Source organism: Nothobranchius furzeri, chromosome 18 (assembly GCF_043380555.1).
Source record: "Nothobranchius furzeri strain GRZ-AD chromosome 18, NfurGRZ-RIMD1, whole genome shotgun sequence".
Lineage (NCBI taxonomy): Eukaryota > Metazoa > Chordata > Actinopteri > Cyprinodontiformes > Nothobranchiidae > Nothobranchius > Nothobranchius furzeri.
The window spans coordinates 26299394-26443572 of record NC_091758.1 but is presented as its reverse complement, the minus strand read 5'-3'; the positions used below and the strand labels follow the sequence as shown (position 1 = coordinate 26443572).

At 42.9% G+C, this 144179-nt stretch overlaps 1 protein-coding gene and 1 long non-coding RNA gene across 2 annotated transcripts; one reads left to right on the top strand and one right to left on the bottom strand.

Annotated features, from left to right (window-relative positions):
* Positions 1–56788: 56788 nt before the first annotated feature.
* On the bottom strand, positions 56789–61304 carry LOC129163654 (uncharacterized). The gene is made up of 2 exons (XR_008563449.2): positions 60850–61304; positions 56789–57803 (listed from the first exon to the last, which is right to left on the bottom strand). It is a non-coding gene; the product is annotated as an uncharacterized lncRNA (long non-coding RNA).
* A 488-nt stretch (positions 61305–61792) lies between these two features.
* On the top strand, positions 61793–137795 carry meis2a (Meis homeobox 2a). Its single transcript, XM_070546865.1, is given in 14 exon segments — positions 61793–62049; positions 62138–63008; positions 63458–63684; positions 65020–65161; positions 65383–65433; positions 65684–65734; positions 66241–66390; positions 73591–73705; positions 92577–92722; positions 111340–111416; positions 129003–129061; positions 131290–131379; positions 135976–136188; positions 136191–137795. Coding segments are annotated over 13 exon segments (1383 nt in total). The 5' UTR covers positions 61793–62049; positions 62138–62996; the 3' UTR covers positions 136241–137795.
* The last annotated feature ends 6384 nt before the right edge of the window (positions 137796–144179 follow it).

The window sequence follows — 144179 nt, the reverse complement described above, 5'->3', positions numbered from 1 at the left end:
TTTAAGTTTTGTTGTGTTTACGTGGCTCAAAAAAGCGACCGACATAGATCCCCGCTAGCCAGAGCTGTGGATCATACATATCAGACACTTCATCACATTCTATTATCACTGCATGTAAGTAAAATCAAATGACAATAATCAGTCATTCCGTTCCGTTACAGTATTGTAATAAACTCACAAGTTTGAAACAAACTGCTCTAATAATATAAATGACCTTGTCCACGAAAGAAAAGAGGAAAAAATTCAAATAGCAACAGGAAATGGCAGAGTCGCACAACAGGGCATTTAAAGGAGAAATTAGATAGAAAAAATAGTTGGGGGTGTAAAGGGTACGGGAAGAAAGGATTGCTTATTATCCCAATCACTGAGCGGAATAATAGGAAAACAAAAAGCCTGGATGTGCCCAAACCTAGCAGTCTGCCCGCCTGCCTGTCGGGCTGACGTGGTTAAAAAGAGTTTGGCTAATCGACTAAGCTCTTGCCGTCCCCCACCCCGGTGACCCAGAACAGCCATCTTCCTCTCCCCGGGAGACCCCTGCAGAGCAAACACTGCAGGGACATTACACACTCATACACATTTTTAACCATTATCCTAAATAGCAAGGACTGTTCTTTTCTCCTTCCATAAGGTTTGAGCCATTGAATAAACTCAAATGATAATCCATCAATTTATTTCCACTTAGCTTGGTGAATAACGATGCAATATTGGACATGGATGGAACTCAGGGGAGTACAGATAACTTCTAGAAAAAAATGACACAAAGTGTCTTTGCAGGGTTTCCTTCTGCAGCAATGAAGAAAAGAAAAGAAAAGCTGTTGGACATATTGTGCTACTTGTGCACACTGCTTGCCTGTTTTTTAAGCCCCATTTCACCCCCTTATAAACACTCACACATGGCCATTTGGCACTAACGTGGGCAGTGTGCCAGAACCATTGTTAGTGGAAAGACTCAGCGTTGCCCCACAGGAATACCATTTGAATTGTAGCTATATCTTAACAACCTGTAACATGTGAACTAAGTTTGATCCCTTAAACATTTCCTGTCCCTCAAGAGAACGTAAGCCGCTGCAGCGAAAGGATGACAAAAATCCCCCGTTTGTGATTTCGGTTAATTATTACAACATTTGCAGTTAATTATGTACAAAGTATTTTTGCCAGCACAAGCTGTCTGACCTTCTGTGTCGTACATTATTTACGACCAAGCAACAAGTCTGAATACTAAATGAAAATAAACATTTTAAAACTGATGAAAAACACATGTGGTACACACTAATTTAGAAAGAAACCAGATTTTTGGCACGATAAAACTGTTTTTACATAAAGACCGTTATGATAACAGTTCGGATGTTTCTGCCTAATCACTTTATTATTGGTCAGGGGCAACTGATCACTTTGTACTTTCTGTTTTATTTATTTTTTCTTAATCGCGTGAAGTGCAACTTGCTAGTACTTTGACAAGCTTTTACATTTGGAACAGTTTAAATTTTTCATTGAATAAAGATGAAATATTCCTCTGAAATGTTAGCCCATATTGGCTTGATGACATCCCACAGTTGCAACAGATGTGTGAGATGCACATCCAGGTTGTTCTATCACATCCCACAGGTTCTGGATTGGACTGAGATTGGGTGATGATGGTAACCATTGGAGTCCTGTTAACTCATCATTATGTTCAAGAAACCAGTTAGAGATTATCTGAACTTTCTGAAGTTATGCATTATCCTGCTGGAAGCAGCGACCAGAAGACGGGCCCACTGTAGTTGTGAATGAATAAACATGACAGCAATAAAAAAAATGGCTATCCCTGGATCCATATGTTCATGTTGATTGCACCATTGTGACCTGATTATTTTAACGTTGCAGGCGAAATTGAGACTCATCTGACTAGAACATTTCTCCAGTCTTATTTTGTCCAATATTTGGTGAACCTGTGTGAAACGTATCATGTTTCCTGGTCTTACAGTAGCTTACTCAAATTCCTGTAGATGAGCAGTTTCTAAAATACTCAGCCCGACTGTCACTAAATGCCAAATTCAAAGTCACGATCACAGGACAAATTAGGATTTTTCATGATTGTTTATCAAGTTCTTTGACCAAAATCCATTCCACATAAAGCAATCTCAGCAGTTTTATTCTTGACACTTTCAGTATGTTCCACAATGAGCCCTTTCATGGTTCTGTCACTTTAAGAAAACAAACTGGAGGGGCTGGCCACACCCACCTATCCCCCACTTAGACTGCCATAGGGAGCTTAAAGGTTGGTTTATGCTTGACGCGTCCGCGAGGTCCGCACGGCTCTGCGCGGAAAAGTTGCGTCATTTTGCGTCATTTTAACAACCACGCCCCTCCGCCGCGCCTCCGCACGGCCCAGAATTTCCGCAACGCGCACCTCGGAAAATTTCTAACCACGCGGATGGTCGGACGCGGAAAAACATGGCGGACCGGCAAGATCTAGTATGGCAGAGGTTCGTAAATACAGACATTTGTATGATTCAGCTCTCAGAGATCACTGTGATCAACATGTTGTTAATAATTCTTGGAGAGAAATAGCTCGCACTGTCGGAAAAGACGAGAACGCTGTTAAAAATGCTGAAATGCCGTGTTGTAAACAGTATTTCTACTTCTACTATGGTGTAGTGTTGGATGCATGCCGTAGAGCTCCATGCTGCCCCGTTCAGTTTGGGAGAATATTAGATCGCCGCAGAGACAAGCCGCACAAACCATAAACGTTGCGAGTTGTGAAGCGCGTTCCAGCCGCGAGCCGCATCACCGCGCGGAAAGTGAATGCGTCAAGCATAAACCAAGCTTTAGTCACTTCAGCACCATGGGTCCCCGGAAGAAAGAAAAACTGAATACAAGTCAATGGGGCAAAAAACGCTGTTTTCTAATCCGCTTTGCCTTACGCCCGGATTGCACATGTTATACTGCTATTTAAATGAAAAGTAATGATGGGTGATTCAACCACGCCTGTCACGTACTTTGAGACTTATTAGCTTGTAAAAGTTTGTAATTAGCATGACTACAAATTTGTAGTCCTGGATTTATTTTCACACAAAACCTAAAATATCATTCATCCCCAATCGGAAATGAGCACGTTCTTGGTATCAAAATACATCTTTAAAATTCACGGACATCATATGTGAAATCCATGGCACAAAACAAGCGGAATTAGAAAATAGCATTTGTAGCCCCATTGACTTGCGTTCATTTTTTTTGTTCTTTCGGGGACCCATGATGCGGAAGGGACTCAGGCTCCCTATGGAGCCCCTGACGTCACGTGATCAGGTCTGTTTAGGGCGCCATATTGGCAGGAACGCGAACGGGAAAAATGGATGAACAACAACTACAATGGATGGTTGCAGGGAACTTTTGGAAAGTGATGAAGAGTGATACACCATTTAACTTCAGAAACTACAGTTTAGTGATCCATATTTATCCCCGGGTGTACTTTTTAAAACAATAGATCAGTTGGCACACGTCACGGGACTCCCAAATCTACAGTATCCCGACATACATAATTATCTTGTCAACTTTCCTTCACACTACACCGGAGATTTGCTGACGGCCTATAAAAGTCTGGAGGGATATACATTGACTCTACCGGGATTTGTGGCCGAGATTCAGCTGTGGAGTTTACAATAAAGGGATTGTTTTGTCATTACTACAAAGGTAAATAGCCAAACATAATACTGGTGGTATGCTAGCGTATGCTAGGATACGTTAGCCATGAAGTTAACACTAAGACAAAATGAACAAACAGAAGTCAGGAGGATTACAACACAGAGGCTTTTACTGGTGCAAACGTTAGACGATATTTTTAGACAGAAAAAATATTATGGTACTTTGAGTACTGTAAAACAAATTCCATTTAGTTTACCATTAAGCCTTTTGAACCACTGACACGGATAATTTTTCTGCATTCGTAAGCTGTAATCATTAACCCCGTGAACTCATGTTTTGATTTCAATAGCTAGAACTACTATTTTAAAACTTTACTTCAAATGACCTGAAGTTACCTGAAATGAAATGGTCACTGCACAAACGGAATCCACTGAGTGACGGGTTCCAATGCTCGGTTTTCTTCATCACGCTCCGAGCTCGTTTGGTCGTAGAAATCCATCTTTCCCTCCGGGTTGGGTCTACGGAATGCAACAAAAGGCTCAGTCTTTAGCCTGACCTCGGTGGTTTGTGCACCCAGGAGCACAACACGAGTCAACCATTCTCTGAATGCTGGAAAACTGTCGGTTAGTTGGCTTGTTTGCAATTTGTTTCCTGACAATATGGTGCACTGTGGTTCATGATGGGATTGTGTGACGTCACCTCCCAGAGCTCTATGGAGCTCCGGACGTCACGTGACTCTCAGAGAGTAGAAGCCATGTTGGCAGGCAACAAATGTAAACAAAATGAACGGGATTGGCTTGGATTTTACTTCGTCTGAGTTTACTTCACACTTTAAAACCAAAGAAATCGTTTTATATAGTCAGAAATTAAATAGACTAAACATCTCCGACCCTTACCGTGCCCCTGGGATACTTTTTAAAAATGCCAGAAGCTGTTGGAGCGGACTTCTTACCGGACCTGGCCGGGGAACCTCTTGGGATTCCCCTGGAGGAGCTGGCCCAAGTGGCTGGGGAGAGGGAAGTCTGGGCCTCTCGACGCTACTGCCCCCCCGCAACCCAACTCCGGATACGCGGATGAAAATGGATGGACAAATAACAGATTTACATGTAAGTAGTTTAAATAGAGTGCTGTGCTGTTTGAATGTATAAACTGAACGCCAAGAGAAATCACTAGTCTGATTTTTTCCCGTGAATAAAATAAATATGTCAGGCAGGAGCGTCTCACGATCTGTCTGAGATCTGTCTCGGTGAGACAGAAAATAGCAATCCAAAGTGCTTTTTATGTGTGATCTGACAATTGATCAACCATTGCTTAAAAATTAAATACAGCTTAGCCGGTTAATTGCTGTGATCATAAAACACGTAAACGGCAGCACGCAGAACTCACGAGGCAACGTTTTACGTGACGTTTACTTGTTGCTGTGAGTAATAAGACAGAAAAAGCCACGCCAAAATAAGTTTAGGAAGCCCACTAAGAATCGTAATAAAAGCTTTTAAAATAAATACCATACACAGTTGAGGAAACGTTGGTTTAAGTACCTGATATGAAGGGGTCGCTGCATGAGTGAAAACCTTTACTCTCACGATCCCACAGCATCATTTCAGCCCGGTCACTAGTGCGTTTTATTGCAACGATCCAATGTTTGCGGCGCTCCGAATCTTCGGGAATCCTGTAGATGGCTCATCCCTCATGTCGTCCGCGTCTGTTCTGCATCCTGGGGCACAACAGGAATCTACTATATTTCCCGTTTGATTGGGTTTTCTGACAATAACAAATAGTCCAGCTGCGGGCTTCTGCATGCCAATATGGCGCCGTTTCGATTTGAACTGTTGCATGCCGGGAGAAGTGACGTCAACTCCCGGAGCTCTATAAGAAAGTCCTCTGGGAGGGGGTTTAACAGCAGTAGCATTCTTGCATGTCAGAGGTATTCTATTCTAATTTCCCTAGTTGTGACATCACAAATGGGGACTTTTTGAAATAACTTGTTTTAAGCACATAATTCCTAAAATTGATGGGTTATTTTCATGTTTGGAGGGTTTAAAAGCAGTAGAGACATATATGACAACTTTAAAGGAAGCAAAAGGTGAATTTTGCATATGTCCAGTTTAAGTCCCATTTGTTCCCTATTCTGGTGTTCGGATTGAACTTGAGCCATCGTTTTTGCTCATCAGGATGCTTAAAAGCATTGAGTGCCATTTGTCTTATCAAGTAATTGATCTGGTGTACCTATTAAAGTAAAGGCTGTGCAGAGCTCAAATTCAGTAAAATTAAGAAATTCAGTCCAATATATGTTCACGTTACAATATTTACATTTTGCATCTCTGATTTTACTCATGCATATGGCTGCCAGTCAATGAGATTGCTAAAAAACAAGTAGACTGCCTGTAGCAATGTTATTTTATTGTTATTAAAACTGCAAAACACAACTTAAGTGAAAATGAAGTTTGCTAATTACTAATATTTTGTCAGAGAATCTCATTTCCACCATTGATTTTATGATAAACATTGAAAAAATTAGTATGTTGGAAATCAAAGAGAAAAAACAGATTGCCTCTGTGTCTGAGATCTGAATCTATTACCTCCTACACGCCAATTTGTGACAGCAAAGAAATCCGTGGCCCACTTTTTTTAGTCTGATGCTCTACTTCCCTGTTTATGTGGAGGAGGCAGTAAGTGTGACGACACGCGTGTATGTGCAGGTTTGTGACTACAAGGTTCATTTATGTCCACTCTTTTCTATCCCCTGCTTTTAATTCTGTCATTAGAGAATTAAAGGAGCTGCAGCCAAAGGCCCCATTACTCTCTTGCTGCGGGATGTTGGAATGAAGCAGTGTTATTATATAAATACCGTTGCACTTTCGACTCCAGGAAGCTACTTCCTGAGGTGCAACCCTTAGTCATTCCGAGACCTGATTTACAGTAACTGGCCAGGGGTGGACGTGCTTCTCTGACACTTTATCTCACCCCTCTCTCCTCCTCCTTCCCACCCTTCACAGACACTCTGGTTTCTCATCTAATCTTACGACTGGAAATCTCACTTTTTTGACATGTCCTGGGGTTGATTTTCACCTCAACCACCGGCACAGCTGTCCATCTCTGTGACGTCCAGAGGTGAGATGTTCTGCTTTATTAAAAAGTGTGAATATATATATATATATATATATATATATATATATATATATATAAACTAGAGCCAGGAAGAAGAGCGAGACATGCATGCAGAAAAAAAGATAATGGCACAGACCGTTAACATACAACTGTCCAATTTGTTCAGGCAGACACAGCCTCGCACTACCGGTGAGCTGAGGTATGTTTGTTTGAATTATAACCGGCCGCTGTGCATGTTTGCAGCTTACAAATCCTTAGAAGAAAGGATACTGCAGTACAATTCTATTCATCTGACAAACTTCTCAAGCATTTTGAGGTAAAGACAATAAAAATTTACATGACAGAGAGAAAGAGACAGATAGAGAAGGTAGGGAGGGTGAGAAAGATGCAAACTCCCCGCCAATCAAAGTTGCTTTTGTGTACACCACAGCAGATAAAAAAAAACCTGACTCCGAAATCAAAAGATTAAAAACAAAAGCTCCCTCGTCGAATCTCTGGCTACTGATTATATAGAAAACAATCGCAATTACATTTTTGAGCTCACAAGACTGAGGCGAAGAGGCAAAACCAGGCCCAGGAGAGATGATTAATATTCATACTTTTATTCAGACACAGCCAGTGAACTGACAGTCTCACCAGTTCTGTCATCAGCAACGCATGGCCACCAGGAAAGGGAATGGGAAAAAAAGATAGAGGCTACGGTTTGACGGGAAAAAAAGTTCAGAAAACACATCTACATCTCACTCTTTTTCATAGAGTCTCACATTTGATGAGGGAGCAACAGTAGTGTTTTAATTTAAATGTGAAATTCCCAGTTCTCTGAAAGAGAATGACGCTATTTCCCCCTTAGTGAGTCTTTGGAGAAAGCCTCGGCTCCCCTGTGCCTCTGTAACTCCTAATTTATTTCAAGAGTGAGTGTGATTAGAAACACCCCCCTCCCTTCCAAATTACTGTATCGCATAAAACGGGATAATTAAATTAATATTGGATGTAATAATTACTTTGTGGATTCTCATTTTTCATACACACAGCTGCTTTGTTGCCTGAACCATTAGCATTTGTCTGCTGCAATTAACAAAGACTCTGATGAGATTTCTTCCTGTGTGTGTGTGTGTGTTTGACTTTATTGAGTTTTTCTCAAGTGTGTCGGCTGTGCATGCCTTTGCGCGCACACACACACACACACACACACACACACACACACACACACACACACACACACACACACACACACACACACACACACACACACACACACACACACACACACACACACACAAAATAAAAGGACAGCAAAACGTGCAGGCATGCACACGCACAAATATATAACCGCTCTACGTTTCGTGACACGTTAAAAGGGTTTTGTCACCCCGGATTTTTACGACTAGATCAGGACAGAGTAATTTAGCTTCAATGAGAACATGAACTTTAAGAAAAAGGATGAAAAGTTCCCGTTTTTCGATGAATAAAGGTTGAAGAATCTCCGTGGCGCCAAAAAAGGTACATTACTCTCAATCCCAACCGTAATGTATTCCGTGACTTGTGAAAAATAGCTACATTTGTCTAATGCATGTCATGGAACTGACTTAATTCTGAGTGATGACCCTTTCCACCGATTTCACTCACATTCTCACACTTACCAAGGACGTGACTCATTTTCTCTGAACTGTAAGGGGTCAAGCTTTAGATTACTCGCACAACGAGTTCAACTCCGCTGTTTAGGGTCAGTTAAATGTAATTTTGAGCTTTACGTTTGCAACAAATAAATACCATGTCATTGCTAAACACAAGTCAACATCAGATTTCGGTAACAGGTTTCTGTTCAGTCTCCTTCAGTGCTCCTGGAGATAACTGTCCATTAACAAGTACAGCAGGTGTCGCGGTTGTGTGTTTTGACTGGCGGATGAACCTCTTCTTTTCAAACAGGACAGCAGTCTCCATCACTTTCTCTCTGACTATCGTCCTTCTGTCTAGAGCAGACACACTCCTGTGCCAGTGCTGTCACTGCGGATGAAAATGTCCCCTAGTTATCTGCCTGGGTAATTGCTGTCTTGTTTGGTTAGGAGATTAGAGGGCTGAAACTCTTTGTGTGGTCTTGCAGATTGAACAAACAGGCACCAGTGAGAAGCCCTGTCCAAAAACCACAAGACAGACTCTTGTCTGTGTAATGATAGCGAGCCAGATGGACTGGCGCAGGTGATAATTGTGGTGGTTGGCGTGTTGATGGGCCATGTTAGGGTTTAACGACGTAGCCTTATTTGAAAGCCGTTCCACTCTGATGTAATGTTGTCAGATGAGAGCTGAAGTTCCCCACAGAAGAGTAGCTCTGCTCAAGAAACATTAATGAAACATCTACTGACTTGAGACTTTTGAGCGTTTTACCAAACCTTTCTTGTGTTTTCGCAGGACCAGCGTCCATGATGGTTTTCTGGTGTATCAGTGTGGAACTGGTGCACTTCTCCAGGTCTGGTTTGGTCTTTTAGCATGCCGTCACTAGTCAGAAGTGACAGCCTGTATTTCAGCAGCCGGCACTTTTCCTCCCCGTCTCTGAGGGTGGTATCCCATCACTACCAAGCCTCAGTCATCGCCCTGCACAATGCTGCACTCAGGCCCTCGCGATTAAGGCGAATTTCCATTCCAATGTTCGTTTGGTACGCACACTTTCATTTCTCTACTCTCGTTCCTTTTTCTGCTTTTTCTTTCTGCTGTCCTCCCTCGCGTGAAAAGCAAAGAGAACGTCAGCCTCCTCTTGTCACGGTGGTTCCAATCAGCGGGGGCAAAGCTCAGGGATCATGTTTGATACTGTCAGATGGCCTGGAAAATTAAAAGCCCAATTAAAGTGGCAGTCCAGAGGTCAGCTCTTCTGCATATCAAAAGCTCTCCTCTAGCTATTCTGCACAAATTATATCCGTTAACAGCTCACTTTGCTTGGACTGCAACAGCACAGCACTTAGGGAGTAATAAGTGCTTTCCCCTCTCTCTGTTCCGTTTCAGATGTTAGCTCGTGCTCAGTCAGAGGAAACAGAGATGAACAAAACATCATTAAATACTTTTTCGTCATTCCTTTCTGTGACCAAGACAAAGAGGTTTGTCCAGCTTGTGTTATTAATATATAAAGAAAAAGAGAACCACGATCAGGAATTTATTTTTAGATATTTTTTTCTAATCTTTTCCTCTTTCCTCTCACACGTCATGCCATGTTTCTGCTCATTTTTATCTTTAGTGTTAGAGAAATAGCCACCGACCAAGCCCCGCGTTTCTCTTTCACCTCCTCTATCCCTCTTGTTCTTTTTGTATACCCTGTTTTACCCACAATTCATTAATTCCTGTACAGTGGAAAAGGGGAACGGACAGAGAGAAATGGACAACCAAGCTTAATGGCATGTGTCTCGGGTCGGGGCCATTAATATTCAGCCCTAATGTTTGTGATAACAGGGCTAGGGGGCCACGAGAAGCTGCTGGTCCAGACAGCCTTATTAAGCAGCTGGAGTGGAATGATGCTTGCTCATGTCTGGGATCGTATGCACGAGTGGACACACACTTACATGACACACACTCACAGATGTTTTTGGAACTTCAGGCAGCATCAGGCTCTTCCCACAAGATTTTCTTAGCCGTTCATTTTATTTTTTTGTCAGTAGCAGGATCAAAAATTTGGACTGGAATAACTGAAAATCAATCACACAATCATGCAACATTTGTTTGGTTCTTTCCTACAATTGACCAATCATGTTGACATTCTTTCATTTTCATGATGTAAGAGTTTTCTGCCTCTTTTTCTTCCTCTTCCTCTCTGCACACCAAGTCCTCTGCAACTGGTCTTTTAGCTCCATCTCATTTACATTTAATGACATGATAATACACATTAGCAGACTATTTCAAATAATTACAGCCTTTCAATGCCCCCCTCCCCCCCAAATGTCTCTCCACATGCTATGTGCTTTATCCTTTATTCCCCTTAAACTTTCATATTTTTCATGGAAATAATAGAAAATGTCTTTTTCTAAGAAACAATGTATAATAATATGTCACAGGGACAGGTGAAAAAAGAGGGGAGAGACTGAGCAATTTTCAAAACTGTGCAGGGCGGAGGGGTGAATAGGACATTAGTTTCTTTTCTCTGGTGGAGGTGGTGGGTAGGTTTTTTTCCTGTCACTGCGACGGGGAGTTTGAAGCTAACAGAGGCTGAGCTTTCATGAAGGTAGCAACTCTCCTGTCAGGTTAAGCATGGCTGACGTTAAAAACGAGCTGCTGTAATTTTGTCCAGTGCACAAAGAAAACAGGCTGGAGATATTCTGTTGCATGCATCCTGGTTTCGCATTTAATTTCACTACAGGGAATTAAAAAATGTTCAAATAATGTGAATATTAAAAATAAAGAACTGGGTGCAAAAACAAAACAAAGTACATGAAGTTGTTTGCTTATAAAACAGAATATAATTCAAAGCTAGAGCCTAAGGCTCCTCCCTTTCCGGTCGGCTCATGGGTCCCTGGAAGAACGACAACAAAAAAAAAAAAGAACGCTAGCGGGGTGACGGTGACACAGGAGTTAAGTGCTCGCCCCGTAATCAGAAGGTTGCAGGGTTGAGTCCGGCTCAGTTTGTTGCTCTCATTGTGTCCTTGGGTAAGACACTTAAACCACCTTGCTTGCTGGTGCTGGTCGGAGGGGCCGGCGTCGCCAGCGCTCGGCAGCTTCACCTCTGTCAGTGCGCCCCAGGGCAGCTGTGGCTGCATCGTAGCTCCTCCCCACCAGCGTGTATGAGTGGGTGAATGACTGATTGTGTTGTAAAGTGCCTTGGGGGGTCCCAGAACCCTAGAAGGCACTATATCAAATACAGTCCATTTACCAAGCCAACGGTACTAAAAGAGTTATTTTTAATCCGCTTTGCCTTACACCCTGGATCGCACATATGTTGCACTTCAGTTTAAATGAAAAGTAATGATGTGTGTTTCGACCACGCCAGTCACATACTTTGAGATTTATCAGCTTGTAAATATTCCTAATTACTAAGACGCCATATGTCGGCACGTCGCATATGATGTCACCACAGAATCTTCTCTCTCCTAGAGTAGCTGCTACTCACCAAATGGCAGATTTATGGTGGTTCTTTCCTTCTGGAAGGATTTGAAGCTCGGTAAACGTACAACCATTTAACCTCAGCTTTTCTCTGTCACTGGTTTAATGATGTCACTTTGGTGATGCACATTTGTAGTCCTGGATTTATTTTCACACAAAACCTAAAATTTATTTTGCCCCCGTTCAAAAATAAGTGTGTTTTTGGCATCAGAATGTGTTTGTAATGCATGTGAAATCCGTGGCACATAACAAATGGGATTAGAAAATAGCCGTTTTAACCCCACTGACTTGCATTCATTTTTTTGTTCTTCTGGGGACCCGTGGTCCAGAAGCATATGGGCGTGACTTAGGCTCTCTATTCTCTTTAACTGTACAATATTTAAGGGTTTTATCGTTTTACAAGCAGGAAGTGTTGTCAAAAAGCTAAAGAGGGACGTAGTCCCTGTTTACAAACTGTGAGCTCGTTGGGTTACAGAGTCTGCAGGTGAAGGATGACGTTAAGGATTATTTTTCCCCTCCACTGAGTTATCCAAGGAACGTTTTAGTGAAGATGCCTACAATTTGGAGAACAACTGCTGCCTACGGGCTTATTTTGCCTACTATTGTGCTTAACATCCATCGATCCATTATCTGAACCCACTTGTCCATGCAGGGTCACGGGGGGCTGTTGCCTATCTCCAGCAGTAAATGGACAAACAGGCAACTTATACCCTGGACAGGTTGCCAGTCCATCATGGAGACACAGAGGACAAACAACACTGCACACTCACACCTAATGACAATTTAGACAGGCAAATAAACCTGACAGTCATGTTTTTTGGATTGTGGAAGCCAGAGTACCCGGTAAACTCCATGCAGAAAGACCCCAGGCTGGGATGTGAACCCAGGACCTCCTTGCTGCAAGGCAACAATGCTAACCACTGCACCACTGTGCAGCCCTTGTGCTTAACAATCCATCCTAGATGGGTGGAGGAGGAAATTCAGTTTTTACAAAAACACTGCAACGTGTTTACATGGCCTCAGTACCAGACACAGCACAGTTGTTCCTCCCAATCATCTGTGGTCAAATCTGATGTTCAGCAGTGTGTCTTTTAGCTCATCTGTCAGCTTGCCAGTCTCTTGTATTAGCGCAGTTTTTTTTTGCGTGGGAGTGGAGGCACTTGTTAATGAAATAGGCTTTTCTATAGTGTCTCTATACATTTTTTCATAACTTTTCATGAGTGAATGAAACCAAGTGGATGAGTAAGCAGAGCTCCCTTGTGGTGCCTGAATGAATCTTTTCCTTGCTGTTTCACTGTAGCGGTCAAACAAATTAAATTCAACACCAGTATGTAAGTAATTTTATGTAAATTATGGCGTTAATGTTCTGTGTCGTATTAGTGATGAAGGGCTGGTGTGTGCCTTGGTTGATGGTTCTTGTCCACAGGCTGGGCTGGAAGTACATTTTGCCAAGAACTGTCAACAGTGTGGCCTTAATCTTCAGTTTCTACTGTCTTGTGCTATTTGTACTTTTTAATGACTTTGACTGACTTTGTTGTATAGCGAGGGGGTGGCTTTGGGAGAGAGCACATTAGTTGGCAGGATGCATTTTCTAAAAGCATTACCAGAAAAGTAGACCCAGAATTATAAGTGAAAATGCACCTTATATCTTTATCTTATCCATTTTCTGCAAGCATATTTCCTCCCAGACCCACTTCCATATCCCTTTCAAGGAGCGCAGGATTTACAGTGGATTTTTGTTTCAGCCATCTATGGAATTAAGAAGTGTATCCTTGCATTTCATTAAATCCTGCCTAATGAGATGACTGTCTCTCCCCAAAGAGCAGATGATAAAGTACCCGATGCCATGGAGCATAAATTAGCATGGTAAGGTTAAATGCTGGAACTGACTCATGTTTCACAAGAGAACCCTATGCAGCAGTTAAATCAACTCACATAAATACTGCCAACTGCAGCCCTAATTCACCTAGAGCTCCCATCCAAGATAACAGACATTTTATTTCTTTAGATTTTAGCTGTTATCAAATCAGAACATAAAGAACAAACAGTAAAAATTTGACTAATTGCCGTTTAGAAGAAGATGTAGGAGATCTGCAAACGTTGCTTAATATCTTAGATTTTAACCCTTTTGTAAACTTGGACATAAGATGTCAGATGCACCCTAATATGGCATCTATTGAAAACTATTTTTTAGAGTTTGTTTGTCAGCACTCTTCTCTTTTGCTGTGTGCAGAGATGAGAATGTCCAATGAATGGTGATGATCACTTTGATCCATCTCAGACTAAATTAAATCAGAATAAAGGGAAACCGCAAATAGCTCGTGCACCTCTTAGGAAGAATTTCCGATGTTATAATATTATTACCGGTGATGGGAAACTAACCACATTTCCTTTCTTGAGCTCATCTGTGCTTTAACTGCACCACACACACACACACACACACACAAGCACACATGCACATGCATGCGTGCACAAAAATCCGTGAAACTGAGACAAATATTTAACTTAGATTTCAAAAGTCAGGCTCATCTTGGATTTGATTCCAACTTTTAATTGAAGGATAATTTTCATAAAACCTTTCAAAAAGCTGACAGCTCTTCCATTTCTGCCCATCTCAACAACTCAGAGTGAGTTACGAGAGGGCATGCTGGGAGTTTTGCTGATTTTTCAGGTATTTTTTGGTCCACATGAGTGTAATGGACTTATTCAGAAGCGGTCCTTGTCTCTCTAATTAGTGGTCCCCCCTCGAGCCGTAACAAGGGCACTGACGAGAGGCTTTTTTCCAATGATAATGTGAATGGATACCTGCAGGGGGAGATTTCTGCACTGTTCCTCATCCTGTCAGCCAGTCAGGGTTACACTGGGGCTTAATGAACCTGAAAACAAGACACTGTGTGTGGTGAGGTGCGCGCACACGTGTGCGTGTGTGTGCAGTACAGTTTTAGAGTTGGCTTTGGAACTACAGAATCCAATCTGTAGGTTTTTATATGCAAACTTTGCCTCATTTGCAAAAACATGATAGATACTGTGTGAGTAAAAGTTGAATCATGCATCTTTTCTACTGAAACACACATGTCGCCAAACATGCATTGTAATACGTGTCCCACTTGTGAGATGGTTTGACTGATAACTTGACACCATGGAGATGCATATCTGGGATGCATGCAATGTCACAAATGTCACGTGTGATCGATCGAACCCCGAGCCATCTAAGTGAGAGGTCATTGCTCTCCATATACAGCCTCAGGGGAGGAAAGGGGACAGAATGCCTGGTCAGCACACGCTCACATTTTAGATGCACCAGTTTCCCTCCCTGCCCTCATGGGTTTGTAATGAGTTGAGTTGTTGTTGGTGGAGCGCACGTCACTCCATGTGACATTAGACTCACTCACTACTGCCAGAGCTGACCCCATTCTTTACCTTGGATGCTAGACCCTTCCTATGCAGAGTTTCACCTACCTTTTGAAGCTTGTTGACACTGAATGATGTGTTTGTTTATTATGTCAGAAAGGTGTCATGTCAGACAAGCATTAAGTTCTTGCAAAGTGAGCCTTCCCATTTTTTTTCCCACAAGTAATGGTGCTGTTGCCCAAAGTAAGGATGCCGTGATTGGCAAAATCTGACAGAATACAGAAAATGGCAAAACTTGATGAAATGAAGGAAGAGCAGGTGAATTATGGGCAACTTGTACATGATGGAACTAAAGAGACAGGGGGAAAAGCAGACAGAAAGAGGGAAAGACTGAGAGACAGAGATGGGGAAAGGGAACCACAGATGTGGCGGGGCCTCGGGCAATACAAGTCATTATGGTGTAAACTGCTCCAGCGGTGATGTTGTGTGGAGCACACTAAGGTCACCATACCAGGGTGTGTCAAGCAATACGTGCACGCATACACATAAGCAGGAAACTGAAAGAACATCTGGATGTGTGCCACCTGCCTAGAGGAAGTCATCTACTTTACACGCAGTAAAGGGGGGAGACTGTCCCTTCCTGGATGTGCAACCTTCATGCTAGCTTGCACCACTGGGAGAGGATGGAGGACAAAGTGGAGAGTGAAATGCGTGCAAACCAAGTGGCACACTTAACATTTCAGGTAAACATGGGTATCATGAATTTGGAAAGGAAGTAAGGAGAAAAATGCACTGCTGTCACTTTTGCTGAATTCTTGCATGCAATCACGGTAGCTTTCCAACATAGGTTAGTGGTTCAGGAATGTTCCACAAGGTAGTTCAATCAGCGGGATGATGTGGCTAAAAATATCGTCGAAATCACGGCTACAGCAACATAAAAACAGTTGCTCTTTTTTATTTTCAAAATTTTTTTTCCTTGAAAAAGTAAGACGACAGCCACAAAACTCAGTGCTAACTATGACCATCTGGCATGAGCCCAAGCTAGCGTGCCACAAAACAATTGCATTCATTAGCTTAATTTATCATGGTGGTAAGCTCAATTTACTTTTCCTCGTGCAACACTGGCTCATTAAGATTCAGTCTGCCATTTCCTCAGGCCGTCTTATGATCGTTTACGTAGGCTTCGCGCATTCTGGACCAGATAGGAAACCTCTGAGGTTATCTTCCTGGTCTAAACCCTCTTAGAAAATGCAGGAAAAGCAAGACGGAGAGAGAGATTATGAAGGCAAATGAGAGAATGAGAACAAAATTGGAGGGGTGCGAGGGGTGCTAGCACAGGAGTGATCTGAAGAAGAATGCTGCTGAAGAGAAGTGGGATGAAAGAAAGGCCCGACTCTGGCTTGACAGAATGGATGTTACAGGGCTGTGGTGGAGGACGAATAGAGAAAGAGCGAGGGAAGGGAGGCACGTGACTAAATGTATTCTGATAACTGAACAGCAGATGTCTCACATGGAGCTCCTTTGTTGCATGAACAGCAGGACCCTGCACTTCAGTGGGCTCACTTCACACTGCATTCATTTGCCTGCCAGCTGCCAATTTAGGGTAGAGAGAGTGAAAGAGACAGAAAAGAAAAAGAAGAGATGGGAGGGTGGCTCGCACCAGTCCGTTTCCCCCTCCCTTTGCACGTCTTGCGGAGAGACTGCCATTCCGTCCTCTTTCCCCGGTGGCCTGTACAATTAGTGATCTGCATAACCACCCACACCTTCATGCACTGCTCTCCCAGTGTTGGGGGGAGGTGCCTTTGTCTTTTGGCTGCTGCACAATGAGTCGCCTTGGACTTGGCTGGAAGCCAAAAGTTGTGGCACAAAAACGGCATGTTCTTGATGGATGACACATACTCCTGGAGCCTTGTTTCCTCACGCAGCTGATTTGGCGGGTCAAAGATGATCAGCTGCCGTCAATGGCCTTTTTGTCAATTCACCTTCAAAGCTGTGGCAAGGGAGGAATGTATGAATTGCACGGCCTTCCTTTCATGCCAGGTTCCTTTGCAGAAAAGAGGTGCACTCTCATTAAGACCACAAAGCCCACACTTCATTAACGCCTGAGTGAAAACAAATTTGCACCCTTTAGCTAAGTGACGTTAGCTAAGGTGTGAAGGCATTGAGATTTTGGTGAAGGTGCTTGTGTTCAGAACTTAAGAAAAACAACCACAACTTCAAAAATCATCTGCGTTCTATCTGAGACTAAATCTCCATCTCACTTTGAACCACACTTTTACATTTTGTTCCTATTTTATGAGCAAATGGAGAAAACAAAATACAATGTCTTTTTTTTATTCCAACTGTACAACTCCAGATATTGTTTTGAAAAAGATAAACTTCATGCCTTATCACCCAGATTAGAGGTGACAGTTACATGAAGAACCAATAGGTGCAGGGCCGGATTTAGCCAACCCTACAAAGGGAAGCAGGTAGAATTTGGGTGGGGGGCAGATCTGGGACATGCCCCCAAATCCTTAAAATGCATAGAAAACTATGCTATCATAGATATATAGAAGAACATACAGTTCTTCTATCCATATATCTATCTTTTCATTTGATCTATTTCTTACACTACCCTCTGCACTTACCCGGCTTGGGACCGGCACAAATGGGACACTGGCTTGTTCCCTATTGGGGCTGCATTTATCTTTTTTTCTTTCTATCTATCTATCTATCTATCTATCTATCTATCTATCTATCTATCTATCTATCTATCTATCTATCTATCTATCTATCTATCTATCTATCTATCTATCTATCATCTATCTATCTATCTATCTATCTATCTATCTATCTATCTATCTATCTATCTATCTATCTATCTATCTATCTATCTATCTATCTATCTCTATCTATCTATCTATTAATTTTTAATGTTTTTATCTTTTTTATATCTTTAATCTATTTTATCTATCTTTTCTGTCTATCCTTCCATATTCTATTTAATTTTTTATTTTACGTTTATATTTTTAATTTATTTTTTTAGAATTGTTGTTTTTATTTTTTATGGCTTTCATCAGTCATTACAGCATCAGCCGTCTGCTTTTCTGTGCTAAAGTCCTAACAAATCCATCCATATCTAGGCCTGTTGTTATGGTCTTCTCGTGAGCCAGAATGACTGCATTTCTTTTTCTCTCATGTAGCGTAGTACGGCAGAACGGGGTAAGAACACGAGACAAAGTGGAGAAAGAGCTCTCGCATGATGCTGCTGATATTCTAATCACAAGGGAGGTCACATACATGCGATGGAGCTGAGGAAAGGCATTCTTATACCCGTGTAGATATTTGCAAACAGTGGAGAGGTCTACAAACTCTACACTGTTATCATCATCAGTCTTTTTGAATTCTTTCTCCAACATTATTTTTGCAACAAGAATCTCATTGGAAAGTTTGTCACTGTCACTTCCTGTCGTTTTCTGCAGAGGACTTAACATTTCAGGATTCAGAAAAGAGGGAGACTGAGGTTGAAGGCAGTTAACTGCTTTCATGAGATCGAGATCGCTTTTGGAGAATCTTGTCTCCATCTCTACAATGACTATGTCCAAAATGTAGAGAAGAGCTCTCTTCAGAGCCTGACTAGGAGTCGTGGAGTCTTCTGCGTGGCCCACAGTGGACATTACACTACCTGTTAGCAGTGAGCTTGTTTTTCTTTGGTGCGGGTGTGCTGGTTAATGTCTCACTTTCCTCCTCTCTCATCTGCTTCAAAGCCTGCAGAGATGATCTGACTACTTCTGAAGCGCAGCACAGGTCAACAGAGTGAGACTGCAGCATAGAATTTGCAGACTTCAAGGAACCCAGAACTTTTAGGAGTTTTCCTATTTCAAAGAAATTGTGCCTCCTTAACATCATAAGCAGCCCTGATGCATCTGTACAGATATCAACAGCAGCAGCTCTGTCCTCTGTAACCTCTGACTGGATACTTATAACAGCATCCTGATTCTCCACAAGGCACTTGGTCACATCACGGTGGCTTGTCCACCTGATCTCCAACCGTCGTTTCAGGGAGGGAACGTCATAGTTCTGTGAAACATAATGACGGTGGAAAAATGAGTGTAGAGATCCTGATAGATCAAAAGAGGTTTTTGCACATGGCTCTGCCTGCATAGCATGGACCACTGCCAAGTGCAGCTGGTGGTTGTAGCAGTGGATGTAGGGAATATCCTTCCCTACCTTCTTCTGCAGTAAGGCCTGCACCCCACCCCTGACCCCACTCATGACAGAAGCTCCATCATAGCACTGACTGATCATTTCAGCTGCACTATAGCCTGAGCCAGAGATGCTCAAGAATTTGGGTGGTAGTAAAATCAACATTCAACTGACTGAGGTCAAGCAGACCGATCAGGTGTTCCTCTGGAATGCCATTACAGACAAATCTAACCATGACTGACTGATTCTCCAAATCTGTCCCTAGTTCATCACTTTTAATGCAAAACCCAGCATAATCTGCTTTGTCACAATTATCTTTGATCTTTTTTTAATACCATTTTTGCCAGTGTTTCAATTTTTTTGTTTTGTATGTTGTGAGAGGTGTATTTTGCATTTTCTGGGATGTGTTTGTTTATTTCATTAAATTAGGAGTCTTTGGCCAGTGTGTAGTCAACCATTTTAAAGAACAGTCCTGCAGAAAAATCATCACCGCTGGAGCTTTCCACACTGCCACGAAGTGGCAGTTCATTTACTGCTAGGAACTGAACTACTTCTCCAATAGTTTTTATGTAGTTTCTGTTTTTCTCGATTTGTGTGGGACTTATTGAATTACCTATTGTTTCCCCTGTGACCACTCTTTGGGACATTTCAGACCAGCTCTTTCATTTTTTTATGTGGCATTGACTTGATGCATGCCTTGTGAATCCCTTGTCCTTTTCCAGTGCTGTTTACCAATTATTAAATCCTTGTTTTGTGAAAGCCAAATCCCTATCACTGTTCCCCCCAAATTAGCAACATGGGAAACAAAAGCACACATTCAGCTTTACTGAACATTCCAGCCATGGTCTCTCACGATACCAGGCAGGGCAAAATGAGCACATGTTCTTCCCAAAATGGCGCTTGGGGAAAACAAGAGCGGTGGGTTGGGACGGTGCGCTACTGTTCAGGCCTGTGTCACCCACAGCGACGGCTGGGTTGGTAATGACGGGGACAGCAGGAGGGGCTGCGGTGCTTGTGCAACTGGTTGTGGCGAGTTGAGAAGCAGCAGCCGACGAGCCGGCTTCTGCCGCTAGTGCCTAGGCACTGTAGCTAGGTTTAGAAACCAGAAACCTGCGCATGTCGACTTGGTTCACTTCAAAAACAAATTAAAGAAGAGAACGAGGCAAACATCTCTTTATTAATGTGATTCAAGCTCCTTTCTGTCACTTCCTTTGCAGCACTTGATTAAAGTCATGCCTGTTTCAAACAAAATTTAAAAGCAATAGATTTGGTGTATGCTTAATACATCATTTGTGTGCCTCCCAATTTAAATGCATTATCGTGGGCGCCTCGTAACTGGAAGGTTGCAGGTTCGAGCCCCATCTGTTCCAGCAGTCAACTCCTTAGGCACACTTAACCCACATTGTTGGAGGGACTGGTTGTCCCTGTGCTTGGCAGACGGGCTTTTGTCAGTGACCGTTCAAGTTGTGTTGTGAAGTACCTTGGGGGGTTTTAGAACCCTAGAAGTACAGGCCATTTACAGGCCATTCAGTGACAATACAAAGGTTTCTGATTCATATAATATGAATCATATTTTTCAAAATTACACAATTTGTTTGTAAACAATTCCTTGTGTGGATAGACAAGGAAGTGTTGAGTGGAGGGTTCACAGTTGGACTCTGGCGGGGTGGATGGAGACCGATCACAGGCTGCTAGTTGGCAATCACTTCACTATAGAATAACAAAATCAGAAGGAAGTCCTTTAAGGTGCATAATCAGGCAATCCACTCTGCATCTGGTTGAGTTCTGGTTCTCACGGCCGGGATCAAAAGCATGAAACAAAAAGGGGAGGGGCATCTGCTCTAGGTTCAATCTTATAATTTATTAGGTGCAAGAAAAAACTAACGTTTTGACAGAATGTCTTCGTCAGACTCTGACCAGCCCCTTTCCTTTTTGTTTCATCCTTAAAGGTACAATATGTAACAATTTTACAGTGAAATAACCACAAAACAGTTTAATGTCTCCATCGTGGTGGAAGGAAGGTTGCATAGAAACAGATAACTTTCTCAACTGGCTGAGGAGCTGTCAGTTGTTATCCTTTCAAAATGGCAAAACAGGGACATAATCTTTGTTCACGATCTATGATCTGTGTGTCGGTATTTGTAATTCAATACTGGTCAGCAAAACGCAATAAGTTATTTTTTGTGACCCTAAGAAACCACATCTCTTTGTTTTATTTTAATATTGGGTGGAGCAAGCTAGAGGATAACATTGAGCTAACAATGTTAATGGAGATTTAGAAAAAATAATCGACTCTAAAACAGTCTCAAGCTACTTTTTATATTACCAACAACTGGAAATTGCAGGGGGAATTTATTTATCGATATATCAACTTACTGTGCATGACTCGCCTTCACTGGTCATCTAGAGTCCTCCGACGCTGATCCGTAAATGCCACGAAAAAATTGACTGCAGTACCCAAATTTGACCACATTCTTACATATTGCACCTTTAAATCAAGATCTACTAGATTCACTTAGAAATGAATTCTGTCTGGACTGAGAAGTCTAACATCTAGTCTGATAAGATACTGAAGATATTTATATAGTGCCTTCTATAGCCCTAGGACATCAAAAATACCATTTTATGTCCACAAATAGTCAAATTTGTTGTGGAACATTTTGTTTTCCAAAATATCTTATTAGGGCGGGCATGCTCTTAGCTAAAATTGACTCTTTTCATTTGTTAGAAAGACCCATTTCTTTAACCTCCATTCTCATTAAATTTTCTCCATTACACGTGCAACTTGAAGCTTTGATGTTTTTTAACATTCAATATGTTATTATCTTAAGTATCTTAAACCCATGTGGTGATTGAGGAGGCACAGGAGCTTTATAGAGATTGCTAACCTTCTTATTAAGACTTTTATAGTACGCCGTACAAGAGATATTATTGATCGACCAACAGCTCATCTAAATTGTACTCGCTTGTTGTAGTACAAAAGGCAGCAAGTTAAGATCCCCCTCATAACCCACCTCAATGTCAATCCACAGGACGAGCAAAGGAACAAGCATTATCTCTACTTCCTGAGTTGGTGGTGGGGTGATAAAAACTTTTTGATTAAAGGAAGGGAATCATCTATTTCTTTCTGAATCGGGAAGCAGGAAAAAGAGCAGAGGATTAATCTTAAGTCCGTCGTTTTACTGCCTTTCCCCCCTTCCTGTCTTAGAGCTGAAGAAGCGTGGGTGAATAATGGGGTGTCCATCAGCCGTGGGCTCAAGCCCAGATTGGGATTTTCTCTGAGGATAATACAAGGCAGGACGACAGTTGATGATTCATAATGTACAGTTTTAGCCTCCCGATAGAGCCAGCTATTGTAGTGAGCATTAGTATTACCGTGTCTCTCGGCGAGTTGTTTCTCTCTGACAGCAATCTTCAGAAGAGTTCTTCTGCTGAGGAACGGAGAATTACAAATTTAAAACTATGGGTACAACGAATCACATGTTCTGTTATTCAGAAGACAAACCGCACCTTTTAAGTCTTCTAGAGAACCATCCTGATTCAGTCATACATGCATTCGTGGAGGATCCAGCCCCGGCGACAACCAGCAGTGAATAATAGTCCCGTCCACTTATTTTACACCCTCATTTTGCATGCTGAGGCTTTACAGCGAAGCAAGAATAATCCTACTAACAAAGTTGTCTAGCTCTCCAGTTGTGTGAGCAGCACCTGTCGTGTCACTATGAGGAGGTTGAGGCGGCGCTGGGGATCCATAGAAGGGATGCTTTCCATCAGTGCTTCCATTTGATATTTAATTTGGACTTTTATGAGCCTTAGAGGATGGGACATGTCATTTTTCTCTCCTGACTCTCTCTGTAGGGATGGAGGATAAATTCCTTTCATCCGTGGGGCAGCCTAACCAAGGCTCCCCTGGATTTATCACTGTACGAAGTGCTGGTGAGGACGGTGGAGCACAATTAGTGGCCTACATACGGAGCCTGGCTCTCAGGTTTCTGTCTGGGTCGGAGTGGCTTTAGCAAACTTGCTCTAAATTCAATGGAAGTTTGAGAAAGATGCAGAGATTCATAGCAAAGCAACCACTAATGTTGGCCATGGAGGTTGTACTTTAGCAGAACAGGTATGATGAAATCGGCACTGTGAAATGTACAATTCTTCTGTTTAAAAGCAGCAAAACAAGTTAATTTCTTTTAGCATTAGTCACGAGTTAGCAAAGTTATACATGCATGTTTTTTCTTGAATTATGAATGGGGTAAAATAAGTGCCTTTCTGGGGGTAATAACGACTTTTATAAACTAATTCTGTCTTAATGGTCTGTTTTACTGTGATATATAGCTTTATTCATTACCTCTTTTGTGTTAGTAATTATTTCTAAAATACCAAAGAGCCATCTTTTTTCCCCCACTTCTTCTCAGGCTCTGATTTATCGTCACCAGCCCTGGCCTGATGCCGTCTTCCCAATGTGTGACATTTCAAAATATTTATGGCTCCGGCACATTAAAGGCCTTCCTTTGAAGGTGACCGACCGCTCTTCCACACCATGTAATTAATAGAATCGCGGCGTGTTCGCCTGGTGTTATTTATCCACCACACTCTGTCGAAACACTACAAAAAAAAAAAAAGAATAACAATAATAATACACCAAGGTTTTGGCTCACCTTGTTCACCTCATAAACAGCCATTTTATTCCAGTCCCAGGATGCATTGCACCAGAGGGGCGAAAGGGAAACCATTCCACGTCGAAGCTCCAAAAGTTTAATATTTTATTGATTAGATCTCAGCCTTCTATCCAAAGTGGCAATTAAAATTCAATTAAACTGACTGAAAGCATCATATTAAATTTCATCTCTTTATGAGCTCCATGATAATGCTGGAGGACTTGAGTATAATCACACCCTTTTTAGATTATATTATCCTGTTCGCTCACTATAAAAGTGACACTTTTAGGTACACTTTCAATATTTCTTAACAGTAAGCTTCTAATGAACACATTTATGGCCATTAAATCAGCCCTTATTGGGCTTTGCAGAAAAGAGCTGCCTCTTGTTCTGCACTCTGGATTGGATGAGACTGAATCGTGGAAAAAAATTGCACGCATAAATGAAATGTCAACCAACTTGTGAGATGCTACACAGTTCTTAAAAAGTTTTAGCATCAGTGTGCTTAACCACATCCTTATTAGTAGTATAATGCTTTGCTTTAAGTCAGCATTTGTCCATAAGCAGCATTTGTTTAGCATGTAATTGCTGCAGAGTTAAGGACAAATGTGAAATAAATGTTAGTAAGCGCTATATAATTTAATTACAGCTTATGGAAGCAATCTCAAGACAAGACAGGAGTGCTGATCCTAGTCAGAGAGGTGAACATTAGGTGTCCCTTGGGCACCATGAGCGTCTGCATGAAATGAATTTGCAGTTGATGCAATAGTTATTCAGGTACTTTACATTTAAAAGAATGGCAGAGTTATGGAGTTTTGTCTACTCAAGAAAATAAACATGAGACAATCTTTTTATAAAAAACAATGATTTTTATATATTTCTAATCTTTGCTCTTGCATGCCTGAAGACCAGTTTTACTCATGTTTCAACAGAATTGCGGTATTCTCTAGTCTAAATGAGTAACTTTGACTTGTTCTTTGTGGGAAACAAGCTTTGGCGCTCCTGTTTCAAGAACTAGAAACTGAGCTAGAGGAGAGGTGAGCAGAACACGACGGGTTTTTGAGTTGTATTTCCTGATATTTGGATGTTTCCCCTCTGATTGGCTAACAGCAAAGAAACTGACTGATTTGCAACGTTGATGCTTTATCTGTTCAATTAACACATGCTTGAAGGGGCTCTGCCGTGTTGTGGAGTTGCTAAAGCTAATGGTTAGCTTCTCCTAGCTGAGACGTGCTCTACTCTCTCCTGGATGCTAAATCAACAACAGCCTTCCCAATTGTGAGCCAAGTCAGTAAATGCTAATTTGACAATGTAACGGTCACTGGCTTTTCTAATCCGAGCTATTCCCCATCTATCCCATAGGAGGCCAATCCAGGAAATAAGGGTAGAAGACTGTTTTCAAATGTATCCACATTTAGCTCATCAAACATTTACGTCACAGCAAAGTCTTTGATCCTTCAGCATCATCTGCAGTAAGAAGGCTACATAGAAGTGCACAGAGAGCAGTGTGAGAGACTGAAAGAGGCTGTTATAACTGAGTGCCTTTCTGTCCCCCCTCAGACTGTTTGCCTTGTGTGATTATTCTCTCCAGCTCCCTGAGCATCCCTGCTCCTTCGCCTGTGATAAAGATATTCATTTACCTGATATGAAAATCTTGTTCATGCCCATCCCAAATGACTCTAGAAAGAAGAGGGAGAAAGTGGGGAGGCGAGAGACAACAAAGGTGGATGGAGGAGACGATAGGATTGGAGTGGGGGTGTAGGAGGAATGACATGAAATTTTAATACAGTATGAGTCAATGGGACACAAAGAGTTAGCTTGATAACAAAATGTGCTTTGTTTTGAAAGTGTCCTGAATGTTCCCTTGATTTTTGAAAAACAATATATGAACAGGAAATGCATGAACACCAAGACTGTGTGTTTTGAACACATTTTGATCTTCCTCCTCCTTCTTTTAACTTTACTTTACCGCATTGCCATGCACGTGTAAAAATAAACATTATCCTGGGAGAAAATGAAACGTGTTCACTCAAATGCATCCTCGTTTTATTTAAAATGAGTAAAGCAGCATGCAGAGATGGTGATGACAGCCACTTCCTTTATTTTGTTTGAGTATATGGCTCATTCATCCCAGGTTTTATTGTCTCTGTCCTAGGAGTGCTGCTTTCCTCCTATAACACCGTCGCCATGCGCGGCACATCAGGCAAATTCTTGATTCTGTATTCAGTAATTTAAAGCCTTTATGGAAATGCAATTTCAGGGCTCAGTGCTTGTTTTTCTAAATTGTACTCAAGGAATTAGCTACTCCAGCCACAAATCAGTTGAATTTATGCCCAGTTGTAATACACTTTATGGGCTCATGGTACATTGCTTCAAAAACAGCAGATGTGGAATTATGATAAATATAATGAGGGGTCCCCCCCTTTCCTCTCTTGCCTCTTTCTGTCTCTCACCTCCTTCCTTTACTCTCTTTCCCTCTCCCTGCTGTGAGGGGGGAAGGATGTGAAGCGTGTTTACGTACGCCATACAATACATTTAATGTCTTAGTAAGGGCCCGCCAACAAAACCTGATTAATGTCCTCATCTCTTTTATTAAAGATAAGAGTGGCACTGCAGTCAGAAGATAGAGAGGGTGCCATAAATCTCAGGCAAAATGAGCAGTCAAATAATCACTCATCAGAAATGAAATCTACATACATTAACACTTGCAGACATTCTGCTGTGAATATAAACACAGAGCTTACGGGTGATGAAGCTGCCTCCATTTATCCATATACTCTCAGTATGGGGGAGGCAGAGGTGTCTGAGGAAGCCAAGCTCTCAGCCGACAATGATGTTTAAGAGGGTCCTGTCCTGCTAAGCTACAGTCCGCCAGACTAAGCATGTGTCCAAAGCAGCAGACACACGATCATTAGAGCAATGGATGAGTTGGAAAGCAGAGGCAATTAACCATCTCCCTGAATAGGACATAATGTTGATCCATCCCTACGATTAATCAAGGCACGCATTAGACAGTGATGGGCGACCCTGTGCCTTTGTGACAAAATGATTCTTTATCTCGTGTTTGGGGACTGGGATCCCGAGGTCCATAATGCGCCTTAGAGGTGCCCCAATGAAATCCTGTCATCTATTTTGTTTCTGTCCCTGACAGCTATCAACCTGTCTTCTGCCAGCCCAGGAACATTATCCAAACTCCCGAGGCGCCGAACGAAATGGACTATGATGATAGGTGGTGGCAGCCGACAGGGAAATATGTAAAGCACTGACAATGCTTCCTTGATTTTGTAGGTGCATCAATCCAAGTAGATATGCCTGTAAATATGGCAGAGAAAAAAAATAAGAAAAATACAAGCATGCATTTATTTTCATTAGATGGTATCTACACACATAAGAAATTGTGAGAACATTAAAGTTTCTACATATACTGCAAGTCCCGGAAAAAGATATTGCTCTTTCCATTAATTGGTCTGTCTCTTTCCTGTCCTTTAAACCCTAGTTTGTCAAAGCAAAAGCCCGTCCGTCCTGGTTCTGGTTCTGCTGGAGATGCTTTCCTATAATGGACCTATTCCTTCACACTGTCAACCACCAATGCGTGCATGCTCAGGATGGTGTGATGGCTGCATGGTGGCGCAGTTGTTAGCACTATTGCCTCGCAGCACAAAGGTTGCAGGTTCGAAACTCGGCTGCGGCCTTTCTGCGTGGAGTTGCGTGTTCTCCCCATGCATGCGTGGGTTTCCTCCGGGTACTCTAGTTTCCCCCCCAGACCACAACATGCCCTATAGATGATAAATTGTAAGTCGCTTTGGATAAAAGTGTCTGCCAAATAAGTAAACATAAACATAAACATAATTTAAAGCTTGTAGGTTCACTCCCAGCAGAGAATACTGCTCTTGTGTCCTTGGGCAAACACTTAACCCTCTTTGCCTGCTGGCAGTGATCAGAGGAACTGATGACGCCTGTGCTCTGAAGCCTTTCCTCTGTCAGTGTGCCCTAGGACAGCTGTGGCTATACTGTAGCTCATCACCATCAGCGTGTGAATGAATGATACACTATAGTGTAAAGCACTTAGGAGTCCTCTGATTCTGAAAGGTGCTACATAATGGTGGGTCATATCCCATTTATCGTTTATTTATTTATTAGGGGTAATCGTGACTTTGCAGTTCTGGGTCGTCGACTTTGGAACCAACTCCCACAAGAAATAAGAGTCCAGATTGCTGCCCACTTTTAAAACCAGGCTTAAGCCGTATTTTACATCTGTTTCTTAGTCACATTTCAATGTTTATTATCACTATTGTTTTTAATTGTTTTTAGCTCTTTTTTGTTTTTCAATATATATATATATATATGCCAAATGTTTGGGCACACCTGTCTCATTCAAGGTGTTTTCTTTATTTTCATGACCATTTACATTGGGAGATACTCACTGAAGGCATCAAAACTATGAATGAACACGTGGACTTTTGTATTTATAATAATAATAATAATAACAATAATAACAATAATAATAATAATAAATTCATTTATTTTGGTCAAATTGCCATGCAAGTTGATGAAATGGTATGAAGCATTTGACAAAGATTTGTTTTGGGCATGTTCTCCTGGTCGGAGATCCTGGGGCCTGTGTAGGATGCACTGGAGAGATTATAACTCTAGGCTTGAATCCACTGGATTCCAGTAGATGACCTGGTCAAAGTGATAGGGGAGAAAATAGCCTGGACCTTTCTGCTCAGGATGCTGTCATGGCACACCCAGATAGGATAAGATGAGGAAGACAAGAACGAGGATGTACTCAAAAGTCCAAAAACACAAAATTGTAATAGAGTCCGCCGCTATTTTCTGTTTACCATTAATCAGTTCTTCACCATTTCGATGAACCCAAATGAGATTTCTGTAGACAATAGCAAAAGGTTCTTCTGTTGCTAGCAGCCAAATACTTTAACCTGCAATCAGGGGCGTAGCACCCAATTCTGGGCCCTAGGTACAAGTCTTCTAGGTGGGCCCCCATGCTCAATTACTTAATATCTCTCTTACACATTTTTTGTCATGCTATAAGACAAGACAATAAATATGATCTTAGTTTAACCTCTATATTGAGCAAATACAAATGCCAGCATAATAAAAGTGAAATGCCCAGACTTCACATATAATTATTTTTATTTGCCAACAATGTGTTCAAACAAAAATCCTGGAATTTATTTTCCAGTAAATGCCCACTGACGGGTCTTCATGTTAGCAAAATCCCTTATGAGATCTTTAAAGTCCAATCCTTTGGCTAATTGGCTTTCAATAGAAAGAAGAGCTAGGCTGTTCAGTCTATCCTGGGACATTGTTGATCTCAAATAATTTTTCACCAGTTTCAGTTTGCTAAAAGCCCGTTCACCCCCAGCAACAGTCACAGGTAGTGTGCAAAATATTCTCAGTCCAATACAAACTTCTCCAAATATGCTCTGTAATTGCATCCTGTAGATGGCATTAAGCAGCTCAAGAGGAGACTGAATGTGTGGAAATGTGGCACCAGATATTGTTCTCAGGTGTAGCATCTCATTCTCAAATTCAGCTGTGAGATCCTTGTAATATTTTCTCATCAGTGCCTGGCATGATATCTTCATCTGCTCTTCAGTCATGTCTGTCATGGTTCATGATGTTAAGCTTTGCTGATATATATTGATATATTAAATACATATGACATGAAATAAACCAGGTTCTCTCTGTGAATGTAATGTACTCTAAATTTTATAATCCCTGCATTATCAGCCAAATTATAAGATTGTCCGTTTTCAAGATCAAATATAAAGAAATTTAAAATAGGCTTAAAATATCTAACCAGGTCAATAACAATCCTCTAACACCAGTGTCATCATGCTATACAAAAAACAGTGGCAGCTTCACATTCCTGAGATTACCGCTAATCCATCGATACCAAGTTTGTCCTGGTCCATGACTGGGAAGGAGCTGAAATATCCACACAGAGTGAACCTGTTTTTACTGCGAGGTCCACAAAGTAATTGGCGGCGGCCGCCCGCGATAATAATTCTGATTAATATATATATATAAATTTATTAGTGTTATCACTGATAACAGTAATTAATTTTTATTTGATCTTGATGGTGAAACTAAAGGCGTTTAACACTTTCTTTCTTCTTTCTTTCGGTCTTTATTTTGGTTTATAGCATTAACATAAAATTTTTTTTTTCAAACAAAACAATATTAACAATTTGAATTTAAACCAAAAAAGGAATAGGCAGAAGCAAAGCTTATTTTAGCCTACCCTATTTTCCACCTAAGATACATAAACAATATACATTTCTTTTATTTTCCCCAATATAAATATCCACAATGAAAATTCATTAATGTCTATACTTACTTTTCATACCCTGTAAATATGTGACACTTTACACCTGCTTTAAACTTTAGTAAAGAAGTACATTTCTTCAAATCATCATATAACTCATTCCACAATTTCACACCAAGAACGGAAACACATCTTGATTTCACATTAGTTCTGGCTTTTACACATTCAAACATAAATACACCTCTGAGATTATAATGATCATCTCTTGGTTTGAAATAAACTTTTATGCAATTTGGGATATTATCATTAACTACTTTATGAAGAATCTCTAAGAATTTTACTTTAATAATATCTCCTAATTTTAGCGTTTTAGTTTGAATAAATAGATAATGGGTTGGTTCGAGGTATCCCAATTTATTAACTATTTTAATCGCCTTTTTTTGTAATTTAAATACAGTCTCAACACATGTTTTACTGCATTTCCCCAAGCCTCTGCACAGTAAGACAAATAAGGCATAACTAAAGAGCTATAAATTAAAAACAAGGCTTTTTTATTTAGTACATCACTAGTTTTATAATGTATAGCAATAGATTTAGACACTTGCCGTTTGATATATTCAATGTGTGGTTTCCAACTGAGTTTAATATCAATAATCACACCTAGGAATTTAGTTTCATGTACTTGTTCAATTGGGACTCCATTTAAATACAGCTTAGCACCGTCATTGTCCCTTTTCCCTGAAAATATCATAAATTTGGTTTTATTTTCATTTAGTGATAGCTTGTTGTAATCAAACCATTTTTTAATTGAATCCAATTCGTTTTCAACCTCTTGTAATAATTTACTCATATCTTTTCCCATACAAATGAAATTTGTATCATCTGCAAACATAATCAATTTTAACCGAGACGATACAGAAAATATGTCGTTCAGGTATAGGTTGAATAATTTCGGTCCGAGCACCGAGCCTTGCGGTACACCACATATTACTCTTTCAAGCTGTGAATCTATATCATTAACATTAACATATTGAAATCTACTGCTTAAATAACTTTCAAGCCATTGATTGGTTTTACCACGAAGACCATAGTATTCACATTTCTTGAGCAGGTATGTGTGATCAATTGTATCAAATGCCTTACTCAAGTCAATCAAGACAGCCACTACATTAAGTTTTTGATCCACTGCTGTTGCAATCTGCTCTACCAAATCCATAACTGCTAATGAGGTTGAACGATTCTTCCTAAACCCATACTGATGGTCATTTAAAAGATCAAACTTGTTGGTAAATGCTTCAAATCTAATTACAAAAAGTTTCTCAAGTATCTTTGAAAACTGTGGCAGTAAAGAGATAGGTCTATAGTTACAAGCTAATCATTTATCACCACTTTTATAAATAGGAATAACTCTGGCTATTTTCATTTGTTCAGGGACTGTGCCACTTGAAAAGGATTTATTACAAATATAAGTAAAAGGTTCAATAATGCAATGGATAACCTCCTTGATGAGAGACATATCCATCCCATGAAAATCTAAGGACTTTTAACTTTTGAAACTATGTACCGCTTGGATCACATCACTTTGGCTTACACTGCTCAAAAACATTGTATTATTATTTTTATTTATTTCATGGTTAATGTCAACTTCTGGCAGCTTTTTAGCTAGATTAGGGCCAACATTCACAAAATATTTATTAAACTCATTTGCAATGTTCTTTCCATTTTTATTGTGAATATCTATACCTGCTTCTTTTGTATTTCTTATTAATTTATTTAACACATTCCATGTACCTTTAATATTATTTTTGTGTTTTAGGAAAAGCTGATCATAATATTCCTTTTTTTGCTTCCTTATTATTGTAGTTAATTTGTTTTTATATTCCTTATACCTTTTTTCTTTTTCCTTTGTTGGATTTTTTAGAAAATCCAGTGATTTCTTTTTCTGGCAAGCCCTTTCCAATCCCCTAACAATCCAGGGTGGGGACCTTTTTTTTAAGTTTTGCTTATGATATTTTAGAGGACAATGTCTATCATAAGCTCCCAAAAATGAACACTGAACACCTAACATGAATGCAGCTTCTGAGAGCTAGCTAATATCAGCTAAAACTGTGTTCTGCTGCTCACCTTCCTTCTTGAAGAACCTAGTCAATACTTGCTTCTGTTCAATTAACTTTTTCTCCTTCTCCTTCTTTTCTTTTCTTTTCTGGAAGCCAGATTTCCCTTTCTTGGGAAAAGACATGACTGACTCTCCTGCCTCCAGCTCTGGCTGTCGGCATCTGCGATGTCTCATAGCTGTACATGCGGCCGTGCAGCCCCTGGCCGCTGGTGTGGACTAAACCACTTTGCACATTTTTAAGGGGTGATAGATGCCTCAGAGATTATTCAGTTATTATTTTTAAGGCGAAATTCTGTTTCTTAACCTCTTTGTCCAGGTAAAGAGACGTTTATTAAGACATTAAGTAAGTTGGGGGGAAAAAACAACAACAATAAAACATTTTTATTCAAAGCTGTCTCAGGGCCCCTCCCTGCAGTGGGCCCTGGGTAAACGGTACCCTTTCCCCCCCAGTCCGACGCCCCTGCCTGCAATGATTGTTCAGGTAACCCTAACCCAATTTATTAATAAACCTTCCAGCTAATTGCCATGTAACAAAGGTGCGGTCTCTTTGTGATGATGGCATGCTTGCAAGTAGAAACAAAAATAATAAAATAAAAGAACCCTGTCTGTCGAATGCTGAGTCCAGAAAACTGCTTACATTGCACTCTCAAAACATTTTAACAATGAAATCCAAATCACTGATCCTGTGATTTATGCTTTTAATACTCCAAATGTTTCTAAACAAAATGCACCTTTAGACAAAATGCATAAAGATGTCCAGCTGTTCTAATACTGTGTGTTTTCCCCCCCTCTTTATTCCTCTCTAGGCATATGGCTGCCTATTCGGCTGTATTGCTGTATCATGAGATCATTACCTCCATCATTGAGCCCAGGCGTCTGAGAGCCTGTTAACCTGGAACAGGCCCGGCTGTGCAGCCCTGTGCTGATGGTACAATATGCTCCTTGTTATTCTAGGATCATTGATGCTAAATCCCTGGCAATCAAGTCAGTTTTGTTGAAGCTCATTGGCTCAGCGGGGTCTCGGCTCATCTGTGGGCTTGGAATGAAGGAAAAAGTGTTCGGGGTAGTTGGGTCGTTTGCTAGAAATTCATCCATAATGGTGCATGTTACATTAGACCCTTATAAACCAAGGATAAGTGTTTCAAATCATGTGTAATATAATTTACTAAATGGGTTTGGTGGAGAAGAAATCCTCTTGAGGTGTGAAGATGATCAGTTTTTCTGTTAATCTAAATTTTAGATGATGTGTGACTTAAAATAAAACTTCTTATCCAACACAGTAAGCGGCAGGGTCTGCTTTTGGTGCTATTCTAGCACGTTTACATTTTCAGTTTACATTAACGGCAGATCTCATGCATCAGTTATAAATTACCATCAGTTGTGAACAACCTCTCGTTGTTAGGAGTTTGACCAAATGATGAAAGCTGAGGGGCAGAAGCAAGTAGCAGATGTAACCCAGAAGCTAGAACCTTAATGAGGTATTAACTAATTGGCTTACTAATATGATCCATCCTCAATTTAGATAAAATATAAAATATAAATTAAGGAAATTAACAATACTAATTAATAGATATCTAATTAACTAATAGATAATTTCATAATGAATTATTGGAAGGGTGAATAACTAAAATAACGAGTTTAATATTAAACATCGGTTAAAACAAGAATCTTGAACATCCCTAACAGAAACAGAAGAGGAAAGCTGTATACTATTGGTCCAGGTGGGAATCTGAAATTTCATTGGCTGAGAGAAATAAGTCCCGCCTCCGCGAAATAAAACCGTGCGACGCAGCTGAGCGAGAGGAGAGACAAACGGCTGTGCAGCACGCAGATACAGAAAGCAAAGACTGAGCGGTTAGAGAGAGAGAGAGAGAGAAAAAAAAACAACGGTCGAGGCCGTGAAGAACCCTGATTTGGGTGCCGCATAGATAGAGGGAGAGGCGGACTTGACTCCTTCTAATAAGAGCTAGGAACTTGGAACCAACGCGATTTGTGTGGAGACGACAGAGTGAACCAATCCTCTGTAGGAGGGAACCGTTGGAGCGCGTTGATATACAAGGTGTCACAATGCTGTATAGAAACACAACTAAATGTATCCTTGTTGTCATGAATGTATTTCTTGTCGAATAGTGTAGAGTAATAGAAGCTAACTGAGCCTATTGAGCTGAACAATTGTTGTCATATGTAATTATATTTCCAGAGCTACTGAGAATTATTTTAATAGACAATCAAATTGATGTTATGTTAGTTGAACTGTGAACCCAAACATGATTGGCTATGCCAATAGAGTGAAGCATTTGTTTAAGTCTGTAAGACTTTATGCTGTGATGTGACGAGAAGGGTCGATGCCAACTCGCTAACAGTCCTGTTGTTTACAGGCTGGGTTTTTTTTTTTTCCTTGGGTTTGATCCCGACTCCTATGATCACTCACTTGGAACGAGAACTGGATTTCTTCCTGACGAGGGAGATGGCGAGCCTTAACCACTGAACGAACCAGGACATCTCAAGTAACTGAAGAGCAGACTGCTCTCTTCTGTGAACAATCTCAACGGTGTGGTAGGAAAAAATCGCACCACCGGACTCTGACTTTCACCCCAAGCGTGGGGATTTGACTTGACGCCGGCTGACTTGTGACTCATATGATCAAATCTCATACCGACCATTTTACTATTGTCGATTGTTTTCATCTGTTTTTGTGTGTTATCTTTATGTGTTATATTTCCCATTATTATTAAAATTTAGTATATAAACCGTTTCATGCTATACCCGTGACTCCAGTCATTCTTAAACAACCTCCAATTCTCCCCGAACCTAATTATTGGCCCATTTGTTTATTTTTTCTTTTAATTATCTTATTGTATCCTGTAATCCGGTTACATAAAACTTGGCGAGCCAGCCAGGAGAATTGTAGAGTTGTTACCTTAGCTAACCATTGACTGACATCATAAGAGTGCCTGGAGGTCACAGTGGTTTGCCATTTTGGCATTATTGGTACTTTTGAGTGTTTTAAAATGGAAGTTGTAAAAACAGAAAAGGTCAAAGTTTCAAATGCTGTTTTAATCAGTGGGTTAACTGATACAGACCTTGATAACGAAGTCTTTGGGTTTATGGAAGGATTCGGACCAGTTAACAGGCGCATTAAGTTACCAAACTGTGATCAGATTATTGTGGAGTTTCAACATGAAGCCACTGTTAAGGAATTAAAGAAACAATGTTTACCCTATGACAAACCTTGTACTAGGAACCCAGATGTTTTCTTCCATATTCAAGACCTAGCCAGCGCGTACAGTCTAGAAACTAGCACATCTGCCACTGATGCCTATCTGTCAGAGCTCAGGGACATAGCTGCGCGTAGCAATCAATCATTTAAAGACCTTCTAATGGAGGAACTGGCAAAAATTGGGGAATCTTTAGGAAGGGATACCCATGCATCTGAACCAGTCACTGAACCAGAGCCAATGCTCCATAGTGACCAAGTTACATATTCCCTGCCTTTAACACCAGAAGTTAACTATATGAACAACTCAAAGGACAATTGTCCACCTACAGAGACTGGAAAACAAAACCCTTGCATTCCACCAAATCTTTTAAACACACCTGAGGTTCAGCGAGTTATTGTGGAACACATTGTTAAAAGCAGTGAGGTTATCCCTCCGCCTACTTCACAATACAGACTAAAACCGTTCTCAGGGCGAGTTCCACACCCTTCTTTTGAAACTGACTATGATACTTGGCGTAGTAGTGTAGTGTTATGCATAAATGATCCTTCACTCACCAAGTCCCAAATTGTACGAAGAATCGTGGAGAGTCTGTCAGCCCCAGCAGCGAGCATCGTTAAAGCTCTTAGTCCAAAATCCGACCCGGAAACGTACCTTGAACATCTCGATTCAGCTTACGCAGCTGTCGAAGACGGCGACGAGCTCTTTGCTCGCTTCTTAAACACAAACCAGGACAGTGGTGAAAAACCTTCCGATTACTTTCAGAGGTTATACACCTTGTTAAACCTAGTTATTCAGAGGAATGGAATTTCCTCCAGTGACGCCGACCAGCAGCTGCTCAAGCAGTTTTGCAGAGGCTGTTGGGACAGCTCGCTGATTTCAAACCTGCAACTCGAACAAAAGAAAGACAACCCGCCTCATTTTACAGCACTTCTCCTCAAACTGCGCACTGAAGAAGACAAACAGGCTACTAAAGCAGCACGCATGAAACAACACTTAGGGGCACAACGAACTAGAGTGTATTCAAATGTGCAAACAACATGCTCTCAGAGTAAAAACACTTGTGAACTGGAAATAGATGATAACTGTGATGACTTACGCAAACAAATCGCTGAGCTCAGGAGCCAAATTGCACAGCTTAAGGTTAACAACACAGATAAAAAGGCAAAGAAAACTCAAAAAGAGTCAAAACCCCGTGTGGGGACTAAAATTCCAGATGAGCCCAAACAGATTCAGCAGATAACAGCAGTGGTGCCCAGACCAAAGCCTGGATACTGTTTTAAGTGCGGAGAAGATGGGCACATAGCTTCTAGCTGTAGCAACGAGCCAAATCCAGCACTAGTTGCAACTAAAAGACTTGCTCTTAGACAGAAGCAGCGCGAGTGGGAGATGTCAAAGCCAATTGCTCAGTCTCCTCCTTTAAACCGGTAGAAGCTCCTATCGTGGGACAGATAGGTGCTAAAGTAGAACCAAGTCCCTCTAAGGAAAGGACAGAGAGACTTTTTTGCAAGCCAGTTCATGCTCATTCAGTGCCAAAACTTCCCAAAAGATTAGTGGGTGGGCGATGCACAGCTACAGTCTCAGTTAACAGTGTTGAATGTAATTGTTTACTGGATTCAGGGTCCCAGGTAACCACCATTGCCAATTCTTTTTACCAAGAACACTTACCTGACCTCTCAATTAAACCCATCAGTAATCTGTTAGAAGTCGAGGGCTCAAACGGTCAAGCAGTTCCTTATTTAGGATACATAGAGATAAGTGTCACATTTCCAAAAGAGCTCGATCAGTCTGGACTTGAGTTACCTACCCTTGCGTTAGTGGTTCCGGATATAAGCTCAAACTCTGATACACCACTACTCATTGGCACAAACACACTCGATCCTTTGTATGAGCAATTGTCTGCCAATAACTTACCTGATTCCAAGGCACTCTCTTATGGGTACCAACACGTGCTAAAAGCCTTAGCAGTCAGAAAAAAACAAAGCAAAGATGGACGAGTTGGTGTGGTGAAGCTTCGAGGGAGAACCCAAGAAGTTCTCCCTGCAAATAAAAAACTGTTACTAGAAGGGTTTATGCAACCCAGCCAAAACAAGCATGAGCCTTATGCACTCATTGAACAACCCACCAATGGTTCTCTACCAGGGGGTATAATTGTAGACTGTTGCCTCATTTCCTTACCTTCACATGGTCCATACAAAGTACCTGTTGTACTAAGAAACGAAACTAACCATGACATCACATTACCCACTAACTGTGTGGTCGCTGAGTTAGTTAAAGCCGATCGTGTTATGCCATATCCAGAACCTGACAAAAGTGATCAGAAAGTACTTGCGGCGTGTAGTTCGCAGCAACAGACTTCACCTTCAAACCCTCCTCTCAGTTTTGACTTCGGTACTTCGCCCTTGTCCGAAGAATGGAAAGGGAGGATCACCAACAAACTTAACACTTACTCCGATGTGTTTTCGCACCACGATCTTGATTTTGGTCATACACAACAGATAAGACATCACATCAACTTAAAAGACGAGACCCCATTCAAACAGAAATCTCGGCCGATCCATCCACATGATTATGAAGCCGTGAGAAAACATTTGGAAGCCCTCTTGGAAACCGGTATAATAAGAGAGTCGGAGTCTCCATTTGCCTCACCAATAGTGGTAGTTCGGAAAAAGAATGGTGAGGTACGTCTATGTATAGACTATAGAAAGCTTAATCTGCAAACCATTCGCGACGCATATGCCCTGCCTAACTTGGAGGAGTCCTTTTCTGCTCTCGCTGGATCACAGTGGTTTTCTGTGATGGACCTCAAGTCAGGTTACTATCAAATAGAGATGTGTGAAAAGGATAAACCTAAAACTGCTTTTGTTTGCCCGTTTGGGTTTTATGAATTTAACCGTATGCCACAAGGAATAACAAATGCTCCAAGCACTTTCCAACGGGTTATGGAAAAGTGTATGAAGGACATTAATCTGAAGGAAGTGTTAGTTTTCCTAGACGACTTGATCGTCTTTTCCAACTCCTTGGAAGAACACGAAACCAGACTTTCTCACGTTCTTGAACGGCTTAGAGAATACGGACTCAAGCTATCACCAGATAAGTGTCGTTTTTTCCAGACATCTGTGCGTTATCTTGGACATATTGTATCTCGAGATGGCATAAAAACCGATCCAGATAAGGTGGAAGCACTCAAAACATGGCCGAAGCCTCAGACTTTGAAGGAACTCCAATCTTTCTTAGGATTTACCGGTTATTACCGACGCTTCGTTAAAGATTACTCAAATATTGTCAAGCCACTAACATCTCTCACGGCTGGTTATCCACCCAAACGGAAAAACTTTAAAACACCACCATGTAGATCAAAGTACTTGAACCCCAAAGAACCCTTTGGGAATCGTTGGAGCCAAGACTGTGAGAAGTCCTTTCAAACTATTATTGAAAAACTTACCACTTCGCCAGTTCTTGGCTACGCTGACGCAAAACTCCCATATCTAGTACACACAGATGCTAGTACGACCGGACTCGGTGCAGCGCTATACCAAGTGCAAAACGGTGTCACACAGGTAATCGCTTATGCAAGTCGCGGTTTAAGCTCTAGTGAAACTAGGTACCCTGCGCACAAGTTGGAGTTTCTAGCCTTAAAGTGGGCCATAACAGATAAGTTTCATGACTATTTGTATGGGAACACATTCACTGTCATTACTGATAATAATCCGTTAACTTACCTCTTAACAACGGCAAAACTCGATGCAACGAGCTATCGTTGGCTAGCTGCGTTGTCCACCTATAATTTTGACATCAGATACCGTGCAGGTACACAGAACGTTGACGCGGATGGCCTGTCTAGGAGGCTGCATGATAAACCTGAAGACAACTCAAAATTCACTGAGGAATGCCAACGACTAGATGAGTTCCGATCTCATCTTTTATCCTCTGTCAAAGAAGTCGAGCTTCAACTTCAAGCCGAAGCAGTGAAGGCAACATGCCAAAAGCACATGGTCTTGGATGAGACTGATTCTCCTTGTGGTTTAGTTCAGTCACTTGCCATGTCTGCAGCGGCCATTCCAGACCTATTCCAGTTGGAAGACAATAGTGACAGTTTCTTTGCTGTGCCCAAGTATAACCATGCTGACCTTGTCTCCTTGCAGAGGAAAGATCCAACCATTGGCCGAGTCATTCAGCTGCTTATGACTGACAATAAACCGCCAACTGATACTATTGCAGAACCCCCGGTGGTTCTTAACCTTTTGAGAGAGTGGAAACGGTTTGAGTTTCAAAATGATTTACTGTACCGGAGACGCCAATTAGGACCAGAGACATCATTGCAGTTAGTCTTGCCTGATTCATTACGTTCAACAGTCATGCAAAGCCTACATGATGATATGGGGCATCTTGGGGTTGAACGTACGACAGATCTCATTCGGTCCCGTTTTTACTGGCCAAGAATGGCTAGTGATATCGAAATCAAAGTTAAAACTTGCGAAAGATGTATCCGTCGGAAGGCCCTCCCTGACAAAGCTGCTCCAATGGTGAGTATTACCACCACCAGACCTATGGAGTTAGTTTGCATGGATTTTCTCTCCATAGAACCAGACAGTAAGAACACTAAAGATGTCTTAGTGATTACAGACCATTTTACAAAGTATGCAGTGTCCATCCCAACCAAAGATCATAAAGCCACCACCGTCGCGAAGAACCTGTGGGAACATTTTTTAGTCCACTACGGGTTTCCTGAGCGTCTTCATAGTGATCAGGGACGGGATTTCGAATCACGTACAATCAAGGAACTTTGTTCTTTACTTGGTATCCGTAAAGTCAGAACGAGCCCTTATCACCCTCGTGGCAACCCCGTTGAACGGTACAATCGTACATTACTCAGCATGTTGGGAACTTTACAAGCCACTGAGAAACATCACTGGCGCGATTTTGTAAAACCACTTACTCACTCGTACAATTGTACAAAAAATGACGTGACGGGATACTCTCCCTACGAGCTAATGTTCGGTAGGCAGCCTCGGTTGCCTATAGATATTGCCTTTGGGTTACCGCATTTGAACAAGCCCTCTATAACTCATTCTCAGTATGTTAAAGAACTGAAGAGTCATCTGGAACAGAGTTATGACATTGTCATAAAAAACTCTCAAAAAACAGCGAGGAAGAACAAAGAACGGTTCGACAGAAACATTCGTGAGTCCACACTAGGTGTGGGAGATCGTGTTTTAGTCCGAAATCTTCGCTTAAGAGAAAAGCATAAATTAGCAGACAAATGGGAGCAAACAGTGTATATAGTTCTCAAACAGATGGAAAACTTGCCAGTATACACTGTAAAACCAGAGAACGGAGAAGGACCCAACAGAACACTCCACAGAGATCTTTTACTGCCTTGTGGTTTTCTCTCTTCATTAGAAAATGAAACAGAACGCGTTACGAAACCTAGCAGACCTCATACAAGACAGAGTTCAGCCTTAGAACCTGACCCAGATGAGCCACTTGACGAAGAGGTAGATGAGTTTTATCACTCTGATCTTCCACAAGTGCTAAACCGACCATCCTATCAAATAGCGGTCACCTTGCCAAATAGGGAACTCATAGCAGATTCAGGACCGGTAAATAATATTCAACAACAAAACACACTATCCTTACACACAGGGGATCGCAAGGAACCAACCTTAGCTGGTAATGAAAATGCTGAATTGTCCTTACTTGACAAAGGCATCAACACCGAAACATTCTTACCTGACAGAATGAGTGAAACTGCGACATTCTTACCTGAAAGAGTGAAAGAAGCAGCAACATACTTACCTGAAAAAACGAAAAAAAACGAAGTATACTTACCTGACGTAGAAACGGGGGATGAAACTAACACAAACCTACCTCAATTGGATGGTGTCCTAAAGTCGCAGCAACGTGATGTAAGTTTTGAACCCATCATACACGATCAGACACATACATCTGAAAAGACCAAAGTCTTAGAGAATAGCTCATCAGCTCTGTCGGAAACAGAGAGCTCACTTCGTCCTGTCTCAGTTGAGAATCAAACCGAAACGGATGAGCATGATACTGTGCAACCAGAGATGTATGTCAGGAGATCTGAACGAAGTAGTCAGCCTCCTCAAAGACTAACTTACTCTCAATTGGGCAATCCACTAGTGACCGTAGTTAGGTCCCTTTTCCAAGGACTTAATAAAGCTTTTATTGACTCTCTTACTCAAGAAGTTGTGTACCCCGTAGAAACAATGCACAGGGACGTGCATGATATTTAATGGGGGAGGATGTAACCCAGAAGCTAGAACCTTAATGAGGTATTAACTAATTGGCTTACTAATATGATCCATCCTCAATTTAGATAAAATATAAAATATAAATTAAGGAAATTAACAATACTAATTAATAGATATCTAATTAACTAATAGATAATTTCATAATGAATTATTGGAAGGGTGAATAACTAAAATAACGAGTTTAATATTAAACATCGGTTAAAACAAGAATCTTGAACATCCCTAACAGAAACAGAAGAGGAAAGCTGTATACTATTGGTCCAGGTGGGAATCTGAAATTTCATTGGCTGAGAGAAATAAGTCCCGCCTCCGCGAAATAAAACCGTGCGACGCAGCTGAGCGAGAGGAGAGACAAACGGCTGTGCAGCACGCAGATACAGAAAGCAAAGACTGAGCGGTTAGAGAGAGAGAGAGAGAGAAAAAAAAACAACGGTCGAGGCCGTGAAGAACCCTGATTTGGGTGCCGCATAGATAGAGGGAGAGGCGGACTTGACTCCTTCTAATAAGAGCTAGGAACTTGGAACCAATGCGATTTGTGTGGAGACGACAGAGTGAACCAATCCTCTGTAGGAGGGAACCGTTGGAGCGCGTTGATATACAAGGTGTCACAATGCTGTATAGAAACACAACTAAATGTATCCTTGTTGTCATGAATGTATTTCTTGTCGAATAGTGTAGAGTAATAGAAGCTAACTGAGCCTATTGAGCTGAACAATTGTTGTCATATGTAATTATATTTCCAGAGCTACTGAGAATTATTTTAATAGACAATCAAATTGATGTTATGTTAGTTGAACTGTGAACCCAAACATGATTGGCTATGCCAATAGAGTGAAGCATTTGTTTAAGTCTGTAAGACTTTATGCTGTGATGTGACGAGAAGGGTCGATGCCAACTCGCTAACAGTCCTGTTGTTTACAGGCTGGGTTTTTTTTTTTTCCTTGGGTTTGATCCCGACTCCTATGATCACTCACTTGGAACGAGAACTGGATTTCTTCCTGACGAGGGAGATGGCGAGCCTTAACCACTGAACGAACCAGGACATCTCAAGTAACTGAAGAGCAGACTGCTCTCTTCTGTGAACAATCTCAACGGTGTGGTAGGAAAAAATCGCACCACCGGACTCTGACTTTCACCCCAAGCGTGGGGATTTGACTTGACGCCGGCTGACTTGTGACTCATATGATCAAATCTCATACCGACCATTTTACTATTGTCGATTGTTTTCATCTGTTTTTGTGTGTTATCTTTATGTGTTATATTTCCCATTATTATTAAAATTTAGTATATAAACCGTTTCATGCTATACCCGTGACTCCAGTCATTCTTAAACAACCTCCAATTCTCCCCGAACCTAATTATTGGCCCATTTGTTTATTTTTTCTTTTAATTATCTTATTGTATCCTGTAATCCGGTTACACAAACAACAGCCAACATCTTCTCTCCTTGTGAAAAACTGTGCTAGATAAAAGGTTTTGTGAACCTTTCTTTCAATTTGATAAACATAATACATCAATACTTATTAACCAATAAATATTACAGTAATTTAATGAACACCAAGATTCAAGCTGCCTCTTTATAATAAGCAAATAATGACCTCATGGCAATTTTTGACCAGCCCCGCCCCTTCTGACAAATCATGCATGATTAGCTCAATAACTCTGGTGTGGTATGAGCACTCTGGTGTGTTTGGAAGGCCACTAGGACTGCTCTGATCATAAACCTGGGCTTTTGAACTTGCTGGATAGTCTTGGGGTGTTTCTCAATGTCAAGGCGCCTGGCCTTGCGAGGCTCATGTCTTGCAAGGCCAGGCGCCTTACTTACGAGGACGCTGTCCTTTCTTGGACAAAGAAAACGGTTAAATGGAACAGACTTGCATCACGTGACCGCAGCTTCCACGACGGTTATGTAAAGTTATGTGACACGAGAGACAATGTTATATTTTATGTGTATTAGTTTCAATATAAATACTGTATATAACAAGACTGTAACTTTTTAAATTGTGTATATGTTTATTAAATAAAAAACTTAAGTGAGTTACTACCCGCTAGCCACCAAAGCTACAACTACTAAGCAACTAACCAACCATAGATAACTTCTTTGGATCTAAAAAAAAACATTTTAAATTAGTTGACTTACTTTTAAATTTGAAATTTGCCCCCAAAGTAGCTGCTGGCTTCTAATCCGCCGTCCTTTTGAAAATACTGCGGTGTATTCTGGGTGATTTTTGACCAAGGCTAGGCTACAAGACACCTCCCGTGTATCCTCGCTCAGCTAGCTACACAGCTAACAAACGGAGAACACACGCCTTGGTAGAACATTAACATTGGAACTCGTCTTGGCGGCTTCCGGTGACGTATCTCCTAGGAAACCGGGGCGGGGCCAAGACATCAAGGCAAGGTTCCTTGGCATTGAGAAACACCCTCGGTCTAACTTTTGGGGATAAACAAACATGCTGCCTGTTGAATGTGGCGTTTAGCCAATCAGAAAGAGAGGTGACAGAAGTCCGCAACATGCTCTTCCTCTGCCATGTTTAGCCACATTTACACTTTGGTCAGCTCGGTCTGGCCCAGGTAAGGTCATCGTATTTACATCTGCATTATGTGTTAGTTGTCTGCGTGGAGATGACCACTTTTCCCGGCTCTGCTTCCCTGAGGTTCGTTTCGTGCTGAGCTTACTGAACTGACCACAGATGGACAGATTGGCTGGCTGAAGTTGTGTCACTCTCATGCCTACCTACCAGCTGGAGCCTCTGACTGACAAGGGTAAAATCAGCCAGCAGCAGCTTGCCACACACCTTGTTCATTAGCAGCTTGGGTGCTAACTGTGGGGTAAACATCTTCTCTAAAGCTGGGTGGACGCTGTGCGACTTTTTCACTCGTAGCACTCAGCTTCAGCTCAAACTGTACGACTTCCTCGAAGGGCAGATCGCATGAGTCATGTGCTCACACTGTATGACCCAGTTCTCAGATGCGACCTGACTGCCCACACTGTACGTCTGGTAGCAACAAGTCACACTTTAAAATATGCTAAAAATAGCAGTTTTTACACAACACATCAGACTTTTTTGTCTTGTTTTGCCTGTTGTCCTTCGGGAGTGCTGCAGGAGGACACACTGGGATTTATGGAGGTCGGATGAGGAAAATGAAATAAAGAAAGTAAATCTGTGTTTTGTGATCAGTTTAATTTGACATGAACACGACAAACACGCTTTCTTGACAATCCTTGTCACTGTATGTAAAAAACATGTAGAAATGAAATGAACAACGTGTGTTATTCAGGAAATAGCGGGTGAGCGGTGTTGACGCATGTTTACGCATGCGCCGTGAGTGGTTCGGGTACTTTTTGGGTCACTGCCACTCGCTGCGCCGCTTCAACCCTCACGAGGAACGAGCAAAATACCAAACACTCCAGAAGTCCGTGCGAGCTCACGATTGCTGATCAATAGATGGTCACATGGTGTTAATCGCCTCTCGTAACCCACTGTACACTACACGACACTCAGCGCAAAACTCGCCCCAATCTTGTGGATCCTCGCACGAGTGGAAAATCGGCTCAAAAAAGTGAAGAAGTTGCACAGTGTATGCCCGGCTTTAACTGCTGCTCAGATTAGGCGGAGCCTTTTTTTCTGCTTGGCATTAATCTGCAACAAACCAGAACGGTAGCCCCACTCAATCCCTGCTTCTTTTTTCTACTTCATTAGTTGTGATTTGGTAAAACTGAATCTAATAACAATATTAGTTTGATTTAAAAACATATAAAGTTCTAAGCAAGGTTGATTAAATTAATGCAAAACATACCCACTTGATGGTCCTCATTCAGACTTCATCCTGCAATGAAAATAATAAATAACTAAAACACCACAGCTGCTGCTGCTAGCACTTCTAACATTAGTCATCTGTCAGGTGCCACTGAAAACCGATTAAATGCTAAATTAATAGCCACTGCTACAGCATACCTGTCTGTTTATGTGACTGAGCGCAGTTCAGACATGAGGCTTTTATTGAGACATGACCCCAACTAGGGTTGTCACGGTATGAAAATTTAACCTCACGGTTATTGTGACCAAAATTATCACGGTTTTCGGTATTATCGCGGTATTTTCTAAACGGTGTTGCATATGTTCAGAAAGCATTGATAGTCCTGTTCTACACAAACAGAAATAGTTTTGAAAAGGTTTAACAGTGTTTATTAAACCTAAAATAACACAAAGTCTTAGCAAAAGTGCAACTTTTCACAAGTAAAGGAACACATAGCTTATTTTTCTGGAACTTGTTACAGTAGTCAGTGCAGGTTTAAATTATACAAATCCAAACATTCAAAACATAAACAATATGTAAACAAATCAGAGAAACACCACTTTTTTTCTCATATACTTGTTTTCTTCATTATCAAAATGAAAATCTAAAACTCCAGTCCACACTTGACTTGAGCACTGTACAAGTCAACCTTAAAAAATATGTATTTAAAATAAATAGCCACTTTAAACAAATTACTAAAATAACTACTACACTATGTAATCAAATCCAAATGTTCAAGTATAAATGGCATTGAATAAGTAAACAAATCAATGACAAGGAACTAATTGTATATTTCTCTTCATCATCAACAAATAAGATGCTTCATCCAGCAACAGGGTGTCCGTGACACGGTTTAAATGCTGGCAGAGGACGCTGCGGCTGCAGTATGTAGTGACTCGTTGCATTCTCCCTCAACCAAAAGTCCTCACATCATGCATTTAAGCTAAAATGCTAATGTTAACTTACCTTGCACTGGCTGTAGAGACGTGGGTGATGGTCACGCATATGTGCCATTAGATTCGAAGTGATGCTGCCTTTTGCAGACACTTGTTTCCTGCACGTTCTGCAAACGGGATAGCCGTCTTCTATTAACTGCCCCTCAGCATTTTTCAGAAATCCAAAATATGCCCATACTTCTGATTTAGTCTTCTTTGAGGGCTGATGGATGTCCTGGGCGCTGCCGTCTCCTCCTTCGGCCATTATTTCAGCTTCAAAGTTTTGGTGCCGTTGCAAACTAAAAAGTGCGCGCCGCGGAAACTTCAGCTGAAGCGACGGTGGCTGGTAAGGGTCACCGCGCCGAAACCGCGGCCACGGTAAACCCACCGAGATAATTTAGTTTTTTAAAAACTGGACGGTTATTTTTATTGTCAACTTTTTTACCGGGGTTTACCGCTATACCGGTTACCGTGACAACCCTAACCCCAACACAGTCATAGTAGATTAACACACAGAATCTGTTCAAACGAGTGTATAATCCAGAACAATCTTCAGGTAAGCTGAAAGTAAGTGGTAAGTGGAACAAGCACATGACTGAAGTTACCTAACAAATGAAACATTTCCAAAACAACTCAAAATATTTGCAGGGCCTTTATATGTGATGCTGGAATTAGCAAAATATTCAAAAAGATAAATTTCCCATCAAATTATTTAGCACCATGGTGGGCTTCTGGAATTTATCTGTTTACATAAGCCAGACATGTGTGTGTGTGTGTGTGTGTGTGTGTGTGTGTGTGTGTGTGTGTGTGTGTGTGTGTGTGTGTGTGTGTGTGTGTGTGTGTGTGTGTGTGTGTGTGTGTGTGTGTGTGTGTGTGTGTGTGTGTGTGTGTGTGTGTGTGAGACAAAGAGAAGAGTTGGTGACAAACTTGCTATTAAAATAAAGATACATGAAACTAATTGATACATATAGAAGATGTTTTGTGACTAATTAGGTTCCCAAAACAAGCTGATTCAAAAAGTCCTGCTGAAGAAGCAGCAGCTCTACTCTGAGCCCCTCCTGGTATCTGAGTTTCTCAGCTCAAAGCAACCTGAGTGGGGAAGGGGTGGACGTTGGATGCTGGTTTGGACCCATGATTACTCCTTCTGGACAGCACTTGACGTCAGCGCCACATCCCACCTCTGCCGCCAACTGAGAATAAAGGAGGCAGGTTTGACCATCCATCCCAGAAAATGTTTCTTGGCCAGGAAGGAGCTCCAGTATTTGGGCCGTACTCTGGGGCGAGGTGTAATTAAGCCCCTAAAAGATAAGGTTGAGGCAATTAAAGCAGCAGCAAGGCCAACCACCAGGAAGCAGGTGAAGTCCTTTCTGGGCCTGGTAGGTTGGTACTGACAATTTGTAAGACATTTTTCTGCCAGAGATATGTGTGTAACTGTGCCAGCCATTTTAAGTAGCCGTCTTTGCTTTATGCTCTTCTTGGCCTTAACAGAGCCCTCTATAGGGAGCTCTGAGTTAAAGAAAGGAAGTTCATGTAAAGAATGTTGCTCATCGTTTTCCCCAGAACCCCATTGCTGGCCTGGTTCTGCCTTGTCCCCGACACTTTCAGAATCTGAACCATCCCCATCAACTAAAGTTTGATTTTTGCTTAGAGGTCTGGTTACAACATACACTGGCTTACATGATTGAATCAACTCCTGTAAAATGGGAATTTCCTGCCCCAAAATTACTGGATGGGCTAGACCTACCACTACCCCCACACTTAGGAGAAACGTTTGTAAGGTTTTGGGTTCAGACAGAACCTTTGCCTTGTCATCGACTACCAGCTGTTGTCACCAGAAGAAAAGAGAGAGTCCCGGATTTTGCAGAGCTCTGACCTTTTCTTAATCTTTTTGGTTGCAAACATTTCATGACAGCGCTCCAGCTTCTTTTCTTAAAGTGACAGAGCCCTGAAACGGCTCATTTTGGAAGGTACTGAAAATGTCCAGAATAAAACAGCTGAAATCAATTTACGTGAGAGGGATTTAATGCAAATATCTTTATAAACATGTTTTGTATCGACCATAAAACGACTGTAACTTGCAGACCAAATTCACAGAAAAACTGTTATTTACTTCTTATTTATGAAATACGATTGGTCACGTTGAGTTTCATGTAGGCTAAACATAGAAATATTCTTCTACCCTCATTTCCTGCATTATCCACCAATAGAAAATAGACAGGGAAACACTCAGATTAGAAAAGCCAGACAGATTAATGTCACATTGAAAATAAGCATTCATGGTTCACCCATCGGCGCACGACAGGGAAGGCTTTTGTTGATTTAGAGTCCAGGAAAGAGCAGAGCACGTCTCGACAAGTAGTTGCTAACCATTAGCATTAGCAACTCTACAACACGATCGAGCTCCCTTGGGCTTGAGTGACTGGTGGAATTAAAACATCACCATTGCAAAGCGAACAGTGTCAGTGAGTCACGTTGCTGTTTGCCAATTAGAGTCGAGATGTCCAAATATCCAACACATTCTCACACCTGAAGCAACTAAAACTGACGATGGGTGACCCAGCGTTTGTTTCAGACGCGCTGGGAGAGTCGCTTTCCGACGCCCACGGTAAAATGGTGATTTCACTGAATTTAACTTCCCCTCACCCCCATCCTAACCATAACCCACTTGCACATGCAAAACTTTGTTTCTAGTTGTGTCGTCCAATCAAACACAGCTCACAAGAATGAGAAACTGGGTTAAGGTTAGGATGGGGGTGGGGGGGTGGGGGGGAAGGTTAACTAGCAAGAGGTTAGAGGTTAAATGTAGATGAAATGTGCATTTTCCTGCGGGCTTTGAAAACCGATGCTTGCACAGTGCAGTGCCTCCCTGGCGACACCTTAGAAATAAACGCTTGGTCGTCTGTATTAGCCGCTTCAGATGTGAGAACGTGTTGAAATATCAGGAAATAAGACTCCAAATCTTGATGTGTTTTGCTCACTTCTCCTCTGGCTTCTTTTGTTTTCCTGAAACAGGAGTGCCAGAGCTTTTTTCCCTCATGGATCGACTCACAAGGCATTTATTTATACTTGAGACCACTGCAAATGTATTGAAAAAAATGAGTGAACTTTGTCTTTAAGAAAAAAAAAATGCTAATATGTCTCCATTAAAGTTCAACAAGTCTAACATGGGATACATGCCACTCTGTACCTTCCTGATTTTCTATGCTCACACCTTCATGTTCATATCTCGCTCTCTGGAATGCCAGCCTTGCAGTGGAGAGGCGGCCATCTTTAAGGAGATGGCTTCACAAATCTGCCATACCCCGTTGCAAAGTTCCTTGAGGAAAGACGTTGTCAGAGCACATTTATCATCGGGTGCACCATCGGAAACCGATCCCCCTCATAAGCAGTTTTACTCATTAGAGTTACAGTGCTGATTTGCAGATTGGAGCAACTCTGAGGCTACTGCTCTGTGAGGGAAGGAGAGGAGAGCATGACTGAGAGGAGGAAGGAGGGAGGAGAGAGAGGGTCTGACACATATTACAGTGACGTGAAAGCTGAGATGTTGATAAATGTGCATTGCTCCTGTCACATAAACCGAATAAATAAATATCAAACAAAAGCAGAGGGAGAGGCTCATTTACAAACAAGGAAATGAAAATTCCATTTAGTTAGTGAATGAGACAGACGGGGATGACATTCTGTAGACATGACTTGAAAACAAGAAATCACCACAGCATAAGCCAGAGCCCGTGGGCAACACAACACCTGGCGTGGTTGTTTCAGACATTCCTCAAACTAATGCATCTCACTTGTTTTATCACAGACAAAACATTCAGGCGAGAGCCCTTCCACCTCCTCGGAGGTCCACCACTGAGATAAGTGGCCTTCCTGGTTAGCATGCAATCAGGTCTTGAAAAGCCTTCAGGCGGTGATTGGTCTCAAAACAATCCAAAGGGCTCACGGTTCAAGCAGCGTAGAAAATAAACACTGTTTATGAAATTTAAAACCCATCCAACATGCCGCGAGTGATGGACGATGATAAGAGAATATTCCACATCTGCACCGACCCTGTTCAGCTCATTTAGGCCTGGCTATTTGTATTGGTCTTCATATCCCATTCACAAACACACTTGTTTACATAAATAAACAGAATTCTGTTTGCTGCCATGGAAACAGAGTTTACACAAGTGGGAAAAAACGGCTTTTAATGGAGTAAGATGTTTACGTGCCTGAGAATGCATATGTCAAGTGTCACATGGCTGCTTGTAACTATGAGAAAGGAAGTGATAAAATAGGACAGCAAATGGGACAAAAACAGTGTCAACATGTTAATGTAAACATTTGTATTTGATTTAGACATTTTTGGAAACATATATGAGACAAAAAATCTTTTTTCTCATAAGTTATTTTTTATTTTAAATTAAATACAATGAGTTAACACTTTTTTATGATTTCCATGACTCAGTTTATGTGTTCATTGCACCATATTTATTTTCATCCAATCCACTGTCTTTGAGACTCTGGGTGACCCTCTATTCAGGCATTGGAACATGACTTTGTTTTGTGGTGCAGCACACGCTCTCGTTTATTCTTAAAAGTGAAGCTAACACACATATTGTCACTGTCAGGCACAAAATGGTAAATGGCCTGTATTTGATATAGCGCCTTCTAGAGTCCTGAACCCCCCCCCCCCCCCCCCCAAGGCGCTTTACAACACAATCAGTCATTCACCCATTCACACACACATTCACACACTGGTGGGGATGAGCTACAATGTAGCCACAGCTGCCCTGGGGCGCACTGACAGAGGCGAGGCTGCCAAGCACTGGCGCCACCGGTCCCTCCGACCACCACCAGCAGGCAACGTGGGTTAAGTGTCTTGCCCAAGGACACAGCGACAGACTGAGCGGGGCTTGAACCTGCAACCTTCCGATTACGGGGCGAGCACTTAACTCCTGTGCCACCGTCGCCCCAAAATGTACATCCTTCGCATAAAGCAACTGTCTTAGTAAAATTTTTACATCTGTTTTGGGATCGATTACCTTCAGTTATTATTATTGTAATTGTTTTTTGTGAAAATATTATTATTATTATTATTATTATTATTATTATTATTATTATATACGGATTTCTTTTAAATGCTTTTGTTGAGAAAAAAAAGTTTAGGTTCAATGGTGATGGAAAATGGTGTCAAAGTCATGTTTCATTGAGAAAAACATATTTTTAAATAAAAGGAACACAAAGAGGCTTCCACCAATGCGTTGGTCAGTTCATTTCCACAATTAGACGGATCCAAATTTCCCTTTTGATCTCATCTTTTTGGCATTATTCTGGTCAGACGATGCACGGATTCTCTCTCTTTGTTAATTAGCTAATGTTTCATCAGGTCAGCAATGGCTACCAATGCACCCCGCTGTCATTTTCCTCCTGCAGAAATGCACTCATGCAGTAATTCCTCATCTTGCTTCCCTCAGCTCCTTTTTTCCCTCCCTGGATTTGCAGATTCTTTCCTTTCGCCCAAGCATCTCAGGAGAAGTCATTTTACAGTTCAATCAGGAATTCTAATAAACTGACCTGCGTTTTAATGACTAATTCATTGTCTCCTTTACTACCTTCATGGGTATAAAGCAGATTAATGACTTGAGCAAGGTTAAAAACAGTACCACTGTGCTTTTCCTTCAACTGTTATCAATCATCCTTTAGATTCTTAAGAGAGCTGCGGAAATTGAAGAAAAATTAGTAATACTTTTGATGGATGACGGCATAGGAAGAAGTGTACATTGGGTAAGTATGGCATTAAATGGAAGTAGGACGCTTGAATTTCAGGATTTCTTTTGCATTTAGTTAACCACTGTAAATAATGTGGCTCCAAAATACCTATTTAAATTCTCAAACTGTCTAGAGACAAAATCCCAAAATTTTCACAGCACTGTTTTTATTGTGCAATGTTCAAAACAAACGGCTTTTAGGAAAAACTCCAGGGGAAAACTCCACAATAGTTTTGAAAGTAGAGGCTACGGATTTTACAAGTTCTTTGACAGTTTCTTTACTTTTTCTCTTACTGTACTTCTTTTCTTGTTCAGAAATCCCATGGAAGAGGGAAGGAATTGAGAAAAAGGAGGAAAAAAACACTGAAGAGGCAAAAGGGAATGGCAAGGAAAGGGGAAGACAGGGTCTAAGGCTGCGTCTTTGTTTACCATCCTATATTCCCATCTCACACGTGTGTGCCTTGGCTGCATCTCCAGGCCCTTCCCGCTCCTTGGCCCAGTCATTTCTGACAATGTTAATGATTTAGAGTAGAGCCCTCCACATCGGATGATTTGTGACATGTAGGAAGGCTCGGATCGGGGGAGGACTAGGCAGGTTTCGGTGGGGAGTGTTTGGGATCCAGGGATGCCTTGAAGATGGTGATTCATTATATTTAAGACAAGTGTGACATCCTACTTCAAGGAAGCAGCCCACTTATGTATGGAGGAGAGGATTTTTTTTTCTTTTTTGGGGTGGCCAAAGTGGGGAGGGGTAGGTAAGTACAAAGGAATGCCTCGGTGTTTTTGGAGATGACATCGGGATCGGAGGCAGGCATATGGAGACGGCAGACTGGAAAATAATGGGTAATGGAGGAATTTAGCCCCAGGCTATATGCCTGCTTTGCCTACTTCTGTATAACTAGTATATTTATAATTCAAATACATACCTTTAATAATTAACCACCAGTGAATATTAAAGGAGAATGTAGGATATCTTTTCTGCAGATGGAGTCAGGTGAAAACAGTATTAAAATTCAAATGTGTCAACAGCACAGAACAAAGGACCGGACAGCCCAAATCTAAAAGTTATTTGACATTTTTGGGCCAATTTTTTATTTTGTATTCAGGTAAACAAGCAAAAAGCACAAACTTCTGAGAGAGGTTGCTCTTTTTTCCATTTAAAAGTGACTTTTACTTTTATTTTGACTATAAATGGATTATGAAAGTTTTCTTGTGTGCATAGAACGTTAATTGTTTCTTGTCTTCATCACGCTAGCCAAAGGCAACTCCCTGGAAACATGAGGATACAGTTACATAGCATCCCCGGAGTATCTCATTCACTATTTGATTGTTGTCTGTAGTCAGAGTGAACTTGTGCTCTGTCATAATCAACATAACAGCTCCGGTAGTGTTGACAGCCTTTTGTCTGGGCAAAATATAAAAGTGCAGCATGAAAAACACACCTCACACACCCTACGACATCCACGTGAACAAACGCGCATCCATTTATGCCCTTTCAGACACATTTAGCCCACTGCAATTTGGAAATGAGAACTGAGTTATGGCTCGGATTCAGATTCACCGAGCTCTAAGAGCCCCTTTTAAAATAAAACACCCCAGAGGACAGTGTGTTTTGTAGTCTGTACACAAGTGGCACAGAAAAAGCTCTGGTAGATGTGTCAACTGATGTTATGCAAACACCGGTGTTCAACAAGAACCCGAGCATTTGCATCTTCAGGATCTCAAATGTGTTCCGCTTTTCGTACAGGCCCCACTTCTATCTCTTCTCTTTGATCTGGCTCATACATATTGAGAAACTAAACTCACTGAAGAATCTGAGCACGCTCACTAAAGCGTGAGCTGCGTTGGTGCGTCCTCTTCATGAAAAAAAAAAGCATTAGTTTGTCCCACTTGGAATTAACAGGGTTAATTAGCGGGAGAGAGATTGGACAATTAGCTCATCCGTGCTAATTGATTAGAATATTACATCATGATGATGACTGGATCATCATAAAGCGTCCGTTCCCTAGTCCACAAAGGGATTTGTTACTATACACAATGCTTTTTGTGTAATTGGGTTTTAAAAGACCAAATCAGCCAGGGAAATCCTTAATTCTATTTCATTCTGATGATTGTTTTTTCCTTTCGTGACGCAAATGAAACGAAAGGCAGGGACGTTGGGATCTTGTAGGACGGACGTGTCCTTTTAGATTACAAGTCATGTCAACACAAGTGACGTGGATCACTGGTTAATTTCTGTCAGCTGCACAATAGGATGTGAACTCTCAAAGACCTGATTGCATCGAGGTCGTCTCTTCCTCGTGCTCATTATTGAAAAGCCATTCATGTCATATCTGCAACAGAAACGGAGTCCTCATAGTGAGATAAAGCGAACATTGTCCCATGCATCTAAATAAATGAAGCGTTTTTTATGCTTGGCTCATAGAATTCCTCTTTTTACACCCTCTATTCATTTCCCTCGCATCGGTTTTTCTTTACTCGTCCGCGGTGCGAAGCTCTGGTGTGAACTTCTAACCATCTTGCTGGTGGCTCCTCTCAAACTCCATCACGGTGTGACAATCTGCCATGAACCAAAGTCCGCGAGGCTATTTGGAGGAGGGAGGGAAAAGCTGGAGGGATGTGCTCGTGGAAACATTAAACAGGAATGGCTCAAACTTCCACCATATTCATGAAAAAACCCAACGGTTTAAATGTGATCGAGCTCAGCTCATTATGTTCTTGTGCTCTTCAATCATCAACTTTCCTTTCCGCTTGAGTTAAATATGTGTATTCATAAATATCCCTCATGTTCTGTTCAATATTTAATCCCCTTTATGTCCTTAAACTCAGAATTCTCCATTTTTTTAAGCTTTAACATAAAAAAAACATTTTGTGAACTATTACTCACTTCACCTCCTTTATATGTTCAGCAAATATAAAAAAGTAAGATTCATGTGTTAATGATGAAGTATTACACTTCTTTGCTGTGCTTAATAATTAATAGCCCATCCCATCCTCTGTATGAATATTTACATGCAAAGTGTCCCTGGGAGCCATCCATATGCCAGAGGGAGGGAAGTGTGTGTGTTTATAGCATTAAACACTCAAATATCGTCAGCAACCCCATTTCGCCTCCAACCATGAAAAACACTCACTAAAGAATCGCAGGCATTTTATTTGTTGTTGCCAAGTGTAACCAATTCAACTTCCATTGAGACGTGGCAAGGCAAATTACAGGGACTCGCTGTGTGCTGAGGTGAAATCCCTGGACGCACCTTGTCTAGTTTGAACACGAAGGGATCACAAATGTTCTCTTTATTCCAGGAGTGGCGACGCTGTTCGCTGAGATCGCCCTTCCTGCACCAATAAGGAGCAGAGTCAAACACAAGCCCTGCACGTTTCAGAAGAGTTTGGCTCATTTTCATGAGGACTCATTCAGACTGGTTGTGTTGCAATAACCCTCTTGTAGAAGTTGGCCACTTTAAAGTGTGCACCAGTGAATAATGGATAAGTAGGATGTGTAATACAAACAAACACGTGAACCTGGGCATGTTGGGCTCTGTTGCTCTCATTGGTGATATTTATCTAGGAAGGGAAGGCTGAGTGTTGTTGTTGCCTCCCTGCAGGTCCCCGAGCTCTCAGATCTCCTCTCCGTCTCCTGTGTGGATAAGTACTGGCTGCAAAGGCAACACTGCTCTTTGATATTTCACTCCTAATTTGAATCAGTGGTCGCTTTATTTGACAATGCCAGGTAATTACCTGGGTACCGTGCTTGATCATGTGAACTCCTGCAGAACCTGAAAGAATGGGGAGGGAGAGAGAAAGAAGGACGGAAAGGAGGAGGAGGAGAGGGAGGGCGGGAGGGAGGTGAGATATGGATGGAAGATGGAAATGGGAAAACATAAGCAGGAATAAAAAAAATAAAAAGCTAGGGGACGAAAACAAACAAAACAGCATCTGCATTTGTTTGCCCGGCGTCGTTTTCTGCAGGTATTGAAGGGAGTCACGGATAAGAGACGTAATGTTTTGCTTAGACAAGTGGAGAGTGTTGTTAGAAGGTTGAGCCGTGGTTTTTCTGTCATGCTGTGAGGGGAGTAAACACGAGGTCACACGGGGAAAGTTAGCCAGATGAATGTAGGGGAGAGGACATGCTGCACATAATCCAAATTAATAGGTTTTGTCTCTTTGGCTGGGTCATTTGATTAACTCGCCATCAGAGCAGTGTGTGTGTGTGTGTGTGTGTGTGTGTGTGTGTGTGTGTGTGTGTGTGTGTCTGTGTGTGTGCGTGTGTGCGTGTGTGCGTGTGTGTGTGTGTGTGTGTGTGTGTGTGTGTGTGTGTGTGTGTGTGTGTGTGTGTGTGTGTGTGTGTGTGTGTGTGTGAATGATGAGCTTGTGTAAAGAAATAAACAGCAGTCAAAAGTTCATTTGAAAATACTTTAATATTTACATTATAAAACATGAAAAAGACACGGAAATAGTTTTTAAAACGACCAGGAGTATTTTATACATGCTGCAAATAAAGATATAAATGATCTAAACAACAAATAAAAAAATGAAAAATAAAGAAATACAACTTTAGACATTTAGAAGTTAAATTAGCCGTTTGAATTTGTTTGTTTTGAATTGGCGGCTGTAGATGTTTATCAGTGACGTGGGCTGAATAGAAAAGCCGTGTTTGCTCTCTTGGTGTGACCGGAATATCAAACTGCGTCGCTCCACGTGAATGCAGCTGGATCCACTGAGCCGACAAGTGGGGCATGGACCCGAACTTCTCCCAGAAAACAACACAATAAATATTTATTCATTGCAGGCAAAATAAAATTTTATTAAATAAATCGCCATATTTGACTCGATGAATATTCCCCAGATCATTTATTTAAGATTTACCAACATTTTCCTTCTTTTTTTTTTTTTTTTTTTTTAAACAGCCGGTTTTTATGGCCGCTCCGGACAGACGCACTTCAGGGGTTAATTTTATTCTAATCATTTTGAAAGCATGACGCCCACCGCGCTCCCGTTCCTCCGTTTCCATGCTGGACAAACAACAGAAGGATGGCGTTTAAATGAGGCGGAGGGAGGAATTAAGACAGTTTAATAAGGGCTTAAACCGCTGGGTTTGTCTCTCCGCGCGCCTGGAGACATTTTTCCTCTGATCAGCGGAGGAGGGCGTCTTTATTGGACGTGTTTCTGTTTCCAAATCCGCATAAGAGCCAACGATGCGTTCATTTCTTCAAATGTAGATAAGGCAGAGAGGGTTTGATGTGTGATAAAAGGTGGGTCCGCGCTGCCTGTTTAAGCCCCTTAAGCCTGATAAATGATGAGCGACAGTGGCACAGCAAGAGGGTCACCGCTATTAACTCCTCGGTTTCTCGGTCTCCACTTAAACTTCTCTCAATTACATGTGGGTGGATGCAGGCCTCATGCTTATTCTGTACCTGGAATAAAAAAATAAAAAATAAAAAATTGAGAAATCAGGCCATGGATGCGCTGTTTGCGCAGTTTCCCCGTGCGTAAAAAGGAAACGCCATATAGGATTATTAGGGAGCTACAAACACATGCTCACCAGGTATTCTGGGACAAACAGCCAATGCAAGCTCATTAAATCAGCATTTGGTGGATCTGAGCAGGCGTTAACGACGGGCTCTAATCTCAGCGCTGACCTGAGCGAACTGTGTCACAGTCGAGCAGAGCTGAGACGCGACGAAACACACTTCACATCAACAGCTTCAGTGTGAGGAGGGAAGATTTATTTTAACCTATACTACAGGGGGAAAGAAGACCAGTTGGTTCGAGTTATTTGTGGAATCAACGTAAATATTTGAAATAAACTCATTTATATGGTTTGTTTTATTTCAAAGCGTTGTTATAAGAGAAACTAAACAACTTTAACGCACTATTTCCCAAATTTAATAATAAAACGGTTTATTCTTTATGTTAACTCAGTTGTTTTCAGGGAATTAGTCGACTTATTTTCAAAGTCTTTATTAGTTTAAATGATGATGTTTTTATTCATAGAATAAAATTACAAAAATATTTTATTGAATCTTCATCTAATCAACAATAACAAAAAGTGTTTAATAATAATAATAATAATAATAATAATAATAATAATAACTGTGAACAGTTGTAAATCCAAATCTGTTTACATTTTTAGCTCAGTTGTTGAAATACAACGTTAATTTGCTAAATTTAAATATTCTAAACAAATAAAACTAAAAAAAACGTGTTTTAATTGTATACCAAATAAACTGCTTTAACAATTAAAATAGATTTATTGCATAAATAATCAGCAGGTCAAAGAAATGAAAACAGAAGCTAATTTTGAGAATTTGATTTTAAAAAAAGTATAAATATAATTAGTTTGGATGATAGTGATTGACCTAATACAGTCATTTCCCCATGACATTTTTTTTACTTAAAATGGAAATATTTCTATTTACAACTCAGTTTTTTGTTGATGTTTTGGTTTACTTTTCATTCGTGGCTGCTGTTTAATTATTTTTTTCCAGGGCCTTCTCTTGCAGTGCGCCCTGCTGCAATCCGGCATCAGCTTCCGCCGCCATGTGTCGCTAGAGCGCCGCACATTCTCCCTTCTTCTCCATCTTTGAGTTAAAAAAAAGGCCACAGTTACATTCTGTGTGCTGGCCTCCCCTCTTTCTCCCCCTCCTCCCTTTTTTTACAAACCCTCTGACACCAGACTCTGAGAATCGGTGGAGGAGAAAATGATGCTTTGGAGCTGAAGAATTTACAGTTAGTCGCGAAAGTTTTACAAGTATTTGAGCTGCTCGGTCCACTTTCTGAAACCTTATAGGCACATTTCAGTCCGGGGGGGTCAAAAGGAGTTCAGATCAGATGCTGAGTACTGATGTAATGAAGGAAGAAATCTTTTTTTTTTTTGGCTATATATATTTCTTCTTTTTAATATTTAAAATGTAGTGTTAGTAAGTCAATATAAAGCTAGAAAGTTTGATTTAACTGTTTATTTTGTAGTGTTTTATATTCCAAAGGATCATTTAATTTTAACATCTGCAAAATTTCTAATTTAAGTTGAATGAATTCATTTTTTGTTTTGTTTTAAAGAACCAAACCCTCCCAGATTTTCTGCGTTCGCGCCTCTCCTGCAGCCTCTCTGTGATCCAGCCTTATCTCAGGCTCTCTATACGTTAGCTTTCCTCATTTGCATAATCTCAAACACCGGAGAGGGCCAAGAAAGACGCAAGTTACAAACAAGATTAGTGCGATTTTATTTGTTCCTGCGGTTGAGCGTCGATTGTTTCTGCAGGAGTGTTTAAGGTCACTAAGAGGATTGGAAGCTCGTTTGATATCAGTGATCTTTTTGAGGGAATTAAATAACAATGCGTTTCTCTCCATATTTAGCAACAGGCTTGTGTGTGTGTGTGTGTGTGTGTGTGTGTGTGTGTGTGTGTGTGTGTGTGTGTGTGTGTGTGTGTGTGTGTGTGTGTGTGTGTGTGTGTGTGTGTGTGTGTGTGTGAACAACCGAACCCTGCAGGGCAACAGGGGGAGGGAAAGGAGGGGATTGGGGCCCTGCAAAGAGTAAACAGAAGAGTGGAAGTTCAGTGCTGCAGCTCGCGCGCATGCAGGCGGTGCCGGTGCACCTTTAGGATGTGACATGCCGAGGATCTCTGTCCTGGTGACTGTCCCAGCAGTGTTTTCTTTGAAATGGATCCCTTCCCTCCCTCTTCCCCTCCTTTCCTTTAATGAATCCAAACGCAGCTGGCCATATCCCACACGGACACCGAGCGCTTTAACCCTAAACTGACCTCAATTTGACACCACCAGATGAAATTTTACCGCCTGGTAATGCCATCTACTGATTTGTTTTATACGCGCAGGAGTTGGGCTGTGCACCTGAAAAGAGCGGCTGCGTGAAAAAAATCAGTAAGGTGCATTAAAAAATCTAAAGATCTGCGGGAAATCTGGACATGTCTGCGGATGGGGTTGGGGTTGGCACACGACATGTTTGTTAGAAAAATTAAAATTAATTGACTACTAGAAGAGAGATTATTCATGTCAGATTAAAGGATTAAAAATTATTGATGTTTATTTTATTAGAAGGTAAAATTCAGCAAGTTTATTCTCAATTCACTGGTTGTTTATTTTCTCAAATAGTAAAATAAATAAATAAATAAATATTTTGAAATGTTCCCATGTTTAGAAGTCATTTCTAAGTAGTTTAACACGGTGTTCCTATACGGAGCCGGACGCGTAATTAGCCTGGTTTGCACGCTCTTCACAGCCCTCTCCTTCGGGGCAAATCACATAAGTCCACAACAAAAAGTCACGGCTTCTATAAATCGTTTAAAATCATCTAAAGTTGTAGATTTTATCAGAATTAAAAGTACTTTGTTAATTTACATTTATTTGATCTATATTTAATAATCCAGCCTTTAAAACTTCCTTTTCTCGCCCTGCGTCGACAAAAGAGCGTGCACCCGCAACAAACACATCAGGTGTACTTACCAAGATTGTCCAAATGAGGATGATGGGAGATTAAAAAAAAGAAAGAGAAAAGTCAAGCGTGAGCGAACAAATCATTGCGAACGACAGCATTTAGCTTATGAAAATATCAGCCTTCAGTGAGCAGAGTGTGCCGGGCTGGCTGTGTTTACAGAGCGCATGGAGAGACTTGAAGACGGTGAGTGTCTTGGCTCTCTGCGCACAGCTCTGCAGCTCCTTCCCGGGGTATTGCGCGTTGAAATGTCCACACAGCCGTTTGTCAAACCCTGCAGTCCCACACTTCCCACCCCCCTTTATGCCAACAAACATAACTGTTGTCGCGGTTTCATTTATTAAATCATTTTCCTTTAAAGAGAGAGAAAGAGAGAGGGGGAGGGAGGGAGGGAGAGAGAGAGAGATAGGAAAAAAGCTGCTATCTCTACAATCGACCCCAAGCAACACTACTTAGTATTTTGTTTGTGGGGAGAGTTTATTGACCCTCCACCGGTAGCCACTGCCCATCTCCCCTGCGTGTGTGCCTACCTTAATCCTAACTTGTGAATAATTAATCCCCACCATCAAAAATGTCATGCAACTACAAATGGAGCCTTTATGTGCAAACCTATCAATGATGGCATATTAGCACTGATGGGGCTGAATGTTAAAGGGGATAGACGGCCTGATTCTTGTTTGTGTGTAAAAGTGCTCCAAAAAAGTCTCAACTGGAATCAATGGTCGGAGCGTTGCTCCGCCTCCAAACTTCAATCCCCCCCCCCCCTCCTCCTCCTCCATGATTGATGATCTCGGGGAGCTTTGATAATTGACTACTCTGAGGTAAGGCACGAGCTCCCATCAAGAGAGGGGATTGGACGACAGAAACACAGAAAATTAGTTTCCCCACAAAAGCTTTTTTTTTCCTCCTGGAAAAGTTCATTCCGGGCTCAGAGGGGTGCTGCGTGGCGTTTAATTTGCTAAAATAGACTATAGCAATAATTAGACATGAGATTTTGGGATTAGGGGGATATTAAGTATGCACGCGGGTTCATAACCACAAAACAGATAACAAGTAAGCATCATTAAAACTTCAACATTCATATAATGTAGCCGCAGATGCCTGGAATCGTTCTGCTTGTGTCAGACTGTGCCATTTCCTGTGCGCAAAATCGTGCGTAATTTCGCTTTTAAAGAACATCTTAATTCCATTAACTTCCTATTTATTTACTCGTAAGTAACTATTCGTGTTCATTGTTGTGTTTTGTTCAACTCGAAGCATTCCCAGGATAAATATCCGATCTCCTCTCTTTTTTTCCAGGACTCTTCTGGGCGAAAGAAAGAAAAAGGAAGAAAAAAACGAGTGAACAGGGTGGGAGCTGTGCTGCTTTAGCCTTTTTACCCCCAGTGTGGAGTTGAAGCCGTCCCTGTGCCTCGCATACACTCTGCATATCACAAGATATGGTCTCTCCTCTCTCTTCTCTGGAGCTGCTGTAGGACTGGCTATGGCCACCACTACTTCCGGGATCCGTCATTTCATTCGCCCACCGCTCAGCGCTGCGAACTGACTCTGTTTCTATAAGCAAGCTAGCAGCCAACCTGCCAACACTCGCTGACACTCACTCATCTCAGCCTCGCCAGATAGACGAAATACCTACGGGGGAAAGAAGGGAGAGATCCGAATCGCAGACTTCTAATTTCTACACCTTTTTCCTTCTTCCTTTTTTCCTACAGTGATAATAAAACAAGATTGCGATCTGGAGGCATTAAAGGAGACGCGGACTTGCGGGATGAAAATGGACTAAAAAGATTCGTCCTCCTCTTGAACATCATCACCAACCGTCATTCATTCATTACCTTGACAACCTCTGGCTTTGATTGACAGCTGGAGTGGCAAAAAGCCATGAGACACGACAGTTTAGTTACATGCAGGTTGTTGATGGGCCGATTGTAACCTTCACTTTGGCGCATTTTTTTCTTTTTTTTTCTCCAAGGAAAGAAGGAAAACAAGAAAATTTGCAAAACTTCCCGATGCTACGATTTCAACTTAACCAGACTGGCGAATAGGAGAATTCGCAAAAGTTGCTTGAAAGAGGATTCCTGCTACTAAATCACTTTCTATCCGGGACTGGGATATTAAATATACGGACATATTCAGGAGTTTATTGGAGCGCAGCCTGATGGCGCAAAGGGTAGGTTTTAAATCTCCGACGCTTTACCTGTTCAAACCCAAAGTAGGGTGGCCGTCGCACGGTCGGGTTCTGGTCGGGTGCTGGCGAAATGACGAAGTATTCCTATCAGAGCTGCTTTCTTTGACATTTTTGCAGCGCTCTCGCTCTTCAGGAGACGTGACAGCCTCTGCTCTCTTTTTTTAACCGACAGCCTCCGCGACAGTCGTGGAGCAGTTTCACAGGAGGTTCCAAACAGTTTTCACCCAAAATTCTGTGCGCAGAAGAAGGCTTCTAAGTTATTATGTTTCTGGTAATAAACCGAGCAGATCTAATACGAGACAGCTTGTTTTCAGACTGAGTCGGCATGCTTTTTCTGCAACTTTACGCGTTTGTTTTAAAAAACTGCGCACACTTTTCTTCCCTTTTTTCTTTTATTTTGCTTTATTATCATCACTTTTTTTTATTCCCAGTACGATGAGCTGGCCCATTATGGCGGGATGGATGGAGTCCCAGCGTCGATGTACGGGGACCCGCATGCTCCCCGGCCGCTTCCCCAGGTCCACCACCTGAACCACGGACCGCCGCTGCACGCCAGCCAGCACTACGGAGCCCACGCTCCGCATCCAAACGTAATGCCCACCGGCATGGGCTCTGCTGTCAACGACGTTTTAAAGAGGGATAAAGATCAAATTTATGGGTAAGGTTAACTAAATCCAAAATAGTTTTTCCCCCACAAGTTCCACCAGCCTTTCTCTAACTTTTTGTTTACTTCGACTTTCCTCCTCCCACCGCTCAATTTAAACAGTGTTTTGCGCAGGTTCGGGCGTAATTTGGAGCTCTTTTGTTGCTTAGGGGAGTTTTGTTTATGTGTAATTTTACACTCATTGTACAAAGGCATCGTCAGACCTGCAGTAAGTAGAGTATGAGCCTGGAGCTTGTAAAATAATATGGGACCTCGCAAGAAGGTCACACAAACTTGCACAAAAATAGAAAGAAAACCAAATTACGCAAAAATAATTACAGACATCCATCAGTATTGATGTCAATAGATATTAATCTGCAAATCTTTAATTCTTTTGATGTAATTTTAAGAATTACTTGCAATAACACACACTCTCTCGTTCTCTCCCTCCCTCCCTCACACACACTCACACACACACTCTCTCTCATACAGATTGTGTTTAATTTGCAAATATACGTTTAGTTTTATGAAATTATATTGAAACTCAGAAAACAAGTGTTCTTTTGAATGAGTGCAAACTAAAATATGATTACAGCTATTGCTCACACAGAACGTGCTATAATCCGCAGACATAATCAGGGCTGTAGTGGAGTAAATCCACCTCATCTCCTTTACGCACGCTTTTGTAAATAAGGGAGAGTTCACGCGTTTTATACCACCTTAAAATAAAGAAAACATAGGACATAAAACCCAGAAACATGCGTATAATATTTATAAAATTCTAATTTGAATTTAAAAACATTTTATTTGCATGACTACACTTATTATTAGCTTTGTTTTATTTGTGAGTGAAAGTTATTGATATCCTTAGAATAAAACATGAGCGCCTCAGTTTGTGATGGTTGACAAAAATTACATGAAATTCAACATTTTTTTGTTCGTCTATGATCTTTTTTTATTTTCTGTGACGTTTTCTCGTCTGTGTCAGTTCAGTTTTTATTTCTCTTTCCACTGCATGAAATGTCAGTCTCGATTTGCCAAATAATCGTCAGAAACGCTCCGTTTTTCTTAATTTTTAGTAAAATATTCCAGATTCGCCTTTTTGAGTCTTAATAAACGATGTAATCTTGAAAATGAAAGATAAACACGTGTAATATCTGAACAAATCCTCCGTTTTTCCAATGATGAGTGTTTAAACTTAACAGAAGATAATAAATGGAACAAAAATAATCCACGTGACCTTTTAGTCGTAATTATAAAAGATCGGTTCCATGTTCAGGTGGAGTTTTTATGTTTTGGAGCGGGCTTCCTGGAGCTGCTCGCACTCAGACTGTGTTTCCCCTCTTGCAGTCACCCTTTATTCCCACTGCTCGCTCTGGTTTTTGAGAAGTGTGAGTTGGCGACGTGTACTCCGAGGGAGCCCGGCGTAGCAGGCGGCGATGTCTGCTCCTCAGACTCCTTTAATGAGGACATCGCAGTCTTTGCCAAACAGGTCAATTTTATTTCCTCCTTACAACATGAGAATTCAAATACAAACAGGATGCTATGGCTGCGTCATTGCGCACGCTTTTCTGCTCTAATCATAGAAATCACCGCAATTAGTCATTGTTGTTGTGAGATTATGAGTGGGGGAGTTTCATTTATGGATTTTAACTTCATAACAAAATTAAACAAATATGTGTAGTGACTTTGATGTTTGGTGTTTGATTTTAGGTCCGAGCAGAAAAGCCTTTATTTTCATCAAATCCAGAGTTGGACAATTTGGTAAGTGCATCTTTTTTGTCTCCTAACACTGCGGCAACTCCCCACCGACTCTCTGCTGCTGGGAAATACGCAGATCCCAGATCTGCGCGCTTTTGTCCTCGTTAACCAATTAGAATTACTTTATTCTGATCAATGTCACAATTTAAGCTCCAATATGTCTACTTACTTCTTCTGGTTATGACTCGTTACCCTCCGTAAAGTTGATAAAAGAAATGTGCTAATTAACTTTATGGTTTTCCTTGTTTTTCAGATGATACAAGCCATACAAGTATTACGGTTTCACCTCTTGGAATTAGAAAAGGTACATTTTTTAATTTGCTCACCTAAAGGCAGCAATCACCTGCTCATCATCCAAATATGACAGAAATGATTAAACATCAGAGCACTGCGGTTATTATATATCTAGAAACAAACCGGAAACGCATAGAAAAGGAGAGGGAAGTTTGTTTTGTGTATTTATATGCAGTGAAATGCTGTATTTATCCAATTATCGATGTAGCTGATATAAAATATCATCCTGTTGCGCATTGATCCGCAGATTCAGTTCCAGCATGCTCATTATCCCACGTGTGCTGTTTATTTTATTTATTTGTTGTTTCTTTGCCTTTCTACTTGTTGCTCTGGTCTCGGGAGAATAATAAGCTCTGCAACAATTTCACTATTGTTTCCTTGCCGCCGATTATGCCCCCTAATTGGAGTTATTCTTGGACTGGCTGAAGCATTTCCCCATCCTGGAAAAGGTGTTCAGTTTCCTCTTTTTTAATTTTCCTTTTCTTTTCTTTCTTTTTTTTTTACTTTTCCCTATAGGTGCATGAGCTCTGCGATAATTTTTGCCACCGGTACATCAGCTGTTTGAAAGGAAAAATGCCAATAGATCTAGTTATTGACGAGCGGGATGGCAGCTCTAAATCAGACCACGAAGAACTTTCGGGATCGTCGACTAACCTCGCAGATCACGTAAGTAACGCCACTTTTTCATGAAAATTTGAATGCATGGTGTTTTTCTGGTAAACCCAACTTTGCTGGGCGTCTGTTTGAGTGTGTGACCCTGCTGCGCCTTCTGCTGTGTGAGGGAAATCTCCCGATCGATGATCTGGGGTCAAAAGCTGCATGTGATACAATAGACTCAGTTATTGTTTTAGGCTTTTGATTAGGAGCAGTCATGTGTGCATGACGCGTCCGTGCGCTGCAAGGTTTTGGGCACATGCGTGCGCAAGGAAATCGCTCCCCTCCCCTTTCCTCTTTTTTTTGGTGGAGCTTTGCACGCTTTGGAGGAGAATAATAATAAATAAATAAGGCAATTATCTCCAGGTTAACGTGGGGTATCAGCGGCATAAGCTGCAGCTTTAGGTCAATATCAAGAAAAGAAGGGGGGGAAGAGCTTTCTACTTGGAGCAGTGGGAATTACGATATTAACCGTGCGTAAAGCTGTGGATTTTTGCTGCAGAGGTGGAGAAAGTGGTAAACCCTCACCGAGAGAGATCTCAGACCTTCCCATCAATGCCAAGTTCACGAGGCAGATGATGGTCCGTCTGGCAGCCTCCTATTGCTGTTGATGTTAATGTGTTTAATTGTTTTGTATTGATTGCCGCGTGTGCGTGCGTGTACGCGCGTGTGTGTTCCTTTGCTCCATGCTTTCTCCTCTCTCCTTTTATGGCCGGAGGCTGCATAACGCTGAATTCAATTATATGCACCTGAAGTACAGTAGCTTTAAATGCGCAAATCGATCCCTCCAGTTTGGACCGCGCGTTTTTGGCGCAATACTCTCCCCCTCCTCCTCCTCCTGCAGCGTGGATCGAGCTGACACTGTAATACTGAGCTGCTTTCTAAAAAAGAGAGTAACACAGTGACCGGTTAATATCAGTGCAGCACGAGGCCAAGCCTATTAGGAATTAAAGCAGATTTAAGAGTTATGCATCTGTTGGGTCTGGCTGTCCCGTCGCCTTCAGGGATGCACGCAGCGCCGTCGCTTCAGGTGATCTGAGTTACAATTTTATATTTTTTTATATTTTTCGACTGAAGATGTTGCTTTGAGTCATTTACAAACCCCTCCCCCCAAACACTAGTAGAAATGAGGCATACTGTTGTTTATACTGTAGAGATGAGATCCACTGGCCTGTTTGGTTTCATGGCAGATGGTTGATGCTCAAGCCAATTTCCATCAGCTTTGTCATTGCTCCACGTGCAAAATATTTTGATCATTAGACAAATAAATGTGTCAATATGTCAGCAGGCTGCAGGAAATGCTGCTGTTATTGATTTTTAGCCTCAAAACCTGCAAGATTTAAGGGATTTGTTTCACTTTTGTTGCATATAGACTCCCCCCCCCCCCCCCCCAACCCTTTATAAGAGGAAATCATATTTCCTTGTTTGTTTTTGGAGCTGTGGTGCTTTTATTAATGCTACACAGTAATATTAATAAAAGAAATGAAGTTTAAACTGAACTTGCAAAAACGTGCAAATAAGTTCATATTAATGTTAGAAAATATGAGGAATTATTCATTTTTTAAACCAAACTTTGCTGCTGGATGTGTTTTATTTTCTTTTATTTATTCACCCGTCTTTGGCTCTGTTTTATTATTAAATTCTGTCCTTGTCTCATTGAGGAGAGGAAGGCAGTTTGATAGTTAGATATGCTAATTTATTTAGTTAGAATCTCTCACGTCCATTTTTTCCTTTGCTTTGATATGCATTTTTAATATATAGCCCCGGGCTACATCTCATTTGGAGAAAGTTGGTTTTTCTGGAGATGATGAGGCTCTTCACTGAGCAGGAGGAGTGTGTTTTTATGCACGTCGCCTTCCCCTTTCTGCCTCCTTCTCTTCCACTCCTCTCCCTTCCTCCTACCTGACAGTATGAGCATAATAAGCACAGTTTTATTTACACTTGAATGCAGCAGTGTCTTGGAGATGATTGGATTATGGTATAGTGAGAACAGGATGAGGCCTTGCTGACACTGTTGATTTCCCTTCTAGTCGCTGCATGGCGGTGGCTATCTCAGCCATAGCCCACCCAAGCCTTCCCATCCCATCGCCCCTCCTCACATCAACCCTATCCTATTTTAGAAAAGAAGGAAAAAAAAGATGCAGGATTTCATACAGACTGATAAAAACAGAGCTGTGTAGTTTTAAATAGCTGGTGTGTGAAATTGTCACCCATTTGCTTTCTTGTCTAATTAATGAATAAAATTTCTCTTTTTTTTAGCTGTGCTACATCCAATTAGGGAGACAAATACAATTAACGGTGTCTGAGTATTATCTGTTCTAATGAATTCGTCTTTGTGTGTTCTTGTGCCATTGTGCCGCTTCTTCAGTCAGTCTCACATATTAGCATAAGGCTTTTATGCATTATGGCTGGATTGAAGGAACTTCTTTTTTTTTGCACAGTTTCAGATGTGTTTCATAGAATCTCGGCGTGATTTACAGGCTCCGGCGTTTTTGTTTTGGAGGGCTTTCCTCTGCGAGTTTTACTCATTCCCATAGTTTTGGTGCCGCGTATCGCTGCAAAGCAAGAGAGACAGGGAAACAAACCCTTTGGGCATCCCATTTTGTGATGCATGTTTGCAGATCTCTGCTGGATATAGTTGCAAAGTAAATATAATAGTTCATTACAAACCTGTGCCGAGCTTCTTTTATGAGTGAGGAAAGGTGCTGAAGGTGCTCAATAGGGTCCTGTCTAATTACTGGACATCACCGTGTGCAAAACTGGGCCAAGCTAGCCAGTATAATCATGGAGGGGGTTTTCAGCTGCAGCTTTCTGCTTTTAAAAGCTGCATCATTCCTTTGTTTTTGCTTAGCAGAATTGTTTCCAGCTAGATGGGATCACCGCTGCTCACTTGTTGCATCTCCAGAGAGCACTCGTAGCTTTGCAGCATCTTTAAAATCACACAAACCTCTAACGTTTCACTTGGATTCAAATAAAAGGAATACAATGATGACTGATTTAAATAGTAAATTAAAAAATCCACATTTGATAGTTACAAGAATATAAAAGGAAAGCCGAAGAAGCTGTAATGAGCTGTCAGCTTTATGCTGACATTTATATGCCTTTCTGTTTTTTTGGAAATGTCATTTTCAGTCTTTGCCAAAACCATGAATCACAATGGCTTTCACATTTAAAAAAATCTTCCTTCTATTATTATTTTTGTCTTTCCTGGAGATATATTAGCTCATGTGGCTCCTTTGATTGTGATTTCCCTGAGAAAGTTTGCTGAGTCGGTTAAAACTCGCTGTGGTGATTTATTAGCTGCTGAATTAAGACTTTTTTTATATTTTGGATAATTGAGGGTGTTGTAAATGCTCAAGTCTTCACAGAGGTGCTCCTGAGGTGGTTGTGTGTAATTACAAGCAAATAAATAAATAAACCACTTTTATTTCCCCTTCCTTGTTTATGTTGTGCTGCAAGATTTGTCTTAAAATGTCAGCTTGTCCTTTGATTTACAGTCCTGTGTGTTTCTAGTGTGTCAGCTGTTCTGCACACACACACACACACACACACACACACACACACACACACACACACACACACACACACACACACACACACACACACACACACACACACACACACACGCACGCACGCACGCACGCACGCACGCACACACACACACACACACACACACACACACACAGATTCCGCACCTCTTCCTGCAGGTTCTGAGGGAATTTGAGTGAAATTCAATGATGCTGCTAAATCAATTTTATTTGAATTTCCTAGGGATGTAGGCAGAGTTCAGAGAGGGGAGTGAAATTGTTCCAGGCAGGTGTTTGTAAATGAGGAACAGGGGACTGGGAGCAGGCGGCAGCATTCTCCTGCTCTCCTGTGGCCTGGCTGCACCACCAGCCTTCCTTCCCATATTGTCTCCTGCTTTTATATTAATTACAACCTGTATTATCAGCCGCCAGTTGCTAAGCCCAGCAAAAGGCTGTCCCTCGAGACCGTGCTTCTTTTGTGTCTTACCCTCCATCACATCCTATTGTGTACTTTTTCTGCTTGCACATACGTGTGTATTTGCTTGCCAGCACTCTCCTCCTCCTCCTCTTCTACTTCCTCCTGGTAACACTGCTCTTTAACACAATTAGTGAAGAGCATGGAGTGAACCATGTTTGACTCCTAATTATGCCCAGCTTCAGGGAATAGTCACATGGGCTTGAGGCATTTGCTGTTTCTCTTATTTTTCCTGTAGATTTGAAGGAGACGATTTGGGTGACACACTCTGTTTCCCTTTTCCCCTTTCCTTTATTTTTTTTGCAACTTGTTTGAACTTCATCAGACCCACGGGGGTTGCGACAAAATGGTTGTGTGTGTGTGTGTTGCATGGTGTCTGATGATGCTCAGAGAGACCCTCTAAATAATTCATGGGGTGGAGAGGCTGTTGCTTTTGTTGTCTTGTGTAGTGTGCAAAGTTGAAACGCTGCCGTTGTGATATCCTCGCTCGTGTTTTGATGACAGCTTTGAGAACAATCAGTGACTTGCAGGTGTTAAAAATGCTGTGTGTCGTCTGCTTTGTTATAATTATTAATTTGAGGTCACTTTAAGTGCTGCAGTCCTCTTTTTTTGGCTCTTTAAAAGCCAAGCTAACAAATCTCTATCTACATCTCAGCATCCAGCCACACAGAATCCACGGGGCAGCAAATCACAGCAAAATATTGTTCCCTTTTACACCATTAGCTGAGGTGTCTTTGAATTTAATTTAGTGCCAGCACCATTAAAAATGACACATTACTCTGCAATGATAGCTAAATTAAGTCCTATCGATTCCTCTGTTGCATTAAAGCCATGCTGTGGCCGAAGCTGGTGAGGTAGAATGAGTGAGGGAGTGTGCGTGAGAGCAGCGAGCGTAGGGTCTGTCCTCTGCCTTGGCGTCACTGGGGTTTGAGGGGTTGTGGGACTTTTTCTTTCTTCTTTACAGAATAAATGAGCTTTTTTAGTCATTTAGCTCAATATGACTTCAACAGCAGCCCCATTTCCCATATGTTGATCAGCGTGCCCCAGAGGGTGAACATAACACAATCGCCCATCCCTTTCAGAGCAGAGACGCGTTTCTATCGGCTCACAGCGGAGGGTTCAAACCCAACGCACGGGCCATTGTTCAGGCTCTCCTTACCCCTCTTCTCAGCAATTCTCTGAGCTCTTCATCTGATTGCCATCCGGCGAACAGCTGACGCTGAGTAGGCCTTGAGTGGGGCCCAAAGTCTGAAGGGTCTTGTGTGTTGCAGTCTGCTGTTTTCGGCTCCGAGCTGTTTGAGAAAACAGCCCGCCTTCCCCCAAAAACTTAGCAGATAAAAGGGCCCCGTTCACAGGCGTAGCAGTCGACTTCGCCTCCGTGGCAGAACGAGCAGCAGCACATCAGGACCTCGTTCCCAGGGGAACCTCCATTTAGTCTTCAGGCTCTCTCCTGTCTGTCCTACTGTACAGCTCACTCTGACTGGGGCACCAAAGCGGGGCAGGCGGGTTCCTCCGTTTCTTCTTAAGCCAATTTGGACAAAAATGGTAAAACGTGTCCATTTCTTGGAATGTTCTTTGTGTACATTTTTCCTTCTACTTTTGTATACATGTATTTGTGTTTATGTGTGTTTGAGGAAGGGGAAAAAAACAGTGTAGCGGGAAATGAGAGGTGGGTTGAGGTTTGTGGGAAGACTTGGTGCAATCCTGTGTTTGTTTGGCTTGGGTTCTGCTCCGGGGGGCAGCTCCTCTCAGGCCCCAGACAACACTGGCCTCACGTTTGCCAACATTTTGTCATCATGCTCAGGTGACGTGTTCAATTGGAAAAGACTAGCGTGGGCTGCGTGAGTTCTGAGGCTCCATCCACTCTCTGTGTGTAATAGGTTGGGTCTGTGCTGGTGTAAGAGTAGTAAATGACGTGATGGTCTGCCCCGCTATTGCCTGAATGGTAGAGGAAATTCCACCTCTAGCCAGTCTTCATGTGGCACTGATAAAGCCTTTCCTGTACAATAGAAAATCCTGTTTCCCTGTGTGGACCGACAGGGCAGTGGGAATGACCAAGAAAGAGAGGAAGAGGAGGAAAAATAGGCAGAATGGATGGCAGGAGAGAAGAAAGTTGCTTTTCCCATATTTCCAGAACATCTTTGTGAATTGGTTAGGGTAGAAAAGTGTGTATGGGTTAGGGTATAAAAGTGTGTATGGGTTAGGGTATAAAAGTGTGTATGGGTTAGGGTATAAAAGTGTGTATGGGTTAGGGTATAAAAGTGTGTATGGGTTAGGGTATAAAAGTGTGTATGGGTTAGGGTATGAAAGTGTGTATGGGTTAGGGTATAAAAGTGTGTATGGGTTAGGGTATGAAAGTGTGTATGGGTTAGGGTATAAAAGTGTGTATGGGTTAGGGTATGAAAGTGTGTATGGGTTAGGGTATGAAAGTGTGTATGGGTTAGGGTATAAAAGTGTGTATGGATTAGGGTATGAAAGTGTGTATGGGTTAGGGTATAAAAGTGACGGCGAGCCTCAAAGCTACTTTATTATGTCACTAGCATGTGAGTGTAAGTGTGTTTCTGTGAGGGTGTGTGTGTATTTCCGTGTGGGTGTGCACACATTTTGGCAGATTAGCGGGAGAATCCCTGTCATATCTTATTTTCATTTCTGACAGCAGTAATGATTAATGGCAGCTGTGGTGTGTTTGGACTTTTTACCTCTATGTTTCACGGAAGTCTGGATTGGTTCTGGTATAAATGAACTCCGCTGGGCTCCACCATGTGTGTTTAGATGATTATTCACAAGTGCTTTAATACTCTCGGCTCTGAAAATCAGCTGCCACATTAGCGGCGCAGGGTTTTGCTCTGGTAATGAAACACTTTGATTACAGAGTTTTGACTTATAGCCAGCTGCATTAGAGCGTCATTTTTGTTCTATTTATTTATGATCATCAGAGCTTTGATTTATTTATTTTTTGTTTGTTTGCTTGGACTTAACCAGTGAGCCTCTTTGTGTTGCCAGTAGAAAACATGCAGGCCAAGAACCCTCACAGTGCCAGCAGATGCTTACAGATGTCACAATTCATGTTTCCAGCTTACTCATTTGGTCTTTCTTTCTGTGCTTCCTCTCTGCCTTCCTCTCCTGCTCCTGTCCTGGTTTGTGGCTTGGATTGGGAACGTCGACGGGCGGATGCATCCCACGCTTGCTTTCTCTGTTTATGAACCTCAGAACCCAGCTTCCTGGAGAGACCACGATGACGCCACCTCCACACACTCGGCCGGCACACCGGGGCCCTCCAGCGGGGGTCACGCTTCACAGAGCGGGGACAACAGCAGCGAACAAGGTGAGCACGCACCACAACGGACATGCACTCAGGTCTCTAACCCCTAAACATGCATATGCACAGCGCAATAATCCACCATGCATGGAAAGAGCTGGCAGCTCTTCACTTTAACCCATCTAATAGAATAGATATGTCTTTCCACAGGTCTCAGACCTTCCTTTTTCTCAATGGATTATCCTCCTTTTTGACTGGCGTCCATATTGACAACCTAAAAATGAACATGCTTATCCAGTGTGACACAAACGTAACGCACTAGCCCCATAAAAAGCTTTCCAAAATGTTGCTATTTGGAGCGCTCAACAAAAGCTGGTGATTAATAGTATATTTCTGCCAGTTCTGACTTGAATTTAAACCTTATTAACTTTGCCCACACAACAGCCCATAATTAAGTCTCATTGAGCCCCATGTTATCTCACACTCAACCTGCCAAATACTCACAATGCATTTCAAAACAAGGCTATTTGAACTCATTACAGATAGTGTGTGCCACGGTGATCTTCCTTGTATTTTTGCTACCATGTGCATCAGTTTTGACGTTTAAACTGTTTTTTCTTATAAGGAAGACATCAAATGCTCTCACACACCTGCTGTTCAAAATAAGACGTTTCTTTTTCTGTCTTTGTCTTTGGTGATGTCCAGTTTTGCTTTTTTATTACTTGCATGCTTTTCTTTTTCCTAAGATGTAAGCAACAGACTCATTGAATCAAGACGTTAAAGATGTAATTTAGCCAGTGAGCAGTCCGATGCATCGATGGACTGTCCTGCGTGGTGTTTAAATCATCCTCTCATCTCCAGACAGAAACAGTAGCTGCAGCGTCTGAACCATTACTGACCACATATTAAGGGCCACAGTAGACCTATGTGGTTGGCTCTGTCAGGAATAGTTGGATCAAACTCTGACGTCTGGATATTTGGAGAGAGGAGACTTGATTAAAAGTCTGTCTGACAGAACAGACATGAGAATAGAACCGTTATTGAACATCTGATGTTTGATGTAAACCGGCACCGTAGGAGGAATTTAGCCTGGTAAGCCATCCTGTTATGTAAATAGGTAGTCTGGCCCCGACCCATTGACAGAACTCAGTCGTAGGGATGGGATATTGTTGCCTCTGCACGCAATTGGACAGCACTAGGATCAATCTGAACAATGTTCATCGCTATGGAAATCACTCAACGAGGCAGCTCACCATACATCGCTAAAGGTGTAGAAGAGGAAGAGGTACCTCTTTCTGCTCACGTCTGAAAGAAAAGTCTAAATCGTCCAAAGTTGATGCCAGAGCAGTTTCAAACGAGCGCCATTCCTGAGCCAAACTGCCCAAAGTCTGTCTACAAACACAGAGCGCTGTGATTGGCCCCACTTTTGGGCAGCAGTAGCTCAACAGGTTGAGCGGATTGTCCAGTAATCAAAAGGTTGCAGGTTCGATCCCAGCTCCGGACAGAGAATTCTGCTGTTGTGTCCTTGGGCAAGACACTTAACCCACCTTGCCTGCTGGTGGTGGTCGGAGGGACCGGTGGCGCCTGTGCTCGGCAGCCTCGCCTCTGTCAGTGCGCCCCAGGGCAGCTAGGGCTACATTGTAGCTCATCCCCACCTGTGTGTGAATGTGTGTGTGAATGGATGAATGATACACTGTAGTGTAAAGCGCTTTGGAGTCCTTACTCTGAGAGGCGCTATACAAGTGCGGGTCATTTATCATTCATTTAAACTTAGCAAACACGTCCTCACACCCGTAAAAATGACACTGGGCGACCAAGCGTTTGTTTCCGACGTGTTGGAAGTCTCAACTGCGCCGGTTCAGACAGCGTGTTGCCTCCCAGTCCCAACACGTCGGGAACAAACGCTTGGTCACCCAGCGCCATTTGACGCTTCGGGTTTGGAATGTTGACGTAGCCGAGTCAATGGAGCGTGGCTAGACTGAGCTGCAGAGCAAAGATTTGAGCTAATCCTAGGGTTTGTCGAGATTTCTGGGCTAGGAGTTATTGATGAGTAAAAATCTAAGAAAACTATTGAAAACTGGAGGAAAAATGTGTTACATTGGCCAATTACAAGAAGAAAAAGATGATTTTTTCACTTCTCTTTGCAAGTTACGAGTGGAGATGAGGAGCAGCCAAAAGGGGGTGAGAGGGGGAGGGTGAGAGGAAAGAAATGCACTGCCTATTGATTATCTTACACACATAAGTACAAGTGACCTGTAATCCACAGAGCACTTATCGACTCCTCTCCCCACCGTATCCAGTAACAGCGGATCAATGCCGGCCCAAGACAGTTACGGTACAGCACCGTGCGCCGGGGCCCACATAAACCACGTCACGCTAAATGCAACAAGCTCTAGCTCATAATGTTTTATGATAAAAACCAAGTAAGCAGTTTGCAACTGAAGTAGGAATTTAAAAGTGGGTGAAGGGAGAGCCGTTTCAGTGCAGAGGTTAAAGAGTAGAGAAGGTGAAAAAGTAGTCGGAGCCAAAGAAAATAGAGGGAGGGAGAATGAGAGAAAAAGGGAAAGAGACCAAGGGCAACTGATTTAATGGTCTAATGAGGCCGTCCTCCAGCCAGTTGTTTTGTGTGAGCCATGCTCTGACCTTTCGCTTCACTCGGGAGCCCCGCCGCCTCATTTTTCACATTCTTGCAATTACGTTAACGCTTGAAGCACTCGCTGACTCTCGACTCTGGCCCGTTCATTCTGACAGAGCCTTCCCTCTCCAACCTTCCCCTCCTCTTCCTCTTCCACTCCACTCCACTCCACGCATGAACTCGTCTCCTATCCCAATACATTTTCAACATAAAATTTGCAGTCCGCACTGTCGGGTCCGTCGAGGAAATGTGAAATGTGCGCTTCACTTCAGTAATGGGGTCTTTAACAGCTTGGCCCCTGTTAAAAGGGGTGACAACGTAGATCAGTTGTGGAAGAAAGAATAGATAGGTGACAGTGAGGAAGAAGGAGAAAGTGAAAGAGTGAGTAGAGCTTTTTTTTGGTTCCAGCTGCCAAGAAAAACATCAACTATCTTTCTGCCATCCACCAATTTGAAAGGTGTGTTTTATGTGTGCCTGTGGCTTGAAAAATATTTACTTTAAGAACTGATCCAGAAGCATCTGTGTGTTGAATAAAGCGCTGCAGCCCATTTGTCCTCAAACGGTGACCAGATTCAATTTTCTTGAAGAGCTTTCTTGTCTTCGTAGGACTTATATGAGAATGAATCACAGTAGCAGACCCCTCATTTTTCAAAATAAGGTGCAGATATTTAAAACTCAGTGATGTCTTCCTCCTCAGTGTTGCACACAATTATAAATATGCGCTAAAAACTTTGTATGTGTGCTCACAAATAGTATTTTTGATCTGAAAAAACAAAATTTTCAATGAATTTAGACTTTTTCTCAAATTGGAATGAAATGTCCTGTCATTTGCTGAGCTTTAAAAAAAAGGGCAATGCTCAGAATAAACATTGGCAGTTTAAAAAGAGAATTCAGAAATCAAAATTACTTCCCAGGGTCTATTAGCACGTCGTTTCTTTGGAGCTCGTCCAAGTTACCAAGAAATATTGTGGGCATCAGCTGCAGGGAAGTACTTTTGATAAATGTGCACGCCTTAAGACTGCGCTCGATTCCAGTCAGGTGCCGGGTGTAATATGCAAAGCAGCCAAAGTATAAAGTATGAGGAAATTCTCCACAAACGTGTAAACACCAAAAACGATCAAATCAAAAGCACTCAACAATAAACACTGATTTCTGTAGGTAATGTTTTATTTTTCACAGTTTGAAGCATATGTTTAAGTCCGAGTGGGCTTTCTCTGCTCCAGCCCCCGCCGGTAATTATTAGCTATGCATGAAGACCAAATCCACAATGACATGTTGAGTGCTCAAAGGTGGAGATTTCTACTGTAGATGGAAATGGCTCAACAGAAGACAGGAATAAAGCATTTAGTACATTTTCTCAGCAATTGAACAATCCCTGCGCTCTGCAGATAGACAGACTCCCCAGAGAGACGGAGAGAGAGAGGCAGAATGAAGAGAAAGGGAGGAGAGAGAGGGAGTGCTTGAGTGTTCGGCTCCAAGGGAGCGTGCTGCGCTCTACGGTGTTGTGGTACATTTGCGAGTGTGTATATGTGGGGAGTGTGTGGTGAACCCCTATGGCCCTGGCTAGGGGCCCCACTCAGCGAGGTCTTTGTGGTTGATGTCTCTGGAGAGGGTCATTCCTGGTGAGGACAGAACTCCTGGTGTCTCAGCATGAACAGCGCCTGTTGAATACTGTATTTTCAGTAACGTTCACCATACCTTTTAAAAGCCGTGCTTAGGACTTTAACAAAAGGTTTACAAAGTTTGTGAGAAAGAAACATTCAACCGGAATGGAAACAGGAAACACCACGATGTGCTTAACACAAGATGGAAGCCTTGTTGCGTGTTAGTAGCTCTGGCGTGATCAGTGAGGTGTGTCTGTGTATTTAAAATATATAGTTTGTGTGTGTGTGTGTGTGTGTGTGTGTGTGTGTGTGTGTGTGTGTGTGTGTGTGTGTGAGCTGGCTCCCTCTAAGTGCCTGTTAGAGTTTAATTTAGTGTAGTAATTAAAGCTGAACACTAGCCCATAAACAACAGATAAACAATAAAGCAGACCCAAGCCCTGCTGTTTCATGGTTCTCCCTCCCAGCTGTTGGAGCACTGATAATTTTAACACAGCGCCCCCTCCGCCCCCCACGTCTCAACACAAACACAATGCTGCACCCATGCACACAAATGCGGTGTGTGTGTGTGTGCACAACCGTATCTTAGCAGAAGTAAAAGGTAAAAATAGAAATCTGAGACATAAATCCGCTTCAAAAAGTGTACTGGAAGAAGACGCAGATTCATGCCACTTAGCTTTGCTGCGATAGAGCCACATAACGTTTAACCCACCTTAAATCTGCATGCATCACATTTTAAAGTTGCCACAAATAATGTGTTCTATACAGCAGCAATCAAGAAAAGTCTCTAAAAACAAACCAAACTAAACATAAAATGGCTAAAGGGGGTAACAGTGCAACAATGTTTCATAAAAAGCTACCGTGTGCAGTTTTAGCCTGGTTGCTACATGCTAAGCTAGTTGGTGTCTGCAGTGGAAACAATGCAGTGCGTCCATCTGAGGGTTTGTTGGGAAGGGGCAGGGCCGTTGTTGAAAGCTGAGAGGAATTGCTGTGAAGGGGGGAGAAAACATGGTACGAAGGGGATACTTTCATGATCCCATTAGCATAAAAGAGGCTAAATTATTCATGTGGAGTGCTTAATCTATGGGGAAAAGTATAGTTAATGCACAGTTTTTAAATGGATCTCTCTCTCTCTCTCTGGCTCTGCTCTCACACCAGATTCTTGCTAGATTCAGCATTCGCGAGCATTTACGGGAATGGCTGTCGCTCTCTCCTACACACACACACACACTCACGCACACACACACGCACGCACACACACATACACACACACACTAACACACGCGGTATGTGTGTTAATGTGCACACTAGCTTAAGCATTGGTGTACTCCGAGCTGTTTCAAGGGCCTCTGCTCTCCAGCTCATCCTCCTCTCCTCTCCATAAGCCCCTTTTACCTTCTTTCAACCCCTTTTTTCCATTTACTCCTCTACCTCTCACTGCTCTCCTCTCTCACCCCGTCTGTCTCGCCTTCAGTGCTGCAGACTACCTGGCCCTCATCCAAGATGTGATTAAAGGGAATGATCAGCTCCCTCTTTCCTTCCTCTGTTCCACTCTGTCTTCCTTTCCCTCAGTCTCTGTCTTTCTTCTGAACCTGTATCACAGCATGAAAACAACCAGAGAAAGAGTGCTGTAAAGTTTGGGGGCTGCTGCTTCCAAGAATATAGCCTTTCTGCTACATCATCGTCACCTTTCAACCTTTCATTCAGCCTGCGAGTCAGGTTTTCCTTTTCGTATCACATCCATCTCCCCCCTTTCCTTTTTGCACGAGTACTAGATGCTCCCTTTGGTCCATAATCATGAACAGGCTCTTGCCCTGACCTGGCTAGCTAAGCCTCGCTGATTTTGAATTTAGGTTCTACGCTGCAGGAAAGGAGCATTAACTGGGTCAGCCTAATGTGCAAACTAAAGTTTGGAAAACATGGGGAAAAAATTAGCAAGATTATTCTGACAGCAGCTGAGGAGAATGTCTGCTTTGTACCATTAAGGAAAAGTTTGTCGAGAGTGGAAAGGGGGTCTCCTCCTCCTCTTATGGCGCTCCTCTGAGAAGCAGACCAGCTAATGTGAAAGTGAGTTGAGCACAATTAAAAAAGCTCAGCGGAAACGGCGTTGGAGGAATGCAATCAGCAACAATGGTAAAAGGGGGAGTGACTTCTTCTTTACCCGAAGGCTTTGACCCAAACCAAGAACAGAGTGCAGCAATGTTGTATCAGTTCATTACACTGTGGGTTTACACACCCTTGTTCCATTGCTGATTACACCAGTGTGTGTGGTGGTGATGAGGAGCACACAGCGGTCTGATGTAATATAGCTAAAAGGGATTTCGGCACTCGCCCCCAAAGGACATTTCCGCGTCCATTAATGCTGCAGTTGTTGCATTTTCACAAGGATGACAGTGCTTCAGTTCTTTAAAGGGAGCGAATGTTTTCCCAGGAAATGTTTCGTCTCGTTTCAGAGGGCTATAGCCTGGAGGGGGGTCAGCCAAGAAGTCACCCCTAAGAGGTGATAATCCAATTTCTCCAGCACTCATCAGATTTGTTTTCCTCTTGTTTTGACTGTGTATGTGTGTTTATAGAGTGTGTATATGTGTGTGTGTGCTGAGAGACAGAATGGTCGGCACAGACGCCACTGAGCCTAAATCTGGCACCATTTTTGATCAGAAAGAGGTAACAGAGGTCAAGCCTATCAAAAGCACACCTGCAGGGAAACTCCAACCCCCCCACCCCCCCACCCCCGCCCCCCGCCCCACTGCCAGCTTACACAGGGCAGTTAAAAGGTGTGCTCATTTGGAGTGTAACCCTGACTTCAAATGTCCTTTCCCTGATCTTCTTCTTTGTGTTTGACCAATGGGCCTTGTGCTCTTTTACTCTCTTTTCTTTCTTCTGCCTCCCTTGGCTCTTTAATCTCTTCTGCCACCCCCACCCTCCCAATTCTCCTCCCCCTTATGTCTAAACTCTACATCACAGCGAAGGTCCCTCCAAAAAAAAAACAAAAAAAAAAAACAGCACGCGGTTTAGTCGAGTGGCTTAGCGAGGCTAGCAACAGCTTGTTCGCCGGCTGTGTGGCTTTCTCTTGTGTAAACCAGGGTTTGTACTCTGGAGCATATTTGGAAGCGAGCAAAGCATCTGTACCCTACAGGTAATGCTTTAACATGCTGCCACAGTCCAAGAGAGTGGGAGGACGATAAAGGAAGTGTGTTACAATCCGGGTTCTCTTCTCTCTGCTGCTGCTTTTCACGCGCTCATCTGTTACGTTTATGCAAAGCTTATGAGGGCATTATGCAAGATAAGCTCATTTTCTAGTCTGATTCCCACTCTAGTACATGCTTTAATGACTCTTAAAGCCAAGGGCGGCTTTTTTAGGCATAATAAGAGCCCCACAGTTTCTACGTAGCCAGGGTGCTTTTTCCACACCTGATCACTTTTGTTCACCCATTTTATGGCTATTGGGGAGCAGGCAGAAGTGAGCGATTTGACAGTGGTTACTGCCACGAGCCCTAATGTTTATTGGAAGCAAGCGACTAATAATTTTTGATTACCCCAGAGGAGGTATTAGGCATGTTAGTCTGCAAGGATAATTTCTTGTTTGCATCCCCCAAGCAGTGAGCACTCTAAAAGAAACACCGGGGCTAAACGCGCAACAAAACGAATCAAACATGGCAAACGAGATGCTCCATCCTGGCTGGCTGCAGGGCTGAGCCGAGAAAACCTTCAGCATGCATTTACCATAATCATTTAGAAGGATATCAATTTGGAGAATACAGAGATGTTTGGAGGGGGAAGGAGAAAAAAACAACAGCACAGCATATCAAACGAAGAAGAAGAAGAAAAAGGAAAAAGGGAAAGCAGGAGATGAAAAGGAGGAAGATGTACAAGGAGAGCTTGCTTCCTGGATTTTTAAAATTGCTGCACCGATTACACACTTTTCCATGTTTCCAGGCGGAACTTGCATGAAAAATTGCGTAATCTTTCCTCCCGTGTTTCGTTTCATCCCAAAACAGACGAAGATCTCCATTTATTGAAAGCTGCTTGTCTCAGGAGTTCTCTTTTTTTTTGACAGTGAACTCTCTCGTTCAAATATTGCCTTTCTGCTCATTTAGGTTCACTCCGTGTTTGACTTTGACCCTGCTTGCTCAAACATTTTTTTATCCGTCTCTTAGAGTGAATGTGAAGACATTTACTACGTGTTTTCATGTTTCTCTCTTGGCAACGCATCACAAGAAGGAGAAAGACTTTGAAAAGCATCTTTCCCTTTTTGCCATGAGGCAACGATGACTAAGACCCCATTAAAACAATAGGAGGAAACTTACGGAGACAGGGAGTGTTTAAAGAAATGAAAGCAAACAGAAAACATTATCCTGTGATAACCAGTGCTTTCTTTCTTTATCTCAACACAAAAAATCCCCACCTTGGAAAAACTCACTCACTCTTTAGCTTCATTGAGAAGTGAAACAATGAAACAAGCAAGACAAAAACAAAAAGGAGGAGAAAAAACATGAAACATTTTCCAAAGTGAGAGGAAAAAGCTGTATTGTTTACTATGAATACTTACTCCCAGGGATGCAATCCTTAGACAACTGAGTGTCTGCAGGAGACATCTGTGAAGCTTGACCTTGTGACCCCGGAAAGAATGCTCTTAAGGTGGGGGAAAAACTGCCTTTTCCACGGCGTCGTGGCCTACAGGACAACCCAGCGGCAGCGCAACAAACATGGGCAGCGCAGGAAAAGGCATAAACAACAGAAAACGATGTACGGAACGTGTAAAATAATATTAGGGAAGCTAGTTCATGATTAAGTGATAAGGAAGTTAAAACCAGGAGTTGTGGTAACATGTACATCTAAAAAATAATGCAATGAACAAAACAAGAGGGCTGGACATGGTGCGGAGATTGCCTCGCAGGCTTGGCTGTTTCTTGCCCAACCCCCCCCCCCCCCCCCCACCCCCACCCCACCCCATGAGATCATTTTCATTCTTTATGAGTCAAAACGAAGCCTGGTTGAAAATGAAAGGTTACACAAGCCAGAGCCCAGGTCCTCAGAGTGGAGAGAGGAGAAGATCCCCAAAGCACCTGCCAGTGTGTGGGTGCTCATCCTGGCCCATTGTTGTGCAGAAATTAGTCGTGCTCCCTTTGGCATGTGGCAGACCCCCCTGTTTTGGGTTCAGATACGTGGTTGGATGGATGCTTGGCCCTGACTACCATCACCACTAGCTGTGGCCCTTTGCCCTCTCTCCCACAGCACAGTACACTCCTGTTCTCCACGCCGTTTTAAACCAACATTCCTTTAGTTTTCCCCTTGCTTTCTTTTGTGTTCTCATTTTTCCTTAGGAGTATATGCTTATTGTTCTTTGGAGCACCCTCATTAAACCCATGGTTAGATATTAAGGGCCTCGCTCTTTGATTTTGGTCTCGGGGGGGAAAGAGCGGTGGGCTGGTGGGAGCTGTAGGGCCGGTCCAGCTCTTAGGGGTTCCCCAGCGAGCGTCTCGGAGAGTGGGCTTGGGGGTATTACCGAGCCGGGTACCAATGCAGAGCCACTGGTGCTAACGCTAGCGAATAGAAGGGTGGGTGTGGGGGGGAAGAAACGTTGAAAATTCAATAGCAAATTCCAGATAGAGAGAGAATGAAAACTGTAAAAGAAAAAAGAGGCTGAAAGACAGAGAAGTTGAAAAAGACAAGAGCTACAGATTAAGGAACTAATAATCAGAGGAGCCTTCTTCTTTATTCTGGAGCTTTAATGCTAACTGTGAGGGCGACTGATTCAAACGTTGGAATTTTGCTTCCAGATCAAAAATGACTGCCATTTCTTTAAACATCATAAAACAAACAAACGTTTTGGGTCAGGCTTACCTCTCCTAGATCAAACTACGCTTCCAACAGTGGTGATGAATTTGTGTAAAATCAGATTTCTACGTGTTCCAGTTTGCTTTTGACATATAGCAATGAATAGCACAGGTTTGAGGAAAAAATAGCTTTCACAAGTTAGAGCAGCAGGAACTCCAAATAAGGCCTTGCAATTTGTATTACTTTTTAATTAGAAAGGAGCAATAGGCTCCTCCCCTGACTCTACCCTGTCTATTTCTGCAGGTCAACATCTGTCAAGCCCCTAAAATCAAAATTAGCACCGTGGAATTGGGCTTTAATGAAATGACCTGCTGGATTTACCTTAAGCAGCAGGGCGGACGGTCAATACCAGCCTGGTGAAAACCATCTCTCTGCCTGCTGCAGCCCCATTAACGAAAGGAAATAGTCCAGAGTAAATGTATTAAGCACTACTTCCACCTTCTAATTATATTTTTCCCCTTCCCCTTCATAATTCATTCACTCTTTCATTAGTTTTTAATATTGAAGAAGGCTTTTAACTGACTCTTCTGTCTTCATGAGGTCACCAATTATTTGTCACTATGTATTAATGGAATGTCAGAGCGGAGGATGGATGTCGTTTGCCACAATTACAAGGAGGGTGGAAACAGATTATTTTATGAATCCTAAACAGTTGTTTGGTGCTCCCTGTAAGAATGTGTGAATTTGTGCCAAGGCTCGGTGGAGGACAGCGGTCCCTGGTTATTGACATGCAAAGGACCATTTAGGTGAGGAGTTTTGACAAGACACGAGCGGCAGACTCGCGTGTAAAGCTGCGTCTTATTTCTCTGCTAGTTGGCTCCCCGGAGATGCACGCTCTACCCCGTGTTGATCAGACTGTTATGGAAAAATGAGGCGTTGAAATGAATGAAAGAGTCGTTTTGCAAAAATGAGATGCTCTCGATCTGTGAGCCGTGATTCCTTGCCAGGATGAGAACTAGAAGGGAAACGAAGAAAGCGAGAGAGAAGAGGGTTAGTTGAAGGTGCTGCATGTATGAGTGAGTTATTTGAAGTCATCATATTAATGTTGTAGTGAGTTTTCTGGGATGGACTTGTCAAAAGGACCATTTGCGTGCGATTGCTTGAGGAGAGCAGACCGTGCGAGCCGAGCGAGATCCTCGCTCCTTTCAGATCTGACTAATTTATGAGGGTAAACTGCTCTGACAGAGAGAGATAGATGCAGGTGAAGGGAGGAAGTTTTCATTGACTCTCCAGAGCGGGCCGGCCCAAAGCCCCGCAGGGATCTCACTCAGTTTGAACTTTATCAGGGGCAACGCTTAATCAATACGTTATTGGAAAAAGAATTAATTACTAAAGCAGAATAAAACAGCTGCATTTTAAACCAAGGATTCATCAATTCTGTAATCTCTTGGTTACAGCCCAGGTGTCAGGAGGATCATTCCAGCTCCATGTAATGAGGAACTGTGGGAGTTTACCCCAAACCCTATGTTGTCCTCCTCCTCTTCCTCCTCTCCGGGTCTCTGACCCCTCCCTCCGACCATCGCACTTTCTTTTTCCTCCCTTTTCTCACCTCCTGGGCTGTTCACAGCACACCTAAGATATTCCGTCTCTTCTACATGTCCACTGTTTTCCTCCCTGCACTTATAAATAGACCAATTGTATTCCACGCTTTTAAACCTCCCCCTCCCAGCTGCATTCCCACCAAATTCCTCCCTTTGCAGGGATGGAAGGAAGGGGTATTAAACATGAAATCTCTGCAGAGAAAGCTGACTCGAACGGGACATTCCCGCTGCTGCAGCCGGACATTCCTGTGCTCGGGCTGGGACAAACTCGGGGCACAAAAAAGATGGGGCAGCTTATTGCGAGCCTTAGAAGTCATATTAAGTGGAAAATGTGAGTTTATTTTTACAAAACAGAATCAACGGAAGTGAATTTATTGTGTGAGGGGTGGACTAAACACCTACTGGGTGAAATAACTTTGGCTGCATCGTCGTCACGGCTCCTGCCAACTACCCCTCGCAGCTTTTGACCCCAGCCCAAAGCCCGTAAACGGACCGTCCTTGACTTGCCATAATAGGGGATTTCAAGGCAGGTTGAGAAGGGGTTATGGGTGATGAATTGGGTTTTTAGTGAGCTCATTAGGAAGCCAAACAGAGTTTAGACTGGCGGAGCGGAGCAACAGTGCAGTAATCAGTTCTGCTCGCTTTGTTCCCTGCCTCCAGGACATTTGTGTGGAAGAAAGAAAAAAAAAAGCTCGGAGAGAAGAGGAAAAAAACTGTGGTATTTGGCTGATGAGAGGGCTGCCGAGCAGAGGCTACAATCTGATGGTTGACTTGTTGATTTATAAACCTTTTATTTCATTTACTCTTTCAACCCCAAGCTCCACAGAGCTTCTGTATATCTGTTAAACTCGTCTTTGATGGCACTGCCCATCAGGTGTCATAAATCTAAGTTTTCTCTCTCTCTTTCCCTCCATAAAACCAAACAAGCGGCTTTTAAATCCGAGGGTGAAGAATCACTGATATCGCACGTTTTCTCTCAAACAGCCGAAGCCGTTCTGCATCACAAAATCAGAGTCGGTTAAAGCCGGCAACCGCAGGAGCTCTCTGCGGTTTAGGTGGAAGACTTTGATATACAATAGTGCCTGGTGAGGATTAAAAAACCATTTCTTCACAAGCAGATGGATCCATACGATGCCTCTGCGTGGCCTCTTTGTTTTCCTTTGCTTCGTCTCATCTCTTTATTCCCAGTTTACACGACATTATCATTCTGAAGCAACTTGGAAAATTTCTGAAGCTACTTGGTAAAAAAAAAAAAAAGCACACGCTTGGAAGCAGCTTGTTTTACTAATGATCGTGCTTGTTTCGTTCTAACAAAGACCACGTTACTCCAGGGAAATACCTGTTCTTTAATATTTAACGCCACACGAAAGCTCAGGATTAAGGTGTAATTCTTGTTTTATTGCGACAAATATAAACGAGTGAGTTTAGGCGTCGATGTGCGGGTTTATTCGGTGCACCTGCAGGTTTGTAAATTTGTTTATGGAGAAACAAGTGATGATTACCTGTGGGACCAATTAGTCCCGTTCGATTTTAGACATCAGGGAGGAGGAGAGAGTGTGGAGTTTTTCAGAGAGTGTGAAATGTTTGGTGGAGACCCAAAGCCTTCATTAGTCACCTGATCCCTGTCTGCTGAGCGAGGGGCAGTCATGGGCATCACAACTCCCTTTTAGTTCACCTCCCCAAAATAAAGCAGTGCGAGGGGTTGGATGGTAGCTCCCCCATCCCCTGCAATTTAGCCCCTTTGCCATTCATGCAAATTGGGTCCTGACATCTGCAGCAGGCTGCCTCTTTTCTTGTATACATCTTTATTCCATCTCTTTTCTTTCGACCCCTCTCGCTCCTACAGCCCCCCTTTAGCCTTAGCTCACATGCATTCTTATCCACATCTGTCAGATAGCTGCACTTTTCTGCTTTGATGCACTCAGATATATTTAATGAAATAGCAGAAAAGTGTAGATCCCAGGAGATATAATCAGAATCTACTTTATGATGTAATTGTTGCATGTAACAGGTTAATTGCAGAGGCATTTCAGGCTCCTGGCATGTGATCATTTAAAGAAAAACTAGGACAAATGCAAGTAAAAAAGCTTTAATAAAAAATGGAAGAAAAAAAAACTCCCCTTCCTTCCTCCCGTGTGTTGTATTGGCTCCAGGGGAGAAGCTGAAAGAAAAGGGTGGCTTTCCTCCAGCCCATGTTTTGGGTTATAAGGTAAAATAGTGACTGTTAAAAACACATTTACCTCCATCCCTCTACCCCGCCTCTCCGGTTCTCTCCCTGTGTTCCCTCTACTTCAACTTCGTCCTCCGTGATATGCACCGTGGGGTCAACGCTGAGCCCGTGAGAGGAGAGATGATAGTTATCTCCAACATTCCAGGGATGACACAGAGATATCTGCCTGATGGCAGGTTTGGGGAGCTTAGAGAGGGAGCAGGGGAGGGAGGAAGAGCGGTACTGTACAGGAGTTGTTGAACACACACCTCCCTCCTTCTGTCCCTGCCTTTTTCTTGCTGCTTGACTGCATCGCTTCCCCACACACAGAAAGAAAAAAAAATCTAATTAAAGGCTCTTATTCCACTTCATTTAAGGGAACACTTAATGATGTGTTTTTGGAGGGAGACAACTATGCATTACTTCTCATGCAAAAGTTGCAAGCCTTCAGGATTCAGATACAGCTGCATTTCAGACAGGATGGTTGTGCCTCGTTTTCAGGGATGAGCACGGTTGTGTTTTCTCACTCGCTCACTTCGGCCAGTGTCCCGGTGGTGACGGAGGTGGGGGGTGGGGGGGTGGGGTAGACAGGAGGCGGGTAGTGACATCTGAGTTTGGCAGGGAGACTCGCTGAAGGAGAGAGTTTGTTGTAATTGCTCTGACAGGTTTTAAGGCTGTTAATGACTCCGGCCTGAGCGCCACCAATTTGTCAGCATGCTTGCTGTTTACTAAGCTGTTGTTTTATGGTCCAGCGCAAGGGGGCTGCTGCTTGTTTAAGCACAGATCAGGAAATAATCAGCGTAAAACGCTGGCTGCAGAGGTGCAGCCACACTAAAAACCGCTCTTGTTTAGAGCTCTCATCTACTGTATGGATCTGAATGAGCGCCGTGCGCCATATGGTCCGTTCACATGGAGACAAAAGCACACTGATGGCTTACTCAAAAGTTTAAAAAAAAAATCAGATGGTCCAGTAAGTGTTTTATCATTAAAGGGATTACTTCTTGGCACTTGTCTGTATTACACGAGCACCAAGAATATTGCTAGCATGTGGTTATAGCAAGAAGGCCAGTAATCCCCAGCCGGCACAGAGCAACAGAGGGCTAGCTGTTCCTCTGGTGTGAATAGAGCCTCTTCGCGTTTGTGCGTGTGTGTATGTGGGAGAGACTGTGTATGTGTCAAAAGCATGTGGTCCTAGTGTCGGCAAAGACCCCATCCGTAAATCCAGAGTAAATAAAAGGGGTAACCAGATGGACAAAAGAGGAGCCCCCACTGCTTCTCTCATTCGCTGCCATTTGGGGGGGGGGCACTGAATGTGCTAAACGCCGCTTATGTTGGCTGAAAAGTTGAGGAAAAAAGAAAGGAAAGGGAGGCTCTAAATCCCCCCCCCCCCCCCCCCCCCCCCCCACCGTCCTTTCTCCTCATTCTCTGTGGCCAAGCCTGCGAGGATAAAGGTGTAATAAGAGGGAGAGGTGGAGGGAGCGGTCAGAATGCCGTGCCGAGGTGGAGACTCCCAAAGACGCTCCCCGCAACAACAACCCTCTTAGCCTCTGCTCTCTCGTTATTTCTCTCCTAATCGAACTCCCCTCATGAGTTTTCGCCTCTTCTTATTTGGGCGAGCTTGGTTGAGCATGCCTGACTAGTTTGGGCTGACAGGGGGGGCGTGGGGGGTCTGTTGTAATTAGTCACTTTAACCGCAGCTTTCATAAGCCACTGCTTCTACACTCGTGCTTCATTACCCTGAAACAAACGCGCGGGGCCTCCTGATGCAAAATCACTGCACAGCTCTAAGAATACACGCACCAAACCTTAAGCCAGTCCGGAAGATTTCAGACGATTGTTTTCATGGTAAAAATACACTAAATGAGTTCAGTATTTATCGCTTGTGGTCACATCTGTGATATTTCCACAGCTGACATGAGCACTGTGGCTTCGCAGCAGGAGGGTACCTCCAGCATCTCTAACATTCCCCCTGAAGCCCTCTGTACTCCGAGCAGAAACTGTGTGACACTTTGTTCTCCACACTTTTTTCTTTTCTTTTTTTTTTGCAAAACTCTCGAAGCGACCTGGAGTGTGCCAACATTAGATAAGCAGAGTTGCAACGTGTTTACAGTCCTTTCTTAGCCCGATAATGAGCTCAGCCCTGAGACCAATTTACTCACACGGAGATATATCTGAATGCATTTTTAATAACCACCCACTGGTGGAGAGAGAGGGGATGTGTGTGAGCGTAATGTGCTTTTGGACCTGTTTGTTTGCAAGTGTGCTCATTCACTCTCTCCTACCCTCATTGCGTCCGGCCATTGCCTTCTTGCCTGATTACACTTTCTCTCGTCGTCTCCTCTGCTTATGAAAATATGCAGCCAAACTTTCGTCACAAGCACTTTAAGTTGAGATCTTGATGGAGCGAGGGAGCAGGAGGGAGGGAGGAAGGAGGAAAAGGTTTAGGGAAGAAAGAAAGCGAGGGTAGTCGGTGGGTGGGGGTGCGCTGCTGTCTTTTTTTCCGTCTCCAAGGGCGCTGCTTTTCCAAAAGTGCCTGGGGCTACACTCCAGCACCTCGGCTCCCCTAGGCCTTTCCACTGCGTCCTAATAGCCAACCCCCATCTGTGTCACATGGCCAGATGATGGGACGCTTCCCTCTGCTCTGCCCTGCACTTTTTTTCCCCCCATACCCAATTTTTTTTCCAGAGTGCACATCCACACAGGTTAGAATGGCAGAGTTGCCAGGGAACAGTCAGAAGCCATTAGCGTTTGGGACAATTTGCCCTGCAGCGTTCCTTCTCTGGCTCATAAGAAAGGAGTGGGGGTGGATGCAAAGCACCAGCTCTCCTTCAAATGTAATGAGGTTGAGCAAGTTGGATCTTCTTTATTCTATTTCTAGTCCTTCTTTAATGCTCCCCTTTCTTCTTTCTTTGTTTCTCTCTTTTTTATTTTATGTCCACACTTGGTTTTTCTTCATCTTCTTTGTGAGGAGAGAAGAAAAAATAAGCCAGCTTATAAACCTGAGTGCAGAAGTAACTACTTGAACTCTGCAGGTCTGATCTATGGACACACGCCAGTATTCATGTGCATGTGAGATAGAGAGGAGCTGAAAAGCAGCGGGGTCTGGTTTCATCCTTGCGGGCTAGGGCAGGAGGCAGCGAGCATGCTGGGTAATGAAGTGACAGGTCAGTCTGTAAATACGCACGGGTCGCATTGGCCCTGGCCAGGGGGAAGGCTATCGCATTGCAGTGAAAATGGAAACGTCAATAAAATTAATCTGCCAACCTTTTGGCCACGGCGTGGTTCTACTGGATGAGCCTGACTGCTCACAGCGGGAGAGGGATTTGGAAAACAGCTCAAAAATCAACACAAAACCTAGCAGCATACAAACAAACACCAAACTGTGCGTAAACATTATTCAGCAAAGCTCAAAAGCAGAGAAACAAAGGCCGGGTGGTTAAAATTCACAGCTCACTAGTTGTGTTTTTGTTGAAGTTTCGAGACAAACTGGGGGAGTTAGACTCGGCTTCCGTCTGGGTCGCATTTCTCAGGAAGCCCCTTGCAGTCAGGGTAGGGACCAAAGTTTATTGTTTTAGGCTTTCCTGAACAAGGATTCGTACTTAGCCTGGGATTTATGGCATTTGCTGCTAATGAATGCCCATTCTACAATTACAACACCCCTCGTCTGTGTCCTCGTTCCCATATGTCCTTCAGCAGGGGCCGTTGCTTCTTTAACTTCACATGGGGAGTGCAAAGTCGGCACTTCTTTGTTTTCCTCTTTCGTGTGGCTTTGCACTAATGATGTGGAAGGAAAACACTGCAGCAGACAGAAAAGAACGACAGAGAAGGAAAAGAAAGGTAAAACAAAGATGGAAAAACACAAAAAGGAAAGAAGAAAAATTTGTTAGAAGTGCGGGTCCCTGTTGTATTCTTCATTTATTTTGCATTTGATTACGCCACCAGTCGGATCCTTTTTCTTTCCCCCTTTTTTAATGTTATTAGTTAAAATATTTATGTGAGATTAGGGCTTGCAAAGGTGGCTGTGATTGATGCCTCCACAAAAACAGGAGGACATGTGCGTCTGAATTTTGAGAATGTCAGGGTCCTTCGTTTCTTTCGTGGAGGAGTTTTTCAGATACATAATTTAGATGCCCTCAAGGAAGGCTTTCAAGGCATTCGAGCCCAGGGGCAAGAAAAAATAACCATGACTGTTAAAAGTAAATCATTTTTGCTAATGCACAATTAATGCAGGGAAGAGGAACAAGAAAAAAAAAGGGCGAGGGACAAAGATGGAAACTTTAGTTTGAAGAAGGAATTGTGCCGTCGCATGTTCGTGTTTTCAATATGAAATCAAAAGCTGACGGACATTAATGCAAAGTCGCCGCTGGCCTGTCATGCTAATCTTATGCCAAGATGGGAGGGGGTGGGTGTTTGAGATAGGGTGGGGAGGGACACACGACGAGTCCATTATGTGCATCAAATTGCAACAATGAGCCATCCAGGAATCACGTATCAATGCAGCTCAAGTGGATGTTGTAAATTCATGAATCCGTGTGTAACTGTACATATCTGCATTTTTCCATTCTGTCCCCTTTGGCTCTCTTCAAAGGATGAGAACAAATGCTCCATGTTACATCAAGCATGCAAATTTAATTGAATTAATGACATGAGTCCTTGTCGCTGCTGTATTTGAAGGCTCCTTGTCCATTATTTTCTTTCCTTCTCCTCCTGCTGTAGAAACAGAATTAGAGGCACATTGTTTCAGTTCCGAACCGTAACATCAGAGTTATTAACCCCTTTTCTCCGGTCTTGTGCTCTGGGGTGTATAGAGCAGCTCTGCTGGGCCATTTTTTTTGTAAACCCCTCTATCTCTGTGCAGGCCTTCGTCTAAGGCTACTTAAACCCCCCTCTGCCTCCTTGTCTTCACTGCACAAGGCCAGCTTTGCTGCACCAAATCTTTTGGCCTTAGTGAACGCCAACATCAATATCTGTGGTATTTGTCCATTTATCCATCTTTCATAAACCTTAAACTCAGCTTTGACTGACAGTTTGTCTGTTTAAGGCCTCGAGCACTTCTACTTCTTTGCGGTGCGGTCTGTGATGTTATTTAATGCTGGCTTTGGTTTCTGTCCAGGAGATGGCTTAGACAACAGCGTTGCGTCGCCCGGCACGGGGGACGACGACGACCCAGACAAGGATAAGAAGAGGCAGAAAAAGCGCGGCATTTTCCCGAAGGTGGCCACGAACATCATGAGGGCGTGGCTTTTCCAGCATCTCACGGTAAGCCGAAGCTGAGCATAGTCTTAAAAAATGCACACAGGAAATATCTATGCACATGCTGCACGGAAATAACACGAAAGAGCAAACACCATCCATCCATCCATTTTCTGAACCCGCTTTGTCCATGCAGGACAACGGGCAATCAGGTACACCCTGGACAGCGAGCCAGCCTATCGCAGGGCAACACAGAGACACACAGGACAAACAATCATGCACACACACCTAAGGACAATTTAGACAGACCAGCCAACCTAACAGCCATGTATTTGGACTGTGGGAGGAAGCCGGAGTACCCGGAGAGAACCCACGCATGCACAGAGAGAACATGCAAACTCCATGCAGAAAGATCCCAGGCTGGGAAGCGAACCCAGGACCTTCTTGCTGCAAGGCAGCAGCTCTAACCGCTGCGCCACTGCGCAGCCACAGAGCAAACACGCTGTGGGAAAAAGTGAAAGGGTGCTGTCAGCAGGGCAAAGTGACCAGGTCAATCTAATCAGTCTAGACTGTTTACTCTGCTCAGCACAAGAAGAAAGTTCCTCAGCAGATAAAGAGAAGAATCAAATATGTGTTTAACTACTGGGGGTACTGATTTAGTATTTCAAACCTCACTTTCTGAATCTGATTCTTCTTACAGATCATTCACATAAACATGGTTTCATTACTGACATTATTAAGTAAAACCTTCCTGTCTGTACGAGAGGGTGGTCCACATGTCCCCCCTCACCCTCGCTAATGTCAGGACATTATCAGAACATCAGGCTGTATTGATTTTGCTACATGGGTCAGATTTCAGAAGGCAGCAGTGACGCTGGGACACAAAAGCTGCCCAAGCTTGTGACTCTTGCTCCCAGAGAAGGCGGGACAACAGCGAGGGGGATGGGCAAAGTAGAAGAAAGTAGAGACTTGGTATAGACCTGAAGGTTTTATAGAATGTCCTCACATTTTAGAGTTACCCCCCGTGCACCACATAGCCCCCTCCCATCGACGCCACCACCAAAGTGCCCACTCCCAGCTCAAAGCCCCCTCTACCCTGATTACCTAACCAAAAGCCCAAGTAATAAGCAGCCAGCAAATACAGCCTAATTGAAAGGGCTGTAAATCCATTACATATTGGTCAGGGATAATCAGGAGTGCTTTAATCACTTTTATCTATTCAGGAGCAGTGAAGCTGCAACAGCAAAGCCCTGAGCCTCGCAGGCCTTAGCGGCTCCACCACGCCAGTCTGCACACTTATTATTCTCATCATTATCAAAATGACTTCACAGCTGTTCACAGCTCCGTCGCTCCCCGACTGGAGCGCTCTTAACAGACCCAGCTTCATTCAGACGCTCCGTTTGGAGAGAGGCTAAACTTTTTATTCCTATTACATGTTATTTGTGAGAACATTTCTTTCCTAGGGTGTGTTTTTATTTTCTCCCGTGGACATTGAGAAACCTGGCTGGAATTCCCTCTGCGTGGGGCTACGCTTCACTGAGGTGGAATTTGCTCGGTGGTAATATATACGTGCATAAAATACATGAACACGTGTTATGTTTAGACTGCAAACATCTTAAAGATTTGCATTTTTCCTCAAAGAAAAGCCCCTCTATAGAAATCCCATGAAACAGTTGCCAAAAACGCTGCACAGAATCGTGTTTGAAATTAAAAGAGTACTAGACACGGGGAGGGAGGGGGGGCAACACATCTTTTTCAGAAGCCTGCTCAATTCAGATCAAGCAAAGCTTTCAAGGCTCTCTTTTTCTGTTTCCTTTATCACAACCCCTGCTTGTGGATGTTCTCCAATCTTCATTTGTCTCTTTTGTGCACAGCCTTGGTCAGTCTTGTACAAATAATAATCCCTCCCTTTTAACCTGCCTTCATTTCTCTGCAGTGGAAGAGGACTAATTGAATTATCCCCCTTCTCTTCTCACCGTCCAGTCCTCCCACCCATAAACTCTTGCTCGCACACACACCCACATACACACATGCACACCCATTAACCATTCTCCTTTCTTTTAATTTGTTAAGCAAATGTATTTGCCATAGCTGGATGCGTTTGTCCAAGGGTGAATTCTTGGGGACTTTGGCCCCTGAATGGCCTATAGCGGCATTCTGCCATTCACGCATTCATTAACTGAGGGGTGAGGAATGAAAGGAGCGGCCTTGTATTTTCTCAAACTGAGGGGCCAGCATGGAGCTCCTCTTCCATGAGCCGCAGGGGTCTCCCTACATATGTTCTCAACATCCAGCCATTGTCACATCTTCTGAAAAGCTCAAAAGGACAGGACCCCCCCTTTGCACACAAAAAAACAACACGGGCCAATAGTAACAACTGTTGGCTTTTAGATTCAGTATAACAAAATTGCCCTCACCCTCTCCCCTCCCACTCTCCAAGGTTTTACTCTGACCTCACACACTCTCTTGGGATAAATCATACGGTTTTTTTCTTCTCGCGTACAGGAAGCAAACAACATGCAACTCGCCTTCGTCACCAATCCTGCCGAAGCAGAATTCCAGCTGAGAGGAAATTACAGTAGTTGCAACATATTGATCCCACAAAAACATTAAAGGACTCTACGGAGAGCCTATGATATCCCTGACCCCTTTTTATATTGAGGCCATATGCACATGTTTCAGACAACACGTGAGCTGGCAATCTGAAATGCCCCACGTGTAATTGGACAACGGTTGGATAGATTAGCTAGTCCTGGCTTGATGAAGAGGGTCAAACTGTCTCTGCTCCCTTCTATCCTAACTCCCGCTCTTTTACCGCTAATGCCTACCCCCCCTCTCCATCTCTCTCCATGTGTTTCTGGATGTCTTCCAGCCACATTAGGGGAAGGGAAATCCCAGACTGTTGGTATAAGCTTTTCAATACTACGGGGAGATTATGTTATCAGAAAGGTAAACTTCACTGTTAGGGGTAAAATGTTCTGCTGCACTTCTAAAGCACAGATCACACTTCAGGACTATGCAGAAAAAAGCAACTACTTGATTGGTAGATAACAGAAAGAGAAAGGGATTTATTTTATCACTAACTTGTATAAAAGGGATGCCCTTTTGTGTTCGGCAAAAGTAAACTTTAAAAATGTACAATTAGCCCCTTGGTGCCCTTGGCCTTTCCTTCCCTCTCACCCCCTGCTAGCCCTCACTCACCCCTGTAAAGACAAGGGTCGGCCTTGCAATGAAAACAGGAAGCACTCTGATACAAAGAAACCAATCTGAGTTCTGGTCTTGTCTTTGGACTAGTGTAAACCATCAAACACCTATGAAAATAAATAATAGACCTCGGGAGCAGGGGAGACTAGTTATAAGGTGTTTTTATGCTTGTGTGAACTGTAAAGAGGGAGGGAAAGGTTGATAGAGGAGAGAGTGGTCAGTCAGAGGAGTATGAAGGTAGCCCTTTAAGCATCAAGCGTCTCAGGTTCTGTGCTGGGCCACCCTTTGGCCCGGGTGTTTGGGGAAATGCTGTTAAGCTGCTAAGCCAGGTGTATTGGTCCCCAGGGCTCCTTGAAAGGGAAGTGATATATCCTTTGGTGGTTTAGAGAGTCTTTGGACTGTGAAGTAGAACTAAAGGCACAGAAGATAAATGTTTAGGTGTGATTGGGTTGCATTTTAATGCTGTCATTGGCACAATAAGCTGTTCTGTGACACCTATAAGAATATTCATTCATTATCTGCAAACACAAATATCTCTTCCTGCATAACTTTAAGAACACCTGCACAAAAACTGCAAGTGGTGAAATGAGAACCCTCTAATACATGTTTCCACAAAAGTAAGGACCTTTGAAGAGTTGAGGGCATTGTGCCGCAAACATCATTAGATACACTAGTGACAGTGTTCCAGCCCCGCTATACCCACACGCAAACACACACTCCCAACCCAAGCCGAACATAGCATTAGTCTCCATGACAACAGGGTGTCATCGTCAGGTCGAGCCCTCCAGTGGGAGCTGCTCCCTCTGCCACCCTTTATAGAGGCACATAAAAGAGCCAGCAAGGGTCAGTCACAAGACATGGGCACAGGCAAGGCCAAGCCCAGGCAACGGATGCTTGTTCCATAAGATAAACAAATGTACAAGTCTACCCCTGGAAATAAAAAGGAGAGGGCATGTTTGTATGGACTAGTCAGACCTGCAGCATCCCCCGTTTGGTTCAAGCCCCCCCCCCCCCCCCCCCCCCCCAGCCTTTTAATCCCTGTTGTCGTTCCAGGAAAAGCTGCCTTTGAATAGTGGAGACACACATCTGCACATAGTTTGAAGTACCTACTTTTTATATCGAGCTACCCTCAACTAGTTATCTCATAAGCTTTGGTATTCATGTTTTGTTGTTTACACTAAATAACATCAGTTTTTAAATATTTAAACTCATTTTTGTGTGTTTTTTGAAAGGACATTATGACGGTTTCTTAAGAACTTACTCTCATCTGCTTCGCAGTGATTGAGAGTCAGTTTGCTTTTCCACCTTCTTAGGTTGTTTTGAGTTTGGATGAGAGTGCGGAGACAAAGAAGAGGCAGGGAGTGGGTGTAGGGATAAGATCAGGGCATGGGAGAGGGGGGGCTAAAAAGGGGCTCCTAAGGGTCACAAAGGTGGGAGCCTGGAGGAGGCCCACACACTAATCTGTCATGTGCTTGTTTGACTCAGGAGCCCAAAAGTCAGTTCTCCAGTCACCCGTAGCAACCCAGGCGATGGTTTGGTTCACTGCCACCGTCCAAATGTGTGACTAACAGCAGAGGATGTAGGGGAAAAGAGTCATCACGTTGCTTTTGTCACAACACTGGCCGCTTTGTGAGTGTTTGCAAAACAGATAATAGTGACACTATAACATAGTTTGGCGATGTTTATCGCTGTGAAAGTCAGGGGTAATGAGAGCGCTGGAGACCACTGAGGGAGTTGAGGTTTAGTGCGTGGCTATTGTCTAGTCACTGTGCTCTAACGTTGGCTGCTCAGTGACCCTGGAAAACGGTGACACAAGCCACCTCTGTCTGCCATCTGTTCCTCCCTCGTCAGCCCACATCCCAAAATCCGGGAACGATACGTCAATGCGAACACAAGTGAAATAATTCTTTATTTCAGCTGTCATTAACTTTGCCATCTCATCTCGAGCTGTTGTGACGCCGAACCATCGGTCGTGTTTCCGCTCTGCGACTGTTTACAGTGGGTTTCGGCATCAGCGGTGGCTGTTCCAGAGATTTTGTGGGGCATTTGAACGTAATAAGCTCTAATTCGTTTCATGCTCTGACATCAGACCTTTACACTTTGCCCCCTAATCCAGATCTGTCACAGTTCCACTTCAAAGCCAACTCACCCCACATGGAACCCACTCGCACATAAAGCATGCCACATTAACCTTGCATACACACCGTGCAATTGGTGAGAGAAAAGTGCTTACACCTTGCCATATTCTTTAGTTGCCGTGTATTTTTTTAGTAAATCTCACAGGTTTACTTATTGAATATTAGCTTCATGCTGTTGTGTGTTTTTTTTATAAATACAAGGACACATGCATAGAGTCGCTACATCTCCCATGTTTCCTCTCATTTCCCTCCCTTGCTGTTAATTTTCATTCCTGCTGTTTGCATCTTAATGCAGGTTGTTTAATGAAGTAGCAGAGATGAGTGCTTTCGCTCAGGGACTGTTTACAACACATTCCCGCTGTATGGAGGTGATTAGGCTTTATGAAAATCCACAGTGTTTGCAAAAAGAAAAAAAAGGGGGGGGGGATCACTATAGTCAAGTATAACAATGCAGAAGAGCTCAAAGGGCTCCATGAAATGTGATGCAATAGCTATTTCTCTAAAGAGTGTTTTTGCATTGGGGGTGTCCTCGTTGAAGAAGGAGCGCAGCGTGAGTTTGACTTGCCCCTGCAGAGGTGACTGCACATGCCCTGACCATAGCAGACAACAAACAGAGCAAGGCTCGTTGATGGCAGTCAGATTTATAAACTCCCAGCTCTGAGCACTGAGAGGCTCTTTCAAGAACCCACATGCACAAAGCTGACAAGACTTTTTTCTAAGGCCTCATGCTCCAGTGAGAATAGACCCCAGCTTGGAGAACATTTCCCTCCCTTCAGCACTGTCAGTTGCTTCTGTAGTCATAACACTGATCCAGGCTGACTGAGCGGACTCTGGGAAATAGGATGGAATGTCGTCATTTGTAATAAGGGACTCCATATGTTATTCTGTTATAGTGTAGCATGTCTCTGGTGGAACAACTGTTATTAAGATGGTGGTTGTTGATTTTTTTTTTTTTTGATGCTGTCCCCTTTTTTCCACTTTTGGGGTTATCTTACTCATAACAAAGTCTAGAGGAGGACTTTGGTTTCACATCTTAGAGCTTGTTCCCTTAAATTACCTCCAACCCTTTCTGGGGTTCCGGCCTGCAGACTGCTCTTATTGCCCCCTTGGTAGATTGTGGGATGGTGGCAAAAGCTGTTCTTAAGGGAGCAGCTGCTTGCAAGGGGACCATGGAGGCCAATGAGATTCTGCTGCAGGCCTTCCAAGCTGCCCCAGCACTGCTTTGATATTCATCTCACACCAAAAGAAGGAAAATGCAAAAGGGAAAAAGAGCAGCACCGAGCATGGAAACAGCAAAGCGGGCTAAAACGGGGGAGGGAGGGTGGAGAGAGACGAAAGAAAAAGGTTGAGGGAATGGAGGCACTGAGTAGAAATCAAAAGCAGACTATGTATTTCACTGTTTGGTTTGTCATGGGACCCTGTAGCTGCACCAAATCCCACTCCTGCCATTTTGCGTGATTTTCTCCCCTCCCTCCCTGCTCTTCTGAAATGCATGCTTTTTGTTTTACCCAGCCCTCCATCCAGAAGCAGGTAGTGGGATTCCTGCACAGTGGGGTCCTTATAACTGGGAGCCATGTCTCTTGTTCTCACCTCATCCCCTCCCCTCACTTCCTTACCTTTCAAATTTTTTTTTACCCCCATTGATATTTTTTCCTCTTTCCCCCACTGAACATGTGGACTAGTTTTCAGGAACGAGACCGGTCCACATCAAAGACCAAGGCTGAGCGGGTCAATTTGTTGCTCTTTTCCCTGAATCTCCCCCCTCCACCAGCCACAGTGGACTCTTCCCTGCACTGCAACCATTTAGCCAGCGTTTCAGTGCTGAAGCATTTCTCACTGACATATATTATGGAGCCACGTGTTATAGTGTCTCTTCTCCACATAGAGCAGACCCAGTTAACTTCAGACCTCTGGATTTCTCTGTAGCCACATGCCGCCTAAGATCATGTAATGCTATACACATGTGATAGATAGTAAGTGCTGAACTAAAATAGCTTTTCCAGTCATATAAATTATATAAAATGAGAACCAATATAATTATCAAATCAAAATTGGATATAAATGAATGAAAATCCAAATTTTGTTCCCCGCACCTCCAGGGCTGCAGCAGCTGACACACACAGCACCTTTCTAAAGCCCATGAAGCAACTTGCACAATCATTTAGATAAAGAGGGCGACAACATCAGTGCACGCCTCCCAACGCTGATCCTCCTTCTTGTTTTTCATCCTCCTACAACAACTCCTGCTCCTCCTTGACTCCTTCTGACACGAAGATGGAAAAAATATGAAAACGGGGGGTGGGGGGGGGGCTAATGTGTAATTAGCAACACATTTTTGAATCCTCCTTAATGTTCATTACTGAAACCAGGGGCAATTACAAGTTCAAAGGGGTTTAGGGCACCCGCAGCTCGCATAATCAGTCACAAATTAAGCGCTGCTCATTTGTCATAGCACAGCGTGCACACAGAAATAAGAAAAAGAAGAAATACACATGCATGCATGTTGTTAGAGTTGAGTCATAGATTGGCTGACAGGCATCGATTTTCATACGGGCACAAATCTCAGCTATAGCCCAAGGCACAAAGTTGGGCGTCTCAATCCTCTTACGTTCTGATGCTTTGTTTTCATTGAACAACAGCAAACAGCACCGACCCCCTCCCCTTAGCTCACTCACACCGTACCCTACTTGCAGTCATCCTCTTATAAGTGTCCTGTTTGCACTTGCAATCCTTTCCACCACCTGTCCCTCTCCTGTCTCCGCTCTGCAGCTTTTTTTAATTTTAAACCTCTACCTGCCTCCTCGTCGGTCTCTTCCCACCTGTGCGTCTGCAACACGTGACAGTGTGTGTTTCATGTCTGTCCCCCGGATGTGTATCTCAGTTACCTCGGGGGCAAGGTCACAATGGGTAATCCTGTCTTCAGGTGGCTGTTTAGCACACTGAGAGGAGAGCTCACAAAACCGGAGGTGAGCTCCAGTTACAGGACTCCCTGACCAAGGGGTCAGCTTCGACACAGACATGCACACACGTCTCGGTGGATGGGCACATGCAAAGTTTAAACCCAAGCAAACTGAGCATGCTTATCTCCCACAGCTGGCTCATTCTTCATCCCCTTTTTCCTTGCTCTCCGTTCGCCATCTACTGTACTACCTCTCATTCAGTCTTTCAGCGTCTTCTCCTATTTCCAGATCAGTCCGAGTCTTGTTCACATTAGGATTCTCTGATAGGATCTCCACAAAGTTTTGCTCTAGTGGCCATGCGTTGCCTGTCCTGCCCGGCACCTTTATTGTTTAAGCTGCTCTCACACAGGGGCACGGTCGTGTCTCTGGTGAATTGAAAGGAGCCCTATCATGTGTGGCTCAGCCTGAGTGCAGAGGGAGAGAGAGAGAGAACTCATTTTTCACCGGGGGAACGACATCCATCTCAGGAGCAAAACGCTGGCTGTTTCATTAAGTAGCCCATCCAGGCAGACAGATGTGTTCACCACACAGCCATGTTTGCCTATGCAAGAGCGTGTATTAACCCACAATCCTTTGGGGGAGATTAATAGGCTACCAGCCCCGTTTTCATTGATTATCTTCATGCCATTTTCCCCTACTTTCCTTGGCTAGATATTAAAAACTAATGAAGCCTATTGAAAACGGGAACCACGAGTCTCTTCACGGATCATTTTAGGTTATTTGGGCTCAAACAGAGAGGAATCTCTTTAAGGCACAGTTTGAGACGAATTAAGAAAATAAATGTGGAGAGCAGTGTCGAAGAAGAAAAAATAGAAGAAAAAAGAAAGAAAAAGAGCCCAAATGTAAAAAAGATGTGTGTTTAAGAAACGACAAGTCTACTTTGACACATGGAGCAGAGACACGGCAGATGTTAGCAATTCTACAACATAGAAATGCATTCCTAGTGTTGGAATCGCGTCCTAATTGCTATAATGGAGGTCATAAGCACTAACAGTAATGGAGTTGTGGGGGTCCATCCCCAGCGACCTGAATCAGAGGCACTTTAAGATGTCCTCTGCATTTTTGTCAACATATTGTGCTCTGATAATCTTCCTAATCTTAATTCATCTCTGCCACGACCGTGGTTTCATTCTGCCAAAAGAAGCTGTTTGTCAAGGAGGAGTTGGAGTGGGGCTGAAGACCACGAGATAGATGGGTGCAGGAGACCTGGGAGGTGAGTGAGCAAAGAGTTAAAAGCATCCATGTGATGGGCTCACCTCTGCACCAGGCCTGGTGAAAGGCGGCAGGGTGCTGTCGGGGAAAATGACTTCCTGAGACATTACCATCAATCACCAGACAGGTCAGGCCCCCCAATCCTGCCATGAGGATGGACGAGAAGAGAGGGGGGATGGGGACGGAGGATTAGACTTGAGGGAATGAGAACAGATTTTAGCAGAAAAGACTATTAACAATCTCTTCCTCTCACCATCTGACTGTTTTATGTCAACCCCTTCCTTTGCCTATCACTCTCATCATGTCTTTATCTGTTTCTATTTTCCACGACTCCATAAAACGGCTGCACGGGCGTTCAGGAATGGCCCCTGCTGGTCAGAGTCCTCTCCTCGGCTCAATTGCATCATTAATTATTCCACAGGCAGTGGGCTAGAAGCAAATCTAAAGAGAGGCAGAGAAATAGAGCGGGAGCAAGAGTTAGATGATGAGATGGAGGACAGCTGTCTAACACCCCCAGTTGGTCTCTCTCTTGCTGTAAATGAAGGATGGGAGGGGCTTGGGTTACCTCGGTAAGCGGTTGTGTTACATTCCTGAGTAGGGAAGGTTGGAGGGGGGGGGGGGGTTCATCGAGTTGTTGAAAAGAACACAGACGCTTGTCAACAGCCTCTGAGCCAGGGAGCCATCGTGCCTCGCGTTAGGCCTGTAGGTCAGTGACCTTCTGTTGCATCTACACAGAGAGAGGTAGACCAAAACAATAAAAATAAAAATCCACCATGAGGTACGTGTCAAGGCTTGTCTCGGGCAGGGATCAGCCAAAAACCTCAAAATTCTGAAAAGTCGTCCACTCTGCTCTCAGAATGTAAAGCAGCAGTTTAGCGAGGATTATCTTTTTCCAAAGCAACACGAGGAAACGGAGCAGCAGAGCAGGAACGGCAAAAAAAAAAATAAAAAATTAAAAAGGCAGACGCTGTAAGTCCTGCTAAAATGGCCCATTAGATTTAAGGAGTGAAAGTTCATCAGCTTTATTAATGGGAAGGTATATAAATGAAGTATGAATTACCTGACTTTTATAGAGTGGCGAGAGTGAAACCGGAGTGTCTTATGATATAATGCCTTAGTGAGCTGTTCTGAGCGCTCTGATGAGCAGACTGCAGAGAGGAGGAGGAGAGAAGGAGCAGAGAGGAAGACCGAAGTGTGCTCAGGTCCCGAGAGTCCAGCGGCTGGAAGGTTGCCGGATTGTTGCTAACATGCGTGGCTGATCTGGTTTGCTCAGACACAAGGATATCTGTAGCTTCCGGCCTTATTCTTTGCGTGTCGTTAGCTATCACTGTAAAAAGTGGTATCACCAGAAAAAGCTTGGTCACATTTGAAAGGTTTTGCTGATCTACCCAACTCACAAGCTCAAACACACACATGCAAACAAACAGTAGATGCATGAGGTTTGAGGACACACTCGCACAGAAATACACACGCTCCCCACCATCCTGTAATAAGCGGTAAGCTGAGCTAGCTGATGGTCATCCTCCCACGGGGCTGCTGGGTTGCTGCCAGCTTCCTGCCTGCTTTGTCAGTGGATAAAGCGCCTAACAAACGAGAGGGCTGTAGCTAGGCAGGCCAGCCAGGTCAAAGGTCACTTCGGCCCCCGGGCAGGATTGAGTCTAAAACCACTGCGAGCAGAGAGGAGTAGAGGATGGAAGAATGCACTTAGAGGTTTGACTTTATTAATCGGACCTAAAAGCTACAAAAGCCTTGTGACTTTTTTCTTCTTTTCTCCTTTTGGCAAAGCTTCATAAAGACATTTTAACTTCTGTCACATGTCGACTGTCCTTAGAGGACCATTGAAAAAGTCTAACATCCTGGGGGCATTCGTCAGTCCGCACAGCCACATGCGCCCAGCCGCCCCTGGGCCTTAAGCAATGACAGGAGAAACTCCTTGACTCATACACTCCTACATGAAAGGGGATCACAGAGGACTTGCATTTCCGAAGGGCAGAAACTGCATTCAGTGAGAGAAAACAGACACAACAGGTAGAGGCAGGGCGATGACTGATCAGGGCTTGGCTGGCTCCATGCCACAAAAAAAGCTTGTGATCTCAGATGATTTCAATCAGTAAAGTTCCTCTGTGTTGCTATGAAGGGGACGCATGCTGAAGTGTTAGTCATGCACGAGAAAGATCCTCTCCAACAGGCAACGGATAGAGAAAACAGGAGGAGGAAGAGAAGAGGAAAAAACGCTGCCTTCCACCCCAGCTGTCCATTCAGAGGGGGAGAAAATTTGACATGGCTGACTTGAACACATTTAGCATCATTAGTAAACAGGAAGTGTCCCCTGCAGCTGTTTTTTGGCAGAAGTGGGGGGGGGGGGGGGGGGGTGTTCCTGCCTGCAACGTAATGGACAAATGTTACGCGCCGTGTTTGCCTTTGATTTCTGACCTGAAAACAAAAATTGACATTACAAATGTCCTATGATATCTTCTAAATTGGCTTGACATTCCATAGTTGCCCCCAGGGGGTTCTTGTTTGTCTTCTGTAAGTGGTTGTGCTCTTGTTGTGTCCTGAGGCTCACTGTTAGAACGTACTGGCCTTTCTCTAGAGATTGCACAGCGTTAAAGAGACAGAGGGATAGACTATCAAAAGAAGAAACGACTAAACCAGTCACTGGTTGTGCATTTGAGTACTTATTCTCTTTAAACACAAGTACACAATGAAAAGGAAAACTATCAAGTGGGAACTCCCAGAAGCTATGATTGAAAGGTGAAGCACCCTCTTTACTTTAGCGCACTCTGTTCATCTCTGCATAAATGAATGTGTTTCTGTTTTAATTGAAGAGCAGCCACACTTTACTTGGATTTAAGAAGGTAAACAAAGTTTAAAGAACTCAAAAGTGCAAGAGGATCAACTCAGAGAGAGATCTTATGTTCATATCAAGTACTTTCCTGCAGAATTTACCAACAAGCAAAAAAAAAAGTATTTTGAGTTTTAAATGTTACCGTTGGTATGCGTGTGCAAAATACCAAAACTTTAGATAATGTTTATTTTATATGCATATTTTTGTTGAAACCTAATGATCATGTAGCTGAAATATTTGTTTTGGGGTTTCTTAGCCTTTTATTAGGTAATCTCTAAAGGTTGCTGCTTTAAACAGTTTGTTCAGAGGTATTCTACACTTTAACTGTTGCATATGCTCATAATGACTTTATAATTGGCAACAGTAACAAGTAGTGTGGAAACAAGGTTGTGCCTTGCAGGAAAAAGGGTAAGTCCCCCTACTCTGACAGGCCCACCAGGCCCCTAATGATCTGCTTATAGCTCTTAAAAGTACCTCACAAAGTACACGACGTCAATTACTTCTCATTTCTGATATATGACATTTCTTTGGATAAGAACACATGTCCATTTGGAGGATTACTACAAAAACTGTAAGATTTAAATATATTGTTGCTTTCGTGGGAGGATGATCCTTTTGGCTCAGCCTCAGTCTTTTCCATGAGATGTTTTAAAGATGTCTTGAAAGAAAGTAGTAAGTGTGGGCTGTGTGTTCAAGCAAGCCAGTGAGGAGAGCAGAGCAGAGATGGGTGCCCCTGAGCATGCAGTTAACACAGCAAAACTAACAGACTGGTCTGAAAAAAACGGGCCAAATTCCTGCCCTCTAGGACCTGGCTTAAAGGGGGAGTGGAAACTTTTAAATCAGGGTAAAAAATGAGATGGGTGCAAGAGGAGGAAGGCGACTACAGACGCTGAGACACACGAGGAGAGGGCCTAGTGGTGAGGAAAATGAATGAAATCAAAAATGAGAAAGAGACCCGCCCCCCACGGTGTTGGGGAGTCTACTAGGCAGAAAGGAAGAACATAACTTCAATCGGATCATTTAATATGGGCACCACTGCATGGGACCAGCTTATAGATATAACTCTTGGCAAATTCAAACAGATGCATCATTTATCTTCAGCTCATATTTGCCAGGGAGTCTTTTCTAGATTTCTAAGCAGATAATGAATAGAATTTCTTGTTCTTCATTGGATATAAGTGATGTATTTTCACTTCATTATGCATGATTGAATTTAGAAGAAAATCCTTTAACATCTCCGGTTCTCCGTTGGTCAATTGTTATGTCTGGAGGTGCATTGGGATTGTGTGGGAGTGATTGCTATTTAGCCTCATGGAGATTGGTACAATCAGATCCCTGTATCTTTCACATCCTCCAGGGCTCCTTCCTCACCATCTCTCCATCCACTCCCTCCTTTCCCCTCTCACTCCCACTTTACTCTTGTTGTAGCTTGGCAAGCGAGCAGAGCAGTTATGCCACAGAGCCTCCCTACAACCTTGCACTGTCTCCAGTGAACATAAATTAATGGTGTAGAGCAAACAGGCTGCTGGCTGGGATCCAGGAGCTGGCTTCAGGAGCCCAGCCAGTGATTGTTGTGGGGGGCCATGGTAGCAACTGCGGGAGTAGTGCTGATGCATTGCCAAACAGCCTACCAGCCAGCCAGTCGGAGAGGCAGACAGACAGACTGGGGGCCCTTTTGCTCTTTAATAGATGCTGTAAGCCTCACCAGTTCACCTTGTATTTGCAATCATCACCTTTTTTTTTTACTGTCAGAGGGCAGTCCGTTGAGAGTCCTTACTTAGTGTGGAAGCTTTGGAGTTTGAAGTGGGACAGACAGTGGTAAGTGTAGTGGTATGTTCTGAATGCAGATGGTTGGAGGTGTAGATGTAAACGTACCTTCATGTGCTGTTATCAGAGGCTGGCATGCGGTGTGTGTGGCTCATTGCTTGGCATCATGTGAGATTTGTTTATAAGCTGTCTATCAGTGTGTGTGTTTACAACGAAGAGAGGGGACGAACAGGCAGTAGGCTTGAGTCAGAGTCGTGAAGCATTCTTGTCTGTTTTTTGATTGTTGTCGGGAAGCGATGCAGTTCCCAGTGAGTTCAAAGGAAAATCCAAATAACCATAAAATACCATTGCCCACCAGTCACGATTTGCTGAAAATGGGGAGGAAAACAAGACAGGACTGGGCTAAAAATAGTCCAAAATTAATGGCTATGAAGCTGTAAATGAAAGGGAATAGCTTTGTGTCTGCAGGTTTAAATCACAGCACGTTATGATGGTAGACCCCCATGATGAATTCCAAAACTTCAACTGGATTTATTTGGCATATCTGTTTGATCTTTCATTAATGCTGATATGCATTCAATCTCATCGTCATTTGTCAAATAAGCCAATTGTGCTATTATCAACAATAACAAATGTGCCAATCTCACTGCAGCTCAGTCTGGAATCTGTATTAAAATGTCATTCCTTTCTTTGATTGTGCTCATTTCTGACAGTGAATATTATTATTTTCTTCCAGTTACTTTGATTAAAAAACAAATATGATTCCAATCAAATCAAGGGAGGCACATATGAGAGGAAATATATTGGACACGAGAAAGGTGTAATATGGTCGATCACTGACAGTGGTGCAAAAAAAGGCATGATTGTGACTTCATTTAAAGCATTACATTTGTTTAATTTCAGAAATGAACACACACTTCAACTGAATGAAAAGACAGATTATCTAAAATCCCTATCCAACAGACAAAGTCTAAACAAATCCTTTGTGTTGCCATGGTGATGAGGGTAAACAGCCAATGGCCTGTGATTTCCTGGGAGTCATTAGCATGGAATAGGTTTGCAAGCCACTGTGACCTTGTGACCTGGCTCCATAACTCATGTCACACACTGATGATGTAATTAATCAATGAGGTCCACCAGCGGCTCATGCAAGGGGCTGCAGGTTCAGTGGGTGGAGTAGAAGCATCAGAGCCGGGAAAGTGGTGGGGGATGCACGGAACAGTCAGGATAATGATCGGGCTGTGGGATTTGATGACGGCTGCAAATAGGTGTCAGGAGAATACGAAAGTGATATATAGCAAACTGGGTGTTGAATGAGTAGAGAGAAGCCAGCGTGGGCGAAAGGTGTGGCGTGAGGTAAGAGTGGACCAGCAGTGCATGTGGTTATTATGTGTGATGTGGTGAAATGCCAAGCTGGGCTCAGGGGGTGGTGGGGGTGGGGGGTTAAGGACCATACCCAGCAGATGATAGAGCTACCTCAGCTTGTAATGTTCAGCAACCACAGGAGCTATTACGTCTAGGGTTATCAGCGAGCACAAAGCACATCAAAGCCTGTAATTTAGCCAGCGGTCAGTCACCCGTACAAATACACGGACACAGTTCGATTTTAGACAAACGGCTGAGGGTGATACACCTGTGACTGTGTTAGCTTTAGCCGTTGGCTAATCTTTCACTTATGTAGTTGTAGCAACATGACATTACATATTTACCAACAATTTATGTGCACAATTGAGGATAATTGGCGTAGTTGATACAACTAGAAACAACAAATTAACTCTTTTTTTATATTCTGCAGTGAATCCTTTTTAAGGATACTGGCATTGTGCTCATCTGGGGTTGATTTAATAGAACACATTTATTGAATTTAAAGCTAAATGTATAGTTTGTTGCTTGCACTTTCTTCATTAAAAACCATGTTGTACTGAATGTCTTCAATAGAAAACCCACGATGAGTCTGTGTAGTATACATTTTTTTCAAATCTGGGGATTTTTAACTGTATTAATCAACATTACAAGGTTACGCAGAGGTCTAAATAGTCATTCTCCAATTTCATGGCTCAATCCCACCATTTCAATTTGCATCTCATGTATGCGTGTGTTTAAATTGTCATTACACACCCTCTTATGTAGCAGAGCTTTCTCATTTCCATGCTCAGGGGAAGGCTGCCACATTTGAAAATCTTTGTGGGTGGCTTGCAACCTTAACCATATTTTGAGAAAAATTGACAAAAGTTGACAAAAATGGCCAAACAAGGTTTAGGGCAAAATAAAGTGAAATGAGAAGGTCTTACACGCTGATTCTTGGTTGTGCATTTGCAAAAATGTGTGCAAGGTTCGTACATTTTGAAGAGCTATAGCATCAGGAGAAAGAGTGGGTTAATAGGCGAGAGCTGGATAAAGAGGTTTGTTGTTGTTTGTAGTGTTGTGTCCATGCAGTTAGAGTAAATTTCCTTACTCAGGGGTTTTGCGTTCAAGGGGGTTTTAACGTCCCCACTCTCCTTGATGAGACATCTTTCTTGTTTGTTCAAACCATTCATTACATGGTGGCTGTTGGACGAGTCGTGCCGCTGGCCGGCGTATTTATCACCAGGCTAGAGCTCGCTCTGGCTGACAGTAGGCGATTGATGACCAGGTCTGGGCCTGAGAGGCTGAAGAAGCCTTAATACAATGTAAATGACCCACTCCCATTTCCAATCTAGGGTGCTCCCATCCTCACCACTCCATCCTAGCATGGGAGTCTGTTGGTGGACATTTTGTGCAGGTTTATGTGGGAGTAGGAGTTACTGCTCTGGTTTATTTGTGTGCTTAGATGGTGACCAAGGTCATGCAAAAACACGAAGGCTCCAGTTGTAAGAAAAAGTGTCAACAATGTGCACAAATCCAACAAATATAGATGTGGATGAAAATTTCTTTGGACTTTCTGCACACTTTGCTTTCCCTGTGCACACACATACACACACACACACACACACACACTCAGTACCTCTGCAAGCCAAGCAAATGTCAGCACCTGGCAATCAAAAAATGTATTTCGACGCAACCATTATCATAGTTCCTTTGTTAATGGTTTTAGCATATTAAAAGGGACTGTGTACACAAGTACAAATCTGATTAATCCTCCTGTGCAGCAGAGACTCATTATGTGTCCAATCTTAGCTTTGTTTGTTATTAATTGCGCACATTCCTCCAACCATTTTAATCTATCCTTTAATTAAAACATTTAAACAGGCATGGCTACCTGAACGAAGAAATCCTCCCGTCTGCTGATATGAATTCTCACTTACATCAATTATTTCAGCAGTAAATGAGAAAATGCTTCTTGAGCAACTGTTATCATTTCATGTTAAAATTGGATTCAATTAGCATGAGCCAATCGAGCATTGCGGGCCACGGATTTTGCTTTCTTGATGAGTACGAGGAAGGGAAGGAGCCGAAGTTTTGATGAATGGAATTGGTTCACTTGGAGAGAGGAAGTGTGTGTCAATGGAGCTTGAAGCTATCTGAAAATAGAAAAAAATATATTTAAATGCCACCTTCAAAGAATGAATTTGTGTGAGTGTTTTTATTTGCAGGTGTCAAGTCTTTGAATGTTTTAATGCTTGTGTGTGCATTTCTGTTTGCACACGCTTTTGTTCGTGTGCACGCATGCTCCATGTTTAGAGCGGCTGAATGAAACACATAGCTTCTTATTTGTTTCGTTTGCGTGCGCCCCGACTCCTAATCTGGCCCTTAAAGACATCTGTCACCAGCGATCACTGTTGTTTTGTCATGCTTCATAGCAGGCCCAGAGGGAGCGAGGCAGCCCAAGGTCTGCCATTTCTATCAACCAATGTTTTTTAGATTGGACCTGACACAAATAGTCTCATTGCAGCCCCACGTTGGAGAATTCCATTTTCAGGTAAAAATCATGGCAAAGCTGTGCAGCGAGATTTCACAGTGCTCTGTTCTTTTGGCGTTCCGTCTGTATTCAGCTGCAATCGATGAAAGAGCCACCAGGATACATGTCAGACATTCAAGAAAAGATAAATGCATTCATTGCAAATCTGCACCCACTCATTTTGTTGCTCTGCTACATAAAAGGATTCAGACACAAATATTTCTGTGCTAGGCCTCCTGGAAAGTCTTGTAACGAGATGTGTGTGTGTGTGTGTGTGTGGTGTGTGTGTGTGTTTATGAGGGTGTTTTTTGGGTCTGTTTCCTTTGCACAATGTGATCGGTATGTATGCTATACATTTCTTCTTTGTATAGGCGGGCTGAGGAGCACGTATGAGGTTATAGCAGTTGACAGCTTTGACAAACTTGTTTGACCAGCTATGACAGGTTTGGCGCAAAATTGTACGTTGGAGCACTTTTCAGAGGGTGAACACGTGTACGCTGAGAACATCTATACTGTGAAAAGGAGGGGCAGGGTAGGATAGAGGTCACAAAAAAGGTGCAGCCTTGAGTTGCACAATGCTACAAAAGGTATCAGTACATTAGTTTGCATGAATATTCCTGTTAATCTCTTCACCAGGGACTCACAAGTGTGTGTTTTCCCTCTGCTTCCTCCTGCAGCACCCCTACCCCTCTGAAGAGCAGAAGAAGCAGCTAGCCCAAGACACAGGCCTCACCATCTTACAAGTAAACAACTGGTGAGTCAAGATTTCCGTCCGCCCTATCTCCGCCACCAGCATCGCTCTGCCTTTTATTCTCAAAAGCCTTTGCCTCCCTGCTACCCACCAGCCATGACGGCTAATGCTCCTAAAGTGTGAAAACCGTTTATGTACATCCCTCCCCGTCTTCTGTAGACACACAGAGTTGCACGCATGGATGTACACACAGATTACCTTTGTAAAATTATTATTTCTAAGCTACCGGGATGTTCTGGTGTTATCGGTACAGTGTTCTGCCGAGATCTTTGTGGTTCAGTGCATACGTGGATATATTTAAGGAAGCAGACAAAGATCATAAGCTACCCCTACAGCCCCCACACCCAACCCCTTCATCCAAAACCATGCCTAGCACTGCCACCGGTGCCCCCACAACATATAAACCTGCCTTCCACCCCCTCCCAGTTGTGCACCAGCTATATGGTGGATTAAGGTTTTGGTGGCCTGGCCAGCAGGGCCTTTGTAGATGGCTTAGCACATAACTGGGGGTGGTGGATTAAATAAAATGATCACAGAAGCAAAGAAATGATACAGGAATTACTTATCAAAATACTAGCCCAGGTTTTATCTGGGCTTAATTTTGTTCAGTACATTCTCAGGGTGATGTTCAGATTAATTGAACTGACAGCTTCCTTTCAAAATTCTGGGAAGGTATTTGCACGGATTTCAGGTCTTACACAAACTTAATTATACGGAACCCTATTTTATCATTCTAATTCCATGTAGCGGGGGTTCTATTTACAAATGACAAGTCTGTGCCTTTTATTCACAGCTTTCCTTAATATATTTATCAAAGCGGGTTCATTTACAAAGTGCTCTATCTGTTGGATACAGGCAGGCCAACATTAACGAAGCTTTTAGGTTTATCAGACTCGCAGCCTGACAAGCCACCCGAGGGTCAATTGATTTTTTGGTTCCGTGATTCATTTTTTTTCCTCATTTTTCCCTGCTCACAATGAGAAACATGCCTGGAGAATTAGCAGGGTTTGTCTGCCTTATCTATCAGCCCCCTCCCTAGCCTCCACCCCACACCCCAACCTAAAACGCTCCATCTCTCCAGCACACCCTTTGCTTTATTCCTGTATAGCCAAAGGAAGTCAAGCTACTTAAATTGGCCACAGGAACCGTTGTTATCAGACTTTAATGCACCCTACAGTGTGGATAGCATTTCAATTACACCAGTAACCAAAGATTAGCCCCCGCTTGCCTGTTTCATGCCTCATGCCACGTTGTGCACCTTACCTACAGGAGCAGAAAATTGAGTTGCCTTGCTTGTGTCATGGTGATTAATGCAAAAATACTCAGCCGACCTGGGAGGGAAGAGAAAGAGTAACAGATAGAGACATCGACAGATATAGAAGGATGCTCTGTCTTATCGCTGGTCATGAAACCCGATTCGTTTGGACTCAAAGCATCTTGGAACTCGTCATGAAATATGTCTCTACATGCATACTGCACATAAAAATAGACCGTCATTGGGCTGAGTATTAACGTAACACCAGCTGTGTTAATAAAAACACAACGGGAATCAAATTTCACAAATAAATTAAAGAGGAGACTTAAGAGGCTTGGACTCTGCAAGTCTATCTGTGCTAAACTCTGAGTGTTGTCAACACAGGATGCTTCCACGTCACTGGCTGTGTTAGTGACTTGGAGATAAAGTTTTCCATTTTTCCCTCTGCGGGCTAGAAGTTTAGAGTGAAATGCGTCTCTTTTTTAAAACTTCTAGCTTTAATGGCTCCTAATCGGATCCAGGCGGAAATGACGAAACAAGATCGTCTAATATTTCTGTTTTGCAAAACTGCAAAAAAAAAAAAAAAATCTCTTCAAGTTCCTGGCTGGCCTCTTGCATTGTTATGGGGTTCTCTTTGATGCATGGCTGCAGCAATATTACTGGCCAAAAAGGGGTAGAGAGAGAGAGACAGAGACAGACGAAAGGAGAGATAGTAGAAGAGGATGAGTGTGCGTGGGGGGTGGACACCGTCTTCGGTTTCCAGAGCTCTCCCTTGGGGAAAGGATGTGCTGAATCAGGGCTTTGTCCGCCGGCACAATCGCAGCCCAGCGAGGGCACAACGGTGCTCTGTGTGATAGTCAATAGACAGTACATCTCACTCTTTCCCCCCCTTTCGCCCCGTCAAACCTCCTCTACCTCTCAACCGTACCCGCCCTTTACCTGTGGCTCACCTGCACACACATACAGAAAAAACCAACCCAGACGGTTTTTGTCTGAGCACCACCGACACACTCCACCTGCCTCTATATCTAGTGTATATCATTAGCTAACAGCCTCACCTGTTTGCAGCCCACACCCCATTAGTTGTCTAATGTTAATAAAGAGCAAAGAAAGGGGTTAAAGTCCACAATTCCACTGTGCTGGTGCTAAGCAGATGAGGAGGAGGGCTTGATTATTCTGCTAATAGTGATCTGAAAGTGTGTTTGTGTGCGTGCGTGCACAACACAAGTGACACCATTAGTGGGTGTTTTTTTTTTTTTTTTTCTTTTTTTTTGCATTTGCAGGAAAAAAGGTGAGGGTCGTGTCACCCCTGTGGAACTGTGGGATAGTGAAGTCACGTCAGAATCAGGTGTCTGCAGTTCTAAAGCGTTTACAGTATCTTTTGCCTGCCTCAGCACCTCCTAGTGTCCTGCTATCAGTCCGAAGTAAATGGAGCCTGACTGAATACTTTCATGTCTCAGTGTCAGACCCAGCGCGACATGCCCTTGTTCACCGTCGTAAATACACACACACACACACACACACACACACACACACACACGCCAAATATCCTGCTGTTATTTACCACCGCAGAAACAAAACACACACGGGAAGATTTACAAGAGCTTGGGAGATGAAGGCAATGACATGTGACTGAGAGAAATATCTAAAAAAATAAAATAAAATAGGAAGGAAATCGTTTTTATTCCCTGATCTCACTGGCAGACATTTCCATGGCAGAGGCGGGGAGCGAACATGTCAGTTCTTGGCATCTACGATGACTGACTGCTGTGCCACTGGAGCACTAATAACAATAAAGAGGGCACTAAGCCACGCTCTGTTTTTACTTCTCTGCCTCTTCTCTATGAGCCAGAGGGGGAGACTACACACACACACACACACACACACACACACACACACACACACACACACACACACACACACACACACACACACACACACAGGGGAGAGGCTCTAATTAGCGGCAGAAAGGAATACAATGAGTGAGTTATTAAGACATAGGGGCGGATCGTAGCCAACCTTTGGCCCCTGTCAGAGCACAGGTCACATGATAAGGGTAGGATATCCGCCAGACGACGGCGCCAAGCAGCCGGTGCCCAATGTGGAGATGAAATAAGTTCAATCTCAGAAGACATTCGGAGCACGGTGCACTGATTGTTTAGTTTTTTGTTTTTACATAATTTATCAGCAGAAATTTGAGCAACACTCATCATGAAGCATGTTTGCATGCAAGTTGGCCCAAAATATTTAGTGTAACTTAAAAGTCCAAAATAATGCAAGTCCAAATAAAAGTCTTTACAATTATCTGCCTTTTTAGCTCATTTATGTAGCATCCTGATTGTTCCGGGGCACGGCTTGTGCATTAACTGCCTTCTGATGGCTCTAAACTCCCCACTCTTTACTGTTCTTCACAGCAGGTTTCCCATCACCATTCAGATCCTCTCTTTTCCCCTCTAATCTCCTTCCCTTTAGACTTCTCTGTTTAAATCTTCCAGCCGAGGTTTCGTGGAAGCTGTGCTGCAGGTTCACACACATGATTTTAATGGTAAAGCCCATTTGTTTGTGGTATGTGAGAAAAGCACTCAAATTTGTTCCTCCACTCAGCAAAGCACCTCCCACCCCCTTCCTGCGTCCAATGAGACACTTAGGAACACTTGCTTTTATGATTTTTTTTATGATTTTCTGGTTTGGCAGTCGAGCTTTTTGTGAAATGAAAAATAATAACTAATATTTTCCAAATGAAACAAAGTTATGTTGGCCTCGCCGCTTGTTTCTTTTTATTCCCACATCCATTATGTGTATTTAATATTCAGCTTTAGAGGTTTTCTCCCTATTCCATCACTTCCTGTCTGTCACATAAATGGCCGAACTGAACCGACTGAAGTTGCTGGTTATCCGTCTAACTTTGACCCAGATGGAAATGTCGTGCCTTTTTTTGGCTCCAATCAGGGACTCCCAGAAGCGGCCCCCTCATGCCCCTGGCTTTCTAAATATACAGCTGGAGTGTGTGAGGTTGTAATGTGTGTATGAGTGTGTGTCTCTGGTGTGCTAGCATGAGTTTATATACATAAAAAGAGACTATCGGGGGGCACTGCCAACTTAAGCATCGTGATCCCTCTCATTTAGGGGCAGCTAATTGGCAGTTAATTAGCAGAATTGACTCTGTTGTCAGATCCCAAGTGCTACTACCCCCACCCCCCCTCCGAAAAACACCCTCAACCTGCTAAATTAATCTGATCTGGCTCCTCTCGTGATGTCGTAATAATAATCCCGTTTTATCAGTTTTGGATGAGGAAACTCATTTGGTAAAGAAAAAAAAACATATTCTCGCTATTGGCAGAACAGAACAGACGCCCCGTTGTAGCAGGTTTCAGTTAGTTGCTTCATTTTGCTTGGTGGTTGTCACCGATCCAAATAAATGCTCGCAGCTGAATCCAGACGCATGCTTTACTCACGGAGTGAGCCAACGGGAGCCCTAAACAGCTGATGCTAATGCACGCCACTGTGTTTATGTCCACCCCGAGTATACAGCTTGCGTACTGGTGTGAGTACAGCAGCCTTGTAGAAATTTTCAGCGTAATTAACGGGGCCCACTCTCAATTTATCGGGCACAGGGGGCACATTGGGTCGTGGCGTGGCACGGACACCCACAGAGGAGACGGCGCAGCTCCGGCTCTGTGTGAGCTATGAAAAACAGGTGGTATTTGAATAATACTGGCAATGTTGGGCAATTGGAGAAAAAAAGAGAGATGGATGCAAGTTCATGACTTCTCCAAGGTTGTGAATTCTCTGAGCTGAGACGGCACGCAAGGAGAACGAATCCAGAAGAGGCGATATAGAGCGAGATGCAAGGAGGCGTTGCAGAGAGAGAGAGAGAGAGAGAGAGAGAGAGAGAGAGAGAGAGAGAGAGAGAGAGAGAGAGAGAGAGAGAGAGAGAGAGAGAGAGAGAGAGAGAGAGAGAGAGAGAGAGAGAGAGAGAGAGAGAGAGGAGAGAGAGAGAGAGAGAGAGAGAGAGAGAGAGAGAGGGAGAGAGAGAGAGAGAGAGAGAGAGAGAGAGAGAGAGAGAGAGAGATGAAGCAGGATGGGAGGAGGGAGGTCTTTGTACTTCTCTGCTCCTTTTGGCTCTTTTATTCCTCAGTGGCTGGGTTTTATTGGTGGGTCGTTTAATAACAAGGGCTCCGCGTTCAAGATGAAGTCGAGCTGCGTTTGCGTGGGCCGGCCCTATCCCCCCCCCCCCCCCTTTTTTTTTATTTTAAGATGGTAATTTCTGTACTTGGGGTGAGAACTGGAGAAAGATCGAGAGAATACACCAGAGAGAGCGAAGAGAGCAAAAGGGTGAGAATGTGAGAGAGGGGGATTCAAAGAGAATACAAGGAGGGAGAAGTAGGTTAATTTATTTAATTTGTAAGAGAAGAAGAATTAAAAAAACTCAAAAAGAGAAAAAAGTTAGTGATAGTGAGAAGTGTTGGGATTTTATTTTCATGAACAAGCAGCTTAATGCACACGGGCAGCCTCGGTAAGCCTGCTAGAATCTCCGTGTGCCTCGGGCCATCTGTGAGCAGAATAGCAATTTTATTACTTTGTCATTAAACCAATTTCACAGCAGTATTGTTTGTTAATGAGCAGCCGCAAACGAGCGGAGATGTCACGTACTAGAATAGCAGCAAGATTTGCGACCCCGCCACTCCTCTATCTCATTCTCCCAACCTGTGCCTCATTCCTATTCCTCCACTCTGTCTGCCATCACCTTCTCCTCCTAACATCCTCGCCATCGTTCTCATCGTCTCTTCGCCATCCACTAATATAAAGGTCCTTGGCTCATAAAGGTTGAAACTGCTGGAAGATAAAATGCTAAATCTATACAGTCAAGTCTGTTTATGGGCTTCCATTTGCCTCCGGAGCTCATCCGTGTGGATGGGTTTTTGGTGTTTAGCTCCAAAGATCCCAACAGGACGCACCAGAATTCAAGATGGCGGCGATTCTGCGTGCCTCTACAACCAGAGTAATGCTCTAAAGCTTTATGCCTCTTTCTGACTCCTCGCTTTTGTTTATGTTTTTACTCCAGAGGTCAGTTGGCACAGGGTCTCCGTCTCTTTTGTGCTTTGTGACTGAGAGAGGAGCGGTGACAAAGAGACAGAAAGAGAGAATTAAACTCCGGCCCCAGAGGATCAGACAACCTGACAGAGTAGATTTGGAATAATTAGTTTTATCTGTCGAGAGAGACAGCCAGAGGATCTGTGTGTTATCCTCACGCTGCCGCTATGTGTGTGTTTGTGTGTGTCGGCGGTGATGTGAATGGGATGCCTGGATACTGTGTGTGTGTGGGTGTGTGTGTTTGTGAAGCGGGCTGGGGTTTTGGAGGACTAACAGGGATAAAGGTGACCAGGTGTAACAGAAATGGCCTTGAGGGTGTGTGTGTGTGTGTGTGTGTGTGTGTGTGTGTGTGTGTGTGTGTGTGTGTTGGAGCCAAGGAGGACAGGAGATCCTTTTTTTTTTGGCTGAGCTCTTTAAACTCCGTGAACCTCCATGAGGTATTTTCTCTCTGTCCCGGCATGCTCATTCTCTCACTCTTTTAATTCTGTCTGTTTCTCTTCACCTCCTTCAAACTTCCTCCATCTGTGTATTCTAATACCTCTGTTTGTGCGGTGTCACATTTAAAATGACTTGCAGTGACCTTGCGGTGCAAGATTTTGGAGGTGAAGTGCTCCAAAATCTCCTGAAAGCGAGCTGCATTGACCCTGCCCTTGATAAAACACAGTGGACCAACACCAGCAGCTGACATGGCACCCCAGACCATCACTGACTGTGGGTACTTGACACTGGGCTTCAGGCATTTTGGCGTTCCCCTCTGCCCAGTCTTCCTCCAGACTCTTAACACCTTGATTTCTGAATGACATGCAAAATTTGCTTTCATCCGAAAAAAGTACTTTGGACCACTGAGCAACAGTCCAGTGCTGCTTCTCTGTAGCCCAGGTCAGGCGCTTCTGCCGCTGTTTCTGGTTCGAAAGTGGCTTGACCTGGGGAATGCTGCAACTGTAGCCCATTTCCTGCACACGCCTGTACACGGTGGCTCTGGATGTTTCTACTCCAGACTCAGTCCACTGCATCCACAGGTCCACCAAGCTCTGGAATCGGTCCTTCTCCACAATCTTCCTCAGGGTCCGGTCACACCTCTTCTCATTGTGCAGCGTTTTCTGCCACACTTTTTCCTTCCCACAGACTTCCCACTGAGGTGCCTTGATGCAGCACTCTGGGAACAGCCTATTCGTTCAGAAATTTCTTTCTGTGTCTTACCCTCTTGCTTGAGGGTGTCAATGATGGCCTTCTGGACAGCGGTCAGGTCGGCAGTATTACCCATGATTGCAGTTTTGAGTAATGAACCAGGCTGGGAGTTTTTAAAAGCCTCAGGAATCTTTTGCAGGTGTTTAGAGTTAATTAGTTGATTCAGATGATTAGGTTAATAGCTCGTTTAGAGAACCTTTTCATGATATGCTAATTTTTTTAGATAGGAATTTTGGGTTTTCATGAGCTGTATGCCAGAATCATCAATATTAGAAACAATAAAAGGCTTGAACTACTTCAGTTGTGTGTGTTGAATCTAATATATTTGAAAGGCTAATGTTTATCAGTACATTACAAAAAATAATGAACTTTATCACAATATGCTATTTTTTTTAGAATGGCCTGTACAGTGTATTACCCCTACCTGTTGTGTATGAGTGTGTGTGAGAGAGTGTTTTCTGGAGCTTCATGCCTTCTGTGGCTTTGAAGCCTAGGCCAGTAAGCCTATCATGGGAGACTATAAATCAATATAGTCCTTTGTCGGTTCAGGCTGTGCTCTGTCTCAGCTCAGGCCCATATTATGGATGAGGGACCACTTATTTGTCTGTTGATGGGGAGCAATGGCCAACGTTTGACTTATTTAAAAATAGAAACATTTAAAATATCAAAACCGTCTTTCTGCATCTTTTCTATTTCTTTACATTTCAAATGTAATTAATTTGTTCAATTAAAGCTGCAAATGGACACAACTGAGTGACTAATATGGGTTTTATACAAATATTCTAGTTTGTGTGTCATTGTTGGTTTTTACAATAGATCTGGATGGTGACTCCAATCAAACATCTTGTCAATCCAAACCCAGCCTGCATGATTATCAGAAAAACATTGGCCCAGTGTAATGCAATGTATATTAACTATGTCAAAAATAATGATGCATGAGTTTTATGATGACCTTAATCCAGGATAAACTCTCCAAAGAGTATCTAGCAAACTATTTTTGTGTGTTATCACTGGCTGTTCCCCCTTTAGAAAATTTTATTTTCATGTTTTAAATAATTAGAACCATTTATTATTTTTTTAACGCTTCCAAAACTTTTAAACAATGTTATTCTTACTGTCAGACTGCAGACTTACTGGGGGTTTAAGGAGACACACACACACTTACAGACACACATGCATGCACACAACAGGTCTGCCAGTCCAGTGGGACTGCCCCCGATGTCCATGCGATATTGCAGAGCCACGTCAGCCAACACAGCCTCATATACATGCAAAAGTGACCAAATATAGCCATCTAGCATTTACCGTTGTAACCATAGGTACGTTGACAACCAGTGTGAGTCGGTGTTGATGCACAACCAGCTCCATGTCAACATTAGCCAGTTAGCTTAGGGCTAAAATGCGTTTATGTGAGACCAGAATCCTCTGTTGGTGTCATTACCAAAGAAACAACAGAGGAGGCAGTTTTATGTCATGTTGCCAAAGGCGCTTCATTTGTTAAAGCATAAAAAATAATTATGGTAATTACGTTGTATTCAAATTAGTTTTAACACATGATGGTTTTCTGCTAAAAGTTTAAGCAGCTTAGGTGAACTAAGAAACGTTGACTTTTTTCAATTCCTTACCTCATCAGTAGGCGATGGGTCAGAAAGGTGTCATCTATTAACACGTCACTCCCGAAGGAGGACTTCACGACTCTCCTCGGCACACTTAAATCAATATTCTTCCATGAAGAATGTTAAAATCAAACTAGGCTGCATTATTTTTGACTTTGATTTTCTGTATTTTCAGGTTGTTATTCCACCACTCATACAGAAAATCACACACGACAGTTCAAGAGCGTTTGTAGGCTGACTGTCTTTGTTGTATTTGTTTAAGGTTGTCACGTATGAAGGAGGCCAGTCAAAGCCGCACACAGTCACAGGCAGTGCTGATCTGAGAGGCAGAGGGCTTGCTTCAGGCCACCAGACACATCAGAGTCCCTGTGGTCCGCTCCACAGTGTCATCACCATTTCTGCCAGCAGTTCCCCTCCACAAACAACCTCTATTTATATCACCGGCCTGCTGCTTGGCTTTTTAGCCCTAAACTCTGCTTCTGATCGTGCCTGCGCACGAGTGTGTGTTGCTGTGTGTTGAAACGTATGTGTGTCAGGGTACTCACGCGCGACCGAAACTCAGATTAATAATTCAATATGGGAGTCAGAGGCAAGCTGACAGCATTTAACCGATGGCTCTGGCGGTCACAAATATGTGCTAGATGCAAATCGAGTCTCTCAGACTCATCTGTGAATCACGCTTGATGAAAACACTCACTCACGCCGTGCTGCGACATCGATTGGAGGATGAAAATACCCATCATGAGAGAAGCTTCTTGTAGCAGTAAGTTCACACAAGTATACTTGGATTTTGCCATTTTTAGTCGGGTTTTTTTGTTTGTTTGAGAGAACTCAGACAGAAGCGACACCAAAAATCAGACATCTGAGAATAAAAATGTGTGCAAAAAGTCCAGTAGCAAAAACAAGTGGAGCACCTTCTACTCGTAATTCACTTCTATATCCAGGAGAACAACGTGTCTGCAGACCGTGTGCTGCACATGCATGCTTGCAAATGTATCCAAACATGTTGCACAAGGATATAACTGTTGCTCTTGGCAGGTCTTCTCTTCTTCTCTTTGAGCTGAACCCATTACAGCTATGAAAGAGAGACCAGGGAGACGTTTGATATCAAGCAAAAGGAAAGAGATTGCCCTTATTTCCTGCCTGGCTGTCATAAATGCAGACACTTGTGTTGCCTAGATGATGCAGGCAATTGACGCTCAATTTTGTTTGAAATATCACGCCTCTATCATGTCATTATCAGCTTCCCCTGGTAATCCACAAAGCCACCCTGTTTGATATCTGACAATAAGAGAGGGTGGGGGTCTCAGAGTCTCTCCCTCGATTACCAGGCGCAGGGAGGAAAAACGGGCCGGGAATGAAAAGGAGCAAAAGATGACAGAGCGGGACACAGAGACAAGGGCGAAGGAAATAAGAGATGGAAAGATAATGCAGGAGAGACGGAGAGGCTTTAAAGAAAGAAAAGCCACGCATTTGTATGATAGCAGTGAAAAGGGGCTCAAAACTGTGAACATGTTGGCCCTCCCCGCAGAGGAGGGTGCCGTGGAGAGAGGGAAAAGGGGAGAATCCGGGCGCACTTCACAACTGAGAAATTGAGGCGATTGTGTAAGAACACCCACTTATCAGAGGAAGGCTGATGGGAAAGGCTGGGATAATGAGAGTGCTGGACTCTTTGCTTCTGTCAACTCTACTCCGATCGGTTGTGTGTGTGTGTGTGTGTGTGTGTGAGATTCCCCGCTCTGTGTCAGGAAATCTTCATTCACCCATAAGGTGGTAAACTGCCTCGCGTAGATTGAGCATTACCTTTTAGCGCTGACCGCCACTGTCATAAGTTTTGTGGTGGAAACTTCGATGGGGGCGTAAGCGAGGTGAAACACAGCTGTGGGTCCCTGAGCTCCTGAACAGGTAGGAAATACCTTTTGTGCACCTTTAAGTGCGCTAATAAGGTGTTAAGAGAGGGGGAGCAGGAATAAAGGGGCCTTGCCAACAAAATAGATGTGGATCACTGTCTGGCTGGTGCTCTCATCAACAATAATAACATATGAAAAGGCTCCACAGAAGAGGTGGCAGCCTCTGAGGAAAAAAGGATGTATTTAGGGTAAATATTAGAGGCACTTTGTGGTAAAGACAGAAAAAAAACGAGAGGATCCTGCCTTAGAAGAGAAAACTGGTAAAGCTAGAGCAGGTTAGCCATGCTGGCGTTTTACGATAAGACTTCTTTCATACAGGTGTGTTGACGCCTGAGGCGGACCTGGCCTGAGCCCATTCCATTCACCTCGGCTGATTTAAACAATAACTATCGTATCTCTTAAAGAAGAAGGGAGGGTAACGCGTCAGGCAGGCGATGCCTAAAAGCCGTGTCGGGGCCAAGAAAAACCCCCGCTGACGTTGTCAGAGCTTGTTGGTGCTGTGATGAGGAAAAAATGTTTTTTTTTTCTCCTTTTAAACCCTCCTTCACACACCCCCTCCCTTATTACTTTTCTTTATTTTCTCTCCTCTTCTGCTTTCTCACCCTCTGCTCCGGTGCTGGATTCAGTGTTTTTGTGCCGTAGGACAGAGTGTGGTGAGGAGACAGAGGAACAAAGTGCTGCTGTGTGGAGCAGCAGCTGCTGCTCGCCGGATCAAAGGGGCAACAAGCGCGGTCTTCCTGGCCCGACACTTCTCTGGAGGTGTTTGACGGACAGTCAGCAGCTGGGGCCGCACAGCCCGCCCTGTAGGGGTCAGGCTGCTGGACCGCAGGGCCCAGAGCTGACATCCTCTTGCTGGACAACAGGGAGAAGGAAGGAAGGTGTTACAAAGCACATATTTTTCTCCTTGTTGATTTTTTTTGTGCTACAATATAACAAACTAAATATTTTTGCCTGACATATTTATCATAATGATTGGTTAAAGCCAGATCCTTTTAACCACTGCAATGCTCCACCTCTGTGGTGCAGAGGATCAGAGCAAGAACAGCGAGACGGGGAGCGAGCGTGCCGCAGTGCTATTGATTTATTTTAATTAGCTCCTCGTAAAATCTTGTCAGTCAGCAACACAAATATATAATTCTTTGTCTGATTTTCCGCCTGAGTCTTAATGACTTGTGCTCCCCAGGTTTCAGAGAGAAATGACTTGTGCAGCTAGACTGACAGAGCAATGCAAACGTTAGTCACATAGGACTGGGGGGAGGGGGGGGGGGTGATGCCACAAATGGGCAATGAATGGAGTAATAAAAAGGGAAAGAAAAACAGGTCAGTGAAAGTCCATGGAGGAGAGGTGAAACAGTCCCCCTTTCAGAGGCAGACAAAAGTGTGTGTGTGTGTGTGTGTGTGTGTGTGTGTGTGTGTGTGTGTGTGTGTGTGTGTGTGTGTGTGTGTGTGTGTGTGTGTGTGCGTGCGTGCGTGTGCGTGCGTGTGTGTGTGTGTGTGTGTGTGTGGGCACCGTGGATGAGAGGGAAACAGGGAGATAGACGGAGGTAAAACTATGTAAACACGGTGGTTGCCCTAAACTTGGGACCTCTCTCTTTCTCTCTCTCTCTCTCTGGCGTTCCTGAAAAACGTTCCCGTCTTGCTCTGTTTCACATCTGCACTAAATCAAACATGTGGGTGAGGTAATGTTCGCCCGACCGACAACTCCTGACTCCCGTTTTAACTTAAAAAAGGGATTAAAAAACAAAACTGTCTGTTTTAGGACGAGTTTGAGAATTCTTCCTCATTCTTCTCCTTTTTTACCTCATGCATCTCCATCTTGGAAGAGAGGAGCCCATGAGACACTTCCTTGGGATGGTTTTTGATAAATCATCAGATACTGCAGGTTCAGTGTGGTGGCAGACTACTGTATGTAAGCTGTCAGGGGGGAAGCTGATTAAATCACTGTTGTTGTTAATACAATAGATCAGTGTTGGAGATTCAGTCGCCTCAGACTGCCCCGCTGTCTGACCAGACCATAATTAGTGTTTGCTTATACTACACACACCCTCCTTGTGGGGTTAATTTGCATGCACTTCCTGGTCAAAGGACACAGAAGCTCTTTTAAAATTTAGTTTTTTGGGGAAGGGCGCTCCAAACTTTCCCTCCTGTGATTCCAGCGAGTTGTGACTCAGTTGCTGGATGTTTGGAATCTTTTTTTCTGTCTGAAGCGGAAGTGTGGAAGCAATGAGCTTTAATGGGAAACAGAGGACAGTCGTGTCTGCAGGGACTGAGCTCAGCAGATTCCTCATGTCGATCATGTTGCATGTAATCGTCTTAGCAAACAGAGACAGATAGATTAAACCGATTGACAGAAGCTTGTCCTAAACTTTTCGGCCTACAAGCTTCTGAAAAAGGCATGTTCTGCAATAAACACAACCAGTTTTAGAGTTTTGAGCAGTCCAGGGTTCATTCCTCAGGGTAGACACGATCAGTGTTCCTGTTTTATTCTTCCGATTCCCTCAAGCTGTGGCTCAATTTCTTTCTTTTCATCATAAACTCGTCAAACAAGTGAGCCCGCTCCTGATTGGCAGGTTTCTCTTCAATCTCTGCAGCCATTGGCTAACCGAGCAGCAAGTCTCTCTCTCTCTCTCTCTCTCTCTCTCTCTCTCTCTCTCTCTCTCTCTCTCTCTCTCTCTCTCTCTCTCTCTCTCTCTTGGCTTTGCTCCAGGTTAGAGTGGTTTGGCATGACAATTAATAAAGAAAAAGAATGCTGACAACAGGACTGACTTACCAGGTGTGGCTGCAAGTCTGTTACCCAGAAACAAGGCCGTCCTGACAGATCGGGATGAGGAAGTTAGAAACAAACAAGAACAAAAGGTGTACTCTGAGTTAGACTGACTGGTTGCAATAGAAACCGATAACCTTTTATGGATTATGAATAATGGAAGTGTGATTGTGGCATAAAGAAGATCCTGAAATATAGTTTTTAATCCTCCGCATCAACACACTCACGTGCCAGACAAGGTAATTAACACCCAAAGAGACTCTCGCTGAAGCTCCCACCCCCCGTGTGTGAGAACAGATATTATTAAACAAGGACTGCGTGTTGATCCAGCCTTGTGGAGACCTTGTGTGGAGTGGACTCCTGCTGCCCCGGCTCCATCCTTCCCACCTGTCTGCTGTTTTCACTCTGAGCCGACGTAAACTTTTCTGAAAACTGAGAGCCTTCCGCTGTTAAATGCTGCCTGTTTGTGCCTCCTGTGTACCATGCTAGCTGGAAGTGCTACTGTGAGCTAGTTGGCAGTGGTGTGTGAAGAATGTGCTGACATGCCGGTGCACACACACTGACGTAAGCGTGCAAACACACTCTCATGCACGCTCCAGCGTGCACTTAGCCTTGCAAGTTGTTGATATGCGACATGAAAATGTGTCAAAGGCGCATCGTTGGCTGGTCAGCATTAGCAGCTTGCACTCAACAGTAGTAAACCACCTCTCCCCCTTCCTTTGCCCGCTTGCTCCTGGGTTATTGTACACATTCTGAGCCGTATCCCGATGAATGACCTCCTCGTGACCCCCCTCTAACCCTGGCTTTAATTATTTGTTTGAAGACAGCATGGAGTTCCCATGCTGAGAGGTACTCTGTGTACTGTGTGTGCATGTGTGTGTGTGTTGGGGTTTCTGTGCGCTAACACTGAGCAGAGGCAGGTCATAATAAGCTAGACCACCAGATGTAGATAATAAAACATGAGCTTTGGGCTGGAGGTTTTAAGCCAGCGTCCCCCCGAGCCTCCAGCGTTCTGGTTAGCCCTCGGTCACTCTGGCGGTAGCTGTGGTCATGTCCACGGTGGCGATGGGTAGATTTACGGTGCATATGTATGTTTTAGCAAGTCGTTTAGGAATTCTCAGTCCTTGCGGTCAACCTCTGTGTCTCTCCAGGGGCTTTGGGTCCATCCATCTGACTGTCCATCTGCACTGACTTGCCTTCACCTCTGGAGGATTCCTGCTGTTGTTGTTCTAAGCACACTCCATTAGCAGCTCACGGGTTGAGGGAAAACATTGTTATCAAGCCTGGCTCTGATAATCTCAATTGGCTTTACTCAGACTGATAAAAGGTGCTTTAAGGCCATGAAAAGGGCCCTCTGGTCACCCTCCACTACCTCCAGTGCATCTCATTGCCTGCTTGCTGCTGTGACAACTTGTTTAGCTTGGAAAATCAGCACTTTGGTGACTTGGTGGTGTGAAATGGCACCAATTAGCAAATGGAAAATGCTGATTTTTGGAGAAACATCTAACTCCTCAGTGTAACTGGTACTGGCATTATCTGGTTATGCAAAAACATCAGTTAAAGGCAATATTCAGTATGTGTTATTGGGATTGCAGATGTACATATCTTTGTGTACCTTAGTTGCATAGTTCTGGAAACCCAAGTTTCCTTTTATTCATTTATTTTAGCGGCTGAATGTTACTATAGTAGCTTATTGCCTTTATGTGTTTTCCTGTAAATTAGCTATTATTTTTCTTCCTTCTTTTCTTTAAGTTTATGTGCTGCTGTAGCAAGTGGATTGCCCCACTGTGGCATTACTAAAGTCTATTCTATTCTATTCTATTCTATTCTATTCTATTCTAAATCCTTATACACAGCAATGGAATTTTTCATACTAAGAAAAGACCATTTAATTTAGTGCAAACAGGCTAAATATCTTCCAGGATACTTAAGGTTGAACTTTTTCAATAAATAGTTAGAAAAAATATGATGAGAAACAGTTTCTAAGTTTAAAAAAAAGTCAGAAAGTGGCATTTATAATACTTTTTGCACCTAAAACGATGTGTTTATGGTGGTGACACCGTATGAGTGGTTGTGATTTTCAGACCCTTGCATCCAGGACAAAACTAAACAATGCACTTTGTGCTCAAGAGGAAGCCAAAACTAGAAATGCATTTTTGTTGACTTGCTCAGCTGGTTTTCAAGCTGGAACTGTTTATCTCCTCTAAACTCTGCAGGAATTTCTGACAGCAAAGCAGTCTGACAATAATTTCTCCCATTGTTCAGTTAATAAAAACATTATCCTCAATTCTCTCTTAAATTGCAATCCGTGCTCTGCAATCCTGTGATTTTTAATTTGGCTCTCGTTCACCTCCTGCCCTCCTCTTTAATTTTCCTATATTTTCACATGGATGTGTTTCATCTTATTCTCTCGGGGGCCCGCTGCACCCCTACGTACCTGCACTCTGGATGCCCCCTGGCAAATGAGTGCCGCGTCTCTCTCTCTCTCTCTCTCTCTCTCTCTCTCTCTCTCTCTCTCTCTCTCTCTCTCTCTCTCTCTCTCTCTCTCTCTCTTTTCCCAGCCGTGCATTTTGTACGTTTAACCATGTCTCTTTGAGCGGGGCAGATTACAGCCGTTTAAGTTCATTGGAGAAGGTAAGGGCAGGTATCAGGGCTTCATGGGGGATTAGGAGCCCAAATTGGTTCCAGCTCTCCCTTCCTTCTAATGACCAGTTCCTTGGCCATATTGATGGTGCCGTGGGCCTGAACGTAAGAGGAGGGAGGTGTAGCTTTTTTCTTTTTCCCTTCTTTTTTTTTCCTCTGGAACCGGCATGCTGGACAGCTCCAACGTGATTTGAAACCCTTGTTTAATGTCAACCACATGGTGGTACCTGTAAACGCAGGTTTTCAAAAGCGAGCAAAAGAATTAGCCAAAAAATAAAAATAAAAATTGAGTGCTAGCTCCGCTTGAGTGGCCAGCTTGACACGGCCCAAGACATGCTATTCCGAGTTAAAAAGGTTGCCCCTGGCTGGCACTAACCTCCCGATGACCTCCGGCTCGACACTGGAAAAGCCACAGGAGCGAGCCTTGCTGGGGAGGCTTTGTGGAGCTGCGCTCATTCGTTGCTGTGGCGGTGATAAAACTTCAGACAGCCTAATTGATGGGCTCACTGACATAACAATACCTCGTGAAAGCACGGAGTGGCCCATGCCTGGTCCTCATTTCTGGACAGCTGGAAGGGGAGCAGAACCCCCTACAATGCGACCAGAGGGGAAGGGGTCCCACTGAGGCGAAGGGGGGGTAGAGATGTTAGGATGCAATGAAAGGAACTATTTGTGTCCTGCACTTTGAAGCCGTGATGGACAATAACTGCAAAAATAATGTTTTGGAGAGTAAAGTTGCTGCGAGAAAGAGGGAAAAGGGCTGTGCCCGAGCTCCTGTGCCCAAGCTGCACTTAATACTTGAGGAATGTCTTCCCGGTGCCCATAGCAACGGAACGTAATCAAAAGCTTTATTAAAAGAGGGGGGAATAGATCATATGGAACATTAAAAGTATCCCTCACTGGGTTCTGGAGTCAGCACACAATCGGCCTTTTGTTGGTTTCTGTTTTGTTGTGTGTGCTTCTCTCGGGGACTCTGTGGCTAATGTTGCCATTAAGTCACGCACAACTGTTTGTCTTTGTTGAGGCTTGTGATGAATCTTGTTTTATGTGTGAATGCTGTGTGATTTAACATTTGTTTATTCCCTCTCTTCTTTTTTCCCATCTCTCCCTCTGTTCTAGGTTTATTAACGCCAGGAGAAGAATAGTACAGCCCATGATTGACCAGTCGAACCGAGCAGGTAAAAAAACAAAGAAAAAGCAGAACATTCCAGCCAATCTACATGTGACTGTTTTTGTTCCCCACTCATGAAGACATCTTTAAATCCTTTCATAGCTGGCACGTCATGCCTGGAGCCCAGAACCCCTCTATCTTGAAAAGCCCTTCTTCTCCCTCCTCTTCCTCCGCCTCTCTTCACTCCCCTTTCCATGTTCCCTTCAGTGTGATGCTCTGCAGTGTTGCAAGCTGTTTGCTGATCAACTCTAATTGGAGATTTCCCAGTCTAAGTGGAGAGAGTGGTATATTAGTGCTCTGTGAATTACTAATTGGACACAAGGGGTGTGCTGGAGATGCTAGCAGCAGTTTATGATTTATCTCTTTTTTTAGTCAGTTTTGTTTTTCATTTTCTCCAGATTAGGGTTGGAGGGGTTACTCTTTTAATTTTTATTTTTTTTAGCTGCATTTGTATTTCAACCCCCCAAGTCACTGCTCCAAATTATTGTCTAAACTATCTGTTCAGCAGATTTCACATATCAGAAAATCCACAAGGTTACTCAATCAGCAATATTCTTTTTTAGCGATGCACACAACGCTTAAGAGGGAGAATGAGCACCAAATTATAGAAAAACTGAACCAATACACTGGATTTAAAGAGCAAGTTCACTGAAAAACCTTTTTTTTTCTTGTTATTTCTACAAATATGAGTTTTACATGCAGGCTAAACGTGAAAATTGTCTTCTACACCGATTTCCTGCATTAGAAAATGATAGAAAATAGACTGGGAAATGCTCGGATTAGAAAAGCCAGTCAGATCTGCGTCACATTGAAAGTTAGCATTCACTGACTCACTTTTCTTGACTCACAACTGGGGAGGCCTGTTGTTGGTTTAGTGTCCAGGAGAGGGCAGAGTACGTCCTGCTAGGAGAAGCTAACCATTAGCATTAGCAACTCTACATCATGGCAGATCTCCTTCAGGCTTGTGTTATTTGTGGAGATAAAACATCAGCGCTGCAGAGCAAACAAAGACTGTTGAAGAGTTGTGTTGCTGTAAGCCAATCAGAGTCAATCATGTCAGAATATCAGGATATAAGACTCAAACCCTGCGATGCTCTACTCTCATCTCCTCTGCTCCAACTCCCTTCTACTTCCTGAAACAGCCAGAGCTTTTTTCCCACACAGAGATTGACTCACACGCATTAATTTATACTTGAGACCACTGACAACACGTTGAAAAAGCTAGTGAAAATGGTCTTTAACATCAATCTATCAAAAAAAAGCAGATATTGTGAAGAAAATACAAAACTCTGTCATCAATTCTTAGCTTCATTGACCATGACTTTGCAAGTCAAGATAAAACAAAAAAGACAAAATGAGTACTTTGAATGATCGAAAAGAAAGAAGCAGATGTTTTTGTTCATTAGAAAGCCCGCCATCTTTTTAAAAGATCCATACTCACTGGGGTGGAGATTGTTCACCAATACACGAGTCAAGATTAAACTGAGATGCAGCAGCAAGCACTGACAACTCTTTGCTCATTTTTCCTTGTGAAATATTTGACAGCAAACATCCAGCGAGTGCCAATCAGCAATCCCTGCAAACACAGATTGACTAACATCTCCCTGTAATCTTAAAAACACACAGATTATCTATGATTATGTCGTTATATTCCTAGAATACACACATGTTGGTTCAGTAAGTTTAATGATGAGCCAAACCAGGTATGACTGGAACAATCTGATTGATTTTGAGGTGTGAGATTACATAAATCATTCATTTTTGGAGATTAAAACAGATTGAAGCTAACTTTTTTAAAAAATATTAGATTTCCATCAATATCCCAGAAATTATTCTCATCCTTTCTAACTGCATGTTATCTTTGGTTGTGATCTGGAGAACAGTGTGTCTCCTGTGCACGTGGTTTTGAATGGCATTGGCTGTGTGTGTGTGTGTGTGTGTGTGTGTGTGTGTGTGTGTGTGTGTGTGTGTGTGTGTGTGTGTGTGTGTGTGTGTGTGTGTGTGTGTGTGTGTGTGCTTGCATTGCATGCATAAGGACCTACTGTATGCGTGTTTGCATGCCACGTGTCAGTCAATGCGGTCCACAAACACAGGCACAATGTCTTACAGTATGTTTGGGCTGGAGCTGAGACAATTGCTGATTGTCTGGTGTGTTCTCTTTTCTTCTCCTCCTCCCCCTCCCCTTTTTCATGTCCACGTTTTGACTACAATCAGGTTTTCTTCTTGATCCTTCAGTGAGTCAAGGAGCAGCATACAGTCCAGAGGGCCAGCCGATGGGCAGCTTCGTGCTGGATGGTCAGCAGCACATGGGGATCCGACCAGCTGGTAAATGCATCCACCTCTTGTCACTGCTTCACCCCCTCTTAGGACTACCAATACCCTGGCTTTACCACCACACAGCTGACCCTCTCTAGCTACCTCTGCATGAAGAAGATCCCTAACTGCACCAAAAAGCACCACTTGCCTGCTTTTTATAAGACCTAACAAATGGGGAAATTCTTTAGGAATTTCTGTATAAAAACATTCCTTTTACCTCGTTTTCCACCTGAAACTAACTTCTTCTCCTTCACCTTTGGGTCTTCTTCCACCTTTCTGTGTTCCAAACTCCTGCTGATTCCTTTTCTGGCATTTATCTCTTGTCTCTAGGGCCTATGAGTGGAATGGGGATGAATATGGGCATGGATGGGCAATGGCACTACATGTAACCTCCATCTTGTAACGCAAAGAAAAAGGGGGAAGTAAGTACTAGGAATTGTTTTTTTTTTTTCATGTTTTTGGGGCTCAAGTTTTTTATTTTTGTTGTTGTTCTGCTGATCCCCACCCTGGGCGTAATTTCACAGCAAGATCTCACCACCCTGCCCCCCCACCCCCACCCCCACAGCAACAGCTCTAAGGTAGCCTTCAGGGCAAGAAGCTTTAAGGGTCGAGGTGGGAGGGCCAAGGATGAATTGGAGGTTTGTGAAGAAGTGGGAACCATCCTGGGACAGAGAGGACCCGACTTGTGGCGCCAGACAAGAGAAACAACAACAGGGGTAGAAACAACTCGGCGTGGCATGCTGAAATTTATTTATCACAACAGCGCCATCGCTCTCCCCCCATCGTGGACAGCCAATGCAAATGTTGGACATTTAGGGAAAAAATAACATCTCCTGGGGAAGGGGCTGACAGGGGGAAATTAAGCAGGCTCCAGTGAAGCGATAAAGAAGGAGAAGTGAAACTGTCCTCCGAGTGACATAAATCTGTCTGGGGAAGGATTGATGCCCAAATTATCTTATATGCAAAGACGGGAGCACCGCAGTACATTACGGTCCCCGAGCTAGATATACGGACCGAGGGTGAGACGGTCGATCCGTCAATGGGGATTTGGTTTGAGATGGTAGGAATGAGTGTATGTGTGTGTGTGTTGGGGGGGGGGGTTGTTTTGATTATTTTTTACTGGAGGGAGACGATTTAAGGGAGGCCAGCGACAAGCTTGACCTGGGACTTAAAGACAAGAGACACCCAGTATACGGTTATAACCCATTCTCTGTCCGAAACAAGGGGATCTCTTTAACATTTCTGGTGTTGCTGTTTTGCACCCAGACGCTAACACCCCCCACCACCAGAGCTGCAGAACGACTGAGCCGGCCATTTCGTCACAGTGCTGACATTTGAAAAATCGAGACATATCACATCCCAGAGGAGATTTTATTTAACACCTAAACTCCCTATGCCCAATGAGGCACAATATAATAACACTTACCTTGATTAAAAGAACCCTTTATATGTAAATGGAGGCTGGATTTACGGAAGGGTCACGGCGGCAATTCTTCCGACAGAGATCATTTCACCCTTCTGGTCCACGCTCGCTTCCGTCTCCTTTGGTCTCGTCCTCGCTCGTCTCTGCTAATGGCCACTGGAAGGAAAAAGAAGGGGGGGAAAAAGGGAAAATCAGGAAGCAATGTTCCCTAAAACAGCCACACAGAGACAACATTTGCTCAGGTTGGCTAATTCTTAATATACGCCTATATAATTTTCAGACTATTTAATTACGTAACATACTTTCTGCTTCATGACCAATTATATTAATAGCTTAATACAGAGGAATATTATCCTCTCTTGATTTGATTACACAGCCACACAATATGGTATATTTGGTACTTAATTATGGCCAACCAATGAGCAGGACTGCTGTGCCATAACCGAAACGCACGGCCGGCTGTGGGGAGTCAGGCATGCAGAGAGGGACTCGGTTCGTCCCCGGTTATTGTCTCGATGGTTTTACCACGCTTGTTAATAAAAGAGAGCGAGAGGGAGTGGCTCTCAGATGTGGTTAATGGAATGACTGCAGCACACACGACGACAGATCACCAGTTTACAGTGTCGAAAAACATCTGCTGGGCCCTTTAACTCCAGGTTACAAGGAGGTGAGGGCGCTGAAGAATTTATTTTCATTACAACCCCAGAGGTGAGGTTTTAGCCTCTGATAAACATTAGCATTTCAAACAAACTGACGTGGAAAAGGAGAATTAGAAAATGGCTCAGCTTAGTTGGACCGGTCATTAATCTTGGCCTTCGCTGTCCCTCTTTCCTTTCCCTTGGTCTTCCCCCCTGCCTCCCTCACCGGAGCCCTCCAGTGTAATTTCTTAATTGCGGCATGCTAAGGTGGAGGAATGCAGGGAGTGAGCATGCCCAGTGACCTCGCAGCAACCTCTCCCCTCCTATTACAGCTTCTAATCCCTCTGGGGTTCACATTACAAAGAGCTCAGATCCAATCCCAGGCCGAGGTCCCCTGGCTTCCACTGGACCTCCTGCTCACTAGTTCCTCCCATCCACATACATATATATGGACAATGAGTTTCCATAGACTCCAATAATATGTTTTTGAGTTAAAATGGGAGGTAGCCACCACCGCCATTTTGACCGTGTCACAGGTTCCGTCAGGCCCAGGCAATTCCACAAAAGGGAAGAGAGGTAGACCTGAGGGTGGGGCTGTAAGGCTGGGATCAAATGACGACACCCGTCGAACTGAAGCTAATGTAGCTACAAGCTAACCTGAAGCTAACCCAAAGCTAACACGGAGGTGGGAGCTAAGCTAACGGAGGTAGCAACCTAGCTACAACCAGAGTTAACTGTGCACAACACCAGAGCTTCTGAGTCAGAGATACGCCGGGCTGACCGCTGGGTAAAACCGGGTGGAACACAGAGGTCTCCGAGACCTCCACAAGCCGGCAGCCGCACAGCAGACAAGCGCCGCGGTGATCAGAGATGCGCAGAGCTGCGGGGAGGGGACCATACCGATAGTCGGAACCCAGCTCCACCAACATGTTATATTTCAACCCATTTTCTAAAATGCAGCGTCATGTTAAATGCACTGGGCTTTACCCTATTACGTTAAAATTTCATGGTTAAATAGTACATGTTAAAATCCAAGCTCAGATAGTGCAAGAGCGGCAGTGACCTAAAATCATCGACATAAATACATAAATATAATTTTACTTAGCAAAACAAAAATGAAGTGGAGACTCCTTGGACGCTCTATTAGTGCAATTAATACCACAGCAAGTCATTTTGTCCAACAATTGCACAAATAATATCCAAAAAAAAATACACAAGCGCTACAACTTGTCAAAGTTCAGAGACTAAAAATCGTGGAACAGTTTCCAAGCCAGGCTGAGGCTCAGACTGAGGTCTTTCCACGGAGCTAGCTCTGTGGTCACGTGGGTCTGATGCTCATTAATTAGTCAGAATTTTACGCTTTTAATACACTTAACCAGAAGAGTGACAAAAAATTCACCCCCCTCAGAGTTGTAATGAGTGTAAACTAGGTCAATTAAATCAAAAACATGTTTGGAACCAGGCTGTAAACGTGTTTATTTCTGCTGTGAAATTGGTATTTTTAACATGGGAGTCAATGAGGATTTGCTCGCTTCTGACACCAGCCCCCAGTGGATGAGGGTGGAACTGCAATTTATTTCACTTCCGCATTGGCCTCACTTTCAGACCCGCATTGTGGGGGCTTGGTTCCTCCCTGAGGTCCAGGCCTTCAGACCAGTCATGTTGTCAGACTCCAGGCCCAGGCTTTAAGATCACACCCCCTCCCCCTCAGCACCACATCTCGCTCTTTTCTTTCTGATTACAACAAACAGTGATGCGAAAAGCCAAACAGAGGCACTGCTGAGCCTGCTCTGAGTCCTGGGTTCCTTCACAGCGTGAGGGATGCCAGCATGCTGAGGTTTCCACACATATGGAGTGGAGTCCACCTTAAGGGACACCTCCTTCTTTCCCCTTTCTTTTCTCTCCCTACTCCCTTTCATCTTTGTTGCTTTGTTTTGCAGCTGTTTCCTGCTCTTGTGACGGAGGTTTAAAATTCCCCTCATTCACCTGAAGGAAGCTAGGCCTCGACGTTCCCTGTCTTGCCGTTTCCGACTATCTGATAGCTAAATTATTTAAACTGCTTTTTTAAGGGGTTCTAAATCAAATGTGTTCACAGAGGCACTTTCCCCAGGAGAGAAACGCCTGTTTGGTTTGTCGCTGCACTTCAGCTGGGGAATTGACTGTTCCACTTGTAAAAGTATTAGCACTTCTCCGCATCGATATTCCTGCTTGGTTTTCCTCCCATCCTCCAGGACTCCACTGTCTGTGGACGACCGGGGATCATTTTCCGACCTGAGACCTGACCACAACGCTACTGGGCATTGTAAACCACTCACCGTGGCCTAAAATAGCCCGGTGCAATAATGTCTCACTTTACTTGCAGAAGCTAAAAGCTCTGCAGTCACACACACACACACATGCTCTGTCATAAAGTCTGCTAAGCTCTCTGTTGGTGAAGTTGAGTTTAAATTGAATTAAGGGCCTGTTAATGGAGAAGGAACATGTCAAAGCTGCAGTTTTATTGACTCAGTGAATACATCAGTCTAACCCTCGTCTTCCTCTCAGGTCTGCCAGTCATGCCGGGGGAGTTTGTACCTCAGAGCAGTCCTATGGGCATGAGCATGGGCCCACCCACGTACCCCAACCTTCATCAGATGCCTCCTCATCACCGACCCCCTCTCCACCCCTACCTACCGGATCACCCTCACCCTCATCCCACCATGCTGATGCACGGAGGACCCTCGTTGCATCCAGGAATGACCACGTCTGCACAGAGACCCCCTTTGATCCCAGTACTGGAGGACAAGGCCTGGACATCCATGCCCAATAGTAAAGGGAACTTTGCTACCACCACAACAGCAGCGACAACAAGAAACACTTTGTTTTAAAAAAAAGGAAGCAGCCCACATTAAATCCTATTTTGAGACTATTTTTAAGAAGAAAAACAAACCCTTTTGACCAGAATTTGACACTAAACAAACAGAATTCCAGATGAGCTGTGATTCTTCTTCTTTTTTAAAAAAAGAAAAAAAAAACTTGTCAATTTTGTTACTTTAATCCAAACAGAGGACCAAGCTGACAAGAACACTTTGTAAAGTCTTGGGCTTTTTTTTTTCTTTTTCTAACAGCGGCTGTTTAAACGTGTGCACAGACTGGATAGATGCACACGCTCAAACACACAAACACACACACACACACACACACACACACACACACACACACACACACACACACACACACGTCACACTCGACATCATCATAAACACTTTCATGTGACACACTCTTTTAAAGTAATATCACTCTGGAAGACTGAAAAAAAGAAACACCAGAAAGACTCCAAGAGTTATAACTACTGTAGTATAAAAGTATAGATAAATAAGTTAAAACTTGTGCTTTTTTTTATTTTTTATTTTATTTTTGGGGGGGTCACACCTTTTATGTTTCCTGAGCTAGTTTTAGAATGAACCCTTCTCTCTCTCACACTGTGTGTGCTCCTTCCTGGAGAAGAAACTGTCTCGCAGCACAGCACTAAAAAAATAAATATTAAAAAGGAGAAAAAACAATGAGAATATGGAACATCTCAAAAAGGCTTCAAACCACAGAGGGGCAATCAGGTCCTATCCCCCCAAAAGAGCAGGGCACGATGGGAAAAGGCTGCTAAAGGACAACCGATTGCTCCAGAAGATTCAGTTTGAACATTTTTCACACCCCTCTACTTTTTTTTCAGTTCATGAATGAATGTTTGCCCTGTAGGTTTGAAAGAAAAAAATCTTTCTTTGACTTGCCCAAGCACTGGATTGTGTTGGTTTTATACATTTTAAATTTTTTTTCTTACCTTGGACTCTCATTGGGTTAGAGCCGCCTGAAGGAAGCTCGACAGATGAGAAGCAACATCCTGCAGAGCTTCTTCACCTGCAGATCAACACACTTGCCATAAGGACAGATACTGACACAAACGTTGATTCTGCAGCGATGGAGAAGCATTTGATGGTTGATGCACCAAAAAAAAAAAAAACTAAACAGAAAAAAAAACACTTAAATTATGAACTCAATGCTTTTGGGAGAGAAAACGAAAAGCTGAGAGAATATTGTAACAAACTTCGTACAGAGTTCAGTCTATTAATTGTTTCATGTTAGATATTCTATGTGTTTACCTCAATTGAAAAAGAATGTTTTGCTAGTTTCAGATCTGCTGTGGCATTGATATTGTATGTCCATGAATTCCTTCCTTTTTCAGCACGTGTTCCTCACTAGATGATAAGATGCCGTCTCCCTTAAGCTTTGTCAAAATTACATTAAATACGTGTATGAGGACTGTGACGTAATGTTTAAAAGGTGTTCAGTCACAAATGCTGTAATAAATATTTCATTTTTGATTTTTGTTAGATTTTTGTGTGATTAACTGTGTTAAGTCGTAACCCACCCCTCCACCCCTACATTTTAACAGAAACTCATTTTAATTATTGTTGGGGATGTTGTTGCATGTTAATTTTATTTTTGCACATGGTTATAAAAATACATCACTTCTCACTTTGTTCCTGAGCTCTTTTTGCTATAGATTTATGTATTTATTTATTTATTTGTTAATATAACATTTCTAAGCCCATTTAGGCTCTGAGCGCTCTGTTAAATGGGACAAAAACAAATCATGGTGGAAACACGTCCTGTCATGGTCATTTATTTAGATGCACAAACCCTTTGAGTGATAAATAACTTTAAAATGCAAATGAAATGCTGCACATTAGACAAAGAATTTCCCACCAGCTCGTTTTAGTTTTAAAAAAAGAGAAAATCTGTTAGTAGTGACACAAATGTGAATTGAAATTACCAGAAAACTAGGCATCAAAATGTTTAACAATGATGCATATTGTGAAAATGTTAAGAAATGTAGAAATTATTCAAATCCGTTCTTTTTTAAAGTCACAAGTATTTTAGTTATGTAGGTATTCAGTTCAGTTCAGTTCAGTTCAGTTCACTTTATTTCAAACATATATATTCACCAACATTTCATAAAAATCATTCCACGCAATTGTTTGAAAAGGAGTAGGGAGAAGTGTATACTTATTTAGCCCTACCCCCATTATTCTTAGTTATTGTCAAATATATGTATAAATATTGTTTTTATTTTTTATCTTACTCTGTTTTATAATCTCCCACTTCAAACAAGTATTTGCTCCCAGAATAATTTCCTCCTCAGTGGGAAGCATGACCCGCCGTTCTCCTTTCTGCCGTTTTGCAGCGCCACCTGTCGGCGTGTTGCGGTAGCGCCGTCCAGGAGCTCTGATAGGCTTCCTCCTCTCTCTCTCTCTCTCTCTCTCTCTCTCTCTCTCTCTCTCTCTCTCTCTCTCTCTCTCTCTCTCTCTCTCTCTCTCTCTCTCTCTCTCTCTCGCTCTCTCTCTCTGTTCGCCCGCGAACATCCCAGTCAGAGCCTTAAACCACAAACGATGGCATTACTCTGCCTGACTTTTTTCTTCCTCTTTCCCCGTCCTTTAAAGAGAAGTTAAAACTTTTTCTATTTGGGATTAAAAATACAGATTTGTATTCTTTTTATTAGTCTATTACTGTCCATTGCTAAAATAGAAAAAAAAAACAGAAAAGAGCACATAATAACAATTATAAAAACATTTAATAAATCAATAAATAAATAGTAATAATAATAATAATAATAATAATAATAATAATAATAATAATAATTAGTTATTTATTTTTATTGTCATTGTTATTGCTTTTCTTTTTCTTTTTGTGGGAAAAGTGAGTTTGAATGTCCTCATACAATTGAAACTTCATTTAAATATTTTGTCTTTAAATAATATATTATCAAATTATACAATCTTTTTTATTATTTTTATTTTTGTATATTCTTCAATGTCAGAGCGGTTTTTTTTTTCTTTTTTTTATTTGGAAAAACTAGCGTTAAGCAAACTAGGTTTTTACATGCTAATTAAATGTAATTATTTTTCATAAGTAGTCCCCCCCCCCCCCCCCACACACACACACAACTGCTAGCAAATATCACAAATTTCACCAGAAAAACTGGAGATTTTCTTTAAAAGGCCAAACTATTAAAAAAAACTAAATTAACGTAGCCTTTTTAAATTAAAACGTATATTCCTCATTTCTACGTGACATCATGGAATTGTTTAACATGTATTCTGGAATGTTTCCTATTAATGGAGTTAATAACAATTAATAGCTTAACAGGATGACGTTTGGGCCTCAGCCGGAGAAAAACAGTTCATTTGTGCTTGACAGCAGGTTTAAGTTAACCAACTCTGCTCTTTACTCAGCAAATGAAAACTTTAAAGACTCTTTTGTTTTTCTAGCGCTCTTTTGTTCTACGCGTAAAAAAGCGGAAGGAAGAAATCCTCCGTTTTGTGCGGAGATTATCAGATGAAAACGTGAGTATTACTGTGGATGGAGAGGATTTCAATATTAATAGTTTTTTTCTTTTCTTTTCCTGTGTCTCTTCCCCCTCTCTCCCTCCTCCCCCCTGCCTCCCCCCTTCCCGATGAGACAGAAGGTAGATTGCCTCTGCTGCTTTTCCTTTTGCCGATTCGGTGTGACAGGGATGATGGATGATCCAGCCGAGCTAAACAACTCCTCCCCTTCATCTCCTCCCTGTCAAAGCCAGTCCGGGCTGCTGCTGCAAGAATAAAATAAGGAATATATTCCCTCTGCTCTGCTGCACAATGCAGCCGCGCTCCCTCTCTCTGGAAAGAGAGACCCTCTTCTCCCGCAGCAACAATATTAAAAGTCCGCACACGGCTCCCGGAACACAATGCACGAAATAAATAAATAAATAAATAAAAGTGTGTGTTTAACAGACGCAACATGTTAATAATGCTTATTTTATTGCATCGTTTTTTTTCTTGCGGACATCTGGTGTGTGTGCGTGTGTGTGTGTGTGTGTGTGTGGGGGGGGGGGGGGGGTAATGATCTCGAAGAGGATGTGTATTTTTAGATGAGACAAAAAAAGAGTTGAAAGTTGTTGTTTTTTTCTTCCAATTTGCTGATTTAGATGTTGGTTTAAAAAAGTGTCCTGCAGCTGGCTCGCCCCAAAACGGCTTGCTGAGAGGGAAACTTTTTTTTATTTTCATGCAGCCAGTGTGTGCGTGTGAGTGTGTTTGTGTGTGTAGGTCAAAGGCGGGGGTCCCTGGGAGAAAAGGGCCGCATTTGGCTGATCATTTATCACTGTCAACCACATAATGATTCTCCCTGCAGTCCCCTATTGATGAGGATAATTACATTAGCTCAGAGTGACTGATCAATAAAGCCCAGGGAAAATGGTTTATTATAGCAGCACGAAAAGGCTTTTCTGGAATAGGGGGGCTTTTTTACAACAGAAAGAAGGGTTGATCTGTGAAATCCAAAAACGGTTAAAAATGCTATAGTGTTTAGGCATTTTATTTGTTTTAGTTTTTTATTATTCTTACTTTTTTCATATGATGGACTTTTGTTCCAAAAAGCTGGAAGTAAATAAACAAAAAAATTAATGGAAGTATGAGATGCTTTAAAAATAAACGTTTTCTTTGCACTTGAATACAAAATTAAACGGAAGAAGAATCTGAAAAACTCTAAACCAAATGGAAAAATTCAATAAATAAAATAAAAAAACGAAAGAAAGAAACAAAACAACGTTCAAAGACGTCCAGTGAAAGTATTTCTGACCTTTCTTACCCTCTCCGTGAGGATCTCCCTCTGCCTCACTTCTTTAATGTGTGTGTGAGAGACAGTGTGTGTTTTTAATTGTCAACAACTTATCCCCCGCAGGAATGTTGCGAACTCTTCCTCCTTAATTCTCCGCGGTGCTCCGCGCCAGCTCCCATTTACCGCTGATGAACGCGTCTGCAGGAGACAGCTCCATTATCTATTTATCATTTATGATTGTATTTCCGCAGACAATGGAGAAACACACACACACACACACACACACACACACACACACACACACACACACACACACACACACACACACACACACACACACACACACACACACACACACACACACACACACACACTTAATCGGCCTTTTGAAATTTAATTCGATGGCAACTCTTTTAATAATAAATTAGATAATTATTTTTAGATATTATTTAAAAGTTAGATAAAAAATAGAATATTTAGTTTATTTTTATATTTTCACACGTCACTAAATCCCCTCATCCATTTCCCCGTTGACGTGCACGTCATAAAAATAATCCCTAATGATGTTAAAACTATAATTAGTCAAATAACATAGCTACAGGCCTTCCTGGGGACGGGCAGAAGCTGCAAACTGCAGTACCCAGTGCTGTAACCGCTGCAGATGACAGGGGAAAATGTGAGTGCAGAATAAATAAAGCGCAATAAAAAGGGAAATAGCCGGAGTTTAGTGAAGCCTTGAGGTAGTCAAAGCGTTATTCCAATCAGTTAAGATTTAATTAGGTGAGCCCCAGGCCCGTTTTATCTCATTACATTGCTTTTTTTTTTTTTTTTTTTTTTTTTTTTTTTTTTACATTTCTCTATAGCGTTGTGTTACAAAGGCCTCCAGGTTGTCAGCGTTTGGCCATCTTTTCTTTGCTTCTTCCGGTGGAATAATCGCGCTTTATGGACGGAGAGCTTCATAAGATTCTGCGTTGTTCCATTAGGAGAGGAGTCCGTTAGTGAGCGGGCAAAATATGGATTCATTTCACCCTTATTTTTTATTTCCTTGGCGTTTAAAAAAATGAAAGTAAGAAAAAATAAGAGGCTCAGAAATATCTTGCGGGTAGCCGAGGGCAGCAGAGTGAGACATTTCACAAGAAGTTTAAATAACAGGGAGGGGGGGCTGTGGCTCTCCTAAAATATGAAATCTCCCCTTGGCTATTGATAAATGCGCGTTCCTGCAGGCGCCACTCGGATCCGTTCATTAATGAGTCCGATCTAATGTAGATGTTGAAGCGGAAGAGAAGAACCCCCTCCCTCCCCACCGCACCCTTGGGCGCACCATTATTACATGATGGCGACCCCTTCTGGAGGCCAAAGAAAATTTGTTTATGGAAAGTAAAGAAATAAAAACATGTTTTGTTGTGGCACCGTCAGAGGAGCTCTCACTCTCGCTTCCCTGCAAATCTCTAACATCCCGTCAGATTTCCATGATTTCTGCACAAATGGACATGTTTTACATCCTGTTTGTGTCCGTCGCTGTAAATATGACCCTCGTCTTAAATAAAAAGCTCCTTATGCATGTATTAGGAGGCCACGCTGATGGTGGAATCAATAAAGATGGATTGCAGGGTCAATATTCCAGTGCGCACCTGGGGACTTGTTGCCCATATCCCCTTTGTAGAGCGCGCGCGCGCACGTGACACACAAAAGAAAATTCTAATCATGCAGAATCTCGGAGAGCAAACTGCGCACGAGTTTCTGTGTTGGAGAAAAAAGGACATCGGTGCTTGAGTCGTGCAGCCAGGGGCCCGAAGGACCCGCTCATCATTAATCACAGCCCACTTTAAGATTTTGACTCAAAGTATAGAACCGGTAACCATTATCGTCTCGGGTGGCAGTTGAAACCTCTTCTTATTTTTCAAAACAATGTAATGGCATACAGGTCTATACAGGAAAAGGGAGAAGAAAGAAAAATGAAGGCTAGGGAGGGCAAAAAGAAAAGAGGAGATGGAACGTTTCAGGAGGTGGTCCACATCAGCACAGTCACCGGATCCATGGAAAGCTAAATATGTTTAAAAACGGCAATAATAATAATCAATAATAATAATAATAGCATTATATTATTATTATTATTATTATTATTATTATTATTATTATTATTATTATTATTATTATATCTAGCCACCTATTTTGATTACAATTTATTAATCAAATGTTTCTGCAAAACTGTTATGTAAAAATTGCCTTTCAATTAACATCTCATAAAAAACACAAAACAGCTGCTGAACTGAATGATTTTCTGTTAGGAATGCTTCGTTTGAAAAAAAGAAAAAAATAATTTCAATTATTTTAGCACATTTTAAGATTAATATCACTGGTATGATGGATTTAATATTAATAAAAATATGCTGTATGTATATTTTATTATATTTGAATGATTTTTACAACATTACACAACTATATATTCTGTCAAAACCAAAAGGTTTCAATTTCATTAACATATATTTTTTTTTACTTTGCCTTTCAGGTGTTTTACAGGCTGTGGCCCCGTTAGAGGCTGCTGATGAGAAGATTTATGAGAAAGATTTCATGTGCAACATCCTGTAAATGATGATCAATTTGGCTTGTGAGCCTCAGCAACTTATTGGGAGCAGTAAGGCAAGAGAGAGAGAGAGAGAGAGAGAGAGAGAGAGAGAGAGAGAGAGAGAGAGAGAGAGAGAGAGAGAGAGAGAGAGAGAGAGAGAGAGAGAGAGAGAGAGAGAGAGAGAGAGAGAGAGAGAGAGAGAGAGAGAGAGAGAGAGAGAGAGAGAGAGAGAGAGAGAGAGAGAGAGAGAGAGAGAGAGAGAGAGAGAGAGAGAGAGAGAGAGAGAGAGAGAGAGAGAGAGAGAGAGAGAGAGAGAGAGAGAGAGAGAGAGAGAGAGAGAGAGAGAGAGAGAGAGAGAGAGAGAGAGAGAGAGAGAGAGAGACAAAAGCATCTCAGTTCCTGTTAGCAGTCGGAAGCTTCAGTGATGAAAAGCAAGAGCTGGTGTCAAGAACTTATTTAGCACATCACTACAGCTGGTGGGAATAAATAGTAGCCAACAGGAAAGAGAAGGAGGGCATAAGGCTATTTGGTTGTTTACAAAACAACAAAAACCCTG